General features: G+C 63.9%; 4 protein-coding genes across 4 annotated transcripts; 2 read left to right on the top strand and 2 right to left on the bottom strand.

The window, feature by feature from the left end:
- Nucleotides 1–2,277: 2,277 nt before the first annotated feature.
- On the bottom strand, nt 2,278–70,902 carry COL11A2 (collagen type XI alpha 2 chain). Its single transcript, XM_065415911.1, has 68 exons — nt 70,824–70,902; nt 58,022–58,189; nt 57,293–57,503; nt 56,667–56,829; nt 55,459–55,596; nt 52,648–52,752; nt 51,054–51,392; nt 49,414–49,566; nt 48,727–48,912; nt 46,787–46,846; nt 45,732–45,773; nt 45,554–45,616; nt 45,008–45,082; nt 43,382–43,468; nt 42,300–42,356; nt 41,768–41,821; nt 41,008–41,061; nt 40,859–40,912; nt 40,117–40,170; nt 39,160–39,213; nt 38,879–38,923; nt 35,710–35,763; nt 35,573–35,617; nt 35,143–35,196; nt 34,877–34,921; nt 34,702–34,755; nt 33,639–33,683; nt 33,278–33,331; nt 32,852–32,896; nt 31,568–31,621; nt 31,368–31,475; nt 31,028–31,081; nt 30,885–30,938; nt 30,107–30,151; nt 28,539–28,592; nt 28,079–28,123; nt 27,440–27,493; nt 26,695–26,748; nt 25,575–25,628; nt 25,303–25,410; nt 25,112–25,201; nt 24,976–25,029; nt 24,608–24,715; nt 24,315–24,422; nt 24,185–24,238; nt 24,017–24,070; nt 22,963–23,070; nt 22,203–22,256; nt 22,060–22,113; nt 21,921–21,974; nt 20,004–20,057; nt 19,102–19,209; nt 18,782–18,835; nt 18,549–18,602; nt 18,052–18,105; nt 17,321–17,374; nt 16,865–16,972; nt 15,341–15,394; nt 15,207–15,260; nt 14,596–14,703; nt 13,970–14,023; nt 8,023–8,058; nt 7,863–7,916; nt 7,135–7,405; nt 6,475–6,587; nt 5,754–5,822; nt 4,736–4,969; nt 2,278–2,424 (listed from the first exon to the last, which is right to left on the bottom strand). Exons 1-68 carry the CDS (start codon nt 70,900–70,902, stop codon nt 2,278–2,280), a joined length of 5,739 nt encoding a protein of 1,912 aa, XP_065271983.1.
- Nucleotides 70,903–79,889: 8,987 nt separating this feature from the next.
- On the bottom strand, nt 79,890–87,995 carry RXRB (retinoid X receptor beta). Its single transcript, XM_065415480.1, has 10 exons — nt 87,913–87,995; nt 86,214–86,431; nt 85,585–85,738; nt 84,973–85,152; nt 83,907–84,070; nt 83,509–83,638; nt 82,443–82,575; nt 82,092–82,183; nt 81,057–81,162; nt 79,890–80,037 (listed from the first exon to the last, which is right to left on the bottom strand). Exons 1-10 carry the CDS (start codon nt 87,929–87,931, stop codon nt 79,890–79,892), a joined length of 1,344 nt encoding a protein of 447 aa, XP_065271552.1. The 5' UTR covers nt 87,932–87,995.
- Nucleotides 87,996–90,126: 2,131 nt separating this feature from the next.
- Nucleotides 90,127–94,312, top strand: SLC39A7 (solute carrier family 39 member 7). The gene is made up of 8 exons (XM_065415481.1): nt 90,127–90,236; nt 90,579–90,735; nt 90,839–91,007; nt 91,414–91,497; nt 91,848–91,985; nt 93,072–93,206; nt 93,377–93,573; nt 94,061–94,312. Exons 1-8 carry the CDS (start codon nt 90,127–90,129, stop codon nt 94,310–94,312), a joined length of 1,242 nt encoding a protein of 413 aa, XP_065271553.1.
- A 3,207-nt stretch (nt 94,313–97,519) lies between these two features.
- On the top strand, nt 97,520–100,760 carry HSD17B8 (hydroxysteroid 17-beta dehydrogenase 8). The gene is made up of 8 exons (XM_065415513.1): nt 97,520–97,729; nt 98,078–98,194; nt 98,280–98,375; nt 98,610–98,695; nt 99,067–99,151; nt 99,808–99,850; nt 100,081–100,155; nt 100,574–100,760. The coding sequence occupies exons 1-8, from the start codon at nt 97,520–97,522 to the stop codon at nt 100,588–100,590; spliced, it is 729 nt and encodes a 242-aa protein (XP_065271585.1). The 3' UTR covers nt 100,591–100,760.
- The last annotated feature ends 6,463 nt before the right edge of the window (nt 100,761–107,223 follow it).

Here is a 107,223-nt window from a genome sequence, read left to right as displayed (position 1 = left end):
AGGACACTCCACGGGGCCCCACCCCCGCCCCAACTACGCCCCTTCCCCAAAGTCCCCGCCCCAACTCCGCCCCCTCCCCTGAGCACCCCGCATTCCCCCTCCTCCCTCCCGCCCCCCTGCTGCTGCTGCGCTGGGGAAGTTGCTTCGGCCCCCGCCGCGGTGGAGAGCGGCGGGAGCCGGGAAAATTGGAGCCCGGGGAGGAGGCGGTCACCCCTTACCATGCCTCCCTATTTTCCCGGACATGTCCGGCTTTTTGGAAATTCCTCCCAGACGGGGATTTGAGGACCAAAAAGCCGGACATGTCCGGGAAAATCCGGATGTATCGTAACCCTACCAGAACCGGCCTCAGCGTTCCAGCTCCACACCAGATTCACTGGCACAAAACGGGTGCAAAGCACTTGCCCCCGTGTAACTGGCTGCATGACGCACCGGGTGGCAGTGAATGGGGCTGGGCTTGGGGATAAAATCCAGCTGCCAGCGGCTGGTGCAGGCCACGGGCCGGCCTGGCAGGGGGCCACGGATCCGCACGTGGGTTTGTTCCTGGCCCGTATTTTCATGGGGGGTGAAGGAAAACTGAGCAACGGAAAAAGCCCCGGGGTGGAGCAAAGCGCCCGAGTAGGGCGAGGCCAGGGGGAGGGTTGGGGGGAGCCGAGGGGGCGGGACACCAAAAATAACAACCCCCAAAAGCAGCAAAATTCTAGCTGATATATTACAACACAACTTCCACAATTACTTACAAACATTACACCAGCTGCCGGCTCAGCACCGGGGGCGCCCGCTGCCTGTCAGACCCCGAAAAGCCAAGACAGTCACCCCGTGAAACGTGTCCGGCGGCCCCGAGAAAATGAATTGGTTCCCCACCCCCAGCTGCAGGACTGGCAGCATTGCGCTGGAGCGTGTGGGCTTGTTTGGGATTCAAACTCCGCGGCAGGGCCCAGATCCCTGTGTGTCTCCACGCCTTAAATAATAGAATTAATTTAAAATAAAACAATCAAACCAGCGTCCTTCTCTTCGCTCCTCGGCTTCTTCCACGGGGGGAGGTTGGTGAAGGCTTTTAAAATACACCCAGAGCAACAATCCCTTGCAAACAGCCCGGGGGCGGGGGGGGGGGGATCTGAGCCCTGGGGAGATGTTAACAGGGTTTATTCATTATTTTAACTGATAGGCAGGGAAGGGACAGAGCAGGGGTAGGGCAGGGAAGGGCCATGGAGCCCTGTCCATGTTAATTAACACTAATTAGTACCAGGGGGAAGAGGGGGCACCCCACTGATATTAATTAGTCCAGTGGGGGAGGGGTTGTGGCCTCACAAATCAATACTAATTACCATAGTGGGGGAGGGGAGCGGAGAGCCCCACTGAGATTAACATTTCTTCTTCCTTTGACATTAATTAGTGCCGTGGGGGAAGGGGACTGGAGCCCGTTGATAGGAATGAATGAAGCAGAGGAATCCCAGCCTGGACCGGACCAGTGGGCCCATCTAGCCTGGCCTCCCGCCTGTGGCTGCTCTGGGTGGAAAGGGCAGGAACCCTGCAGGAGGTGACTAAACCAGTAATTAAATGAGCCCTCAGTGAGGAGGAAGTTTCCTCCTGACCCCATCCCTGCAGGCCGGCACCTGCCCTGAAGCATGAGGGTTGTTGTCACTGTGAAAGGTGTCAGCACTGTGGGGAGGGGGAACGGGAGCCCACTGGTGTTAACCCAGGTCCTCAGTCCACAATGCTGCCTGGCACAGGGGAGCCAGCTGTCCTGCTGACGTTAATTAACTCTGGTTTGCTCACAATGTTCATTAGACATTAATGGCTTTGCTCCCCCGTGAGAGGGGAAATTGGGGTACCGGTTCCATCGTTTCGGGTTGGTTCCAGTCTGGGGTTAGAGCTGAGGGGATCTGGGAGATATGGAGGGTGTGCCCTGAGACATTTTGGGAAATATGGCCCACGGGCTGTGAGGGATGTTGCTGGGGCATTCTGGGAGCTCTGGCTGGAGGATTGTGGGGCTCCGAGGGATCCAGTCAGCACGTGGGTGTAATTGTCCTCTCTCTACACGTTAAAATACAGGTGGGCTCTAAGCGGTGACGTCTCTTCGGAGTCTCTCTCCGGTCCCTGGTCCCAGCGGGAGACGGCGCCGGGTGCGTCAGTCTCGGTGGCTGTGGGTGGTCGTGGCGTGTCCGTCTCTCGGGTGGCCGGTAGGTCCCGTAGCTTCGCTGCTCGGGGGATGGTGGGGCCTGGGCCAGGCTGGGACGTTCTCTCAGGGACCAGGGCAGGGCTCATGGGGGTTTGGTCCTAGCCCAGGAAACAGACGGGTCCCACCTCAAACCCAAACTTCTGGTTGGGCTCCCCAAAGTCCATGAAGTGCGCGTCCAGCAGGGGGAGCTGCTCTACGCGGGGCGTGTTCACCTCCAGCACCGTCCTGTCCGGGCCCTTCCGCAGCTGCAGGGGGAGGGATGGGGGGAGGATCAGGCCGCGGGGTCAGCGGCTCCAGGGGCTGTTCCTGCCACAGGCTCCCCAGGGGGGCCTCTCTTGCCGCGGCAACCCGGGCTCTGCCCTCTGTTCCTGCCCTCTGTCCCCGCCAACTGTCTGGTCATCCCGCCTCCCTCCTAGTGTATCTATCCATCCATCCATCATCTCCTCATCCATCCATCCATCCCTCCCTCCCCATCCCGCCTCCCTCCTAGTGTAGCCATCCATCCACCCATCTATCCACCCCTGCCCATCCCACGTCCATCCAGCCTCCCTCCATCCATCCATCCACTCTCCTCAACCCTGCAACTGTCTATTCACCCATCCCCGGGTATCCATCCTGTGACGTTGCACTCTATAGGATTTTATGAAAATATGCTAATCAGTGTGAATATAATGTAACTGGAATATGCTTCATGCAAAAGGTCTCTTGTAAGGTTTCATTACAAAGCTTACAATCTACTGAGTGTGATCATCCTATTTGTATGAATGTATCACTCTTGTATCTGAAACTAGAAATATAAAATATAACTCTGAGAGCCTGTTGTAGTTATGCAAAGTGTGGGCCATTCATGGGGGTTTGGAATGTTGATGGCTCCCATTAACCAGGACCATTGTCTGCAGATGCCTCTGTTTTACCTGTAAGTCTTGTGTGCTGGCAAGTGGGCAATGAAGTCTTACAGCGACATGTGACCATGTCACCTGAACTGGAATCCATCTTTAACCCTGGTGTCTTTCCATTGAGAAGGGGGGGGGGGGACCCAGAGAGGGATAAAGGGTTCCCGCCTTGTGCCAAAGCTATATAAGGGGGTGGAACAGAACAAAGGGGGCTGCATTCATGAGAAATCCCCTAGTTACCACCTGAGCTGGAATAAGGGCTGCACCGGAGGAAAGGATGGTCGCAGACTAGGAAGGCGTCCAGTCTGTGAAAGAAGCTTATTGAAACATCTCTGAGGGTGAGATTTTATCTGTAATCACTTTCTTACTGTATTAGGCTTAGACTTGCGTGTTTTGTTTTATTTTGCTTAGTAATTCACTTTGTTCTGTCTGTTACTACTTGGAACCACTTAAATCCTACTTTTTGTATTTAATAAAATTACTTTTTACTTATTAATTAACCCAGAGTGTGTATTAATACCTGGGGGGAGGGGCAAACAGCCGTGCATATCTCTCTATCAGCGTTATAGAGGGCGAACAATTTACGAGTTTACCCTGTATAAGCTTTATACAGAGTAAAACGGATTTATTTGGGGTTTTGACCCCATTGGGAGTGGTCTGAGTGCTGGAGACCGGAGCACTTCTTAAGCTGTTTTCAGTTCAGCCTGCAGCTTTTGGGGGACGTGGTTCAGACCTGGGTCTGTGTTTGTACCAGGCTGGCGGGTCTGGCTCAAACCAGGCAGGGCACTGAACCCCCGAGCTGCCAGGGGAAAACGGGCTCAGGGGTAGTCAGAGCACATCAGGTGGCAGTTCCCAAGGGGGTTTCTGTGATCCAGCCAGTCACAGTGTTCGAAATCCAATGGGGTTTCCCCGCACAGGTTCGGATCCTGTTCGTGACGCCACTGTGACGGGTTGTGGTCGTTACTGTCCTTTGTTCCGGTTTCTGTCAGGTATCCTGGGGGTGGAGAGGCTATCTCTTGAGCCAGCTGAAGACAAAATGGAGGGGTCTCCCAGGGGTCTCCCAAGGCTTTATATAGTGTCTCCTTGTGGGTCTAAACCCCTCCCTCCCCCTGTGTAGAATCCCCTCGACAAGCTGGAGTTTTGGAGTCACATGGGCAAGTCACATGTCCCTGCATGACTCCGTTCTCTACAGGACGTTCCCAGGAAAGCTCGGATGTGGATTGGCATCTACCAAGGTCCATTGTTTGCCAAGTGCTTCCACTTACTTGAATAACCTCTCACACTATGTTGATCAAATCTGCCTTAGGTGCTTCCTACAGCAAACACTTGAAATAGAAGCACAGAGCCAACACGCATAACTTCCGATATAAAAATGATACATGCATTTGAATAGGATGAAAACAGTCAGTAGAATGTAACCTGTGCAAAGATATGTGACATGGCATATGTAGCATAAAACATATCCCAGTTATGTCATATTTACATTCATAAGCATATTTCTAGAACGCATTATGGGTTGCAATGTCACACATCCCTCCGTCCCAGTGCCTCCGTCCCAGTGTATCTGTCCATCCCCAGACCTCCACATGCTCCCGTCTTGCCCTTCGCCCCCCCCGATCCCAGCCTGTCCCTCCCCCGGCTCCCCTCCCTGGGCCCCGCTCACCGCGCAGCCGTCGGTGAGGGCCGTGATGTAGGGGCTGTTGTCGTAGCTCATGTCCTCCTCGTTGGCGCCCCGGAGGCGGAGGGCACGCTGGTGGCCCCCAGAGGCAGTGCTGCGCCAGGCCACCGAGCGCTGGCAGTGGTAGGTGAAGTTCTGCCGGGCGGCCACACTGAGCAGCCGCAGAAAGGTGAGCTGCACCGTGCCCACCGGGCGCCCGTCCGCGTCCACGTACGAGAACTGGAGGGGGGGCAGGGACACATTAGGGGGAGACGCACGTGGTGGCCACCCCCCCGCACTCCCCACTCGGGGCAAGGCATGGGGAGCCCCTGCCCAGGGGTCACTCAGTGGGGATCAGAGTCTGTGCTCTGTGGTGAGGGGCGCCAGAGGCGGGGAGAGAGATGGACAGAGCTTAGGCCGGGGGATGGACAGCTCCAAGGACAGGATGGACAGAGCCACAGATGGGTTTCTCTGGTGTGGATCTGCCACGCCGCAGACAGAGGGACTCAGGGCTGGACAGACATTAGATAGGCGACTAGCCGGGCAGACAAGACTCCATGCGGATCTAGGGATGGGTAGATTCCAGGACGGGCGGATGGATGGATCAGATAGAGGAGAGTCTGGGGGGGGTGGGGGGGATGAGGATCTAGGACTGGGGAGATACACCCTCGGGGCTGGGCACGGAGGGGGTTTCCAGGGAGGTGAATGACAGAGGAGTTTGAAGGCTGGACAGACGGACATTAGCTGGAGGGGGGGCGGTCAATGGAGACCCCCCCCCTGCAGACCCCAGGTGTCAGCGGGGGGTCAGTGTTGGAGCCGGGGGTACAGGAGGTATCTGCACACACACACACGCTCAGGGGGGCCTGTCCCTGGGGCTCATTCAGAGGGGCCAGGGCCGTGTATGGGGGAAGGGAGCTGTATTATCGGGGTGCAGGATCCCCGGGACCAGGCCGGCTGTTGGGGTGACCCTGGCGGTGTCACTGAGCCCAGGACACCCCCACTGGCCGCCCGGCCCGGCTCTCACCTTGCTGCCTTCCCGGAACTGGCTGAACCAGCGCGGGGGCTTCTCCTCCTGCCACGCAGACATCCGGACCTGTCAGGGGAGACCCAGAGAGACGGGCTCAGGGGGGGCTGCACCTGGGGGTGCCAGACGGGCGCTGAGCCTGGCGGCTCCGGGGCGGGGCTGGGGCTAAATCCTCCCTTCAGCCACCACAGCTGCTCTAGTGCCAAAACCAGACAGCGGCAGCTTGGGGCTGTTAGAACAGGAGAGAACCCAGGAGTCCTGGCCCCCAGCCCCCCCCCTGCTCTAAACCACCAGTCCCCACTCCCCTCTCAGCGCTGGGATAGAACCCAGGAGTCCTGGCCCCCAGCCCCGCCCTGCTCTAACCCAGCAGCCCCCACACCCCTCCCAGAGCCGGGGAGAGAACCCAGGAGTCCTGGCCCCCAGCCCCCCCGCTCTAAACCACCAGTCCCCACTCCCCTCCCAGAGCCGGGGAGAGAACCCAGGAGTCCTGGCCCCCAGCCCCCCCCTGCTCCCCTTCCAGAGCTGGGAGAGAACCCAGGAGTCCTGGCTGCCAGCTCCCCGCCCCCCCCCCCCCAACCCACCAGATCCCACTCCCCTCCCAGAGCCGTCCTGGCTCCCAGCCCCCCCTGCTCTAACCACCAGCCCCCACTCTCCTCCCAGAGCTGGGGAGAGAACCCAGGAGTCCTGGCTCCCAGCCCCCCCTCCCTCCCATCACACTCACCTCCTGCGTCTCTTTGGTGGGGAAGAGGCAGGTCTCCCCGCCAGCCGTGAAGTCGCAGTGCACCTTGAAGGAGTCCCGGGAGCAGCCCTCGTTGGGGTCGATCCAGTACTCGCCTGGGGGGGGGGGGGTGTCAGTGCACAAAGAATCCTCTTCGTTCCCCCCCCCCCCCCGGAGCCACCCCAGCAGCACAGCCCCCTAGCGCCGCCCAGGGACATCCCTGACTGCCCGGGGAGAGCCCCCTGCTGCCCCCGCCCCACCCCCTGAGTACAGCCCCTAGCGCCGCCCTGGGGCCATGGGGAGCCCTGACTGCCCGGGGAGAGCCCCCAGCTGCCCCCCACCCCACTCCCTGGAGCACAGGACCTAGCGCCGCCCTGGGGCCATGGGGAGCCCTGACTGCCCGGGGAGAGCCCCCAGCTGCCCCCCACCCCACTCCCTGCAGCACAGCCCCTAGCGCCGCCCTGGGGCCATGGGGAGCCCTGACTGCCCGGGGAGAGCCCCCGGTGCCCCCGCCCCACCCCCTGCAGCACAGCCCCTAGCGCCGCCCTGGGGCAATGGGGAGCCCTGACTGCCCGGGGAGAGCCCCCGGTGCCCCCGCCCCACCCCCTGCAGCACAGTCCCTAGCGCCGCCCCGTCTCCCATCGAGCCCGGCCCGGCGCTCACCGTCGGGCAGGTCGGGGTGGCAGAGCCGCAGGTCCTGGCAGGTGCGGGCTGGATTGTCCTGGGTGCCCATCGGGTGCTTCATCTGCTCGATCTCCCGCTTGAGGGTGTTGAGGGAGCCGAAGATCTCGTCCATGCCGCCCGCGTGGCCGTGGGCCCCATCCGCCGCCATCCCCTCCCCGTCCTCGCCCACCAGCTGGCTGGCGTCGATCGACCGCTTGCTCTTCTTGGGCAGCTGGATGGGCAGCGGCTGGATCACCTCCCCGGGGGGGCCCTGCACCGGCACAGCACCGTCAGTGGGGCGGGGGCTGGGGGGACGGGGTTGGGGTGGGCAGGACAGGGATGGCAGGGACAGTGTGGGGCAGGGAAGGAAGGGTCAGGGGGAAGAGTGGGGCAGGGGGCAGGGAGGGAAGGAGCAGGGCGAGGCAAAGGGGCAGGGAGGGAAGGGGGCAGGGCGGGGGAGACAGCAGGGTAAGTAACCAAGCCGGGAAGTGAGACGACGCTGTGAGTGAGGGATGGGGGGAGCAGTGGGAGGGGCAGGGGACAGGGAAGGAAGGAGCAGGGAGGGAAGGGGGCAGGGCGGGGCAGACAGCAGGGTAAATAACGGAACCAGGAAGGGGGATGATGCTGTGAGTGAGGGATGGTGGGGACTGGGGGAGCAGCCGGAGCACAGGGACCGGACGGTCCGAGGCAGCAGGGCGAAGGGAAGCTGGGTGGGGGGAATCACTCACCGGGTGTCCGGGGGGGCCGGGGACGCCTCGCTCGCCCTTGGGGCCGGCTTGTCCCTGTCGGGGAGAAAACAGAGACGTCAGCTGCCTGCAGCGCTGACGGGGGGCGGGGGCGGGGAGAGGGAAGTGCACCCCATGCTGGGGCACCAGGGACAGCGCTTACCGTGGCTCCCTTCGCACCCTTGGGACCGGCCGGGCCCTGCAAAGCAACGACAGGACAATCAGAGACATGGGGGGCTGGAAGTGGGGGGCACTGGCAGCCAGGCCGAGGAAGGGGCAGTGTGATGGGATACGCCCTGTAATGCTGTCACGGAGTGTGGGGGGACACCAGGCCCTGCACCCCCGGCTTCCTGCAATTCACCATGACTCTCAGACAGCCAGTAAAGCAGAAGGTTTATTTAGACGACAGGAACCCAGGTCTTGCAGGCACAGACAACAGGATCCCCCCCAATTAGGTGCATCTTGGGGTCCCAGGGCACCACAACCCCCTTGGGGGGTCAGAGCCCCGTCTGCCTCCCAGCCATTCCACCAGCCAGCTCTGAAACTCTCTCCCCAGCCTTTGTTCAGTTTCCCGGGCAAAGGCATCATCTGGCCTCTAACCCCTTCCTGGGTTCTCATGTTACATGCTCAGGTATTCTCCCTCGGCCAGTTTCCCATCCCCCAATGCAGACCATCCTAGCCACATTCCCCTGCCTTCCCAGCCAAACTCCCCTCTCAGCATTCAAAGTCCACATTAAGAACAGTCCCAGTTCATCACAAATGCACCTAGCGAGCTCCCTTTGCACACCAGTGACTGGCTGGTCGTGAGCTCACGGGGCCCCAGGCAGCCATGTCGTACGCACGTCACGGACACGCTGCAGTCACGACTGACAGGTCTGGGGAGGCGACAAGGGCCCGCATCCAGCCAGGTGCCGTCCGAGCAGATGGGCCAGCACCCAGCAAGTGACCGCGCTCTGGCACGGGGCCAAGGCAGGATCAACCAGGTCTGAGGCCAGGGCTACACTGCAGACTGTATTGGTGTAAGAACGTAGCTCGGGGCTGTGAATAATCCCCCCCGAGCAAGGCAGTTACATTGACCTGCCCCCGCCTGGCCAGTGCTGCCGTGGGAGAGCTCCGCCCGCCGACACAGCGCCGGCCCCTCTGGGAGGTGGATTAACTCCGCCAACGAGAGAGCTCCCCAGTGTCGACGTGTCCTGGGCTCAGCACACCAGTCCCCCCCGACTCCACGTTCCCTCACTCCAGGGGTCAGAGCGTTATCTGGGGTCCCCCAGGGAACAGAGCGTTATCTGGGGTCCCCTCGCTCCGGGGGACAGAGCGTTATCTAGGGGTCCCCTCATTGCAGGGGACAGAGCATTATCTAGGGGTCCCCTTGCTCCACGGGTCAGAGCATTATCTAGGGGTCCCCTCACTCCGGGGATCAGAGCATTATCTAGGGGTCCGCTGGGGGACAGAGCGTTATCTAGGGGTCCCCTCGCTCTGGGGGACAGAGCGTTATCTAGGGGTCCCCTCGGGAGCACGCTTGTCCCAGGGGCTGAGCTATCCAAGGAGGGGGCTGTGACGAAGTGGGGGATTTTCTTGTTTGTTTTCTTGTTTTCTGTGGGGTTTCAATGGTTTGCATGCAGAGGGGATGGGACTCGGTGTTACTGGTTTAACGAGGTGACGGGAGAGGGAGTTTGTTGTTACAGAGGACCGGAGAGAGGACTTGGGGACCTAGCCGATGGCCGGGAGGATGGATACCCCAGCGACCGGGATACCCCAGCGACCCGGTGACCCGGAGGCCCAGCTGAGACAGTCGGTTCTGGCCAGTGGGAGGACAATGGGCTGCAGAGTGAGGACCCAGTGACCTAACCAGCCGGTTCCAGCCAGAGGACAGCAGGGGGGAGAGGAGGCCCCGGTTTACGACCCTGTTTACCTGGAGAGAAGACAATGGACAGAGGCGGGGCCTGGGGCCGGGGATCTCAGCTGCCCAGCTGGGAGCAGGGGGGCTCTGGGCTGGAGAGGGGGAGCAGGCAGAGCCCACCGGGATGCAGAGAGACTGGGATGTGCTGGGCTGAGGGAGGCCAGGCCTGAGGCCCTGAGAGTTTCCTGTGCTAGGTTCAACTCTCAATAAATCCTTCTGTTTTATGCTGGCTGAGAGTCACTCCGGTCTAGAGAACAGGGTTGCATCGTCCCCTTCGGGGGTGGAGGCCCCGGGGGTCCAGAGCGAGGGGACTCCCTGAGGGGGCCCACGGCAGAGACAGACGTGCTAAGGCTCCGAGAGGTGCGGCTCCAGGAGGTGGAGGGGCCTGACCCTGAGAGAGAGTGGACTCCCAAGAAGGGCTGTCGCACTGAAAGGGACACCCACCACGGACCGCACGGGGCCAAGAGTGGGCACGATCTGTGAGTCCGTGACAACGTGGTGTCAGAAGTGGGATAGTCGTGGATGCACCCTGTAGACGTGGGCTGCGAGCGCCAGCGCTTTGCAGTGAGTGGCTGCCATCGATAGACCGAGGGAATTGAACGGAACCAGCCTGGAAATAGCCTATGACCAGCTCCGTAAGAGCGACCTGGCACGCTTGGCTTGTAGAGAATGACCCATCTGAGGTGCAGGCTCCAGACACCAGGGGGGCTCCCGGGTTGCCCGGAGAGCTGGCGAGTAGCCGTAAGGGCAGTCTGTGTAGCGACCGGGAGTGGGTCAGTCCTGACTCCCCAGTCAGTAGAGGGAGACCCCAGTCAGGTTCCTCCCTGGAGGAGCTGCGGAGACTGGAGCTGCAGCTGGAAGTAAAGGAGCTGGAGCTGGAGGAGCGGAGGCTGGTGGACCGTGTAGAACAGCGGAAGCACGAGTTGGAGATGGACGAGAGGCGGGCCAAGAGGGCCTGCCGGGGGGTAAGTGGGGAAGGGCCCCGAGATGCCGGTGTTGGGGGAAGTCTAGACACCAAACTGCTGCCCCAGTTCGAGGTGGGGGGGGATATTGATGACTACCTCACAGCCTTTGAGAAGGCCTGTGAACTGAACCAGATTGACCCCGCAGACAGGCTTCGCTGGCTGACCCCCCTGCTGGGTCCCAAAGCCATACAGGCGTTCAGCCAAATGGATGGTGTTGAGACGGGGGACTATGACCTGTTCAAACAGACTTTGCTGCTGAAGTTTGAACTGACCCCCGAGGCGTACAGGAAATTATTCCGGGGTGTGCGCAAGACCCCAGGTGTCTCTTACAAGGAGGTCACCAACCTGCTGGGGGAATATCTCCGCAAGTGGGGGAAGGGCGCAGGGGCCACTACCGCAGAGGATGTGTATAACCTGGGGGGGTTGGAGCAGCTGTATGACATCTGCCCTCCGGACCTTAAGATGTGGCTAGTGGACCAGAAGCCCAAAGATCGGCGCAGTGCAGGGCCACTGGCAGATGAGTTTGTGGACAGCAGATCGGGGGCAGGAGGGAGACCCACATCAGGGACTCAGAAGGGGAGTCACCCCGAGACCTCTCCAAGGTGAGACTTGAGGGACCTGAAATGTAATTACTGTGGCCAAAAGGGGCACAAGGTGGCCCAGTGCCTGAAGATGAAGGAAATGGCGGCCAAGCAGAACCCGTGTCAAATGGGTGGAAGCCCCCGAGAGGGGGCACCACTGGTCTGGGGGGGTGCAGTCGAGAGGGCTGCGCCAGGGGGAAGGGGAGTGCCAATGTTATAGCCGATGTTATACCACGGGGCGGGGGCCCTGAACTTCCCCAGGTCACTGGCTACGTGACCCTGCTCCGTTCAGCCTCGAAGGGGGGAGAGATGTGACGAAGTGGGGGATTTTCTTGTTTGTTTTCTTGTTTTCTGTGGAGTTTCAATGGTTTGCATGCAGAGGGGGTGGGACTCAGTTTCCCTGGGTGTTACTGGTTTAACGAGGTGAGGGGAGAGGGAGTGTGTTTTGCAGAGGACCGGAGAGAGGACGTGGGGACCCAGCCGATGGCCTGAAGGATGGACACCCCAGCGACTGGTGACCTGAGACCCCGACCCGGAGACCCAGCTCAGGAGCTGCAGCCGGTTCTGGCCAGTGGGAGGACAATGGGCTGCAGAGTGAGGAGCCAGTGACCGAACCAGCCGGTTCCAGCCAGAGGGAGAAGCAGGAGAGGAGGCCCCAGGGCAATTGCGATCGCTGGCGGCAATTTGAAGAAAAAAAAAAAAAAGCTGCGATCGGCGGCGGCAGTTCAGCGGCAGGTCCTTCGCTCCTAGTGAGGGACCTGCCGCCCCCGAATAGCCGCGGTGCCGCCCCTCTCCCTTGGCCGCCCCAAGCACCTGCTTGTTAAGCTGGTGCCTGGAGCCGGCCCTGGGAGGCCCCAGTTTACAACCCTGTTTATCTGGAGAGAAGACAATGGACAGAGGAGGGGGCTTGGGGCCAGGGATCTCAGATGCCCAGCTGGGAAGCAGGGGGGCTCTGGGCTGGAGAGGGGGAGCAGGCAGAGCCCACCTGGAGGCAGAGACTGAGATGTGCTGGGCTGAGGGAGGCCAGGCCTGAGGCCCTGAGAGTTTCCTGTGCTGGGTTCAACTCTCAATTAATCCTCCTGGTTTATGCTGGCTGAGAGTCACTCCGGTCTAGAGAACAGGGTGGCATCAACCCCTTCGGGGGTGGAGGCCCCGAGGGTCCAGAGCGAGTGGACTCCCTGAGGGGGGCCACGGCAAGAAACAGGTGTGCTAAGGCTCCGAGAGGTGCGGCTCCAGGAGGTGGAGGGGCCTGACCCCGAGAGAGAGTGGCCCCCCGAGAAGGGCTGTCGCACTGAAAGGGGCACCCCCCACGGACTGCACGGGGCCAAGAGTGGGCACAATCTGTGAGTCCGTGACAGGGGCGAACACCCCACGCTCTCACTCCCCACCCAGCTCTTTCGCCTTTGAGGACACAAGAAACCGGCCGTCGGCCCCCGGGGCCGGCCCCGACCCGGCGCACGACCAGCAGTTAGGGACTGCGCCTGGGACCAAGCCCAGTCCGTTAGGGTTTGTTCTGGGCAGCGTTTTATCTTTATTCTCCCTGTGACCGTCTGACCTCGACGCCTTGTCACCGGGACCCACTGACCACCTGCCGCTCTGTAGTGAACGAACCTTCTATTATTTGTCGACCCTAATCCCGGGCTGCGAGCTGTGTGGGTAACGCCATCTGTGGGGCTACCGGCTGTATGAGATCCCCTATCGGCCTGTCCAGGAGAGGGCTGGCAGTGCAGTACACACGGTCTGGGGGGCAGGATGGAGTGGGGAGCAGGCTGGGGTCACCCCACAGCACTAACCCAGTCTGGTGGGGCCAGCTCTGACCTCGGCGTGGCTGGACACTGCAGAACACACGGTCTGGGGGCAGGGTGCAGTGGGGAGCAGGCTGGGGTCACCCTGCAGCACTAGCCCAGGCTGGTGGGGCCGGCTGGGCGTGGCTGGACAGGGCAGAACACAGGTCTGGGGGGCAGGGGGCAGTGGGGAGCGGGCTGGGGTCACCCCGCAGCACTAGCCCAGGCTGGTGGGGCCGGCTGTGACCTGGGCGTGGCTGGACAGTGCAGAACACAGGTCTGGGGGGCAGGGGGCAGTGGGGAGCGGGCTGGGGTCATCCTGCAGCACTAGCCCAGGCTGGTGGGGGCCGGGCGTGGCTGGACAGGGCAGAACACAGGTCGGGGGGGGGCAGGGTGGAGTGGGGAGCGGGCTAGGGTCACCCCGCAGCACTAACCCAGGCTGGTGGGGCCGGGTGTGACCTGGGCGTGGCTGGACAGTGCAGAACACAGGTCTGGGGGGCAGGGTGGGGTGGGGTGGGGGGCGGGCTGGGGTCACCCCGCAGCACTAACTCAGGCTGGTGGGGGCCGGGCGTGGCCTGCGAATGGCTGGCAGGGGGTGGATGTACCCAGCCCTCGGGGGGAACATGCTGGGGGGGGTTGTGGGGGGGTCCAGGCTGGGAGCTCCAGCAGCAAGGCACCGCAGGGCACCCCAGGATACCGGGCAGGCGGTGACACAGCCCCTGCCCCAGTCTGGACTGCACCCCGTAGTGTCACGGGCATGTTACAGGGGATGCCCAGACACAAGGGTGAGGGGCAGATGACAAAACGGGGCCCATTACAGGTGATGCTCAGACGGGGGGGCCATGGGTTGAGGCACAGGGGAAGGTCAAAGGTCACTTACAGGAAGTCCCGGGGGCCCGGCGGGGCCGATGGGGCCAGTAGCACCAGGGATCCCCTGCAGGAGCGAGAACAGAGCGGAATTAGCGCGAGAACAGGAGCATCCCAATTAACCCCTCGCACCCCAGACCTCACAGGGGCTCCCGCGTTCGCCCCGTCTGCCCTGGGTCCAACACTGCCTCCTCCCTGGGCAGCCCTGCTCACCACACCCACCCTCAGAGTAGTGATTAGAACCCAGGAGTCCTGGCTCCCAGCCCCCCTGCTCTTACCAACCAGCCCCTACTCCACTCCCAGAGCCGGGGATAGAACCCAGGAGTCCTGGCTCCCAGCCCCCCCGACTCTAACCCACCAGCCCCCACTCCCCTCCCAGAGCCGGGGAGAGAACCCAGGAGTCCTGGCTCCCAGCCCCCCCGCTCTCACCCACCAGCCCCCACTCCCCTCCCAGAGCCGGGGATAGAACCCAGGAGTCCCGGCTCCCATCCCCTCTGCTCTTACCCACCAGCCCTCACTCCTCTCCCAGAGCTGGGGATAGACCCCAGGAGTCCTGGCTCCTGGCCCCCCGAGCTCCCACTGCTCCCCACATGGCAGGGGTCTCTGGCAGTGGAGGACTCCCCCTCCCCCGATACTCACAGTCTCTCCTTTCGACCCCAGGGAGCCCTGCGGGCCAGGCAGGCCCCGGTCCCCTTTCTCTCCCTGCTCGCCCGGGGGCCCGATCAGACCGATCAGACCAGGGTGGCCCTGGGAAAGACAGACAGTGATCAGTGCAGGACAGACAGATGGGGGACGGCATCGAGGGCTGGGTGTCGGACAGACAGACAGACGGGCTGCATGCTGGGGGCTGGGCGTGTCGGTAGGGACAGCGTGTGGGAGGGGTCTGTGTGCGGGTCTCTGCCCTGGGCGCTCACACACCCTCGTGCCCCTCATGCGAGCTGTGGGACGTGCGCCCCAGGGATACTTGCAGGCAGTTGTGCTGATGTGTCTGGTTCCCACAGACTTGTGTATCGCTTGTGCCACGGTCGTGATGCACGTGTCGTGGGCGTTCCCGTCTCTCAGTGCATTCACCCGCAGTGTGTAGCACATGTGTGCTGGCATGTTCCCTGGCATGCGTGGCGTGGGCTGGCGCCACGTGGCACACGCTGGTGCACACTGGTGCACGGGGCGTGTATCATTCCCCCCCCCACACGGGTGTATTGTGTGTGTTCACACACAGGCTGTGCGCCCCCCATGTGCCCCCCGCTCACCTTCTCTCCTTTGGGTCCGGAGTCCCCTTTGAGGCCAGGCAGCCCCGGGGGGCCCTGCAGGGAGACACAGGCAGAGCGGTTAGCCGGGGAGGGGAGGGGGGCTCCGTCGCACGGGAGGGCGGAGTCACACTCACCACAGGTCCCGGGGGGCCCGTCTGGCCCGTCGCGCCCGGCTTGCCTTGTTCTCCCTGCGGGGGATGAAGGGGAGAGGTTAGCGCTAAACGCTGCCCCGACCATGCCCTGGGGCTGCCCCCCACAGCCCAGCCCAGAGGCCCCACCCTGCTCTGGGGCTCCCAGCCCAGAGGCAGGGGTCCTGCACCCCACCCCTCTGGGGCTCCCAGCCCGGAGGCAGGGGTCCTGCACCCCACCCTTCTGGGGCTCCCCAGTCGGAGACAGGGGTCCTGCACCCCACCCTTCTGGGGCTCCCCAGTCGGAGACAGGGGTCCTGCACCCCACCCCTCTGGGGCTCCCAGCCCGGAGGCAGGGGTCCTGCACCCCACCCTTCTGGGGCTCCCCAGTCGGAGGCAGGGGTCCTGCACCCCACCCCTCTGGGGCTCCCAGCCCGGAGGCAGGGGTCCTGCACCCCACCCCTCTGGGGCTCCCCAGTCGGAGACAGGGGTCCTGCACCCCACCCTTCTGGGGCTCCCCAGTCGGAGACAGGGGTCCTGCACCCCACCCTTCTGGGGCTCCCCAGTCGGAGGCAGGGGTCCTGCACCCCACCCCTCTGGGGCTCCCAGCCCGGAGGCAGGGGTCCTGCACCCCACCCCTCTGGGGCTCCCCAGTCGGAGGCAGGGGTCCTGCACCCCACCCTTCTGGGGCTCCCCAGTCGGAGGCAGGGGTCCTGCACCCCACCCCTCTGGGGCTCCCAGCCCGGAGGCAGGGGTCCTGCACCCCACCCCTCTGGGGCTCCCAGCCCGGAGGCAGGGGTCCTGCACCCCACCCCTCTGGGGCTCCCCAGTTGGAGGCAGGGGTCCTGCACCCCACCCCTCTGGGGCTCCCCAGTCGGAGGCAGGGGGTCTCATGCGTTGACCGCTCTGGACAGGCCTGCAGGGGGCAGAGCTCCACTCTCCGCCCATTGGCATCGGGGGAGGGCGGTTCTGGATTTACAGCGGGGGCAGCTGAGACCGGACCCAGCCCCCGTGTGTCTGGGGCTCAGGGACCCATCAGCAGGCAGGGAAATTCAAGCATGGACTGCAGAGCTGGGGACAAACCCACCCCCCACCCAGAGCTGGGATAGAACCCAGGAGTCCTGGCTTCCCCCCCCCCCCCCCCCCCGCTCTAACCCACCAGCCGCCACTCCCCTCCCAGAGCTGGGGAGAGAACCCAGGAGTCCTGGCTCCCAGCCCCCCTGCTTTAACCCACTGGACCCCACTCCCCTCCCAGAGCCGGGGAGAGAACCCAGGAGTCCTGGCTCCCAGCCCCCCTGCTTTAACCCACTGGACCCCACTCCCCTCCCAGAGCCGGGGAGAGAACCCAGGAGTCCTGGCTCCCAGCCCCCCCTGCTCTGACCACCAGCCCCCACTCCCCTCCCAGAGCCGGGGAGAGAACCCAGGAGTCCTGGCTCCCAGCCCCCCCACTCTAACCCACCAGCCCTCACTCCCCCGCAGAGCCGGGACAGGACCCAGGCATCCTGCTGGCGTGCACTGGCTGTCACTTACCACTGAGCCAGGGATGCCTCTCAGCCCATCAGGCCCCTGCTTGCCAGCTGGTCCCTGGGGCCCCACGGGGCCGGTCTTGCCCGGAGGTCCCACGGCGCCTGGCTCGCCCTGGGGGACGGAGGGGCAGGGTGAGCTCGGGGATGGGCGACACGATCACAGCTGTGGCGGGGGCTCCTTGGTGTCACCGCGCCCCTTTGGGGTCAGAGACCATCCTGGGGCTCCCCGTCACACCGATCCCAGTGCATCATGGGACAGGAGCCCTTGGCGTGGCCGGGCCGCAGCCTGGCTGGCTGTACTGGGAGCTCCCAGCCTGGGCCCTGGGCCCTGGGACAGACCCAGCTGCGCCTCGTCTCTGGGGAGCTCCGAGCTGGGTTTGACCCCAGGGGATCTGGGACCCAACACCTCCCCAGCAGAGACCCCACCCGGGGGGGGGCCCACAGAGTCTGAGTCACTTACCTTAGTGCCCTTCTCGCCCTGACGCCCCTCGGGACCCGGGGAGCCTGCGGGGCCCTGCAGAGACAGGAGACGGGGGTTGAACAAGGGAATGGGGCAGGGGCCTGTCCCCTCTAGGGGGCGCCGGCTCCCACCCAGCCCCAGGGCAGGGACTGGCTGGCTCAGGGGGGCAGGGAATGGGGCACGGGGCCTGTCCCCTCTAGGGGGCGCTGGCTCCCACCCAGCCCCAGGGCAGGGACTGGCTGGCTCAGGGGGGCAGGGAATGGGGCACGGGGCCTGTCCCCTCTAGAGGGCGCTGGCTCTGACCCGGCCCCAGGGCGGGGACCAGCTGGCTCGGTGTGGGGCAGGAGGGGTCCCTGGAGCTAAGCGGTTTCCCTGTCATTAGCTGCCGCGCTCTGGGCCGGGCGTTTCGCTCGCTGCCGAGGATGGGAAGGAATTTCCTGCCCTCGGTGCCAGCCCCACCCTCCCCGCAATGAGATTCCCAGGGAGCCGGATCTGTGTGTGCGCGTGTCTGCTGCCCCCTGCTGGCAGGTCACTGTGGCTGCAGACGGGGTGGGTGCCTGGGGTGGGGGGGTCTGTGCCGGTCAGAGTCTCCGTCGCACAGTAGCTGGGACAGCAGGCGCGTCCCTCACACCCCCTTCGCAGTGAGACGCCTCTGCCCTGCTCCTGGGGGACGGCAGGAGGAGGGGGGTGACCCGGGCAGGGGAGGGGGCCCAGACACACCCATCACTTACCCTCTTCCCTGGGGGACCTGGGGGGCCGTTCTCTCCTGTCGGGCCTGGCGAGCCCTAGAGAGAGAGAGAGCTGGAGTTAGGAGAACCAATCTAATCCAGAACGTCACGGACAGGGGAACCCAGAGAGGTGGGGAACCTGATCCAGAACATGAGGGAAAGGAGAACCCAGAGATGGGGGTCTGATCCGGAACAGGGGAACCCAGAGTACAGTCAGCGAGGGGGGATCCGGAACATCGGAGGCGGGTTCCAATCCAGAACGTCGGAAGGGCCAATCAGGAAGGTCGGACAGAAAGGAATCCAGAGAGGGACCCGATCTGGAACATGGGGGGCACGCGGAGTCTGATCAGACTGTTGGGGGTCTCGGGGGGGGGGGGCGGATCCCATCTGGAGCACTGGGGACACAGGTGGGGTGTCCAGTCCAAATGTCAGGGGAGATCCATTCCAAACAGTCGGGGGGGACCCCGTCAGGGCCCCACTCGGGAGCCCTGGTCACTCACCAGCTGCCCGGGTTCCCCATCCTCGCCTCGCTCGCCCTTCGCCCCGTCCTGGCCCTGGAGGGGGAAAACAAGCCCTGAGTCAGCAGAGGCCTCGGCAGGGACCCCAAACCCCAGCCGCGGGGCCCCAAACCCTGCTGCATTCCCCCAGATCCCCTCCCCACCCCACCTCCCAGCATCTCCCCTGCCCCCAGACTGCAGGGACCTGGAGGGCAACGCATGGGGCTGATACTTACCCTGGGACCCATTTCACCTGGGGGGCCCGGATCCCCTGGGAAACCAACAGGACCCTGGAAGAGACAGGAATGAATTAGCCTGAGCCACCTCCTCCTACAGCCAGGCACAGAACCCAGGAGTCCCGGCTCCCAACACCCCCTGCCCCACTCTAACCACCAGCCCCCACTCCCCTCCCAGAGCTGGGAGAGAACCCAGGAGTCCTGGCTCCCAACACCCCCTGCCCCACTCTAACCACTAGACCGCACTCCCCTCCTAGAGCTGGGAGAGAACCCAGGAGTCCTGGCTTCCCCTCCCCCGGTCTCTGCGCCGCGTCACTCACAGGGTTTCCCTTGGGCCCATCGTCTCCGGGGGGCCCTTTCCCTCCAGGGGGTCCAGCTGTGCCGGCGGCTCCGGTTTCTCCTTTCTCCCCTCGCTCTCCTCGCGGGCCCTGGGAAGGAGACAGAGCGGTGGGGGGGGTGTCAGTGTGGGGTCTGTGGGCAGGGGGAGGATGGGGGGAGTGGCCTGGCAGGGGGCAGAGCTCTGGGGGTCAGCTGTGGGGGAGGGATCCCAGCCCCAGTGTTCCTTGGGGAGATCCCCCATGTGTGTGGGGGAAGGAGTCTCTTGGGGGGGGGCCTGTCGGGGGGAGAGGTCCTGGCCCCAGTGTCTCTGGGGTGGGGCTCACAGCCTGGGGAGAGGGGAGCACTCCAGACTTGGGGGGGGCCTGTCAGGGGGGAGAGGTCCTGGCCCCACTGTCTCTGAGGTGGGGTTCACAGCCTGGGGAGAGGGGAGCACTCCAGACTTGGGGGGGTCCTGTTGGAAGAAAGGGGCTCCCTGGGGGTCCTCACTGGGTGGGGGAAAGGCCAGGCCCTTGCCTGTGGGGAGCAGTGCTCTGGGGGTCCCTGAGAGGAGACACCCCCCAAGGAGGGGTCCCTGGCTGGAGGCTGACAGCTCTGGGTGGGCCTTAATAAGGAAGAGACAGAGGTGGGGAGCTGGCCACTGATTCCCATAGGGGGCAGGGCCCCAGTAGAGGGGATGAAGGAGGCTCGGGGGGCTCCTTGGTGGGGGACGGAACGGGGCTGTCCCATGGGATAGCAGCTGTGCCGCCAGGTGGGGGCGAGGACTCGGGGGAGCCCCGGGGGGGTAGGAGAGGGACAAACGGGGGAGGGTTTCCCGGGGGGTTAGTGGCCATGCTGCCAGATGGGGTGTGTGAGGGAGCAGGGACAGGGGGGCCCAAAGACTCACCTTGACTCCTGGCTCCCCGGGGATGCCAGGGGCCCCCGACTCGCCAGGCTCACCCTGAAATGAGAGAGACGTCAGCGCTCGCGCTCTGACCGGTCCCCCCTGGATGGTCCCGGAGACACAGCGCGGCAGCACCCGACAGGCCCTGTGCCACTAGACCCCACTCCACTCCCCTCCCCTCCCAGAGCCGGGACAGAACCCAGGAGTCCTGGCCCCGCTCCCCTCCCCGAGCCGGGACAGAACCCAGGAGTCCTGGCCCCGCTCCCCTCCCCGAGCCGGGACAGAACCCAGGAGTCCTGGCCCCGCTCCCCTCCCAGAGCCGGGACAGAACCCAGGAGTCCTAGCCCCACTCCCCTCCCCGAGCCGGGACAGAACCCAGGAGTCCTGGCCCCGCTCCCCTCCCGGAGCCGGGACAGAACCCAGGAGTCCTGGCCCCGCTCCCGAGCTGGGAGGGAAGCCAGGAGTCCTGGCCCCACTCCCCTCCCAGATCCGGGAGAGAACCCAGGAGTCCTGGCCCCGCTCCCCTCCCCGAGCCGGGACAGAACCCAGGAGTCCTGGCCCCGCTCCCCTCCCCGAGCCGGGACAGAACCCAGGAGTCCTGGCCCCGCTCCCCTCCCAGAGCCAGGAAAGAACCCAGGAGTCCTGGCCCCGTTCCCCTCCCCGAGCTGGGAGAGAACCCAGGAGTCCTGGCCCCGCTCCCCTCCCAGAGCTGGGAGAGAACCCAGGAATCCTAGCCCCACTCACCTCCCCGAGCTGGGACAGAACCCAGGATTCCTGGCCCCGCTCCCCTCCCAGAGCCAGGAAAGAACCCAGGAGTCCTGGCCCCGTTCCCCTCCCCGAGCTGGGAGAGAACCCAGGAGTCCTGGCCCCGCTCCCCTCCCAGAGCCAGGAGAGAACCCAGGAGTCCTGGACCCGCTCCCCTCCCAGAGCTGGGACAGAACCCAGGAGTCCTGGCCCCACTCCCCTCCCCGAGCCGGGAGAGAACCCAGGAGTCCTGGCCCCACTCCCCTCCCCGAGCCGGGACAGAACCCAGGAGTCCTGGCCCCGCTCCCCTCCCGGAGCCGGGACAGAACCCAGGAGTCCTGGCCCCGCTCCCGAGCCGGGAGGGAAGCCAGGAGTCCTGGCCCCACTCCCCTCCCAGAGCCGGGAGAGAACCCAGGAGTCCTGGCCCCGCTCCCCTCCCAGAGCCGGGACAGAACCCAGGAGTCCTGCTCCAGCCCCACATTTCCCTGGGCGAGTGGTGGTGGGGCCCTTTGACTCCTGCAGTCTGTGACTCTGAGTGCCCCCATCCGTCCCCTCCCTTCACGGGCCACGGGGAGAACAGGGTCGCCTGCACTGTCCTCTGCACGAGGACAGTGACTCATCCAGTCTCAGGCTGCAGGGCGGCAAGGTCAGGAAGGGATTTGCTCCCTGAGACTCAATCAGCTGGAGATGGGGCACCACACGCGGGGGCGGGGCGGTGCTCTGACAGGCTCCAGAGACACCTCTGTCTGGCTGCTGAGTCTGGCTCAGACGCTGGGGGTCCCCAGATTGGGGCAGGGAAAGAATCTCCCCCAGGACAGACAGGCAGGGCCCTCGGGGGGTTTCCCGTTCCCCCGCAGCGCGGGATGTGGGTCACTGGCTGGGCTCAGCGGATCAGGTCCCTGCCATTGCAGGGGTGTCAGCCCTTGGGACCCCTTGGTCCCTCCTGGGCTCAGCTGTCGTGGCCCCAGGCTCGGTCCCCCGGGCGCTGACACGTGTCGGCCCAGCCAGGTCGCGGGGCTGGGCACAGGGTGACAGGGAGCGATTCTCTGCCCGCTGCTGTCCAGGGGCCAGGCTGGAGTGAATGGGCCTTTCTGGCCTTGAACTCCATGAAACCTACCAGCCCCACTCTGCCCCCCCGGGGCTGGGAGAGAACCCAGACGTCCTGCCTCCACCTACCTTCTCTCCAGGGGGGCCAAGGTTGCCGATGCCTCCAGGGCCGCCTTGGGGTCCCTGCAGGGGGAGAGAGCAGAGCTGGTTACCTCCGGGGACGCCCGGGTCAGGGCTGAGAGGGGTGGGGGGCGGGGGAGGAACTTACGTCGGCTCCGGAGGGTCCGGCTGGGCCACGCGGCCCTGGTGGTCCTGGGGGGCCCTGTGGGGAGAAAGAACAAGGTGAGGGGGGCTCTGGGACATTCCCACCTGGAGGGGGGACTGGGAATGGGGGCAGCCGCTGTCACTTACCATGGGGCCCACGTCACCTGTCTCGCCCTTCTCCCCCGCCGGGCCCGGCAGACCCTAAGGAGAGACAGAGAGCATCAGTGCGGGGCACATCTGGACTGGGGGGAGGGGGCAGATCAAGGGGCACATCTGGATCCAGGGAGATGGGGGAAGCAGGCAGCACATCTGGATTTGGGATGAAGAGGGTCCTAGACCTAGGACACATCTGGATCTGGAGGATGGGCAGAGATGGAGGGACACATCTGGATTCAGGATGGGATGGTGGCTCAGAGGGAGGGACACATCTGGAGCTGGGGGAGGAGCAGAGCAAGGGGCACATCTGGAGCAGGGATGGGGGGAGGGGACCCAGACAGAGGGGCACATCTGGATCCAGATAGGTGGGGAGGAGGGCACACAGGGATAGCTTCCCCCGCCTCCCAGAACAGCTGGCTCGGGGGTGGGACCCAGCAACAACTGGCCAGTGGTCACACTGTCATGCTGCCCAGCAGTTTGGGACAGGAAGTAAAGGGGAATCCTGTCCCCAGCTAGAACTGTACCATGGGGCAGGCCGGATTGGGTGGCTAGGGCTGGGGCCATGGCTAGGAAGGGGGGCTCGGGTCGGGTCCGGGTCCAGGGGGAAGGCGGAGACAGGTGGGACTATAGAGCATGGGGGCAGGGCCAGGGGTGGGGCCAGGTGTAGGGGTGGGGCCAGGGCACCGGAGTGGCTCAATGGGGGGCAGAGGGGGCAACCCTGCAAGGCCAATGACAGGTCCCCCCCACTCACCTGCAGCCCGATGGGGCCAGGCGGCCCGTTGAATCCGCGGGTTCCTTCATCACCCTTCACCCCAAAGTGGCCCTGGGGGCCCCGAGCGCCCGGCTCCCCATCAGCCCCCTCGACACAGACACAAGAGAGAGTCAGAGACGGGCCCCGAGCGGCCCCGGGGAGACGGGACTCGCTGAGCAGGTGGGGGTGGGGGTGAAGGGAGGTCTCGGCGCTGTGGGAGCAGCGGGAATCCCCCCGCACCGCCATTCCCCATTGATGGGACCCCCCGGAATCCCACCCACACTCCAGCAGTGTGATGTGGGGCCTCTTTGCCGTCAGGAACCTCGCCCCATGGCATGAGTGAGGGGCCAGGACACTGCGCTGCCAGGAGTCAGGGACCCTCCGCCCGGCACGGAGCAGACCGGGCTCCATCGCCCTCAGCTACGTCCCCCACCCCGACCACATGGAGCTGATCCGGCTCCATCACCCAGGCCCTGCCCGGAACCGACCCGGCTCCATCACCCAGGCCCTGCCCGGAACCGACCCGGCTCCATCACCCAGGCCCTGCCCGGAACCGACCCGGCTCCATCACCCAGGCCCTGCCCGGAACCGACCCGGCTCTATCGCCCAGGCCCTGCACGGAGCCGACCCGGCTCCATCGCCCAGGCCCTGCACGGAGCCAACCCGGCTCCATCGCCCAGGCCCTGCACGGAGCCGACCCGACTCCATCGCCCAGGCCCTGCCCGGAACCGACCCGGCTCCATCGCCCAGGCCCTGCCCGGAACCGACCCGGCTCCATCACCCAGGCCCTGCCCGGAACCGACCCGGCTCCATCGCCCAGCCCCTGCACGGAGCCGACCCGGCTCCATCGCCCAGGCCCTGCACGGAACCAACCCGGCTCCATCCCTTTGCCCTGCACAGAGCCAACCAGCTCCATCGCCCCCCCCCCCCGCATGGAGCCAACCCAGCTCCGTAGTCCTGCTCTGCCCAGAGCTGGCACCGCCCCATGCTACCAGCCGCAGGGCCCCCCCGCCCTATGCTGCAGGAGGCTGTCTGAGGGGGGCAAGGTACTTACGGCTGCTCCAGGCTGCCCGACTGAGCCCATGGGACCTGGGGGGCCTGGGGGACCCTGGAAGGAAGGAGACGGGAGTCAGGGGTGCTGAGACACAGAGATACCCCAGGCAGGAATTTGGGGGGGATCAGCCCCAGTGTGGGGTCAGGGGAGCCCCCAGCTCAGACTCACGTGTTCTCCCTTGTTGCCTTTGCCACCCTTCTGGCCCGGCTCGCCCACCTCGCCCTGCGGAGAGAGGAGAAAGGGGGTTTAGCCCATCGCCACGTGGGGGGGCAGGACACAGACACAGACGGGGCCTTACCTTGTCGCCGTCCTCACCAGCACCCCCTGGGGGCCCCGCTGGGCCGGGCAGCCCAACGGGACCCTGGACTCCGTCGCGGCCAGCGGGGCCTATGGGACCTTTTTCACCCTAGGGAGAAACAGAGGGGAGTGAGGTGCACAGAACCCAGGAGTCCTGGCTCCCACCCACCCCCCATTCTAACTCACCTGACCCCACTCCCCTCCCAGCACTGGGCACAGAACCCAGGAGTCCTGGCTCCCAGCCCCCCCTGCATCCGACTCAGCCCTGATCCCCCCTTTGTGCCCCCTACTCACAGGAACTCCTTTCTCTCCAGCGGGGCCTGGTGGCCCTTGGGGGCCCGGTCTGCCTGGGGGTCCGATGGGGCCGCCCTGCCCAGGGCCGCCTCTCTCGCCGGGGGAGCCCTGTGGGGAGAGAGAGGAGGAGTCACTTGCTGCCCCCCACAGCGGGGTCCCCCCGACACACATTGCGGGGACCGGGATCAGGTGTGAGGGAGGGGGCGGATCAGGGGGGTCAGAGGTCGGAGGTTAGGGAGGAGAGGGGCTGATGGGGGAGTGAGGGAAGGGAGATCAGAGAACAGTCGGGGAGGTGGGGGCCTAGGGGAATAGTTGGGGGGAAGGAGTTGGGGGAGGGGCTGGCGTGGGGGTCCCCACATCATACTCACTGCAGGTCCTGGGGGTCCGGCCGGCCCCTCGTTCCCTTTCAGCCCCGTGCCGCCCTGCGGGAGAGAAGCACAGGTCAGGGCCTGCTGGCACAGGGGACGGGCTAGGGGCATTGTGTGGTGGGGGGCGGGTACTCACCGGGGTGCCGGGCAGCCCACGCTCACCAGGGAAACCGCGCAGTCCAGCCGGGCCGTCTTTTCCGAGGGCTCCCGGGGGGCCGGGGTCTCCCTGCGCCGGGGGAAGGAGAAGGAGGATTAGGTGGGTCCCCCACCCTGCTCCCTGCAGCACAGCGCCCCCTAGCGCCGCACTGGAGCATCACAGCTCCTTACCTTGGTTCCTTCTTTCCCAGAGGGTCCTGGCAAGCCCTGCTCTCCCGGGGGTCCGGGGGGGCCTGGGTGACCTCTCTCCCCCATCTGACCAGACTCCCCAGAAGCGCCCTAGTGCAGGGGGAGACAAGAAACAGTGTGAGACCTTCAGGGAATGGGCCAGACCCTTCGACCCCTGCCTCTTCCACCACCAGGAGGAGCTGCCGAGTAACTGCACCCTGGAGGCACGGCCGTTCCCAGCCCACCCCGGCACCCCCCACCACCCGGCTTCTTACCTGAGGTCCCACCACCCCCGGGGGGCCGGGGGGGCCCGTCTTGCCTTGGAAACCCTGAAAGACAGAGAGAGATGGGGGCATTAGCACGAGCCACGGCAGATGTCTCTGCCCCCCACCCCCCCGAGTGTAAGTGGAGAGTCACATAGGAGTGTGTGAGGAGCAATGTAGAAAAGTGTGAGGAGTAACCATGGAGTATCCAGAGCGTAACACATGAGTGTGTGAGGCGTAACCATGGTGAATCCAGAGTGTAACACATGAGTGTGTGAGGAGTAACAATAGTGAATCCAGAGTGTAACATGTGAGTGTGTGAGGAGTAACAATGGTGAATCCAGAGTGTAACACGTGAGTATGTGAGGAGTAACAATGGTGAATCCAGAGTGTAACACGTGAGTGTGTGAGGAGTAACCATGGTGAATCCAGAGTGTAACACATGAATTTATGAGCAGTAATGTGGGGGTAACCAGACTAACATTGGAGTATGTGAGGAGTAATGCAGGAGTATCCAGAACGTAATACATCAGTATACAAGGATTAAAATGGGAATACCCTGAGAGTTACATGGGAGTAAGAGAGTAGTAAAGTGGGAGTAACCAAGAGTAACAGCGGAGTGAACAGAGAGCAATGTGCGAGAGAGGAGTAATGCGGGAGTAACCAGACTGCAACGCAGGAGTGAGAGAGGAATAATACAGGAGTATCCAGAGAGTAATATGTGAGCAACCAGAATGCAAAGCGGGAGTGAAAGAGGAGTAACGGGAGTATCCAAAGCGTAACATAGAAGCATGTGAGGTGTAACACAGGAGTATCCAGAGAGTAATGTGGGAGTAATTTGGGGTAACATGGGAGTAATCAGAGAGTAATGCCAGAGTATGTGAGGTGTAATATGAGAGTAACATGAGAGTAATCAGAGAGTAACAGGGGAGTAAGAAAGGAGTAACGGGGAATAATCGGAAAGTAACAAGGTACTATATGAGGAGTAATGAGGGAGTTTCCTGAGGTAGCCTGGAGTTACTCAGGTGTAACCTGGGAGGAACCAGAGTGTAACACGGGAGGAACCCCAGAGTAACACAGGGGTAAGAGAAAAGTATCTGAAGCCCAACAGCGCAGTAACAGAGACACGTACGACTTCTCCTCGCTGACCGGGGTGCCCGGGAAGCCCGTCCTTGCCAGGGGGGCCCTGTGGGGAGGAAAACGGAGAGGTCAGTGGGGCAGGGGGAGATCACAGTGGGAGGGAACTGGGGAGCAGTCAGGAGGACAGGGGAGCCAGCTGGGGGGCCGGGTGGGAATGGCAGTGGGAGAGGGCTGGGATGCAGGCAGGGAGGCTGGGGAGCAGGTGAGAGGGGGCTGGGATGCAGGCAGGGAGGCTGGGGAGTAGGTGAGAGGGGGCTGGGATGCAGGCAGGGAGGCTGGGGAGTAGGTGAGAGGGGGCTGGGATGCAGGCAGGGAGGCTGGGGAGCAGGTGAGAGGGGGCTGGGATGCAGGCAGGGAGGCTGGGGAGTAGGTGAGAGGGGGCTGGGATGCAGGCAGGGAGGCTGGGGAGCAGGTGGAAGAGGGCTGGGATGCAGGCAGGGAGGCTGGGGAGCAGGTGAGAGGGGGCTGGGATGCAGGCAGGGAGGCTGGGGAGCAGGTGGGGGGTAGCTTGGATGTGGGGGGAGGGTGCTGAGGAGCCGGCAGAGGGCTGGGAGCAGGCAGAGGGGAGGGGAGCAGGCGGGTGGGAATGGCAGTGGGATTGGGCTGGGATGCAGGCAGGGAGGCTGGGGAGCAGGTGGGGGGTAGCTTGGATGTGGGGGGAGGGGGCTGAGGAGCCGGCAGGGGGCTGGGGGCAGGCAGAGGGGCAGGGGAGGCAGTAGATAGTGCATGTTACTCACCGGTGGCCCTTTGGGTCCGGGGAAGCCGTTTGGCCCCTGGGGGCCCGGGAGTCCCTGTGGAGAGCAGAGCGGAGATTAGGGGGGGCTGTGGGGGCAGGGAAAACAATGCCCGGCCCCGGGGACACCAGCTGGAGGCCAGCACGGCCAGGGCCAGGCCAATGTTGTACCGGGAGCCCGACTACACAAAGCCAGCCGTGTCGCACTGAAGTGACCCGTCCCTCGCACTAGGGACCTGCTGAGGCTGCTGTGCACCGTGCCAGGCCCAGCAGCCGTGACTGGGGCCGTGCGAGCATCGCACTGCAGTGACCGGTCCCTCGCACCAACAAATCGCTGCAGCTCGCACAGCAGGTCTGGAGCCGGCTCACAGAGAGGCTGAACAGTGCTAGCGACGCTCAGACAGGGCAGGCTGCATGAGGCCTGGTGGTGGTGAGCAGAGGCCTAGTGCGAGTGTTGCACTAATGTGACCCATGCCTGGCACGGCTGTCGCACAGGGCCCTGGAGAGGTGAACGGGCATGGGCACAAGGCGGGGCAGGCTGCACGAGGCCCAGCAGTGGTGTTCCAGGCCCAGCGAAGGGCGGTGCCCGGTGCCCAGGGCTCTGTGCACGCCCAGGTCCCCCCCACGCTGTGCTCACACTCACCCTTTCCCCTGGAGGGCCATGGGGGCCGTCGCCGCCAGAGGTGCCCTGTGGGGGGAGACAAATGTGAGAGGCAACCGGGAGCACATTCCCTTCCAACACACACTGACACGCGTGCACAGATGTGCAAGCACACACACCCATTCTCACACACTCGGATGTACACAGACACACACAGAGAGACAGAGACAGACACACACACAGACACATGGGGATACACACAGGGACACACAGAGAGACGCAGATGGGGCACACACACACACAGAGACATACACACATGGACAGACAGGGACACACAAACACACACACAAAGGAACACATTCAGCCTTGCACGTTTGCACGCCCAGAGCCTGCTCACACACGCTGAACTCTGAGCCCTGCCCAGACCGCACCCTGCAACACACTGACCCCACCCCGACCCGACACTCAGACAGACGGACAGACCCGGAGCCCCAGACCTCACCTTCGCCCCCAGCTTTCCAGTGGCTCCTCGTGGCCCCCGCTGGCCCCTGGGACCCTGGAGGAATGAGACAGAGGCGGGTGAGCGTCTGAGCCCTAGCTCTGCCCCCTCCCGTCCTCCAACCGCCCCTTCCCGGGGGGCAGAACCCCAGCGACCCACACAGTGCCCTGGGGGCGTTCACGAGGATCTCAGGGGTGGAGGCGGCAGACGGTAGGGACCCACCAGCCACATAGGACGGGGATGGGCACATGACCCCCAGCCCCGGTAGGGGAATGCTGGACCCCCCCAACCCCAGATGGGAGGATTAAGGAGGGTAGGTGGAGGGGGATATTTGCCCCCCCACCAGAGAGAGGCCCAGCCCCGAGGCCCTGTGCCAAGGCGGGGTGGAGCCCAGAGGGGACACATCATGTATGAGTCAAGCTGGGGCGTGAGCCCCATGGCAGGGGGCGTGGCTGGCCCCAGGGGTCATGGGCATGACCTCACTGGGGACTGGGTGAGGGGGGTTCCACGGGAGGGGCAGGAGCCGTGATGGGGAGCCTGCACTGGGCCAGGGCCGGCTCCAGGCACCAGCTTAACAAGCAGGTGCTTGGGGCGGCCAAGGGAGAGGGGCGGCACCTGCAGCAATTCGGGGCTGGCAGGTCCCTCACTCCCTCTAGGAGCGAAGGACCTGCCGCCGAATTGCCGCCGCCGATCGCGATCGCAGCTTTTTTTTCTTTCTTTTTTTTTTTTTTTTCCTGGGGCGGCAGAAATGCTGGGGCCGGCCCTGCACTGGGCACAGATGGATGGATGGACAGACAGGAGAACGTGGGTGTGAGAAGGAGGGGATGGAGGTTTTGGATGGAGAAAGCAGAGGGATGGATGGACAGACAGATGAGAAGGGACGGATCGAGGGGGATTGGGACGGAGGACTGGGGCAGGATGGGAGGACGGAGGGATGGATGGATGGACAGACAGATGAGAAGGGACAGATCGAGGGGGATCGGGATGGAGGACTGGGGCAGGATGGGAGGATGGAGGGGTGGATGGATGGAGAAAGCAGAGGGAAGGATGGACAGACAGATGAGACGGGACGGATCGAGGGGGATTGGGACGGAGGACTGGGGCAGTGATGGGAGGACGGAGGGGTGGATGGATGGAGAAAGCAGAGGGAAGGCTGGACAGACAGATGAGAAGGGACGGATCGAGGCGGATCGGGACGGAGGACTGGGGCAGGGATGGGAGGACGGAGGGCTGGATGGAAGGAGAACACAGATGGAAGGCTGGACAGACAGATGAGACGGGACGGATCGAGGCGGATCGGGACGGAGGACTGGGGCAGGGATGGGAGGACGGAGGGCTGGATGGAAGGAGAACACAGAGGGAAGGCTGGACAGACAGATGAGACGGGACGGATCGAGGCGGATGGGGACGGAGGACTGGGGCAGGGATGGGAGGACGGAGGGCTGGATGGAAGGAGAACACAGATGGAAGGCTGGACAGATGTGGAGAGATGGATCGGGGGGAGTGAGGATGGATGGGGGGAGCCCAGAGAGTTGGCTGCACTAACCCCCCCGCCTCTCCCCCACACTCACCGAGGGGCCGCGCTCGCCCCGGGTCCCCGGCTTCCCGGACAGACCCTGCAACAGAGAGAGTCAGTGAGACACAGCCAGGGCATGGGCACCCATGCGAGAACTCCTCTGCCAGCCAGGGCCCGGCAGGGACCCATAATGTACCCACCCACGGGAGACACACAGGGACCCCCCACGTCCCACCCAGCCCACCCAGGGACCCCTCAGCCAGCCAGGGCCCGGCAGGGACCCCTAACACCCACCCCTGGAACCCGCCACCCAGAACCAACCCCCCTCCCAGCCCCCATTAAACTCCCCCCATCCATGGCTCTGCAGGGTCCCCCAACCCCACAGAACCTGCACAGGGATCCCCCAATCCAGGGCTCTACAGAGACCCCACCCCTAGGACACCCCCAAGGACACCCTATTCGCAGCTCTACAGGGACCCCCAACTCCAACCCCTATGGGGACCCCACCCCACCCAGGGCTTTGCAGACACCCCCACCTAGAACCATCCCCCATCCAGCCTGTCCCCAGAAGACCCTCCTCCACCCCCCAACAGCCTCTCACTCTTCACCCAGCCCCACCAGTAAGTCCCAGTTCCAATCCATCCCTGCGGGGGGTGTCAGCCCCCCCCCCAGCAGGACCTGCAGCCCCCTCCCCCAGGTCCCCCCAACAGTTTCCCACGTGGGGATGCCTCCTGCGGAGGGAAACATGGACCCCACTCCACTGGGGGGCAGTGGGGGGAGCTGTGCTGGGGGTGGGGGGAGCCATGCCGGGGGGGTGATGGAGGGTTACTCACCCGAGCACCCTTCTCACCATTGGTGCCAGGGAATCCGGGGAAGCCCTGAGATCCCTGTGGAGAGAGAAGAGATGCGGGTTAAGGGGGGTGATGGGGGGCAGAGGGGGGGCAGAGGGGATAGACCCACCGTCCACAGTGCTCACCTTCGGGCCTTGCCGTCCTGGGTATCCGGGAAGACCTGGTACGCCCAGCTTCCCCTGCGAGAGAGAGAGAGAGAGAGATGAGACTAGGGGGATGGGGCACGGGGCCTTTCCCCTTTAGTGGGCGCCGGCTCTGACCCAGCCCCAGGGTGGGGGGCTGGCTGTTCACGGGGGCAGGGAATGGGGCACGGGGCCTTTCCCCTCTAGTGGGTGCCGGCTCCCATCCGGCCCCAGGGTGGGGGGCTGGCTGTTCAGGGGGGCAGGGAACAGGCACATGGGCAGGGGCCCACGCCCTCATGCTCGGCACTGCCCAGTCCTGCCCCATGCTGCCCCGGCTCCTCACCTTCTCTCCCACCAGTCCGAGGGGACCCGGGTCGCCCGAGGGTCCGGTCCGGCCTTTGGGACCTTCCGGTCCATCCTCTCCTCTGGATCCTGGGACACCCACCTCGCCCTGCGGGGGCAGAGAGAACAGGGGTGGGTGAGACTGGCATCGCCAGGAGCAGGCAGGCAGCGAGGGGCGGGGGGCTCCGGGCACAAACTTACCCTGTCTCCTTTCACCCCGAAGTCGCCCTTGAATCCGGGGAATCCGTCCTCACCCTGCAGAGACAGACAGACAGACAGACCGGTGACAGTCAGACAGCCAGAGAGGAAAGGCCAGAAGGAACCAGCAGCTCAGCCGGTCCGACCTCCTGTATGTCACAGGCCACAAGCCTCCCCCCCGCCCCCGCTCACTAACCCAGCCCCCCGCCCCCCCGCCCCCGCTCACTAACCCAGCCCCCCGACCCCCCGCCCCCGCACACTAACCCGACACCCGCAATGAGACCGAAGTGCCACAGCCCCCAGGAGACTGGGCTGTTACCTGCCACAGGCTGAGATCGGGGGAGCTGAGGGGCACCAGAGCCCGAGGCTCTGCAATGGCAGGGAAAGGGTTAAGTGAGAGACACCCCCCCCCCCAGATAATCCTGGCCAGTGACCCGCCCCCAGGCTGCAGGGGAAGGTGAGAACCCCCAAGTCACTGCCAGTCTGAGGGGGGGCGGAATTCCCCCCGACCCCACCCACAGCGATCAGCTACACCCTGCACATGGGCGCAAGGACCAGCCAGCCACGCCCGTGGGTGAGATAATGCTGGGTGCCCCCACAGAGCCCCCCCCCCCCCCCGCCCAGGTCCCATCTCTAGCCAGGGGCGGCCCTGACGCTGCAGGGGGAGGAGAGTTAAAACAAAAAACTCAGAATACACTGGGAGGGGCGGGAAATCCCTTCCTGACCCCTGGTCAGGGGTCCACAGCTAGGGGGCGCCGTGCACTATTCCCCCAGCCTCGCACTAGGGGGTGCTGTGCACTATTCCCCCAGCCTGGCACTAGGGGGCACTGTGCACCATTCCCCCAGCCTGGCACTAGGGGGCACTGTGCACCATTCCCCCAGCCTGGCACTAGGGGGGCGCTATGCACTATTCCCCCAGCCTGGCACTAAGGGGCATGTGCACCATTTCCCCTGCATGGCACCAAGTGGGGCGCTGTGCGTCATTCCCCCAGCATGGCACTAGGGCATGCAGTGCACTATTCCCCCAGCCGGGCACTAGGGGGCACTGTGCGCTATTCCCCCAGCATGGCACTAGAGTGTGCAGTGCACTATTCCCCCAGCCTGGCACTAGGGGGCTCTGTGTGCCATTCCCCCAACCTGGCACTAGGGGGCGCTGTGCGCCATTCCCCCAGCATGGCACTAGGGCGTGCCATGCACCAGTTCCCCAGCCGGGCACTAGGGGGCGCTGTGCGGTGCTGCCAGCATCATGTCTGACCTGCGGTTGAGGGTCGGGGAAGCAGAACTCACCTTCTCACCCTTGTGACCCTTCAGCCCCCGAATTCCATCCACGCCCTGGGAGAGACAGGGAGAGTTCAACAGGGTAAGCTGCACTGCAGAGACCACCCACAGATCTAGGCAGAGAATCCACAAGCCCCCCCTCCCCTCCCAGCGCCGGGATAGAACCCAGGAGTCCTGGCTCCCAGCTCCCACCGCTCCCTGCTCTAATCCTCGGACCCCACTCCCCTTCCAGAGACGGGATAGAACCCAGGAGTCCTGGATCCCATTGGCTACAATCCTCTTGTCTTGTTTTCCACTCTAGCCAGAATCCTCTTCTCCCCTTGAGGGGCAGGGACCTCCTGGCTTCTGGACCTTCACCCATCCTTACTAAGAATTGTGGGTAATATCCCAGTCCCAAAGAGTCACGCCAAGTCCTGGGACCAATCAGCCGCTTACCTTCACACCACGTGGGCCTGGGTAGCCAATCAGACCTTGGGGACCGGACGGACCCTGCAATAGAGAGAGATTAGACCAATCACAGGGGAGAGTCGCTGGTGTCCCTGCTCCCTACGAGGAGGGGTTAGAATCACGGATGGGAGACATCACCCCACTGACCCGGGGGCTCTGACCCCAGCACGTTGGGGGACAGGGTCTTAGTACCTCACCCCAGCACCTGGGGGGCTGTGACCTGGCCGCCAAGGTCTGAAAGCGCTAGGACTGGGGGGAGGGGGGCTTGACCCCGGTGCCTGAGAGGCGAGGGGATATTGGGGTCTGGGTGGACGACGGGAAGGGGTAGGAGTGGACGTTATCCCCTTACCTGGTTACCTTTGGTTCCCGACGGACCTTCCTTCCCCGGATGCCCCTGAGAGGGAGGGAATGGGAAAGGGAGAAGCCAGAGAGGGATGAACCATTAACACCAGCACCACAGCACTTAACCCCTGGGCGTTGCTCTGTCCCCCTGCCTGGGGAGCCACCCCAACATCCCCCTCCCCCGCTCCTGTGGCAAGGGCAGTGCCCCCTGCCTGTGGGGCAGGAATAGCCCAGCTCTCGGTGGCAGGGCTGCCCTTTGACCTGAACTCCTTTAACCAAGCGTTGGGGACACCTGGCCCGGCTAGGGGTGAATGGTCAGTGGAGCTTGGTTGCGCCAGGGGGTGCAAGCCGGGGTTGGCGTGAGTGGGGGTAGCTGCCTTTGGGGACCAGGCCAGAGCTGAGGCCAGAGGCTCTGGGGCCAATCCCACTCGCTGGCATTTAACGGGGTCAACCAACCAAGCCAGGCTGAAGGGAAACCAACGTCAACAGGAAGTGGTACTAGCTCGCTTCCTGTTAAACATGGCCACCAGGTCCTCGCCCCATGAGCACGGGGTGCAAGTGGGGGGGCCAGCAGGAAGTGGTACTAGCTCACTTCCTGTTAAACACGGCCACCAAGTCCTCACCCCATGAGCAGGGGTGCGAGTGGGGGGCCAACAGGAAGTCATGCTAGCTCACTTCCTGTTAAACATGGCCACCAGTCATTGCCCCATAGCCGGGGGTGGGGCGAACACTGCTCAAGAGCATCCCTGTGATGATGGGGCCCCTACAGGAAATGTGCTAGCTCACTTCCTGTTAAGCATGGCTGCCCCACCCTTGCACCCATGCCAAGGTCAGGCAAGGAGTCAAGAAGAAATGGCAGTGACCCACTTCCTGTTAAACATGGCCGCTGGGCTCTCGCCCCGGGGCAGGAGGGAGCCATGCCGTGCAGGAGGCCAACAGTATGGGCTCACTTCCTGTGAAATATGGCCGTCGTATTGCCACTCCGGGGCTGGGGGAGTCTGGGGGTCAGGGTGCTGGGAGGAGAGGGTGGAAGGAAGGAGAGGAGGAGCTGGGGTGAGCAGGTTACTCACGGGAGGCCCGTCGGACCCCGGCATGCCGGGGAGGCCAGGTTTGCCTCTGGGACCCTGCAGAGAGAGAGAAAAGCAGAGATCAGAGCAGGCAGAGCAGAGACCCCCGTTGTGTGACCCTGGCCCGTGTGGGGGCTGCACAACACTGGGGGGGGCAGGGTAGGTTCGGGGCACTCACCTTCTCTCCGGGGGGCCCCATAGCACCTTGTGGGCCAGGCAATCCCTGAGAGAGAGAGACATGGTCAGATTCAGCCCCCACTCCCCACCCAGAGCCGGGGATAGAACCCAGGAGTCCTGGCTCCCAGCCCCCCTGCTCTAACCACTAGACCCCACTCCCCTCCCAGAGCAGGAACGGAATCCAAGAGTCCTGGCTCCCAGCCTCCCCGCCCCACTGGACCCCGTGTCCCCAGAGCTGGGCTGTTTCAGGGAGAGGGTTTTCCTTACCTGGGTGCCTGGAGTTCCCTGCTGACCTGGGGGGCCTGGCTCGCCTTGCGGCCCCTGTAACAGTCAGACACAACTGGAGTTAGAACCAGACCCACCCGCATGTTATATAGAAGGGAGAGAGGGCACTGCTTCAGGGGACGTTCACAACACTGGGATCACTGGATGGGGGCACTGCTGTAGGGGAAACTCACAGCACCGGAAACCCCATTTAGGGCACTGCTGTAGGAGAAGCTCGCAGCACCAGAGTCCCCGGCTGGGGGGACTGCAGTAGGGGAAGCTCGCAACACCCGAGTCCCCGGCTGGGGGCACTGCTGTAGGGGAAGCTCACAGCACCGGAGTCCCCGGCTGGGGGCCCTTAAGGCATTTCCAACCCAGTCCATAGCAGGACCGGGCAGCGCAGACAGACAGACAGACAGCCATGCCGACTCACCAGGTTCCCTTTGGGCCCAATGGGACCATCTATGCCACGCACGCCCTGCGGAGGAGACAGACAGATGGACAGGTGGAGGTTAGTGTGGTGGGGGTTACGGGGGCAGGGGGAATTGGGATGCCGTGCGTGGCACTTACCAGAGGCCCGGGGATCCCCGGTGGGCCTTTGGGTCCAAGCAAACCTCTGGGTCCCTGCAGGGAGGGGAGAGACCAGAGTTAATGAGGCTGTGGGGACAAAGCTGGGCCTGGGTTCCCCCAACGGGGCTGTGGGGGGAGCCAGCAATTGCCCCTCACACTACCCTCCCCCCCCCGCCCAGCAAACAGCAGCACAGATGTGCGCACGCACACAGACACAGACAGATGTGCACACACACACACACACCTTGCACCAGCCAGCGCTCCCGGCACCACACTGAGCAAGCAATACACAAGCCCTGGAGCTGAGGACCCCATGAGGACGCTGCTCCGTGGTGCAGACCCTGCCCCAATCCGATCCCAGACCCTGGGCCACGTGCTGGGGTGAAACCCCAGAGCATCCTGGGACATGGCACTAAGACCCCTCCGTTTCAGTGCAAGGAGACTCCGCTGGCACCCGTATTAGGAGACGCTGGGCCCTTGTGGAGTCTGCCAGGGGCAGGCACAGGGGGACCCCACAGGCCAGATCCCCAGCTGGTGTCGCTCTGTCCCCAAGGCCTGGCCCCAGACAGCTCATCCGTCCACCCCGTGGGTGTCACGGACTCACAGATCGTGCCCACTCTTGGCCCCGTGCGGTCCGTGGGGGGTGCCCCTTTCAGTGAGACAGCCCTTCTCGGGGGTCCACAGTGGGTAGCACCGGGCTAACCCCCAAACAGCTTCCGGGGGCTCGTCCAAAAGGGAACTGCTCTCGGGGAAGAGTTCCGGGCGATGGGGAATCGGGCACCACGTGGGAACGTTCGCTCCGCTCGGGCTGCCGATAAACCCAGGGTTTCAGAGAGTCCAGACGCTTGCATTTGTCCTGGGTTTTACTACCAAATGCACCAGGAGAAAGGATTTTGGGGGGTTCTCATCCTCCCCCCACCCCCAACTGTAGCTTCTCCAAACAATGTCAAATCTGTAAATGTAACAGAGGGGGGAAGGGACAGGAGAAAAGAGAAAACAAACCCAACCAAACCCCAACACCTGCCCTAACACCAACGCCTACTCCAATCCCAACGCCAACCCTAATACCAACTCCAACGTCCACCCCAATCCTAACAACAACCACAATCCTAATGCCAACTCCGACGCCAACTCTGAACCCCAACGCCAACCCTAACGCCAACGCCTACTCCAATCCCAACTCCAACCCTAATACCAACTCCAACACCCACCCCAACCCTAACTCCAACCACAATCCTAACACCAATGCCAAAGCCTACTCCGTCAACTCCGAACCCCAACGCCTGCCCTAACACCAACTCCTATTCCAATCCCAGCGTCAACCCTAATCCCAACTCCAGCTCCAATCCCAACTCTAACACCAACAACAATCCTACCACCAATCCCAGTGCCAACCCTATCACCAACACTATCCCTAACACCAACTCCAACGTCAACGCCAACTCTAACACCAACTCCAGTCCCAACCATCCCTAATACCAACTGCAATCCCAATGCCAACTCCACCCCACCCCAATGTCAACTCCCACACTAAACCTAACCCCAACCCTAACCCCAACCCTAGCACCAATTCCAAAGCCAATCTCAACCCTAACGCTAATGGCAGCCCCAATCCCAACACCTAGCCCAATCATAGTGCCAGCCCCAATCCCCTGCCTGGGACCCATTTTCCAAACCAATAGGTCAGAGTGTTCCCTGCACTAGTCGGCGCTCCCCTCTCCAGAGCTGGCTGCATTCCCATCCCACGTCTCCCCAGCAGCAGGGCACTAGCACCTCCAGTTTTTGGCCTACCCCTAACGGCATCTTCAGGGACCCAGGCTGGGATTTTCAAATGGAGTCTAGGGCCCCAATCTGGGTCCCTTCCACGCCGTGCCAACCCTTGGCTAAATCCTGCCAATTTCAAATTCGTCCCCTCCACACTGCCAGCTCCTGGGGCACCAAGGAGTCCAGTCCTGGCAATACCAGGGGTGCCGGGGGCACAGAAGAGGGGGCAGTTTGGACACAGCTGGGAGCAGATGGAGGTTTGGGGGTAACCCATTAACTGGCTTGTTTCTGCTGAAGTGAGGGGAGTGAAGCAGTTAACGTTGGGCTTTGATTTTGCCATCAGTAGGTTCAATGGTTAATGGTGATTTTATGGAGAGGGGTTAACACAGGGGTGGGCAAAATATGACCCGCGGGCCACGTCCGACCCATCAGACCTTTTAATCCAGTCTTCAAGCTCCCGTTGGGGAGCGGGGTCGGAGGCTTGCCCCACTCCACGTGTGCCGTGGCTCTGCGTGGCTCCTGGACGCAGCGGCACGGCCCCCCTCCGACTCCTACATGTAGGGGCAGCCAGGGGGTTCCTCATACTGCCCCCGCCCCAAACATCAGCTCTGCAGCTCCCATTGGCCGGGAACCGCAGCCAATGGGAGTTGTGGGAGCAGCACCTGCGGACGGGGCAGCACGCAGAGCCGCATGGCCTGTGCCGCGCCTCCATGTAGGAACTGGAGGGGAGACATGCCGCTGCTTCTGGGAGCTGCTTGAGGTAAGTGCCGCCCGGAGCCTGCATCCCTGAGCCTCCCGCTGCACCCCACCCCTGATCCCCCTCCTGCCCTCCGAACCCCTCGGTCCCAGCCTGGAGCCCCCTCCTGCACCCCAAACCCCTCATCCCCAGCCCCACCCCAGAGTCTGCACCCCCAACCAGAGCCCTCACCCCCTCCTGCACCCCAACCCCCTGCCCCAGCCTGGAGGACCCTCCTACACCCTGAACTCCTCATTTCTGGCTCCACCCCAGAGCCCACACCGCCAGCCGGAGCCCTCACCCCCTCCCACACCTCAAGCCCCAATTTCGTGAGCATTCATGGCCCGCCATACAATTTCCATACCCAGATGTGGCTCTCGGGCCAGAAAGTTTGCCCACCCCTGGGTTAACAACACAGAGCTGAGCGCCAAGGGGTTGAGAATCAAGGCTCAGCTGGGGCAGTTGCCTGCCCTCAGAGCAGTGGTTTCAGGCCCTCTGCAGACTCAGGCAGGGCCAGAAAAGTGAGGATCGTGGGGCCCAATTCCATGGAGTGGAGGGGGAGTAAATCCCAGGGGGGGGGCAGGGTAAATGGGGCCCCGATTATCCCTCTGCACCACCCTGGGGAGCTGCCCCCTCTCACACTGGCAGACTGGCAGGGAGGGGACGTACCGGTTCTCCAGGGAGCCCTCTGGGGCCGACCTCTCCATCGTCTCCCTGGGGGAAGAGAAAAAGGGGGTGAGGCAGAGAACAGGGAGGGGGAGCAAGCTCAGCTCCCCCCAGCCATCCCTGCTCCCCGTTTCCAGCTCCCTCTGCTCCCCCCACCTCCAGCCCCCTCCATCTCCCCATACCCCCTCTCCCTGTTCCCCTCAGCTCTCCCACAGCTCCCTCCCCAGGGAGCCACCCCAGCTCCCCTCAGTCTCCCTCCCACCCCCCAGTGAGCAGTTACTCACCCGCTGCCCGTCCTCACCAGGGGGGCCTGGGATGCCCTGGGATCCCGTCTCACCCTGCGGGGACAAAGCCTTGGATCAGCTGGGTGGGGAGCCATGGGGGCTGTGTACGTGGGATGCGCAGGGCTTTAGGGGTGGCTGTGTGTGATGGGGGCACGGCTGCATGTGCCGTGGGGGTGAGTGTGATTGAGTATGTAATTGCAGGGCGGGGGGTGCATCGCAAATGTGCCAGATGTGTATGTGTTGTGCTGTGAACTGTGTGCAGCTGTGTTGTTGTGTGCATGTGCACAATTGCAGGTGTGCTGTGTGTACTGCGTTTGTGTGACTGCGCGTGTGTGGGGCTGTGTGTGAATGCAGTGGCTTTGTGTGTATTGTTGCGTATCTGAGTGTGTGCACAGATAGTTAGGAGAGCGTTAGCGTGTGCGTGGTTGTGTCTATGTGACTGTGTGATTGCACACACCTGGCTGCACAAGTGGGAGGATGTGTGTGTACTGCGCGGTGCGCTGTGTTGTGGTGACACGGTTGTGGGGATGTGCATGGTGGTGCATGTGTAGTGTTCCGCGTGGCTGTGGCTGTGTGCGTTGCGCAGGGTGCGTAAGACTGTGAGTAGATTCTGAGGCCAGAAGGGCTCGGCTGCCCCAGTGTCGCTCCGGACGTCGGTCTGCCCTGAAACAAGCCCTGGAACTAGACTGTGTATATCTGTGTGCGTAGGTACACTTGTGTGTGCTGATAGGGCGGCGTGTGACTGCAAAGGGGGGGCAGCGGCTCTGGCTGTGTGGTGTACAGTTGTGTGTCTGTGTGTGTATCAATACTCAGAGGGGGGTGCACAATTGTGTAGCGCACACATGGGCTGGCCAGAACTGACCGCAGGGCGGCCCCATCTCTCAGGGAGATCCCAACAGTGCACCAGGACTGTCCCCCCACCTCCACACTGCGAGGCGCCCGGCCAACGCAACTCACCCTGTACCCCTTGTCCCCCGGCAGCCCCGGCAACCCATCAAAGCCTCGGTCACCCTGCGGAGAGAAGCACAGAACAGCTCCCTGAGCCAGCACGCCCCAGCTGGGGGGACGCCCCCGCAGGACCCCCTCCCAGCCAGGGCATCCCATCCCCAGGAGGTGGGCTGCAAATCCACACTGAAAACGAGGGTGGGCCTGTCTCGCGCGGGCCCCCGGGAATCCCTGTTCTGAAGCAGTGATGTTCCCACACAGAACGGGAGGGTCGCTGGTTGAGTTAGTGGGTCTCCAACGTGCTAGAGTGGATCACTGGTGCACGAGGATCACCACGCTGCGTGGGTGGGTTACCAGGACAGTGCGTCACCAGGAGATTCGTGCACGCACTGAGAGGATCACTCACACAGCAAATGACTAGATCGCTAATGGATCGTCATGCTGAATGAGTGAGTTATTAGAAGAGTGGATTACCCTTGGATTCATGCACACTCAGTGGATAACCAGCTCAGGTGATCTAGTGATCTTCAATGCCTTCACCTCATGGACTATTGGTGGATTCGCAGGGGCAGTGACCTAGTGGATTACCAGCAACGCAACCTACTGGATCAACACTGCTACAGTCCAGTGGGTCACCAGAGCAGTGACCTACTGGATCATCCGTGGATCTACAGTGCTGGGACCTAGTGGATCACCAGCCCAAGGAGGCCAGCTCACACCCAGTGCCTTGTCCACAGAAGCCATGACCTGTTACCTTAATGCCATGCTCCCCAGGCATCCCCCGAGCACCATCGGCTCCAGCACGACCCTGCCAGAGAGACACAGAGATGGGGTGAGAGGAGGCTCTCCGGGCACAGAACTGCCCCCACCCTGGGGTATCCCCGTCAGGATCCACACACTTACCCTCCTTCCAGGCTTCCCCGGGGGGCCAGACAGGCCCTGCGGCCCGCGGGGTCCCTACAGAGAGAGAGGGAGGGAAAGGGTGAGCAGAGCTTCCCCCACAAGCAGCATGGGGGGAAGAGAAGAGGGAGAAATGGGGGTGGGAGCTCTCCAGGGTCCGAGGGGCTAATGGGGATTCTGGGGGGTCAGATCAGGGTTAGGGTCCAGGGTGGGACGGGGCTCATGGGGTCAGACGGGGGGGTTTTCCCAGTGTCTGAGGGGTTAATGAGGGGTGGGGTGGCAGAGAGCGGTAGCAAAGGGCAAACAGAGGGGCGGGCGGCAGCGACCCCGGCTCTGGGTCAGGGTTATAAGTCACAGGAGCCTGTGATCCAAACAGCCCAGAAAAAATCCAGTATCGAACCAGGGGTCAGAGGTCACTTGCCAGCGTCAAGGGTTAGACATCACGGTCAGGGGCCACTAATCGTGAGTTAGGGTCACAGAACAGAGGTGGGGGTCACGGGTCATTCACGCTGGTCAGGGGTTTAATGATTGGGAGCGAGGTTCAGAGACCAGGGTCAAGGGCTGGAGAGAGAGGTCAGGGTGAAGGGGTCAGAGGTCAGCGACTGGGGTCAGGTTCCTGAGGTTAGAGTGAAGGGGTCAGAGGTCAGTGACAGGGGTCATGTCCATGGGTTGGAGTAAGAGGTCAGGGCAGGAGCCAGGGGTCAGAGTCGGGGTCGTGCTGGGCTCCAACCCCCCGATCTCCTGCCAAGGCCAAGCCTGTTACCTGGGGTCCGAAGTCTCCGGCTTCCCCCTTCAGCCCGGAGCCCCCTGGCTGCCCCTGGAATGAGACAGCAGAGCAGAGGGGGTTACATGGGGGCAGCACATGGGCTCAGGGCCACAACCCTCCCCACAATCTCCCCAGGGTGCTGGGACCCACAGAACCCGGGGACGTGAAATTCCAGTGACACCAGCCCCCTGCCCTACCCCCTGCCCCACACCCCAGGGTGCTGGGACCCACAGAACCTGGGGACATGACATTCCAGTGACACCAGCCCCCCGCCCCACCCCCTGCCCCACACCCCAGGGCACTGGGACCCACAGAACCTGGGGACGTGACATTCCAGTGACACCAGCCCCACACGCCCAGAGCATGGCAGACACAAGGACATGAAGCCCTAGTGACTCCAGCACTCCGTGTCCCACCCCAGGGACAAGCCGACACGTCCCCCTAAGCCCTGACACCCACTCCCACATCCCCAAAGCACCAGCCATCAAGCGATGCCTCCTCCCAACCCCGGCCCAGAGCAGGTACCTACCAGGGGCCCAGGCCGGCCGGTGTATCCCATGGGTCCTGGGGGGCCACGCAGGGCCATCTGGGGGGGAGAGAGGAGAAGGAGAATTAGACTGCAGCAAGCCAGGATCCCAGCCAAACACAGAACAAAGCAGGGAATAAGGGCTGGGACCAGAACAGGGCTGAACAGGAAACATGGTGATCCAGAAAATTACTGGGGCTTGGGGGGTAAGAACGGGGTCCCAGTTGGGGATCTAAGAGGGGAATAAAACATGAATTTATCAGCATCGATAGACTGGAGGGAAAACAGCGACACTAGGTGTTCTAGAAATGAAGCTACAGACTTACTGGGGTTTTAGGAAAAAGCACATTGTGATGTCAGCAGGGTTCTAGAAGGGGACAAGCATGGTCCTAGAATTAGGGTTCTAGAGGGGTGACAAGTTGGGGCCTCATTGGAGTTCTAGAACAGGGGAAACTGTGATTTGCTCCGCACTCGGGAGGGTTAATAAGGTTTGAGGTTTGAAGGGAAGATAAATCAAATCACAGTCTTAAGGCAATGATCCATGATAGTCTTGGGGTTCTAGAAATGCAGTAAAATGTTTTGTTACACTTGTAAGGGTTCTAGGTGGGCATAGATTGTAACCCCCATGGTTCCAGGAGAGCAGTCGATTGTAATCTCGTCCTGGTTCTAGAAGGGTAGTACACTGAGATGTTGTTGAAGAGCTACTTAACCATAAGGTTATAAATGAACCTAGAAGGATAAGAAACGGGGATCTGCTGAGATTCTAGAAAGGTGACAAACCATTATCCTGCCGTTCTAGAGTGGCAGTAAATTGTGACCTTGGGGAAGCTCTGGAAGGGCACTGACCACTATTTGGTATGGAATCTTAAAGAACAATAAAAGAGTGACCCTTAACATGGTTCTAGAAAGGTAATAAATTGTGATCCCACTGAGGCTCTAGAAAGGTGACAACCCATTGGTATCTGGGTTCTCGATTACCAAATTTATCAGGGCTCCAGGGAAGAAAATAAGGCAGGATCTTTTCCAGGCTCCTTGGACCCCCGAACCAGCCCAACTCTCCCTGCCCTGTCTCCATCTGGACTTACCCGGGCTTGCTGTAAGATGGCCTGCGCTTGTGCCTCTTGTGCTGACACCGCAGGCCCCTTGTCTCCACCGCTGCTCCCAAACCGGAACTGGGGGACGAACGACAAACCTTCAGCTGTGAAAATCACACTGCCGCCATCCCAGAACTCACACCGCCATCCCAGAACTGGGCTCCTGGGAGACATGCCCGGAGCCCTTCCTAGAGCTCCAGATCCCAAGGCCTGCTCTGTCCTTCACACTTCACAATGGGCGGAGGGGGGCAGATCACATTGCCAGAGTTCCCCTGGCCTGTTCTAGACTCCCAGAGATTTACTGCAACCTATCCAATTCCGGGCTGCATTCTTGGTATTCCCCCTTCTCGTCTAGACTCACACATATCCACTGCATGCTCTATGGTTCTAGGTAATACTACTAGAGTGCCCATTTCTGTTCCATACTCACATAAGCTCACTGTATATCCTTGCTAGTTTCAGGTAATGCTATCAGGGTTCACCCTTCTGTTCTAGACTCCCATAGACTCCCTGCATCATCTTTGGTTCTAGATAATGCTATTAGCACTAGCCTTTCGGTTCTCAACTCACTGTACTCTCCAGTTCTAGATCACGCTACGAGAGCTCTCCCTTCTATCCTAAATTCCCATATCCCTATTATATTATCTACATTTCTAGAGAACAGCACCAGAGTCCTCCTGTCCTGTTCTAGATTCCACGCAGGCCCATCCACTGTGCAATCTCCAGTTCTAGATCACAGGTTTTTCTTCTGATCTAGACCTAGACATCTTCTCTGGTTTTAGGTAATATTTGTAGAATCCATCTCATCTGTTACAGATTTATACTCTGACATACCTCTGTTTTAGGAGTTACTCTCTGGGTTCTACATTCAAATAGCCCCACTACATACTAACCAGGACTAGCTAAGAGAGTCAGCCTCCTCTCTCCCATATCTTAGATCCTCACAGATCCACTCTACAATCTTCAGTTCTAGATCACAGTACTAGAGTTCCCCTTTTTGTTTTAGACTCCAGCTGACCCACTGTATCCTCCCCAGTTCTAGGTAACACCATCTCTGTTCTCTCGTCCCTTTTAGATCCCTACAGGTCCATCTCTCCTCTCTGGTTCTAGGCCATACTATCAGAGTTCCTCTTGTTTTACTCTAGACCCTGCAGGCCCACTGTATAGTCTACGGAATTAGGTATCTGAGTTCTTGAGCCCCACAGACCCATTGTATCACCTACTAGTTCTGGATACTGCTAGCTGAATCCCCATGCCTGCCCTAGACTTCCACAGACACATCATATTGTCCCTAGTTCTAGGTAACACAATGAGAGTCTTCCCTGATTTATTCAAGACCCACAAACCCACATTATCCTTTCTGGTTCTAGATCACACAATTAATTCCCCTGGTTTTATTCTAGACCTGAGAGCCCCCACCTTCCATACACTTCCTTGGTCCAGCTCCCACAAGTATTTCTTCTAGTTTTATTCTAGATCCCACAGAGCCACCCCAGTTCTAGGTTACCCTATCAGCACCTTCCCCTGCTGTTCTAGACCCTAATCAGCCTATGTTAGCCCATTCCATTCCAGACTGCAGCAGCCCCATCATTATCCATCAAACACCTCCTTACTCACAGGGAGCATGAGAGACGTGCCAGGAGGTCCAGGCGTCCCATCCGAGCCAGGGAGACCTGAACGGCCAGGAGGACCCTGTTGGAGAGAGAGGCAGAGCGGGAGGTTATTGCATTGGGGGGGGGGTTCCGATCGTCCCCTCAGACAGTGCTGCTGCTGCCCCTGCCCTTCTCAGCACCCACAGCTCCCCCAGCGATGCGCCGATCTTCCCCCCACACAGTGCCAGTCTCATATTCTCCCAGCACCCTGACACACACTGACCCTTGCCAGGATCTCTGGTCTATCCCCAAACACCCCAGGCCATCGGCGCTGCGTATGCACACACGTGCACAATCACACACGCTAACGCATGCACACTCCCAGGCACTCACACGCACAGCGCCTTCCCCAGCCAAGGGGGCACAATGACATCCCACCCCAGCGCACACTCGCGCCTCCCCGTGCAAACACCCACTCACTCCTCCCTTGGAAGGGGGGCCGCGGTCTCCCCCAGAGCTGATGCTGGACCCACAACCCCTGCCATGGGGCCAGGTTCCAGCTCGCACTCACCCTCTCGCCAGGATCTCCTGTGGGTCCCGGGGGGCCCTGTGTGCCCGGCGGCCCCGATATGCCCTGAGGAAACACATGAGAGACACACAGTGAGGTTAATGCACCAGCAGGGGGATCTGCCCCCAGCCCCAGAACTCCCCGGACAGACAGACAGACAGAGACACAGACAGGCTCTTACCGCAGGTCCCTCAGGGCCGGGGGGGCCCTCCACCAGCATTCCCTGCAGAACAAGAGGCAGAGAACAGGGTTACGCCAGCAACAGGCCCAGGTGGGCCGAGGGCACAGCGGGCCGGGGGGGGGGGAATAGAGCCCCCAGCTGAGGAGGCCTTGGGCAGACACGGCCCCGGCCATGAGGTGCCCTAGAGAGACTGGGGACTGCCCAGGTGAGTTTGAAAAGGGGGAGGATCTCCTGGCTCATCCACACCCCTCGCCCACTCCCCCCTTCAGGAGAGAGGGCCATGGACTGTGCACACACGACTGTGCACCCTCCCACGCACACAGACATATACTAACCCAAACATGCAAATACGGTGGCATGCATGCACCAGGGTGTGCAAATACACACACACACACACGCCATGGTGCGTAACAGATGCACACGCATGGGAACTAACACCTACATGCAAACTAGATGTGCACACACAGGCACTCGCAAATACACATTTGCACACGCATACACAATTGTGCACAGGAACAGGTGCAAGCACTGACAGACAGATGTAAATGTGAATCTGCATGCAGGGGCCTGTGCAAACTCATGCACACACTCAGCGGCACATGCAACATATGTGCACACACATGATTTTTCACACTTAAGGTGTGACAATACATATATCCTTGTTCACACAGGTGTGTGCAGACACGCACACATGTCCCATCCTGCCATGCGCACCCTGCCCCCCTGCATCCATACACTCGTCTGTGCCTATCATCACACTACAGATCACTACGTCCATCGCACACACACACCCCGGGGGGGCTCCAGGCCCAGGTGACCTGTGATGGGGCATGCAGGGCGCGCTGATCCCTGACTAGGGCAGGGGCTGAGACAGGACAGGAGGCGCTGGGGGGGCTCTGTCCCATGTACAGCGGGATATCCTGCATTGGGGGGCTGCACGGGGTGGGGCACCCCAGGGCCTGGACTATGCAGAGATGGGCAACGTCCAGGCACGAACAATGGAGGGGCTGGTGGGAGCAATTGGTCTCCCCCAACCCGTCGACGCAGGGACCTACCGGTTCCATGACGGCCGGCTCTCCCTTCTCTCCTTTGTAGCCTCTGACTCCGCGCACAGCCTGGGGGTAACACACATATAACCGCAAAGAGGGGCCCGGTCAATATAACGCACCCGAGGCCCCACTCTGGCACCCTCCCAGCCCTGCAAATCCCAGCTCCCACACCGGGAGGCAGGGCTCGTCCAGCACCACTCAGCTGCACCACCCCGGGCTCTGTTAACGGAGGCTCCCTATCCCCCATGGTCTGAGGAAAAGTGGAGTAAAGTCTGAGTCAAAACTGGTGCAAGGGCTCAGTGAAAATGGAGCAGGGTCCAAGCGAGGTGCAAATAAAAGTGGAGCTCATCTCACTAAATTCGGAGTAAAATAGGAGTAAAAGTTGAGTAAAACTGGAGAAAGCTCTGAAAACGGAGCAGGATCTGTGTAAATGTGGAGTAAAGTCTGAGTAAAAATGGAGTACACATGGAGCAAAAATCTGCATTTAAATGGAGCAGGGTCTGAATAAAAGTGGAGTAAAGGTGAAGAAAATGCAAATCAGGGTCTATGTAAATGTGGAGTAAAGTCTGAGTGAAACTGGAGTAAGGTCTGCATTTCCGTGGAGCAGAGTCTGTGTAAATGTGGAGTAAAGTCTGAGTAAAGCTAGAGTAAACCTGGGGCAGGTTCTGTGTAAGGCCCCAGGATTTTGTCCCAACCCTTCAGTTACCCTCCTGGGACCTAGGCAGACACGGCTGCCGTTTCTCATTGGAGCTCATCCTCACCCCTAACAGCCCCCTTGGAGCCTCTGGGCCTGTTGAGTTAGGATGCTCTGTTAGCTCTGAGCTAATCAATGCATCGCGACCCACAGCGGCTCTGAACGGAAACGGAGGACAGGTTATATCACCAGGTGAAACACACCCCAGGGGAGGGGGTCATGGGGAGGAGACATTTAAAGGCCCACATCTGGAGATGCCCCTGGCCCTAAATCCCCAGCCCCATTGAGATGGCAGCGTGGGGGGAGGGGAATTACCGCACCCCTTTTGGGGGTTATCCCCCCAAATCGGTAATTGACACCAGCGCTGACAATACTCGGGGAGGTGGGTGAATAACAGAGATGGCTGTACATGGGGATGACATCACAGGACGTAAGATGACATCACAGAGTGGGGATGCCCTGGCGGGTTAGGGGCATTGCCAAGGCAGAGGATGTCATGGTTACAACATCCGGTGCAATGCCATCGGGGCATGACAGGCACATCTCTGAACATACGAGGTGGGGGAAAGGGTGCTGATGTCACTCCGAGCAAGAAGTGACCTCACAAGAGAGGAAGCGCATCACAGGAAATGGAATGGCGGAGGGAAAGTGACACAATGGTCAGTGAGGTGCAGGGAAGGACTGCCAAAGACAGGAAGCGACCACCACACTGGACAGGAAGTGAAGGCAGCGAACAGGAAGTGATGCCACACTGGACAGCCATGACCCCTACGATGCCAAGCAGGAAATGACCATGACACAACAGTAAATGCTGACAAGGAGGCAGGGATGCCACAAACAAGGAAGTGACACCACACAGGAAGTGACAACATGGCAAACAGCAATGGCACCATGAAAAGCAGGAAGTGACACATCAACAAAAGGAATTAACACATCAGAAAGCGATATCACGGCAAATAGGAAGTGATGCCAGGACATACCAACAAATGGCCACAAACAGGAAGTGACACCACAACAATAACAACACAGAGCCATGAATGGGAAGTGACATCTCAACAAACAGGAAGTGACACCATGAGACACCAACACAGGACCACAAACAGGAAGTGACACCACAATAGGAAATGCCGCCAACAAAAGACCACAAACAGGAAGTGACACCACAACAAACAGGAAGCGACCGCCGAAAGACCATCCATGAGAGGCCAGCAGGAGGAAGGGCCCGAGGACACATCCCCCGTGCCCCACTTACGCCTCCATTCTGGGGGGTCTCTGCGGAGAGCACGGGCCCCAGCTCTGATGGCTCGGCTCCCTCGGGAAAGTCCTTATAGACATACTCGTACTCCTGCCCCGTCACAGCTGTGTCCTCCCCCGTCACGTACTCCTCCACAAGCACCTCGTCCTCACCCGGAGCGGCAGGGGGCGGGCTGGGAGCCTCCTGCCCCACGGGATGGGGGAGAAGGGGAAAATGAGAAGAAACCCAGCAATGCATTAATGCACAGCACGGCGCCTACTGGGAGACAGGCTCAAGGAGATGTGCCGAAACTGGATCCCCCCGAACTCCTTGACTCCCAGCCCCCTCTCTCCCGGCTCTAACCCATTAGACCCCATTCTCCGCCCAGAGATGGAAATAGAACCCAGGAGTCCTGACCCCCAGTCCCAAATCCTCAGTCCTTTCCCCACAGACCCCTATCTCTGCCCCCTGGAGCCTCTCCCCCAGGATCTCCATCTCTTCCATCGTGGGATCAGCAAAGAGGCAGCTCTCGGGGGACCAGCCCTGAATTGCATGGGGAGGCTTTAAGGCCCCACCCCACTGAGACAGATAGTGGGGCTGTGGGAACTAGGGGGGAGCTAGACCTCGCCCTGGAGCCAGCTCAGCCCCCTGCTCCTTCCCATCCAGCCCCTTAGCCACCCCTCAGTCCAACCCCAGGGCGGTTACCTCAGCCCAGGGCTCCAAGGGGGAGGGGGGAGTCACCTCCAGCCCCATTGTCTCCTCCCAGTAGTCACCATCAGGCTCCTGGTCAGGGGGTAGGGTATAATCCAGGTACTCGCCAGCCCCCCAGGGCTCCTCTGTAGGGGACAGCCCCACATCCTGGGCGGGGGGGGGGGGGGGGTTCAGCGGTCGCCAGGGCCAGGGGGGAACAGGGTTGGAACAGCAGTCAGGGGGGCAGGGGAAGAAAGATGGATGGATGGATATGCAGATGGATGGATGGATGGATATGCATGAGGACAGATGGATAGATGGATGGATAAACATTCATAGGGATGGATAGACAGATGGACAGACAGGCAGATATGCACAGGGATGGGTGGATGCAATGGATGGATGGATGGATATGCATGAGGACAGATGGACGGATGGATGCAATGGATGGATAAACATGCATAGGGATGGATAGACAGATGGACAGACAGGCAGATATGCACAGGGATGGGTGGATGCAATGGATGGATGGATGGATATGCATGAGGACAGATGGACGGATGGATGCAATGGATGGATAAACATGCATAGGGATGGATAGACAGATGGACAGACAGGCAGATATGCACAGGGATGGGTGGATGCAATGGATGGATGGATGGATATGCATGAGGACAGATGGACGGATGGATGCAATGGATGGATAAACATGCACAGGGATGGATAGACAGATGGACAGACAGGCAGATATGCACAGGGATGGGTGGATGCAATGGATGGATGGATGGATATGCATGAGGACAGATGGACGGATGGATGCAATGGATGGATAAACATGCACAGGGATGGATAGACAGACGGACAGACAGGCAGATATGCACAGGGATGGATGGATGCAGTGGACGAACGGAAGTGCATGGAGATGGATGGAGATACATGCATGAGGATGGTTTGACAGATATGCAAAGGGATAGATGGATTAGAGGAGAGAGAGAAAGAGGACAGAAGTATTAGTAGGTTATTCTTGTTCTCCCCCCTGCCCTGAGGAAGGGGCAGGGACAGCGGAACTGGATTCATCCCGGATCGTTTTCCTGGACACATAGAGACAAACCGATCGCTGATGGAATCGCGCCCCCCTGCAGCGCCCCCTGCCAGGGAGCGACTACCCCTTGTCACTCAAGCGGGACTTGGGGTGTCCATTCATGGGAAAGAAGGTGCAAGATAAATAAACACAGAGAGAAAATGTGAGGGAAGTGGGACATGGGGCCTTTCCCGTCTAGGGGGCACTCCCTCCCATCCGGCCCCAGGGCAGGGACTGGCTGGCTCAGGGGGGCAAGGAATGGGACACAGGACCTTTCCCCTCTAGGGGGCGCCGGCTCCAATCTGGCCCCAGGACAGGGACTGGCTGGCTCAGGGGGGCAGGGAATGGGATTTGGGGCCTTCCCCACATTCTCCATCTGCTGGTTTATTTATGTTGCCAAGGCGTTTCCCGAATGGCCCCATCACAGACAGACAAACAGACACGAGCGAGACGCATAGATTGGGGGGGAGGGGATGGGGTGGGGGGGAGCATGCTCCCCCCCATAGATCTCAGATCGTGCTGGCCCCTCAGGGGGGTGCCCAGCACCGATCTGGATGCCTCGCTCTTGCTCTACCTGCTGGTACCCGTTGCCGTGTTTCCTGGGTGCGCCGGCGCCAGCGTAGGCCTTGCCCCCCGTCTGGGCCTTGCCCAGGGCATTTTTCACAGCTGGGTGTTTCCCCCCAGCTGCCATCTTGGCGTTGCCAGGGGATTTGCCGTTGCCAGGGGACTTTGCGTTGCCGGGGGACTTGGCGTTGCCGGGGGATTTGCCGTTGCCAGGGGACTTGGCGTTGCCAGGGGATTTCCCGCCGCCGGGGGCTTTGCCATAGGCTGGGGCTGTGTTCATCAGCTGCTGCCGTTTCTGCTGCTTGGGCGCCGGCTTGGCAGGCGCCTTGCGGCCCGGCCCGGCGGGTTTCTGGTGCCGCGACGGCGAGGAGGAAGAGGATGGAGGTGATGAGGGTGAGAATGAAGATGGCAGCGACACACACACAGACCGGGAGCCGGGCACAGAAAGAAAACACAACACAGACGGCATGAGTTCACGGGGAGCAGGGGTGCAGGGGCTGCTGCGAGGACTCCCTGGTGTACGGAGCACCCCACATCCCTCGGGGTCACCCCAAACCCCCTCTGTCCCTGGGAGCTTGTTACAATCAGAGCACCCCGAATCTCCAGGGGTCACCCCGGACCCTCTCCACCCTGGAGACCTGAATACATACAGAGCACCCCAAATCTCCAGGGGTCACCTCAGACCCCCTCTGCCCCTGGGGACCTGCATACACACAGAGCACCCCAAATATCCAGGGGTAACCCAAGACCCCCTCTGCCCATGGGGATCTACATACATACAGAACACCCCGAATCTCCAGGGGTCACCCCAGACCCCCTCTGCCCATGGGGACCTGCATACATACAGAGCACCCCGAATCTCCAGGGGTCACCCCAGACCCCCCTCTGCCCATGGGGACCTGCATACATACAGAGCACCCCAAATATCCAGGGGTTGCCCCAGACCCCGTCCGCCCTGGGGACCTGGATACATACAGAGCTCCCCAGATCTCCAGGGGTCACCCCAGACCCACTCTGCCCATGGGGACCTGCATACATACAGAGCACCCTGAATCTCCAGGGGTCACTCCAGACCCCCTCTGCCCCGGGGACCTGGATACATACAGAGCACCCTGAATCTCTAGGGGTCACCCCAGACCCCCTCTGCCCATGGGGACCTGCATACATACAGAGCACCCCGAATATCCGTGGGTCACCCCAGACCCCCTCTGCCCCGGGGACCTGGATACTTACAGAGCACCCCAAATCTCCGGGGGTCACCCCAGAGCCCTCATTGTCCTTGGGATCCCCATGTGTATGGATTTCCTCCCCTCTGCCCCCCACCAGGAGACCCCACCAGCAGGTTACAATGTGTGAGGGGCATGGCTTGCCCCCCACTAGTATCCCCATTCCCTGCCCCCCCAACCCGTGCCGCCCGCGCTCCTGCTCAGGGGGTGAAATGAAGCAGTGATGGATGGATGGATGGATGGATGGATGGATGGATGGATGGATGGACCGACGGACGACACTGGCATGAGCGGATGAGACTCAATGACACAACGGGAGCTGGGACAGACAGACAGACGTTGGTGGGGGGGAGCAGAGCCTGCCCCCCCCCCGGTTACCTGCTCCACTTTGCCCCCCGAAGGCGTGGGGAGGGGCGCGTTCCCATCCTCTTTATTCCCGTAAGAGTCGGGGTACTCATAGTACTCCATCTCCTCATCAAAGTACTGGGCGCCGGGGGGGGGGGGGATGGTGGAAGTGGGAAAAGGAGGAGAACAAAACAATCATAACAGAAACCCACAGTGGGGGGAGGGTCAGGGGCTGGACCAGGGTGTGGGGGTCTGCTCCCCCTGCCCCAATTCTTTCCCCCCCCCCGCTCCCCCTCCCTGGGCCTGACTCTCAGCTCCCCCACTCAGGGCAGGGATGCAGTGGTGGAGGGGGGGGGCAGAACTGCCTTTAAACCTCCAGTTCTGGGGTTCACCCCCCACCCCACCACGAGCCAGAGCAGCCCGCCCCGAGAAGGAGCAGGGCATGCTGGGAATACGAGGGCGGATTGTCCCGAGAAGGAGCAGGGCATGCTGGGAATACGAGGGCGGATTGTCCCGAGAAGGAGCAGGGCATGCTGGGATACGAGGGCAGGTTGCCCCGAGAAGGAGCAGGGCATGCTGGGATACAAGGGCGGGTTGCCCTGAGAAGGAGCAGGGCATGCTGGGAATACGAGGGCAGGTTGACCCGAGAAGGAGCAGGGCATGCTGGGATACAAGGGCGGGTTGCCCTGAGAAGGAGCAGGGCATGCTGGGAATACGAGGGCGGGTGGCCCCAAGAAGGAGCAGGGCATGCTGGGATACAAGGGCGGGTTGCCCTGAGAAGGAGCAGGGCATGCTGGGATACAAGGGCGGGTTGCCCTGAGAAGGAGCAGGGCATGCTGGGAATACGAGGGCGGGTGGCCCCAAGAAGGAGCAGGGCATGCTGGGAATACGAGGGCGGGTGGTCCCATATGGGGGAGAGTTATGAGGGGACAGCAGTTATGAGGGGCAGGTGGGAGGTCTGGGGCCCCGAGATGAAGCTGGCAGTGTTTCCCTAGGGGGTAAGTGCGGGGTCCCAGTGGGTGGGTGGGGTCTGAGGGGCAGGTAGGGGGTGGGGGGCTGAGATGAACCTGGCAGTGTCTCCTCGGGGGGGTTCAGGTTTTTTTCCTTTTGCACCTGAAAATGTCAGCGAAGGACCAGCAGCCCCGTATCCCCCCCAGATCAGCCCCACAGGCCCAACCAGCCCCGTAATGCCCCCTAGACAGTCCCATGGGCTCGACCAGTCCCGTATCCCCCCCACATCAGCCCCACAGGCCCAACCAGGCCCGTATCCCCCCCAGATCAGCCCCACAGGCCCAACCAGCCCCATAATGCCCCCCAGACAGTCCCATGGGCTCGACCAGTCCCGTATCCCCCCCACATCAGCCCCACAGGCCCAACCAGCCCCATATCCCCCCCAGATCAGCCCCATGGGTTCGACCAGTCCCGTATCCCCCCTAGATCAGACCCACGGACCCACCCAGCCCTGTATCCCCCCTTGGCTTGCCAACTTTCTACTCGCACAAAACCGAACACCCTTACCCCGCCCCCTGCCCCTTCTCTGAGGCCCCGAACACCGCTCACTCCATCCCCCCTCCCTCTGTCACCCATTCTTCCCACCCTCACTCACTCGCTCATTTTCACCGGGCCGGCTCAGGGGGTTGGGGTGTGAGAGGGGGTGAGGGCTCCGGCTGGGGGTGTGGGTTCTGGGGTGGGGCGAGGGATGAGGCGTTCATGGTGCGGGACAGGGCTCTGGGCTGAAGCAGGGGGTTGGGATGGGAGAGGGGTTGAGGGCTCCGGCTGGGGGTGTGGGTTCTGGGGTGGGGCCAGGTATAAGGGGTTTGGGGTGCAGGAGGGTGCTCCGGGCTGGGACTGAGGGGTTTGGAGGGCGGGAGGGGGATCAGGGCTGGGGCAGGGGGTTGGGGTGCTGGGGAGGGGGTCAGGGGTGGAGGCCCCAGGCGGCGCTTACCTCAAGCAGCTCCCGGAAGCAGCGGCATGTCCCCCCTCCGGCTCCTACGCGGAGGCATGGCCAGGTGGCTCTGCACGCTGCCCCGTCCACAGGCGCAGCCCCCGCAGCTCCCATTGGCCACAGTTCCCGGTCAATGGGACCTGTGGGGCGGTGCTTGGGGCGGGGGCAGCGTGCGGAGCCCCCTGGCCACCCCTACGCATAGGAGCCGGAGGGGGGACATGCCGCAGCTTCCGGGAGCTGTGCGGAGCCAGGGCAGGCAGGGAGCCTGCCTTAGCCCTGCTGCGCCGCTGACCGAACCTTTCACGGATCAGTCGGTGGTGCTGACCGGAGCCGCCAGGGTCCCTTTTCAACCGGGCATTCCAATCGAATCCTGGGCACCTGGCAACCCTAATACCCCCAGATCAGCCCCACGGGCCCGACCAGCCCCGTATCTCCCATGAGATCAGCCCCCCGGCCCGTCCAGCCCCGTAACCGCCCCCAGATCAGACCCGTGGGCTGTCCAGCCCCATATCTCCCATGAGATCAGCCCCACGGGCCCGACCAGCCCCGTATCTCCCATGAGATCAGCCCCCCGGCCCGTCCAGCCCCGTAACCCCCCCCAGATCAGACCCATGGGCTGTCCAGCCCCATATCTCCCATGAGATCAGCCCCCCGGGCCCATCCAGCCGCGTATCCCCCCCGAGATTAGCCCCCCGGCCCGTCCAGCCTCATATCCCCCCCAAGTTCAGACCCACGGGCCCGTCCAGCCCCGTCACCTCCCCCCAGATCAGACCCATGGGCTGTCCAGCCCCGTATCCCCCCCCCCCCCGAGATCAGCCCGCTAGGCCCGTCCAGCCCCGTATCCTCCCTGAGATGAGACCCAAAGGCCTGACCTGCTCGGTCTGCCCCACATCCCTCACCTCGGGCCTGGCAGGTCTCTGCTGCGCCTCCTGTGCCTGGGGCGCATGGGGCTGGGCGTGGCAGTCGGGGCTGTAGTGCTCGCAGTAGTCATAGGCCGCCTGCGGGTTCGGGGCGATGAGCAGCTGCTGGATGTCACCCTGCAGAGAGAGACGGGGTGATGGGGGGACGGGCACTGCTGGGCCTGGAGTCCCCACCCGCCACTAATGGGGAAAGGGGCCAGAGAGGGAGGGATAGGGGTTGGATGGAGGGGTGGGAGGGGATGGGTCATGGATGGGTTGCGGGGGACAGAGGGATGGGGGGCTGCAGGGAGGGGATGAAGGGATGGATCATGGATGGATTGGGGATGGATGGAGGATTGGGTGGATGGACAGGTGTGTTTGGGGATGGATGGGTGGAGGGAGATGGGGATGGAAGGATGGATGGGGGGGATAGAGGGATGGATGGGTGTGTGCAGGGATGGATGGATGGAGGATCGGGTGGATGGACAGGTGTGTGGGGATGGATGGAGGGAGGCAGGTGGGGATGGAGGGATGGATGGGGGGGACACAGTGATGGGTGAGTGGAGGGGTGTGTGCAGGGATGGATTGATGGATGGAGGATTGGGTGGATGGGCAGGTGTGTGGGGATGGATGGAGGGAGGGAGGGAAGGAGGGTGGGGATGAAGGGATGGATTGTGGATGGATTGGGGGATAGATGGATGGAGGATCGGGTGGATGGAGGATCGGGTGGATGGACAAGTGTGTGACGATGGATCGAGGGAGGGAGGTGGGGATGGAGGGATGGATTGGGGGACAGAGTGATGGATGGATGGATGGATGGATGGATGGATGGATGGATGGAGGATTGGGTGGATGGACAGGTGTGCATGGGGATGGAGGGAGGGAGCGAGGGAGGGAGGGTGGGGATGAAGGGATGGATTGGGGGTGGATTGGGGGCATAGATGGATGGAGGGATGGATGGATTGGGGGATAGATGGAGGGGTGTGTACAGGGAGGGAGGGCGGGGATGGAGGGGTGGAAGGAGAGGAGTTACCCTGATACCATCCTGCTTCCCCATTGTGACCCCACCCAGAAATAACCCCCAATTTTCCCCCAAACCACCCCCAGGCACTGCCCCCATTCCTCACACCCAGCCAGTCTTAGGGGAGACATGGGGGTCAGGCGGGGTCCCCGTGGGCAGGGGGACGCAGGATGGGCTGGGCCGGTACCTGGAAGACCTCCTCGTCGAGGATGCGGGTGCCAAAGACAGTGATGCCGCGGGTGTCGATCACCGGGCGGGGGCCCCGGGGCAGCGGCCGCGTCACCTTCTTCTTACAGTCCAGGATCAGCGTCACCGAGTGCTTGTGCACACTCAGCGCCAGCCGGTGCCACCTGGGGACACGGACATGCTGATGGGAGGGGGCAGGACACACAGACACGGGGGGGAGGCAGGGATGGAAAGGGGAGTCCTCAGGGGTTGGAGTAGGGTCGGTGTAGGGGGCAGAGGGTACCCATGTGCTGCAGTGTTGGGGGTCAGGGTCAGGGGTCGGCGGGTACCCACTAGCTGTCAGCGAGGTTGATGCCCCGGAAGAGCGGGTAGCCCTAGGGGGCGGGGTGGGGGGGTTGGAGGTCAGGGGTCAGGGGTCGGCGGGTACCCACTTGCCGTCAGCGAGGTTGATGCCCCGGAAGAGCGGGTAGTCCTCAGGGGCGGGGTGGGGGGGTTGGAGGTCAGGGGTCAGGGGTCGGCGGGTACCCACTTGCCGTCAGCGAGGTTGATGCCCCGGAAGAGCGGGTAGTCCTCGGGGGCGGGGTGGGGGGGTTGGAGGTCAGGGGTCAGGGGTTGGCGGGTACCCACTTGCCGTCAGCGAGGTTGATGCCCCGGAAGAGCGGGTAGTCCTCGGGGGCAGGCCGGCCGCTCTGGTCCTGGTAGAGGAAGACGGGCGAGCGCCCCAGCTCCACGCCCAGCTGCTGGGTGCCGTGCTGGTCGTACATGGAGAGCAGGAACGCCTGGGTCCCGGCCTTGGCTTTCACCAGGGCCATGATGGAGAAATCCTCTGGGAACTTCCCTGGGGAGACAGCAGGGGCTGTGGGACCCCGTGGGGGGGGGAGTTCGGGGGGCAGGACACTGGCGGGTGCAGGGACAGCCAAAGGGGGATGTAGGAATGTTCCACTAGTGACACAGGAGGTGTGGGAACATCCCAAGAGGGCGTGGGAATGTTCCATTAGTGACATGGGGGTCACAGGAATGTTCCATTAGGGACATTGGGGTGTGGGAATATCCCAATGGGGACGTAGGAAAGTGGGGGTGAGCACACAGGAATGTTCCACTAGTGACACAGGAGGTGTGGGAACATCCCAAGGGGGTGTGGGAATGTTCCACCAGGGACACAGGTGGGTGCGGGACCATGCCGTGAGCTGGGGGGCGTGGGACCAGCCACGGAGGCGGGGGGAGCCTGTGGGAACAACGCCCGTGGGCCGTGGGAAGGGCACGGCTGATGGAGGACACAGGGAGGGGGAACACGCCGCAGGACAGGGAGGGGGTGGACTATCCCATGCGGGTGGGGGGGGGCTCATGACCTGGTACCTGAGAAGAGCTGCCTGGTGGGGGCGCTGATCTGTGCCTGCCGTGATATCCTGTAGGCCACGTCCGGCCCCGTCCCTGTCCGCCTGGCGGGGCAGAGCCCCGTCATCTTCCGCACGCCGGCCGGCTGGGCCTGGAACTGCAGCGCTTTCAGCACGTCCACTGGCTCTGCTGCGGGACACGGGGGGGGGGTCAGAGCTCTGCAAACAGCCCCCACCTCCCCGACAGGGGCCCCCTCCCCAGCCACACAGAGCTCCCCAGTTCTGGGATCACATGAACTCACCCCCCCCCACCCTGCAGCTACCAGGGCCCCCCCCTCCAGCCGTGATTCCCATTCCCCGCTGAGCCTCTCCACATTCAGCCCCCCCCCAGCCTATGAATCCCCCTCCCCATGAGAGTCCTTCTGCCCTGGGGGCTGAGCTGGGGGGGTCTGGGACGCGATGGAGGAATGCCCGCAGAGCAGGCAGGCCTGGCTGCATGGAAGTGGGTGTCTGGGCAGCTAAGGGCGGCTGGCCGTGGGTGCAGGAGATGGGGTCCCCCCGCCCAGGTGCACTGGAGGCCGACTATCGGACTCCTGGCTGGGGGCTCAGGGCAGGGGGGCCCTGGCTGGGGAATGGGGGGGACTGGCAGGGCTGGGCAGGGGGTAGGGGTCCCCTCAGGTGTGCTGGCCAGTTCTATCCAAATTCCAATCTCTCCTCCCGGGACGCTCACAGAGACGGGCTTTTTCAGGCCCGATCAACGGGGTCTTTGTTCCCAGCCGGCGGGGGGGGGGAGGGGGGAGGAGGTGTGGAGGGTCCAGGGGAAACACACACACGTAGCACGCGCACACACACACCCCGGCATACAGCCTTTGCTGCCCAAATGCAGCCCCCCCCCCCCAATCCCATCTGACCCGACTCCCCATCGCACTTGCAGAACGCACCCTCTGCCAGCAGCAGGCACCCAGCCTGCTTCACCGTCGCACACGCGCCCCTCGGCACACGCCAGCTTGCACACACATGCACCATTTCACCACGGCCCATTCTCCATTGCACACTCCACAAGCACAGCCGCCTCATCACAAATCGCACACCACCCCGCCACACAACGGCACCCTCTCGCCGTGTCAGTGACAATCACACACCCGACTTCACAGTCGCACCCATCACGAGCTCACAATCACCAGTTGCACATACCCCATAGCACAGCGGCTCACTGGTATCACAATTACACACACACACACTTCACAGTCACACAGAGCCCATTTCACAATTGCACGCAGCTGTGTCACAATCACGTGTGCACCCCATTACACAATTCGCTCCCAGCCTGCCCACCCCGACCCCCTCTCAGCCGAGCCCAATATTCCACTCTGAACAAAAACAAGTCTGCAGAAGCCATCAGCTCCAGCCGGGCCTGGCTCACGGCCCACCCTCCTGCCCACGCCCCAGACCTCAGGCGGGGCCGACCCCTCCTAGCCAGGGGTGAGGGGTGATGGGGGGCAGCAAGGCCAGCCTGCATGGGGGAGTGGGGAGGCAGAGGTGCTCAGACAGACGGGTGACCCTCGCTCCAGACAGGGCGGGTTTGTGAGGGAACAGCCAGAAAAACAGCAGCAAAGGAGCCATCACCACCCCGGGCTCTTGGGGTCAGGACCCTTTGAGGGAATTACCCCCCCCCCCCCACGAGACACTGGCCACAAGGGGGAGCCCAGGCCGGCTCGCTCGGTCAAGGGTGGGCAGTGGGTGAGCCTGCCGGGTGGAGGCACTGCCCCCCCCCCAAGTACAGGGGCTGCCCTGGTTGGGGGGTGATGGAGCAGGGTTGGGGGCAGGGTGCTCAGGGGGTACTGTGCTGTGGCTGACCCCCCCCCCATCCGTCTGTCTGTCTGCGTCTCTCCACACCTGTCCCCCTCTCCCATTTTTCCATCCAGCCCCCGTCTGGGTTTCTCATCAGCCCCACGTTTACGGCCCTGTTGTGAAGGCGGGAGCCCCATTCCCCCCCCCCCCATTGTTCCATTCGGCATCTGGCATCCATTAATATCCCCAGCAGGACAGAGTGAGACGGAGACCAGAGCCCTTGGCGCAGGGCACTGCCACGGGGAAGCTTGCAGCACTGGGAGATCTCCAGCTGGGGGCACTGCTCCAGGGAAGTTTGCCGCGCCAGACTCCCCGGCTGAGGGCACTGTTGTGAGGGAGGCTCACAGCACCGGCGTCCCCGGCTGGGGGCACTGTCGTGGGGAAGCTCAAAGCACCGGCGTCCCCAGCTGGGGGCACTGTTGTGAGGGAGGCTCACAGCACCGGCGTCCCCGGCTGGGGGCACTGTTGTGAGGGAGACTCACAGCACCGGCGTCCCCGGCTGGGGGCACTGTCGTGGGGAAGCTCACAGCACCGGCGTCCCCGGCTGGGGGCACTGTTGTGAGGGAGGCTCACAGCACCGGCGTCTCCGGCTGGGGGCACTGTCGTGGGGAAGCTCACAGCACCGGCATCCCCGGCTGGGGGCACTGTTGTGAGGGAGGCTCACAGCACCGGCGTCCCCGGCTGGGGGCACTGTTGTGAGGGAGACTCACAGCACCGGCGTCCCCGGCTGGGGGCACTGTCGTGGGGAAGCTCACAGCACCGGCGTTCCCGGCTGGGGGCACTGTTGTGAGGGAGGCTCACAGCACCGGCGTCCCCGGCTGGGGGCACTGTCGTGGGGAAGCTCGCAGCACCGGAGAACTGGCAGGGGAGGGGAACGTTAGCCCCTGGCAGAGGGGATCCAAGCCCCCCCACACAAACACACTCAGGGCCCATCTCAGAGCCACTTCCCCACCCGGGGTCTCCCGGCCCCCCGCCGAGCTCGGCGCTGGCCCAGCCCCAGCCGGGAGCGCTGGCAGCCAGGCCGCGCCAGCCGCACAGAGACACCTTTCTTCTGGCTGCCAGGCGGGCGCGAGGAAAAGCCATTAGGGCTGCATAGCACAACTCCCCGGGGAGGGGTGGGGCGGGAATGGGGGAGGGGAGCCCCAGAGCCAGGGCTGGAGCGGGGGGGTCTGATGGAGGAGAGGAAGAGGGGTTGGGGGTCAAGGAGGGGTGAAGGGGGGATATTGGCTGTAGAAAGAGGTGAGGGGAGAAGGGCCAGGACCGGGGGGGGGCAGGAGGGAGAGGGCTCCGGGGTGGGGGTCACAGTGTGAGGTCGGGGTCAGGGGAGGGGGTTGTTCAGGTGGAGGAGGAGCAGGAGGGAGGGGTGGGGGGGTCAAGTGGAGTGGGAGGGGCCAGACAGGAGAGGTCACAGTGGGGGGTCAGGGGAGGGGGGAGCAGAGGGGAGGGGAAATGGGGGCAGGAGAAGGGGGCAGAAGGGAGGGGAAATGTGGGACAGCTGGAGGGGGCAGAGGGCGGGAAGTGGGGGGTCAGGTGGAGTGGAAGGTCAGGTGGAGGGGGAGCAGAGGGGAGGGGAAGTGGGCGACAGGAGGAGGGCAGAGGGCGGGAAGTGGGGGACAGGAGGGGGGCAGAGGGCAGGAAGTGGGGGCAGGGGGAGGGGCAGAGGGTGGTAAGTGGGGGTCAGGTGGAGGGGAAGGGGAGGGGGAGGGGGAGCAGAGGGGAGGGGAAGTGGGGGACAGGAGGAGGGGCAGAGGGCAGGAAGTGGGGGCAGGTGGAGAGGGGCAGAGGGCGGGGGAAGTGGGGGGCATGGGGAGGGGAAGTGGGGGTCAGGTGGTGGGGAAGTGGAGGGGAAGTGGGAGACAGGAGGAGGGGCAGAGTGTGGGAAGTGGGGAGCAGGTGGAGAGGGGCAGAGGGGGGAAAGTGGGGGGCAGGGGGAGGGGACTGGGCAGCAGAGAATGGGCCCTTTATACGAGTCACTTCCTCTGTTTGAACCACGAGTTCCCCAGCATGGGGGGCTGTGTGGGGCTGTGGGGGACTTGGGACCGGACGGGGTCACCTGATCCTGCCGGCGACCGCACAACCCCCAGCGTCCCCCGCCCCCCCAAGCTGCCCTGGCTCCCCCCAGCCGTGCCCCCCCCCCATCGCTCCCCATGGCCCTGCTGCAGGCTTGGCAGGGACGGGACATATTTGCAGCAAGACGCAGGGACCTGCCAATCCAGCGGCACCTGGGAAAGCGATTAACTCCCCGCCCCGCACCTGCTACTCCCAGGCACCAGCCCCACAGCTGCACTGCCCCGGGGGGGCGGGGGGGCAGGGTCCCTGCACAGCCCCATGGGGGGATCTCTGGGGCACGGGGCCCTGAGCATCTGCTGGGGACGCGCGGGAGGCTCTGCCCCAAACCAGCCGGAGCTGAGCTGCCTCGGTCCCCACTCCTGAGAATCCAGCCACGGCGTCTGAGTGTGTCTGTCTGTCCTGATCCCCGGTCACCCCATGTCTGTCCTGTTCCCAGGTCACGCTGTGTCTGTCTGTCTGTCCTGGCCCCAGGTCACACCGTGTCTGTCTGTCTGTCCTGGTTCCAGGTCACGCTGTGTCTGTCTGTCTGTCCTGTTCTCCCGGTCACGCTGTGTCTGTCCGTCTGTCCTGATCCCAGGTCACGTTAGGTCACAGCCAATCCAACTCCACCACTACACGGATCATGCCAGCCGTCCCAGAATGCCTCGGGGCCACAATCCCACGGGCAGCCAGTGGTCCCTTCCCCCACCCCTCAACTCTCGCCCAACATATCCCTGCCCCCCCCATCCCAGGGGGGACCCGGCGCGCCTACCCCACAGCTCCATCCCAGGGGGGACCCGGCACGCCCACCCCACAGCTCCATCCCAGGGGGGATCCAGCACACCCCAGTTCCACACCGGCTGGTCACCAAAACAAGGATCCCGCAGCAACCTATAAATTCCAGCTGACACTGGCTCTTCCCAGGCCCCAGAGAGTGACCATCAGAGCCCCCAGTGCCCCCCCCCACCCCGAGAGCGCCTTGCTGCCAGGGCAGGGACAGACAGAGAGACAGGCTGGTATCTGGGGCAGGAGACCCCATACAGGATACCCAGCTCCACTGCCTGCTAAGACAGACCCTCCCCAGTATCAGCTCCCCCATCCCCCAGCAGCCCCCATGGATAGGAATCCCCCCTCCACCCCTCCTGTATAGGATCCCAACTCTTCCCACAGAGCCCCCCCCCCCCACTAGGACCTGGCTCTGCCCCCCCCCCCCCCGCCGACAGCCCCCGCTCTGCCCCCCTGCTCTGATCCCCATAGCCCGCCCACCCCCGCATATAGGATCCTGTCTCTGATCCCACCCCCCAGGCTCTGTCCAGAAAAGTCAGGGTTTGTGCCCTGGTGTCTGTTTCTCCCCCTACCTACACACCCCACTGCTAGATCTGGCTGCTGTGCCCCCCACCCCAGAGGTGGCTGCATTTCAGGAAGGCTGGCTCCCCAGAGAGCAGGTGACAGGGCTCTGGGATCCTTTTCTGGGGGAGGGGGGGCATGTTCCTATTGCCCAGAGCACAGAGACCCCACACAGAGGGGAGACATACCCCCCAATCGGGGGGAGGGGGAGATTGACTAGACAGACAGGGACCTGGGGACAGATGGGGGGACAGACACTAGGACCTAGGGATGGACAGACAGCAGAGCGGGAACCTGGAGCCAGATGGACAGACAGACAGACAGCGTGACTGGGGGACAGGACAGACACCCACAGCGAGACCTGGGGACAGACAGGACAGATGGACACGCTGGGTCACTAGGCTCTGGGGTGGATGGACAGACAGACAGACACCTGGCGGGGGGCAGACAGAAAGCCGCCCCCACCCCTCCCCCGGCTCAGTGCTGTGTGAAAGGCTCTCAGCCCCCCAGGCCAGGTGAGGCAGGGCAGGAAGGGGGGGGCTGAAGGGCCCCTTTCTCTGCCGCCCACGGCCCCAGGGGTCAGGGCAGGGGCTGGCAAACCACAGGAGCGCATGGCCCCCACCACAGGGTGCTGGCTGGGACCCCAGACATCAATGCACTGAGACGGCCATTCATACTGCTCTGCCGGCCCCCGCCCCGGGGGGGCATCACACCACTGGCCACCCGCTGCCTGCCAGCCCCCTCGGCACCCCACCACGCGACTCACCCCACCCACCAGGACTCCTGGGTTCTCTCCCTGGCTCTCGGAGGGGAGTAGGGTCCAGTGAGTTATAGCAGGGGGAGCTGGGAGCCAGGACTCCTGGGTTCTGTCCCTGGCTCTCGGAGGGGAGTAGGGTCCAGTGGGTTATAGCAGGGGGAGCTGGGAGCCAGGACTCCTGGGTTCTATTCTTTAAGGGGGAACTCCTTTCCCTTTGTTGTGCCTCAGTTTCCCTGTCTGCGATAAAGCCCCATTGTAAAGAGCTCTGAGAACCACAGATGTACCATGCCCCCCTCCCCACGGAGACCAGCTATTTACCCCACTCCCACCGAAGTTCAAACCATGTACCCTTAACTCTGCCCCCACCTGCTTATCCCCCAGACCCTCACCAGCAGGCTTGTGTGGGAGGGGCTGTTGCTTCCACACTCAGATGCGGAGAAGAGGGGCAGCTCAGAGAGGGTCCCCGATCCTTGATAGCTTCCCCATCTCCTGGCTTGACCCCCAAAGTCCAGGTGGGGCGCTCTGTGACCCAGGAGTTGGGCTGCACTGGGATAAGGGAGAGACGACACTGGGACTGCTACATACAGTGCAATGCAGCCAGCTCTAGGCAGGAGCATGGAAAGCTGAGTATAACAGTGCAAAGTGCGTGAGGGATTTTAACCACGGACGAAGAGGGGGGAACATGGTACCCTGGGGTTATTAATATCCCCACAGAGCTGGGTTTGGGGATCTGATAGACTCCACTCCCCAACCCCAGAGGCACCGATAGAACCCAGGTGTCCTGGCTCCCAACCCCCACAGCCCCAATCTGTGTGGCCCTGACCTCCCGCTGCCCCTGCCCCACCCAGCTGTGGTTTCTGCCCCACTGCTCCCCACCCAGCTCCTCCAGCCAGTACACCCCAGCTGGGCTCCTGCGGAGGGTGCAGGGGGGACCCTGCCTGGCACTGGGGGGCACCCAACCCCCACAAGACTCAGGGCAGGGTGGGGGGATTGTCTTAGAGAACTAAAGAAATGGGCAGAGAAGCTGCGATCCCCTGGGGCTGGGGGCTGCAAAGGACCAGATGCCATGGGGATGGGCACAGGGATAGATAGATAGACAGATAGATAGATGCTGAGTGAAGTATGGAGATGGATGGTTGGTGATGCTAGAAGAAGGGAATGGGGCTAGATGGATGGATGACACCCTAGCAGCAAGGAAGGGATGGAAGCACAGCTGGGATCTGGGGATGGAGGGATGGAGGGAGGGATGGAAGCGAGGGATACTTGGAGGGATGGAAGCACAGCTGGGATCTGGGGATGGGGGGATGGAGGGAGGGATGGAAGCCAGGGATACATGGAGGGATGGAAGTACAGATGGGATCTGGGGATGGATGGAGGGAGGGATGGAAGCGAGGGATACATAGATGGATGGAAGCACAGCTGGGATCTGGGGTTGGAGGGAGGGATGGAAGCGAGGGATACATGGAGGGATGGAAGCACAGCTGGGATCCGGGGATGGAGGGAGGGAGGGAGGGAGGGATGGAAGCGAGGGATACATGGAGGGATGGAAGCACAGCTGGGATCTGGGGATGGGGGGATGGAGGGAGGGATGGAAACCAGGGATACATGGAGGGATGGAAGCACAGATGGGATCTGGGGATGGATGGAGGGAGGGATGGAAGTGAGGGATACATGGATGGATGGAAGCACAGCTGGGATCTGGGGTTGGAGGGAGGGAGGGATGGAAGCGAGGGATACATGGAGGGATGGAAGCACAGCTGGGATCCGGGGACGGAGGGAGGGAGGGAGGGATGGAAGCGAGGGATACATGGAGGGATGGAAGCACAGCTGGGATCCGGGGATGGAGGGATGGATGGAAGTGAGGGATACATGGAGGGATGGAAGCACAGCTGGGATCTGGGGATGGAGGGAGGGAGGGATGGAAGCGAGGGATACATGGAGGGATGGAAGCACAGCTGGGATCTGGGGATGGAGGGATGGAAGCGAGGGATACATGGAGGGATGGAAGCACAGCTGGGATCCGGGGATGGAGGGATGGAAGCGAGGGATACATTGAGGGATGGAAGCACAGATGGGATCGGGGGATGAAGGGATGGATGGATGGAAGCGAGGGATACATGGAGGGATGGAAGCACAGATGGTATCTGGGGATGGAGGGATGGAGGGAGGGATGGAAGCGAGGGATACATGGATGGAGAGAAGCACAGCTGGGTTCTGGGGATGGAGGGATGGATGGATGGAAGTGAGGGATACATGGAGGGATGGAAGCACAGCTGGTATCTGGGGATGGAGGAATGGATGGAAGTGAGAGATACATGGAGGGATGGAAGCACAGCTGGGATCTGGGGATGGAGGGAGGGAGGGATGGAAGCGAGGGATACATGGAGGGATGGAAGCACAGCTGGGATCTGGGGATGGAGGGATGGAAGCGAGGGATACATGGAGGGATGGAAGCACAGCTGGGATCCGGGGATGGAGGGATGGAAGCGAGGGATACATTGAGGGATGGAAGCACAGATGGGATCGGGGGATGAAGGGATGGATGGATGGAAGCGAGGGATACATGGAGGGATGGAAGCACAGATGGTATCTGGGGATGGATGGAGGGAGGGATGGAAGCGAGGGATACATGGAGGGATGGAAGCACAGCTGGGATCTGGGGATGGAGGGAGGGAGGGAGGGATACATGGATGGAGGGAAGCACAGCTGGGATCTGGGGATGGAGGGAGGGATGGAGGGAAGCGAGGGATACATGGATGGAGGGAAGCACAGCTGGGATCTGGGGATGGAGGGAAGTGAGGGATACATGGAGGGATGGAAGCACAGCTGGGATCTGGGGATGGATGGAGGGAGGGATGGAGGGAAGCGAGGGATACATGGATGGATGGAAGCACAGCTGGGATCTGGGGATGGAGGGAGGGAGGGAGGGAAGCGAGGGATACATGGAGGGATGGAAGCAGAGATAGGATCTGGGGATGGATGGAGGGAGGGGCAGGTGGAGCGATGAATGGAGGGATACCCTGGGATCTGGAGATCAGGGCTGGATTCACATTCCCATGAGCTGCAGGTCTCTGGTTGCTCTGTGGGGTTAAATAACTGGGGGGCCCAGTGCGTGAGAGAGGATGGGCTGGAGACATGGGGAGGGCTGTGGCTGCGGGTTGGGATGGGGCAGCAGGGAGAGACGAGGGGGATGATCCTGCATCTGGGTCCAGCTCCAACCTGTGGGACTATCCCAGCCAGACCCCCAGCACCCCCCTCTCGGTCTGTCCCGGACAGACCCCCAGCACCCCCCCCGGATCTGCCCCAGACAGACCCGCAGCACCACCCTGGATCTGCCCCAGCCAGATCCCCACCCTGGAGCTGCCCCAGCTGGGTGGGGAGCAGCAGGTCTGGAGGCCTGACTCTGCACCGTCTATTTTGGGCTGGTCCAGGCAGCTTTCCGCCCGGAAACCCAAACAGTAATTAGAGTGAGTGCCCAGAGTGGGGGGGGGGTGGCCCGAAGGAAAGGGGGGGGGGATTCAGAAAAGGAATGAACACAAGAAGAGCATACAGGGAATGAAAGAAGAAACAAAAAGGAGGAGAGGAAGGGCCCAGACACTGGGGGTCCGGGGGGGGGAGGAGAGGAAGGGCCCAGACACTGGGGGTCGGGGGGGGAGGAGAGGAAGGGCCCAGACACTGGGGGTCCGGGGGGGGAGGAGGAGCGGAAGGGCTCAGACACTGGGGGTCGCGGGGGGGAGGAGGAGAGGAGAGGAAGGGCTCAGACACTGGGGGTCGGGAGGGGAAGGAGGAGAGGATGGGCCCAGACACTGGGGGTCGCAGGGGGGATCGGGACTTGCTACCTCCCTTCCAGGCTGCTGCCCCCTCTCCGCACCCTGCTGGCTTTGGGTCCCCCCATGCTGCCACCCTGGGCCCCACGCAGCCCCCCGCCCTTCTCTTCCCCCACCCTGCTGCCCCCTCCTCCCCCCACCCTCAGATGCCCCAACACCCCCCTGCTGCCATTCTCCCCCCCCCCCAGGATCCCCCCCTTTGTTGGGCAGGAGAGACGGGGGTGGGGGAACCACAGAAGGAAAAAATGTTTCCGAGAGGGAAAGTTCAGGCCGGGGGGGGGGGGCTCCTTACAGACCCCCCAACCAGGGCTGAGGGGGTGATATCCCTCCCGACAGCACCCCCCATATCTGCCCCTCCCCCCAGCCATTCCCAGTGCACCCTCACTATGTCTGTGCCCCCCCAGCCAGTTACTACTCCCCCGTCTTTCCCAAGGGACCCCCCCTCCCTGCCCCCCTGGGTTAGGTGCGGGTGATGGGGGGAGGGAGATTAAAATGTTACACAGTGGGTGTGTGAAGGAACACAACTACACAATGGGCACAGAGAGACACCACTACACACTCACACCAACAACCCCACACACACACCCCAGGGGGAGACACAACTAGACAACTGTCTATGCACACAACCTGGGGGGAAACACAGATACACAACTATATGCACTCACACACACAACATACACACACACCCCTTGTGGCAGGAAACACAAGTACACAACTGTATGCAACACACGGAGCTATACACCTGCACACACACACACCCTACTGGGAGACACAACTGTACAACCCCCCGCCACACACACACAACACAGGGCCAGAGTGGTGCGGACCAGGCACATGCACCCCCCGAGTCCACCCCTCCCATCCTGGAGTCAAACCTGTGAAGGGAGAAGGGGGGTGCAGGAGACACGGAATGAAGAATATGGGAACAAGGGGGGACAATGGGGGAGCAGGGGGGCACAGGGGACTGAGCAGGGGAGTGGGGGCGCAGTGGGGGAATGGAGGGGTGGGGTGCAGTGGGGGGCGCAGTGGGGGAATGGAGGGATGGGGGTGCAGTGGGGGGCACAGTGGGGCCCTGCACTCACTTCCCCAGGGTTATAAATCCCCCCACACACACACACAGGAGAGGCGGCTCTGGCTCAGTGCAGGCCGGGCCGGGCAGGGGGTCGGGGGAAGCCGCAGCCCAAAGATAAATAAACCCCCGCGCCCAGCCCAGCGCACACTCCCGCCCTGTTCCCAGCACAAAGAGCCTGTGTGTGTGCAGGGCCCGGGGGGCGCAGGCTGACACGGGCAATGGGGGGCCCTGGGGGGCACAGGCTGACACAGACAATGGGGGGCTCTGGGGGGGCGCAGACCACACTGGCAATGGGGGGCCCTGGGGGGCACAGGCCGACACGGGCAATGGGGGCTCTGGGGGGCACAGGCCACATGGGCAATGGGGGCTCTGGGGGGCGCAGACCACAGGGGCAATGGGGGGCCCTGGGGGGCTCAGGCCGACACGGGCCATGGGGGGCTCTGGGGGGTGCAGACCACATGGGCAATGGGGGGTCCTGGGGGGCGCAGGCCACACGGGCAATGGGGCTCTGGGGGGCACAGGCCACACGGGCAATGGGAAACCCTTGGGGCACAGGACACATGGGCAATGGGGGCTCTGGGGGGCGCAGGACACACGGGCAATGGAGGGTCTGGGGGTGCAGGCCACATGGGCAATGGAGGATCTGGGGGGCACAGGCCACATGGGCAATGGGGGGCCCTGGGGGATGCAGGCCACACGGGCAATGGGGGGCCCTGGGGGCGGAGGACACGCGGGCAATGGGGCAAACCCGGACAGGTCAAGGGGGCGGATCCCCCATTTTCAGTCCAAGCCAGTCCGGGTGGGGGGAGGCTGGATAAACAGGGTTGGATTTATCGCACCCGAGAACCCCCCTGTGCCCCCAAGCCAGCAATTCCCCCTCCCAGAGCCCCCCAATACCTGAGACATCCCCACTCTGCCTCTGATGCCAGAGAAACCCCCACAGCCCCCCGCTGCCAAAGATCCATCCCCAAGCCTGGGGGAGGCTCCCCCATAAGAAGTTGGGGGGGCTAAAGTTGGGGGTGGAATAAAAAGGAAGGACTGCACCCCCTGAATTCCTGACCTCTCCCTGCCCCCCACTCCATGACCCCTTCATCCAGTTCTCCTTGCCCTAAAATCCCAGCTGTCCCTAAACCCCCAAATTCTGGCCCCCGTTTTCAGATCCCCTGAATTTCTGACCCTCCTGCACCCTTAACCCCCTGCCCCCCAGTGGCTGTCCCCTTGTCCCCCCATGGCCCCAGTGCCTGTCCCTAGGATCTGTCAGTGCCTGCGATGCCCAGGGGAGAAGGTGCTGTCTCTGCCACATCACCCCAGCTGGCACCCCCAGGCCTCCCCGGCCACCTGCTGGCGGCTCCGCAAAGCACAATGGGGGGGGCTGGGTGACAGGCAGGGACACCCCCTCCCTGGGGCTCACCTGTCACAGCTGGGACCTGCCTTCCCCAGTCTCCCACCCATCCCCGCTCCGGACACCAGGCACCCACCCACCCCCTGGCCTGCCCCGAGTCTCCACTCGGGCACCCAGACCCCGGACCCGGCACCCGCCTGCCCCCCACACCGAACCCGGGCTCCAGGGGACCGTGCCAGAGCCGCAGCACCTCTGCCTCCCTCCTTGTCCCCCGGCGCTGATACCCCCCATGCCAGCCCTGGACTGGGCACTGACCTCCTACCGCAGCCCCTGATCCCCCCATCCAGGGCACGGACACCCCCCGCCACTGCGTCCCAGAGACAGACAGACACACACACAGCTCCCGGTCCCAAACACAGAGACCCCTGTGCCCTCCGTGCGTCCCCGACACAGACACCCCCCAGCACCCCGCTGCGCCCCGACAGCCCCCCGAGCACCCCGCTGCGCCCCGACACAACCCCCCGGACCCCCCTGCGCCCCGACACAGACCCTCCCCCGCCCCTCTCCCCCCCCCCGTACCTGCCCGGGCGCACAGAGCGGGCAGCAGCAGGAGCAGGGGCAGCAGCCCGGGGGCCCGGGGGCGCCTGGCGCGGGCCATGGCCGAGGGGGGCTCTCCGGAGCCCGGCAGGCGCGGAGGGGGCAGCCCGGGGTCGGGGGCGCAGGGCGAAGGGGTCCCGGCTGCTCGGTAGCTCCGGCTGCCCCGTGTCCAGCCCCGGCTCTGTCTGCGAGCACCCGGCTCCCCAGCACCGTCCCAGCCCGGCCGGCTCCCCCCCGGCCCGGCCCCCCTCCAGCCCTGCCCGGCCCCCCCGGCCCGCCCCACTGCCCGGCCCCCGTCCAGCCCTGCCCGCCCCGGGCCCCCCCACTGACCACTCCAGCCCTGCCCGGCCCTCGTCCGGCCCGCCCCACTGCCCGGCCCCCGTCCAGCCCTGCCCGCCCCGGGCCCCCCCACTGACCCCTCCAGCCCTGTCCGGCCCCCGTCCAGCCCTGCCCGCCCGTCCCCCCCCCCCCCGACCCCCCCAGCCCGGCCCGGTCCCCCTCCATCCCTGCCCGTCCCCCGTCCAGCCCTGCCCATCCCGCCCCGGCCCCCCCACTGCCCTCCCAGCCCTGCCCCCCCAGCACGCCCCCCCCCCACTGCCTCCTCCCGCCCGGCCCGGCCCCCCTCCAGCCCTGCCCCCCCCCACTGCCCCGTACTCCCTCCAGCCCTGGCCCCCCACTGCCCCCTCCAGCCCTGGCCACCCCTACCCCTCTCATCCTTCCCTTCCCTCCCCTCCCCTCCCCACCACACCCCAGTCTTGCCCTGCTCGCCCCAGCCCTGCCCTCCTCTCCCCCCTCCTCGGCCGGGAGACCCGCCCCTTCCTACGCCCCTGCCCACTCCTCCCACCCGGAGATCTCAGCCCCCCACTCACACCTGCAGCCCCCCCCAGCTCCGCTCCACCCCCCTGCCTCGCTCCTTACCCAGCTGGGAGACCACTCCCCTCTACCCCCCCCACACACACACACACTCCCACCCCTCCCTGGGAGACCCAGTTTCCTGCACACTCTGCCCCTAACCGCCCCTCCCCCCACCTGACCCACAGCCTGATCTCTCCCCCCACTCAAAAATCCCCTCCCCCCAGAGATGCCCTTCCTCCTTTCACCCCTCCCAAGCCCTCCCCCACGACACTTTCCAGGTGAGACCCACCCCAGTGCCACCTCCCTCTCCTGGCTCAGAGCCCCCCATCTCCTAGCAACCCCCCCACTAACCCAGGAACCCCCCCATCTCCTAGCAGTCCCCGCCCCCGCTCATGCAGGGAACCCCCCAGGCCCTGGGGGGTGCTGTAGGAAATGGGGCTCCCCCTGCTGGGTGTACTTGGAGGGAGGGGGAGCTAATTACTTACACACACACACACACACACACACACACACACACACACACACACACACAGTGCCCTGGACTGCACCCATCCCTGCCCCCTAGCAGGGACACAGCCCCTGGGCTGCAAAATCCAGACTGGCTCAGGGGGGCGGGGAATGGGGCAGGGGCTTGTCCCCTCCAGGGGGTGCCGGCTCCCATCCGGCCCCAGGGCAGGGACTGGCCAGTTTGGGGGTGGGAGCCAGGAGGCCTCCATCTCCCCGGCACAGCCCATCGGTCAGGGTTGGGTGCTGCCTCCTGGCAGGGCAGAGGGGCCAGCGAGCCGAACCCCTGATCCCCCCCAGAGCCGATCAGCCGGGCCAGCCCCTGCGCCTTCCCCTCCCTCCCCGTCAGCAGCTTCCCTGAAATAGCACCCGGGGGTCCCTGCCCAGGGCCCCTGCCGCACGGGGTGTGTGTGGGATGTGTGGATGTGTGTGGGGGGTGCGTGGATGTGGGGGTCCCTGCCCAGGGCCCCTGCAGCACGGAGTGTGTGTGGGATGTGTGGATGTGTGGAGGGGGTGCGTGGATGTGGGGGTGCCTGCCCAGGGCCCCTGCAGCACGGGGTGTGGGTGTGTGGATGTGTGGAGGGTGTGCGTGGATGTGGGGGTCCCTGCCCAGGGCCCCTGCAGCACGGAGTGTGTGTGGGATGTGTGGATGTGTGGAGGGGGTGCGTGGATGTGGGGGTCCCTGCCCAGGGCCCCTGCAGCACGGAGTGTGTGTGGGATGTGTGGATGTGTGGAGGGGGTGCGTGGATGTGGGGGTCCCTGCCCAGGGCCCCTGCCGCACGGGGTGTGGGTGTGTGGATGTGTGGAGGGGGTGCGTGGATGTGGGGGTCCCTGCCCAGGGCCCCTGCAGCACGGAGTGTGTGTGGGATGTGTGGATGTGTGGAGGGGGTGCGTGGATGTGGGGGGCCCTGCCCAGGGCCCCTGCAGCACGGGGTGTGTGGGGTGTGTGGGTGTGTGGATGTGTGGAGGGGGTGCGTGGATGTGGGGGGCCCTGCCCAGGGCCCCTGCAGCACGGGGTGTGTGTGGGATGTGTGGATGTGTGTGGGGGGTGCGTGGATGTGGGGGTCCCTGCCCAGGGCCCCGCCGCACGGGGTGTGGGTGTGTGGATGTGTGGAGGGGGTGCGTGGATGTGGGGGGCCCTGCCCAGGGCCCCTGCAGCACGGCGGGGGTCACGCACAAGCACAGATAATTGTGCATGAGTGACCCTGTGCGTGCAGGTGCCCACAAATCCATGTGCTGCACTGGGAGCTGTGCTGGTGAGCCCGTGTGTGCGGCTAGAGGTGTGAGTGTCTGCTCACAGCCTGGATGACAGCGTGTGTGTGTGCACATGCGTGTGTTAGCATGCCCGAGGGTGTATGTCAGTGTGCACACGTGTGTCAGTGTGCATGTGGGCGCTGGCAGCAATGGAGGGGTGGGGAAGGACACGCTTCTGGACGAGGCCCTGGCCTGGCTGGTTTGATCCCTGGCTCCGCCGGGCCCCACAGCACGTCACTGGGGCTCTCTGGGCCTCAGCCCCCACCCCGTCCCTCCGGGGCCCCACACTTGGTCTGTGCAAGGGGGTGGGGGGGGTGAAGGCACAATATGTGGGTGGGAGGCACGAGGGTCCCATCCCCTCCCCCCTCAGCAGGACCACCGGCTCCCCTGGAAATGGCCTAGTGATCACGGCGGCCGTGTGCACTAGTGAGTGTGTAATCATGCACGAGTGTGCATGTTGCAGGCACGTGTATGTGTGAGGCTGGGCACGCGCATGTGACTGTGGGTGTGCACGCATACGCCTGCCACCTGGAACACCCTCTTCATCACTGCCCAGGGCCTGTCCTGGCCCAGCCCCAGTCACCATCCAGCACCCGCTCAATGCCATCGCTCACTCAGTACCGTCGTACACCAGCCCTCCACCCCCCCTGCTGGCTCCAAGTTGCCCCCACGCGGGAGGGGTAGATCCCCACAGACAGCCACAGAACTACCCCCCCCCGCCCGAACCCGCCTCCCCACTCACCCATACTGGGACACCAGCCCCGGCCGCAGGGACAGACACCACGATCGCCCAGTTCTGCTCATGCCCTCGGCATCTCCTGACACCGGCCGGACGCTGGCCCCGGGGGCTGACCCAGCCCGGCCGCTCTCAGGCTGCCGGTGCACCAGGCTCAGCCTGTCCCGCTGCCCCAGCAACACGGCATCGGGGCCTAGTGCCCCCCGTCTGTCTCTGTCTCCGGGGGGCCCTTGGCCTGGCCTTACGCTGTAACCACTGGGGCTGGGGCTTTGCTCTGGGTTTGTGCCGCGCCTGGCGCAACAGAGCTGGAGTCCCCGCGCTACCATAATACAGCTAGCAAATACCAACAGCCAGCGGGGCACCCAGCACTGGGGGGAGAACAGCCTGCCCTGCGGCTCCCCGCCCGCACACCGGAGACACCCCAGCTCCCTGGAAATCCATCGGTGCTGCCCCCTGTGGGAGACTAGAGCCCCTGGGACAAGCCCCTGCTGCCGCTAGCTCGCCCAGCTCCTGGGCCCCAGCCCGGTGCTCCCGCCATGCCCTGCATGTGGGGGAAGGAGACACGGGGGGAAGACCCATGGGAGGAAGGCACGGGGGGGAGGGGGGCGACAGGAAAGCCGCCGTGCCCAGGAGACTCCAGCCCAGCCCAGCCCGAGGTATATTTGGATCCAGAGCTCCGTCCCCAAGCTGTAATCAAGGCTCTGTAATTAGCCAGCACTTCCCCTAGGAACCAGGGGCCCGGCCTTGAGGGTGGGAGGCTGGAACAGATGGAGACTGAGCCTGAAAATAGAAGGGGAAGGCTGGGATGAGGGGACCCCGGGGGGAGGGGCAGGCGGAGGTTGGGGGAGGGGAAGATTGGGGGAAGGCTGGGATGAGGGGACCCTGGGGGGAGGGGCAGGCTGAGGGGGAGGTTGGGGGAGGGGAAGGCTGGGGGAAGGCTGGGATGAGGGGACCCCGGGGGGAGGGGCAGGCGGAGGTTGGGGGAGGGGAAGGTTGGGGGAAGGCTGGGATGAGGGGACCCCGGGGGGAGGGGCAGGCTGAGGTTGGGGAAGGTTGGGGGAGGGCTGGGATGGGGGGACCCGGGGGGAGGGGCAGGCTGAGGTTGGGGAAGGTTGGGGGAGGGCTGGGATGAGGGGACCCCAGGGGGAGGGGCAGGCTGAGGTTGGGGGAGGGGAAGGGGGAGGTTGGGGGGATGGAAGGGGGGAGCAAGCTGGCTGGGAGGAGGAGACAGGAGGGAAAGGACAGGGGCCGGCAGGGGAGGGGGCCGGTTGGGAGGGGCAGGGGCAGGTGGGGGGCCAGTGGGGGAGGCAGGGGGAGCCCTGTCTGAGGCCCAGGGCCAGGTCTCTGACTCAGGGCAGCCCCACCCCAGCGCCCGCAATGACAGGCTCCCCGGTAATTGCAGCCTGGCTCGGCCTGCCCCAGGGAGGCTCCCAGAGCCACCCACATCCGCCCAGAGCTGCCCATACCCTCGGCCGGGGGGCGGGGGTCATGGCCCAGCGGGGACAACGCTAGCTTGGGGGTAGGTGCACGGGGAGCAGGCACGCGGGGAGGTGGGAGACAGAACCCCGGGGTCAGGGGGATCCCACGGGGGAAGGCTGGACCCTGGTGTCCCGGGTCCCACCGGCTGGGCGCAGGGGGTGGTTGGTTCCTGAGCTGCCAAGGGTCAAAGCCCCGCTGGCCTCTGCCGGGGGCTGTTTGAGGCGCTTGCCCCCTGGGATGGGGGGAGGGGGGTTGTGGTTCGTGGCTGGGCCCCGGCCCAGCAGCCAGACAGCCGGGCCGTTCATGCCCTGCACAGAGCTGCCTCTGTCCGCCCTGCGGATAAACACGGCACCGAGACGCTGCCCAGGTTCAAAGGGGCCCCCGCCCGGCCAGCTCCCAGCCACGGGGCGGGGCTCTGCGCTGGGACGGGGTGGGTGCCATGGTAGCCTGGCTGGGAACAGGCCCCCCACTGTCCGTGAGGCAGGGAACATCCTGCAGGGGGCGGGGCCTGCGTGGGAATCACACGGCCACCCCGTGTGCACTTGTGTGCGTTGCACTAGTGTGTGCGAGGGAGTCGTGTGTGTCTGGCGAGGCGCGTGTGCTTGGCATATGTCAGTGCATGTGCTGTGTGTGTGTGTGTGCGTGTGCGCGCGCGTGTGTGTGTGTGTGTGCATGCCCACAGGTGGACGGATTCATGCTGGCCACTGAGTTTCAGAGGCCGGCTCGTCTGTGCACAAGTGTGCGCTTTGCACCAACGCCTGTTTCTCCGAGGGCACGTTGGGTTGTGCACGTCTGCACCTGCTTCCAGGGCTCCCGCCAGGGTGGAGTGGGTCTGCAGCGCTGGATCTCCCATAACTGGGGGCCAGATGGGGTCCCTGAACGGGGGGCAGCTACCTCTGCTGGAGCCCTGTCTTGGGTCCCCCCCTGCCCCGCTCCAGCCCCCCAGGGGGACAAACACCAGTAACCCACAGACACCCCCCATCTAACACTCACCCACACAGACGCTCCCCCCCCACCGGCTATTTTGGGAGATGGGAGTTTGCTCTGGGCTGGGACCAGAAATAGACACTGTGGCTGGAGGGGAGGCACCATTCCCTGCACGCCCCCACTCCCACCCCCACCCCCGCCTGCCTTGATCCAGCCCCAGGCCCGGGGACTGGCTGGCTGGGGGACCGGGGGGGGGGGGAAGGGACATGGGGCCTTTCCCCTCTAGGGGGCACCTGGGACCCAGTGTCACCCACTCCTGTAGGAGTCCCTTACCCCCAGTACCACAGACCCTCCCCCAGCACAAGGGATCAACCCCACCTAATATCCCAGCCCCCCCACACACGGGGGGGCGAGAGTTTAGAGCCCCCAATCCTGCCTCCTCCCTCCAACAGCTAACAAGGCTGGGAGGGGGGGAGGTGGGGGGGCCCGATCCTGCCCCCAGCGGTTCTCTGGGCTGGGGAGGAACAGACCGAGGGGCCCGATCCTGCCCCGGCTGCTCTCAGGGCTGGGGGGGGGAACAGACCGAGGGGCCCGATCCTGCCCCCAGCTGCTCTCTGGGCTGGGGAGGAACAGACCGAGGGGCCCGATCCTGCCCCCAGCCAGCCCACTGGCGCGAGGTCTGCGCGGGGTCCCCGGCCCGGCAGGTGAGCTCCGCTCCGGGCACAGGGCAGCTCTGAGCGGGGCCCAGGCCGGCTGAACAAAGCCCCCCTTGTCCGCCCCCCCACACCCGGCTCAGACAAGCCCCATTGATGAGACACAGCGGGGTCACCTCGGGCCATGGGAAGGGGTGTTTCCTGGCGGGGGGAGGGACCCCACGGGGACCGGCTGGCTGCGACTCGGCTCTCGCTGCAGCGGGATCCCCCCCCCTCATGTAAGGGCAGGGGATAGCTGGGGGGGAGGCTGTGTGCACAAGGGGGGGGCACGGGGGGTGGAAAGGACTTGGCTGTGCGGGGGGGTCACATGTCCCTACAGCAGAGGGGAGGTGTCAGGGGACCCAGCTGTGCAGGGATGGGGGGTGAGGTGTCCCTGCAGCAAGGGGGGGGGGGGGGGAAGCTGTGCCGGGATGGGGGGGAGGAGGTGTCCCTGCAGCGGGGGGAAGGGGGAGCTGTGCAGGGATGGGGGGAGTCAGGTGTCCCTGCAGCAAGGGGGGGGAGCTGTGCCGGGATGGGGGGTGAGGTGTCCCTGCAGCAGGGGGGGCATGGGGGGTGCTGATCTCTTGTGGATAGAGATGGAGGCCACGGCTCGGGGGGGGTCCCTGCGGTCCAGGCAGACTGGAGAAGCAAGCGCGGATGGGGGGGCAGGAGACTAAATAGAACCATCCCTGCCCCCGACATCCCTCCTGGATTGTCACCCTGGAGAAGAATCAACACCCCCCCCCCCCCCCGACAGTGTGAATCACCCCACAACTGTTCCCCCCATCCCAGCCGGGGGTCACAGCTCAGCCCCAGGCAGTGGGACCATCGCACCCCACCCTGATGAGCCGGGGAGTCACTCAGGCACCCCCCCATAGGCCCCCTGGATCCCAGTTTGAACCATCCTTCCTCTCCCCCGCCTCCCAACCCGGGTCCAGTTGTGGACCATGCCCCCTCCCCCCCTCCTGGTCTCTTCCAGCCCCCCACCTCAGTCAAAGTTTGGACTATCTCCCCCCCTGCCCCCAGGGTCCCAGTGCCCCCACCAGGTCCCTGTCCCCCCATGTCAGAGAAACATCCCTTCCCAGGGTCCCCGAGGAACACCCCCTGCCCCCCACGGTCCCAGTCTGCACGGGACACCCCCGGGGCCCCGGCATGTCACCACCAGGGGGAGGCGCTGTCTGTGGTTGAGAAGCAGCAGCTTTAATCACTGTAACTCCAAAGCAAGGGGGGGGGGGCGGGTTAATAATAATAAAAGCGAAAATAACGGGGGGAGGGGCGTGCGGGGGGGAAGGGCCGAGCGCAACGGGGGACGCTGCTAAGGCAGGGCCCCCGCCCGACACACCCCTACCCCCACAGCAACTCAAACAAGCTGTCCAAGCAGGGGTGCCCCCCAGACCCTGCAAACGGGGGGGGGGGGGGGGGAGTGACATTCCTGCCACCCCCGATTCACCAGGGGTCTGAGCTCTGGCTCACAGCCACACACCCCCCCCCCCCCCCCGAGGCTGTAGGACCTACAATAACCCCCGACCCACACCCCCGTGGGAGAGCTCACGGTCAGTGTGGATGGGGGAGGCTGAAGTCTGGACTCCGGAAAGGGGGGGGGGGGGTGTCTGGTACCTGCTGCATAGTTTGAGGTGGGGGAGGGGCGCAGGGTGTCGATTCAAAGTGCTAACCGGGTGCCTGAGAAATGGGAGTTGGGGGGGCGAGCAGGGCATAAACCCCCAAGCCCCCCACCAGGGACTGCCCCTCCCCCAGCAGAATGGCAGGGAGGCTTGGGGGTGGGGGGGGGGGAGTTGAGAACTAATGACAGACATGAGCTGGCCCCCACCCAAGTGACCCCCCCCCCCCAAACAGGGCAGGTAACAGCCCCCATGGGCCCAGGGGGGGGGGCAATCAGCGCTGACACAGACCCCTCCCCCCCCACCAACAGCACAGGAGTCACTCCACGCACACCCATTCCTCACAGGAGCACTCGAGGGGGATTTCGCCAGAAGACCCCCCCCCCAGACAGGGGAAGGGGACCATGCCAGGAACCCCTGAAGGGGGTGAGGCCAGAAGGTCCCCCCACAAGGTGAGGGTCTGGGCCAGGCTTCCCACGCCATGGGGGGTCCCACTGCCCTGCAGAGAGAAGGGGGAGATGGGGGATTATTTTACAGTGGGGAGTTTGGGGGGGCTCCTCTCACCCCCCTACCTGAAATCTCTAGCTTTGCTCCCCCCGGCACACCGATACTGGGGTGCCACAGCACTGAGGGAGCCTCGGAGGTCAGCCCGGGCCACCCCACTACGGACGAGGGACCTGGGGTACCTCCAGGGGGTGCCAGCAACTGGGGGAACGAGGTACACCCCATGGCCCACCCCGGGGAGCGGTCTGGGGCCACCCCAGCTCTAGGCAGGCACACAGAGTACACCCTAGGGGGCTCCCAAACCAGGGATGGGGTAAGGGGGAACGCCCAGGGGGCCCCCCAACACGACAACTGACAACGCTACCCCCAGGGCCTTCTCCTAGCAGCCCCCCAAAAAGAGTCCGCAGCCCCCCAGTCCAGCGGTGGGCGCCGGGGAGCCGCCGCAGGCTGCGCCGCTCTCGTGTGGCCGGCTGGGGGCTCAGGACAGCTGGTGGGGGGCCTCCAGCATCTCCATGAGGAAGGTGTCGATGGGGGTGTCCCCGATGAGCTTGAAGAAGAAGAGATGCTCCAAGCACTTCAGACCGATGGAGCGCAGGGCCGGCAGGCGCAGCAGCAGCTTGGCGAACCTGGAGGGCAGGCAGGGGGTTAGATGGGGGGTGGGGAGACCCCTCAGCCACTGCCCCAGAACCCCCCGCGCTCCCCGTACACATGGCACCTGGCACCCCCCAACATCCCCCACCACTGCCCCAGAACCCCCAGCACTCCCCATACACATGGCACCCTGCACCCCCCAACATCCCCCCCACTGCCCCAGAACTCCCCCCACTCTCCCTGTACACACAGCACCCTACACCCCCCCCACCACTGCCCCATAACCCCCCGCGCTCCCTGTACACCTGTGGGATCCCACCGCCCCATTCTAACTGCCACTAACCCCCCCGCCCCCCCCCCCCCCGCACACAAGCACACCCCATGCCAGACAAGCTATGGGTCAGGCACAGTGAGCTGGCACCACCTTGTGGCCACCTGCAGCATCTACCGCTCCAGGAGCAGAGCTGGCCTCACTGACAGCAGCAGCCCCTGTCCTGGGTGAGCGGCGGCTCCCGGGGCAGACACCCGGGCAGTGGGGCAGTGGCCCCTGCCCCCAACACCATCCCAGGCCTCTCCTCCCTCCTGCCCCACCCCCATACCTGCCCCACTGCCCGGCGTACCCCCCGCTGCCCCACCCCCGTACCTGCCCCACTGCCTGGGGTACCCCCCCCACTGCCCGGCATACCCCCACCACCACCACTGCCCGGCATACCCCCCGCTACCCCCCCCATACCTGCCCCACTGCCCGGCGTACCCCCCCATACCTGCCCCACTGCCTGGCGTACCCCCCCCCCACTGCCCTCCCTCGTACCTGCCCCACTGCCTGGGATACCCCCCCCCACCACTGCCCGGGATACCCCCCGCTACCCCACCCCCATACCTGCCCCACTGCCCGGCATACCCCCCGCTACCCCCCCCATACCTGCCCCACTGCCCGGCGTACCCCCCCCCACTGCCCTCCCTCGTACCTGCCCCACTGCCCGGCATACCCCCCGCTACCCCACCCCCGTACCTGCCCCACTGCCTGGGTCCCCCCCACTGCCTCCCCTCGTACCTGCCCTGCTGTTCGGGGTACTTCTGCTTGCAGTAGGACTCCAGAGACGCGTAGACCTTCTCCCGCAGCAGCTCCACCTCCCCAGGGTTCGACAGCCCCTTGGCATCTGTGGGGAGTCAGCGCACACACAGCCCACCAGGGGTCAGCGCCAGCACAGCCCCCCCGGGTCAGCGCCCACACAGCCGCCCCGGGGTCAGCACAGCCCTGCCTGGGGTCAGCGCGCGCACACAGGCCCCCTGGGGTCAGCGTGCACATAGCCCTGCCTGGGGTCAGCGCACACACAGCCCTGCCTGTCCCCTCCCCCAGGGCTCCACACCCCCCAGGGCAGGGGGGGCTGCAAGGTCAGCAGGGTCAACAGAACCCAAGGTGAATACGGTGGTGGACAGCTGGTGGGGCGGGGGGGGCACAGGGTTCCTTACCAGGATTGTAGAGGTTGATGGGGGGGAGGAGTCCATGGGGATGGGGGGGTTCTGGGGAGCTCCTTACCCAGGTTGAAGAGGATGACGAGGGGCAGGCAGCGCCGGGGGGTTGGGGGAGGTCTCAGGGGGGTCCCTTACCTGGGCTGAAGAGGATGACGAGGGGCAGGCAGCACTGGGGGTTGGGGGAGGTCTCAGGGGAGTCCCTTACCCGGGTTGAAGAGGATGACGGGGGGCAGGCAGCTCCGGGGGGTTGGGGGAGGTCTCAGGGGGGTCCCTTACCCGGGTTGAAGAGGATGATGGCCCGGAGGCAGCCCCGGGGGGTTGGGGGAGGTCCCAGGGGGGTCCCTTACCTGGGTTGAAGAGGATGAGGGGGGGGGCAGGCAGCACCCGGGGGGTTGGGGGGTTCTGGGGGGGGTCCCTTACCCGGGTTGAAGAGGATGACGGGGAGGGGCAGGCAGCGCCGGGGGGTTGGGGGGGTCCCTTACCCGGGTTGAAGAGGATGACGGGGGGGGCAGGCAGCACCCAGGGGGTTGGGGGGTCCTGGTGGGGTCCCTTACCCGGGTTGAAGAGGATGACGGGGGGGGGGGGTTGGGGGGGTTCTAGGGGGGTCCCTTACCCGGGTTGAAGAGGATAATGGCCCGGAGGCAGCCGAGCTCCGTCTTGTCCATCCGCATGTCCCGCATCTTGGACACCAGCTCAGTCAGCACCCTGGAGGGGGAGGGGCTCACATCAGTGGGCCCTGGGGCAGGGACACAGCCCCACTGAGCACTCAGCACGGGCTCCCCTGACCCCTCCTGACCCTCCACGCCATGCCCTGGAGACCCCGTCCCCACCCGTCAGCAATGGCCCCCTCGGACCCTCCCGTCACTGTGCCCCATGGGAACCACAGCCTCCTTGCCAGCCCTGTGCCCCCCGGTAAGCGCAGCCCCCTTACCAGCGCTCTGCCCCCTGGGCCCCTGCCCCCCACCTGTCGAAGATGGCCCCCACGCCGGCGCTGTGGGCGCTGTTGCGATGCACGTGCAGCCCCGTGGCCAGCAGGATCCCGTCCTTCACCGAGATGGAGCGGTGCGAGAAGGACGCGATGAGCAGCTCATTCCAGCCTGGGGGGCAGGGAGAGTGGCTGAGAGCTGGGCCAGGGACCCCAGATCCCCTGCACGCCCCTGGAACCTCTGCACGCCCCCAAAACCTCTGTCCTCCCCACAGCTTGTGCCCAGAGCCCCCCATCCCCTGCCTTCCCCACAGCTTGTACCCAGGACTGCCCCCTTTGTGAGGGACAAGAGGAATCCATCCCGCCCGCCACGTTACTTAAGGGCCCCACAGCAACAGGACCCGTCCCCAGGAGCCACAGACCAGAGGGGACAGTTTGGGGTCCCCTCTTTCTCTAGAGTCCAGCCTAAAACCGTGTGCACCAAAGCCCCCTTGTCTCACTCCACCACCCTCTGCCTGAGGGCAGCCCCAGGGAGGCACCTGCCCGCCTCCCCCCGCTCCCCCAGCACGACCTCCCGTCCCCACCCGTCACTCACCCGCCTGCAGCAGGACATCCCGTCCCCACCCGCCCACCTCCCCCAGCACGTCATTTCCCACCCACCTTCCGTCACTCACCTGCCCGCAGCAGGACGTCCCAGCCCTGCACCCCGCGTCACTCCCCCGCCCCGCCCCTGCACCCCGCGTCACTCCCCCGCCCGCAGGGGGACGTCCCGTTCCGCCCCTGCACCCCGCGTCACTCCCCCGCCCGCAGCGGGACGCCCCGTTCCACCCCTGCACCCCGTGTCATTCACCCGCCCGCAGCGGGACGTCCCGTCCCGCCCCGCCCCTGCACCCCGCGTCATTCACCTGCCCGCAGCGGGACGTCCCGTCCCGTTCCGCCCCTGCATCCCGCGTCACTCCCCCGCCCGCAGCGGGACGTCCCGTTCCGCCCCTGCACCCCGCGTCACTCCCCCGCCCGCAGCGGGACGTCCCGTTCCGCCCCTGCACCCCGCGTCACTCACCCGCCCGCAGCGGGACGTCCCGCCCCTGCACCCCACGTCACTCACCTGCCCGCAGCAGGATGACCTGGTCGTCCAGAGGCAGCTCCGAGAAGTGGGGGATGCGCTTGGCCCACTCCACCAGCGTGAAGAGCTGCTTGTCAGCCGCCTGGCAGATGTTGGTCACCGGGTCGTTTGGCTGGGGGGGGGGGGGGGCGGGGGGGGGGGGTCAGAGACGGGGGGGGTCAGACGCAGCCTCCTCCCCCCCCACCGCAGCCTCCGCTATCCCTCCTCCCTGCCCTCCCCCCCAGAACCCAGCCCCAGCCCAAGGACCCCCCCCTTCCCTAGAGCCCCCCCAGACCTGAAACCCCATCCCTCTGGAGCCCCCTGCCCTCCCTGGACATGCCCCTTGCCAGGGCCTGGCTCTGCCTTCCACCTCCCAGCCCTGCCCGCCCCCCCCCGCTCACCGAGCTGCCCCCGGTGCCAGAGCCGTCGACGCTTTGGTCCGATTTCTGCTCTACGGCCAGCTCTGCCTCCAGGATCTTCTCCACCGGCATCTCCTCATTCGCGCCGCCTGCAAAATCCCCGTCGCCGTCCTTCTCCTTCCCCCGCTGCCGCTCCTCCTGCACCGCTGGGGGGGGGGACACGGGTCAGACACAGCACAGACCCCCCCCCCCGACAACGCCCTCCCCACTCCCGCTCCTCCTGCACCGCTGGGGGGGACACGGGTCAGACACAGCACAACCCCCCCCCCCCCCCCGACAACGCCCTCCCCACTCCCGCTCCTCCTGCACCGCTGGGGGGGACAGGGACAGGTAAGACACGGCACAGACCCCCCCCGACAACGCCCTCCCCACTCCCGCTCCTCCTGCACCGCTGGGGGGGACACGGGTCAGACACAGCACAGACCCCCCCGGACAACGCCCTCCCCACTCCCGCTCCTCCTGCACCGCTGGGGGGGACACGGGTCAGACACAGCACAGACCCCCCCCCCCGACAACGCCCTCCCCACTCCCGCTCCTCCTGCACCGCTGGGGGGGACACGGGTCAGACACAGCACAGACACCCCCCCCCCCCCCGACAACGCCCTCCCCACTCCCGCTCCTCCTGCACCTCTGGGGGGGACGACAGGGTCAGACACAGCATAGAAACACCCCCCCCCCTCGCCAACGCCCTCCCCACCCCCGCTGCTGCTCCTCCCACACCTCCCAGAGGGGGACCTTCCCCTCAGACATTTCTGGTAGCAGCAGTACCAGTACCAGTACCGGCCCCGCCCCCTCTCTTGATGGCCCCGCCCCATTCCGCAGGCCCCACCCCCAGGTGGGCAATACCTTCCCTCTTCATGCCCGTGGCCAGGCATTTCTGGTACCATAGAATCACAGAATATCAGGGTTGGACTAGATGACCTCGTAAGGTCCCTTCTAACCCTGATATTCTATGATTCTATGGTAGGGGCAGTACCAGTACTGGCCCCACCCCCTCTCTCTATGGTTCCGCCCCATTCCACAGGCCCCGCCCCCAGGTGGGCAGTACCTTCCCTCTTCATGCCCGTGGCCAGGCATTTCTGGTAGCGGCAGTACTGGCAGCGGTTACGCTGGCGCTTGTCCACGATGCAGTCCTTGTTATCCCGGCACGTGTAGGTCAGGTCCTTGCGGATCGTGCGCTTGAAGAAACCCTTGCAGCCCTCGCAGCTGTACACCCCGTAGTGCTTCCCTAGGGGGAGGGGGAGAGTCAGGGAGAACCCAGGAGTCCCAGCTCCCAGCCCTCCACAACCGGCTCCCCTCCCACAGCCAGGGACAGAACCCAGGAGTCCCGGCTCCCAGCCCTCCGCAACCGGCTCCCCTCCCACAGCCAGGGATAGAACCCAGGAGTCCCGGCTCCCAGCCCTCCGCAACCGGCTCCCCTCCCACAGCCAGGGACAGAACCCAGGAGTCCCGGCTCCCAGCCCTCCGCAACCAGCTCCCCTCCCACAGCCAGGGATAGAACCCAGAAGTCCCGGCTCCCAGCCCTCCACAACCAGCTCTCATCCCACAGCCAGGGACAGAACCCAGGAGTCCGGACTCCCAGCCCCCCCGCTCTAGCCCACTAGACCCCACTCCCCTTTCACAGCTGAGGATAGAACCCAGGCGCCCTGGCCCCCGGTACCTGATGATCTGTCCCCACAGATGGCACAGAGGCGCTTCCCCGGCATCATGCCACCGTGGGGGTGGCACGGGAGACCCCGCACGCCCAGGGGGGGTTTGACGTCTTCTGAGCTGCTGACGGAGTGCATGCCCGACAGGTTCACAGTGGAGTTAATCTGGGGGCAGAGAGATGGGAGCTGACCTGGCTACCCTGCAGTTCTCCAGGGGAAGGGGGGGAAGGGAGCATGCCCCACTCCCCAATCCCTCCCCTCATGGGTGTCAGCTCCCCAGAGGAGCATGTCCCGGTTACCGCTAGGATTCAGCCTTTCCCTCCCCTTACCCCTGTGGCCCCCAGCCCAGCCCCACACGCGCCCCTATCCCCACCATGTCTGTGACCCCTCAGCGCTCCCAACTGGGGCGCCGTCCCTCTTTTATCCACTTCCCAGCTCACTGGCTGCCCGTCCCCTCACGCTGGATCCTGGCTCCCCTGCCTCCAAAGAGATCATCCCCCTAACTCCCAACCCTCGGCTCCATGGCGCTGCACCCCCTTGGGGAAGCCCCCAGCCCCCAGCCCCCCTCACCATCTCTCAGCTCCCCACCCTCCACCAGATCTCCTCTGCCCCCCGGGGGAGGAGCCACCCTCCCCCTTACCTGGGGGCTGCTTACGGGGCCATAGCCGCTGGAGGGCGTGGCTGGGAGCCCAGGGGAGCCCAGGGACGAGCTGATGACAGGGAAGGGGGAGCCCAAACTGCTGACGGGCGAGTTGATGGAGGAGGTCATGGCCGAGCTGATCATGGAGGGGTGAAGTGGGGCCGAGAGCTCCGGTGGGGGTGATGAGCTCAGAGACGAACTGTCGGGGCTCCTGCAGTCTGGGGGGGAAGAGAAGGGGATTAGCTCATCAGCACAGCGGCCCCCAGTGCCTAGCAGGGGAGATGGGGCGGAGACGGGACACAACCAGTACACACACATCCTGGCAATGTGGCACCCCGAGCACCTGGTTGGGGAGATGTGCCCCCCCTCCAGGGAGACGGGGGACAGCTGAGACAACACCCCTGATGCAGCATGGCACCCCCTGGTGCCCGGCTGGGGAGACAGGGCACAGCCAGGACACCCCCCTCCCCCCCCCAGCAGTGTGGCACCCCGAGCACCTAGCTGGGGAGATGTGCCCCCCTCCAGGGAGATGGGGGACAGCTGGGATGACACTTCCCCCGCAGCATGGCGCCCAGTTGGGGAGCCAGGGCACCGAGGGCAGGGCCCCCAGTAACATGACGCCCCCTGGGGTGACGAGGCACAGCCGGGACCCTCCCCCCACAGTGCGTTGACCCCTGGGGAGATGGGACACCAAGGGCAGGGCCTCCAGCAGCATGGCACCTCACCCTGGGGTTACTGCAGGTCAGTGTGTGCCCAGATGCCTGCACTTCCCCCCCCACCCCCGCTATTGCACAAGAGCCCAGTGAGCACATGATCACCCCGTCAACACCCCGTCCACAACAGGCACCTTGGGGGAGGGAGGGGGATCAGGAGTGGGCCCCGGAAATGGGCCCTCTCCCAGTGAGGGCACCCCCTTGCCCCAATCCCCCAGCACTGGGAATGGCCCCCACACACTCATAACCCCCTTATTTCCCCTTCCACCTGCAATTCCTGTGCAGCTCTCAGCTTGCCAGCATGGGGGGTATGTGCTCTGGGGGGACAGGTCTCCCCAGAATCCCACAGAGAGGGACAGCACCACCCCCCGCCCGGCCAGGGATCTCTGGGACACGGGAGCCCCGCGGTGGAGGGGAGGCCCCTGAGAAGGGTTTGCCTAGGCCCCACCCCACCCCCTACTTTGCAACCTCCCAACCCCACTGTTTTTCATGCTGGGCCCCCCCAAAAGCTGCCTGACCTCACTGGCTGCTCGCATGGAGCCTCCTCTCCGCCCCGAGCACCCCCACACACACCCTCCCCTCCGCCCCCCGCCCCCCCCACACCCTCCCCTCCAACCCCCGCCACCCAGCACCCCACACACCCTCCCCTCCGCCCCCCTAGGACCCTGCACCCCTCCGCCCCCGAGCACCCCCCCACACCCGGCACCCCCCCACCCTCCCCTCCAACCCCCGCCACCCAGCACCCGCCCCACCCTCCCCTCCCCCCCAGGACCCAGCACCCCTCCGCCCCGAGTACACACCCCCTCCCCTCCGCCCCCGAGCACCAGTTCCCCCACCCCCGGGGGCTCCCACCCTCCGGCTCTCGACGGGGCCGGGCCCCCCGTTACGCCACGCCCCGGCCTGCACCCCCGGGTGCCCCCAGCCCCGCCCCCCGCGCGGGGAGGGTGCGGGCGGGGCCCCGCGGGGTGTCTCGCCCCCCCGCTCACCGCGGCCGCGGTCTCCCATCCCGGGGGTCCCCGCTCCGTGCCGGGGGGATCCGGGCCTCAGACCCCCCCGGGCTCCGGCCTGATCCAGGCTCCGCCACCGCCTCCTGCGGGAGCCGAGCGGACCCACAGTGCACCGCGGCCGGGCCCAGCCGACCCAGCATGCCCCGCGCGTGGGCCTCCCCGGCCCAGCATGCACCGCGGCCGGCCCCAGTATACCCCGCGCGGGGAGGGGGGATTCCGGCCCATAATGCACCGCGCGGGGAGGGCGGGATTCCGGCCCATAATGCACCGCGCGAGGGCTCGTTCAGCCCATAATGCACCGTGGCGGAGCCTCTAAACCAGCCCACAATGCACCACTGACCATCCACGAGAAGCCGCCCCTTCCGCCTTCCCGGCATGCAATGCTGTGAATCATAGAGACGGGATTTGTTCCAAACAGTCACTGTGACGGCGGTATCTCGTGGACCCGCCTTTCCTCCACCGCACTTACACTAGAGACGGGAGGACATTCTAAACTGTCCCCTTTGGTTGCTACCAGACCGGCGGGGAGGTGAAAGCGCTCCTCCCTAAACAAAGATGGCGGCCGCTAGTCAGTCTTCACGCCGCCCCGCACAAAGATGGCGCCCCCATGGTAACTGTCCGGTTAAGTCTTGCCGCAGTCACCATCTTTGTGAGGGGCACACGGACGGCCTACTGCGGCCTCCATCTTTAAGAGGGGCGATATTAAGGTCTATGGTGGCCGCCATCTTTGTGAGGGGCACTGCCTGCTCGCGGGGGGAGGGGTGGACGGGTCTGGGGATTGTTCGCGCGAGATTTTGGAATGGGAGGAGCCTGGCTGCCACGTCGGGTCTGAGCCGGAGCTAACGGATCCCAGTGACGGTGAGACCCCCGGGGCATAGAGAGCGGGGAGGGGGCTAGAGGGGCCGCACGGCGCCCCGGGGCATAGAGCTGGGAAAGGGGGGCTAGAGGGGCCGCGTGGATCTGGGGTCAGGGAGCTGGGAGGACGAGGGGCCCCGTGGCCATAGAGAGGAAGGTGTTGGGGGCTAGAGCGCCCCTTGGGTCGGGGGCTCGAGGGGCTCGGGGGTCACAGAGACAAGCCCAGGCTGGGGGGGCTGCGGGCCCTGGACACGGCGTTGGGGGGGGGGGTAGAAGGGCCTGGTGGGCTGGCATGGCAGGTAGATGGGGGCCACTTGGAGGTATAATGGCCATAGAGATGCTAGGCAAGGGGGGCCAGAAGGGCCGCACAAACCCTAGAGACTATGGGAAGCCCCGGCCTATAAATACGTGGGGGACAGAAGGAGCCACTGTATGATCCTAGCCCTGGGCAAACAGCGTAGGCGGGGCCGTGTAGGACCATGGTGCTGGGAAGGAGGGCACTGCAGGGTCATAGAGATGGCAAAGAGCGCGTAGAGGGGACAGGGAAGGGAGTCTAGAGCGGCAGTTCTCAACCAGGGGTTCATGTACCCATGGGGGTACGCGGGGGTCTTCCAGGGGTACATCAGCTCAGCTCGATACATGCCTAGTTTTACAACAGGCTGCATGAAAAGCACCAGCCAAGTCAGTGCAGACTAAAATGTCACACGGCTGATGAGAGAGCCAGCCATGGTTCAGTAACCGTGGGCTGTGACGCCTGTAGTGTTATGTCTGGTTTTGTAAGCAGGTAGTTTTTAAGTGAGGTGAAACTTGGGGTACGCAAGACAAATCAGCCCCCTGAACGGGGTGCTGTCGTCTGGAAAGGCTGAGGGCCGCGGGTATAGAGCGTGTACTACGTGAGTCATAGTGATTGGGAGAAGGATCTTGCAGGGGTTCTTCGAGAGCGGCGTTTCTCACTCTTTCTGATACCAGGGTTGCTGCCTTCCAACCTGTGTCAGGGAGATCTCTGAGACGGCACCGGTCCCCAGACCGGTCGTTGAGAAACGCTGTTCTAGACCCTCCTCTTGTGATCACCATGACCCAGCAGTGCCGCTCTAGACACTCCTCTCCATCACTATGGCCCCGCAGTGCTAGATCTGTTTTGGTTAGTTATGGTCGTGAAGTGCAGGCTCTAGACTCTGCTGTGCCGCTATGATTTTACACTGGCCTCTCTAGAATTTCTTCCACTTTTCTGTGGCCTCTCTACCTCTGCTGGAGGGAACGGGGACTAGAGCGAGGGGATATGTGAGCGTGACAGGAAAGGTCGTGCTCACACTCCCGCTTTCCAGCCGTGACAGCAGGATGGTGCTGCCTGGACGGACGCAGGGCAGAGCGGGACTCTATGGCCCAGTCGCCGCCATGATGGTCTGTGCAGCACTGATACAGATTACTTCTTCGCACGAAGATCTGCACCACGGGCATTCGCACGAGGATCTGCACCATGGGCACAGCCACGCTGGGCACAGCCACGAGGATCTGCACCATGGGCATTCGCATGAGGATCTGCACCATGGGCACAGCCACGCTGGGCACAGCCACGAGGATCTGCACCATGAGCATTTGCACGAGAATCTGCACCATGGGCACAGCCACGAGGATCTGTACCATGGGCATTCGCACAAGGATCTGCACCATGGGCACAGCCATGCTGAGGATCTGCACCACGGGCACAGCCACGCTGGGCACAGCCCCGAGGATCTGCACCATGGGCATAGCCATGCTCACCACAGCCACTCGCACGGGGACTTCCACGGCCATGGGCATTCGCATGAGGACTTCCACGGCCCCAGCGAGGCTGACTTTAGCCACCAGCCCAAGGAAGTCCGTGTTCCGCACTCGGCTGAGGGGTCCCCAAGCCACCAGCAGTTGCCTGGGAAGGAGAGGCAGGACTTGGTCAAGCTATGGACACACGTGAGTTCCCGTGTCGAACATGGAGGTGCTGCCTTGCACGTGCTTGCACTGGCGTAACCCCCTGACAGTCTCTCTCCTCCCCCCCTCCCCGCAACCTCTGCAGGCCATCGGAGCCACCTTGCTGATCAGCGCCGCCCCCTACTTCATCCTCTTCCTCATCCCCGTGGAGTCCAACACTTCCCAGCACCAGGCCCTGCTCCGGCTGCTGCTCAGCTTTGCCTCGGGGGGGCTCCTGGGGGACGCCTTCCTGCACCTCATCCCCCACGCGCTGGGTGAGCAGCACACAGATGGACTGGGACACGGGGCCTCTCCCCTCTCAGGGTCCCAGCTCCAGTCCGGCCTGGGGCAGGGGGACTGGCTGGCTTGGGGGCGGGTAATGGGACACGGGGCCTCTCCCCTCTCAGGGTCCCAGCTCCAATCCGGCCTGGGGCAGGGGGACTGGCTGGCTCGGGGGAGGGAAATGGGATACGGGGCCTCTCCCCTCTCAGGGTCCCAGCTCCAATCCGGCCTGGGGCAGGGGGACTGGCTGGCTCGGGAGCGGGGAATGGAATACGGGGCGTTCCTCTTTGGGAGGTGCCTGGGGTGCGGCCGATCTGGCTCAGGGGGCAGGGAATGGGCCCTGGGGCCTCTTCCTTCCTGGGGGTCTGGACACTCATCTCTGCCCCTTTCCCTCCCCAGTGCCCCATTCCCACCACGCAGAGGGCGGCCATGCCCATTCTCACTCCCCCACGGGGTCGGCTGGCCACGGTCACTCCCACCAAGGTGAGGCCGGGGGAAGTGGGGGCAGTGGGTGGGGGAGGGAAGGCCGGACAGACCAGGGAAAGGGGGCTGTGGTTGGAGGTTTGTGTTGGGCAGTGTGAAGGGGGGCCCAGAAGGGCTAGGGTTTCTACGGAGAGCTGGAGTGGCTCGTGTCTGTGGCTGGGACAGGGGATGGAGGTAATGACTATAGAGGAAGTGTAGTGGGGGGCAGGTTCAGGGTTGGCACTCTTTCCCCCCACCCTGGCAAGTGATGGCGGTGGGGCTCTGGTCCTGGGAGGGGGCTGTACCGTGGTGGGAGAAGGGGGGCTGGCAGTCTCTTTCCCAGCCTGCCCCACATCGTCTCTGTCCCCCAGGGCAGGATCACCAGCGGATGATGGCTGTGGGGCTCTGGGTCCTGGCTGGCATCGTAGCCTTCCTGGTGGTGGAAAAGTTTGTGAGACATGTGAAAGGGGGACATGACCACGGGCACAGCCACGGTGGACACAGCCATGGTACGTACCACACAGGACACACACACACACCCCATGGTTCCCCCAGCCACGGGCACAGCTGGACCCACACACACGCATGTCCCACCCACCCCCCATGGATCTCCCAGCCTTGGGCATAGCCATGGTACGTACCGTCCAGGACCTCTCCCCCCCTCACATCCCCCCAGATCCCCTCCCCACATCCCAAACCACACACACCCCAGATCCCCTGCCCATGGGCAGAGCTACGGTGGCACAGCCATGGTACGTACCAGCTGGAACACCCTCCCCCATCTCCAGCACCCCCGGCTTGTGCCCGTTGTTAGAATCCCGGGTCCGGTTCTGGAGCCCCCAACTGGGGAGGAGGGATAGCTCAGTGGTTTGAGCATTGGCCTGCTAAACCAAGGGTTGTGAGTTCAGTCCTTGAGGGGGCCACTTAGGGATCTGGGGCAAAATCAGTACCTGGTCCTGCTAGTGAAAGCAGGGGGCTCGACTCGACCTTCCGGGGTCCCTTCCAGTTCTATGAGATAGGTATATTAACTCCAGCGGGCTGGGGATACATTGGGGAGGGGTCAGAGAAGAGCCATGGGAACAGTGGAGGGCTGGAAAACCTGGAGTCCAGGAGCGCCGTCTGTTTCGCTGAACCAGGAAAAGGGGTGACGCGATCCCTGTCTCCATCCTGCCGGGCTCCCAGGTCTAGGCCAGGAAGGTCTAACGCCATCCACCGGCTGGGGAATGAACCAGTGGAACCATTTCCCAGGGTCCTGGCAGATTCTCCACCCCGGCCGTATTTAACTCACGGTTGGCTGGTTCTCTCCTAGATCGGCTCTGGGGATTATCATGGGGCAGGTCTCTGGCCTATGCTGTACAGGGGGTCAGACCAGTCCCTTCTGGCCTCAGAATCCAAGGATTGGAGTGGGCTTGGGAAGGGGGGGGGGGTCCATATAAGGGCCCTGACGGTCTGCAGGTGACTCTAGGGATCAGTGGGAGGGGTGCTGGTGGGTCCTGGACCCACAGGAGTCCCCCTCCTGTCCCTGGGCGGGCTCCTGGGAGAGGGACTTGAGCAGTCAGCCCTGACCCCCCACCTACCCCCTGGTCCACCCACAGCTCCCAAGGCGAAGAGCAGCTCTGGCGAGGAGGACAATGGGCCCCAGGAGAGGAAGGCCGGCAAGGTGCGTGCCCCTGACAAGGCAGCCCCCAAGAAGAGGGGCCAGGAGTCAGAGGAGCAGACTCAGGAGTCCAGTAAGTCATCGGGGGTGGGGGGGTGCTGGAGGGAGGGAGCTGGGTCTGTGGGGGGCACCATGGCACAGAGAGCATCTGGGGAAGGATAAGGGGGGTGGGTGCGGGGGAGAGGGTTTGAGGGGGCTGTGATCAGGTTGGGGGGGTTTCAACTCTTGTCGCCCTCCCCCCAGCAATGAAGGTCTCTGGGTACCTGAACCTGGCGGCCGACCTGACGCACAACTTCACGGACGGGCTTGCGATCGGGGCTTCGTTCCTGGCGGGGGCCGGGGTGGGGGCTGTCACCACCCTCACCGTGCTGCTGCACGAGGTGCCCCACGAAGTGGGCGACTTCGCCATTCTCGTCCAGTCGGGCTGCAGCAAGCGCAAGGTACAGCCCCCACCCTGGGATCCCTGCTGCCCCCGCCCCCTTGCTAGCCCCACCCCAGACCCCCCGCTGCTGCCTGCCCCCGCCCTGGGACCCCTACTGCCCCCACCCCCTTGCTAACCCCGCCCCAGACCCCCACTGCTGCCTGCCCCCGCCCTGGGACCCCTGCTGCCCCCGCCCCCTTGCTAACTCCGCCCCGGACCCCCGCTGCTGCCTGTCCCCGCCCCGGACCCCCGCTGCTGCCTTCCCCCCCCCCGCCCTGGGATCCCTGCTGCCCCCGCCTCCTTGCTAACCCCGCCCCAGACCCCCCCCGCTGCTGCCTGCCCCTATATTCCCCTACTCACCCCTGCCCCGGAACTCCTGCTAAGGCCTGCCCCCGCCCCCCTGTATTCGCCTGCTGACCCTGCCCCAAACCCCCACTTGCCCCCCAGTCCCACCAAACCCCATAACCCTCCATTGACACCCTCCGGTCCCTCTCTCTCCCCCGCAGGCGATGAAGCTGCAGCTGCTGACGGCGCTGGGCGCCCTGGCGGGCACGGCTTGCTCACTGCTGGCCGAGGGCATCGGGGAGGCAGCCACGGCCTGGATCCTGCCCTTCACGGCGGGCGGGTTCATCTACGTGGGCACCGTGTCAGTGATCCCAGAGCTGCTGCGGGACGCAGCGCCCCTGCAGTCCCTGCTGGAGGTGTTGGGGCTGGTCTGCGGCGTCGCCATGATGGTGCTCATCGCGCACTACGAGTAGCAGGCCCCAGCGGGGGGCGCCTGGGGGGCAGTGGCACGAGGACCCAGGCGTCCGGGATGGGACTCCATGTGGACTCCAGGGGCGGGGGGTGTGGTGGACCCTGGCATCCGGGACACGGGGGGGAGGGGAGCGGGGGCCAGCTCTGCGTGGACCCAGGTGTCCAGGATGGGGGGTGCTATGTGGGCTGTGGGGGCGGAAGCCACATGAATCCTGGTGACCAGGGTGGAGGACGTGGCCCACTCCATCCCAGATGCCTGGGTCCATCCAGAGCTTCCCCCCGGGGCGGGGGTGCTGTGTGAGCCCTGGGGGGCAGGGAGGATGCAGTGTGTGCCGTGGGGAGGGGGTGGCACGGACACTGATGTCCAGGTGCCAACACTCACTCTGGGATTGGGTGGTGGCGTGGACCCTGGTAGTGGGGCTGGCGCAGTGCAGGCTCCGGGGCTGGGTGAGACCTCGGGGCAGGCACCATACAGACTGCAGGGGTGTGAGGTGCCCTGTAGACGCAGACACCTCTGCTGGGGGGAGGGGGGCAGCCGCACAGCCCCAGCAGCCAGGGACAGAGGATGGCCCAGACACCGGCGTGGGCAGAATTTCATTGGCCCCGGCCTCCGGGGGCATCATCTGACTTCCAGCTGAACAGGGGGGTGCAAACGTGGGGCGGGGGAGATAATGTGCTGCTGCTTGATTTGTTTTCTGGGAGGGTCCAAAACCAAGTCCCTCCCCACCTCTCCGGCCCTGTGTGTCCCATAAGGGCGGGATGGGGGGCACCAGGGCCGCCCCTTCCTTTGGAAGGGGGAGCTTATGGAAGTGAATCCTCCGGGCCACATCATGGGTTGGTTTGGAGAAGATGGGGAGAAAAGCCCCTGCCCTCTGGACCACGGGGGGGGGGGGGGGGGTGTGACATGGGGGGTTACCCAGAATCCTTTGCTTCTTGGACCAGGTTTTATTGGGGCAGATTACCCAGAATTCTCCCCCACAATGCACCCTGTGTGACCCCAAAGCAGCTATCCAGGCTAGTTCCATATGGGGTGGCTGCCCTGACCCCCCCCCCACCACACTGGGGACCAGAGGGGCGCGGAGCAGGGCTAATCAAGACACTGCTAGGCGACAGTACCCCGACAGGTTATTTTGGAGGGGACGGGGTGATTCTGGGGTGCAGGGGCTTTGGTGATGGAGGGGACAAGCAGACCCAGTCATCTGGGGCTGCTGGGGGAAGGGGGGGGGATTGGCATGCGGACCCAGGCGTCCGGACCTGGGGGAATTAGCATGAACTGCAGGATCAAGGGGTGCCATGCGGACCCAGGCACCCGGGGCTGAAAGGTGAATCACAAGCACCCAGCTCGATGGTGTCCCTATTGAATGGTATGTCCTGGGGGAGGGGCTGTTAATTGGGGGTGACTTTGGAGCCTGGTGGTTGTGGGGTCAATTACTCCCATGGGGGGGCAGGAAAGGTTTTATAAGGGGGGGTATATTTTTGATTTTTATTTTGCTTTTGTATGGGTGGGCTGGGGATTGGGGGCCAGGAGGGGATGGGGTGGGGCCATGCAGGACTACTTTGTGGATGATTGTAGCAAAAATTGTGTCATTAATTAACGAATTAAACAATGATCTGAGGTGCTGTTGGTGCGAAGTCTGTATGTACTGGTGGGGGGCGGCGGTACCCCATGGACAGCGGGGGCACGGAGTGACCCCCTCACTGCCTGCTTCATCAGGGTCTGGTCCTGGCTCCCAGCCCCCGAGCAGGGAGAGAACCCAGGAGTCCTGGCTCCCAATCCTCCCCCACCCCTGCCGGGGAGAGAACCCAGGAGTCCTGGCTCCCAATCCTCCCCCCACCCCCGCCGGGGAGAGAACCCAGGAGTCCTGGCTCCCAATCCTCCCCCACCCCCGCCGGGGAGAGAACCCAGGAGTCCTGGCTCCCAATCCTCCCCCCACCGGGGAGAGAACCCAGGAGTCCTGGCTCCCATGCGCTGCTCCCCCCCCCCCCCCCAGAGAACCCAGGAGTCCTAGCTCCCAATCCTCCCCCCACCCCCGCCGGGGAGAGAACCCAGGAGTCCTGGCTCCCATGCGCCGCCCCCCCCCCCCGAGAACCCAGGAGTCCTGCAACCCCGCCTCCCCTCTCGCCCCCCGATTCTGGGCCGGGAGGACTCTGACCATAGAGTTCCCGACTAGCGCTGCCGTCCCTGGGGCCCGCAGCCGCTCTATGGTCCCCGCGCCGCCGCCCCCCTCCCCCCCCAACTGTCATGGCGGCCCCGCTGCGGCTCCGCTCCACGCTGGCCCTGGTGACAGGTGCCCCCAGCAGGGGGCGCGCGGGGGCGGGGCCTGACCCCCCCCCATGGGGAGCCAGACCCCCCCATCCAGGATTTGAGGGGCTGGGGCAGGTTCCTGGGGGGCTGTGCAGGGGGGCCCCCGAGGCGGGGGGGCCCAGGGGGCATTGGGGGGATTTTGAGGAGTCCCTGAGGCTGGGGGGAGGTTCATGGGGGGGCTCTGTGGGGGGGGTGTTTCTGGGTCCCCCCCACCCCCCTCTCTGACCCTGGTCCCCCCATGGCAGGCGGGGGCAGCGGGATAGGTACAGGTATCTGCCGGGGGGGGTTCTGGGGGTCCCTAGAGGGGTTCTGGGTCCCCCCCCCCTCTCTGACCCTGGTCCCCCCATGGCAGGCGGGGGCAGCGGGATTGGTACAGGTATCTGCCGGGGGGGGTTCTGGGGGTCCCTAGAGGGGTTCTGGGTCCCCCCCCACCCCCCTCTCTGACCCTGGTCCCCCCATGGCAGGCGGGGGCAGCGGGATTGGTGCAGGTATCTGCCGGGGGGGGTTCTGGGGGTCCCTAGAGGGGTTCTGGGTCCCCCCCCACCCCCCTCTCTGACCCTGGTCCCCCCATGGCAGGCGGGGGCAGCGGAATAGGTACAGGTATCTGCCGGGGGGGGTTCTGGGGGTCCCTAGAGGGGTTCTGGGTCCCCCCCCACCCCCCTCTCTGACCCTGGTCCCCCCATGGCAGGCGGGGGCAGCGGGATTGGTGCAGGTATCTGCCGGGGGGGGTTCTGGGGGTCCCTAGAGGGGTTCTGGGTCCCCCCCACCCCCCTCTCTGACCCTGGTCCCCCCATGGCAGGCGGGGGCAGCGGGATTGGTGCAGGTATCTGCCGGGGGGGGTTCTGGGGGTCCCTAGAGGGGTTCTGGGTCCCCCCCCACCCCCCTCTCTGACCCTGGTCCCCCCATGGCAGGCGGGGGCAGCGGCATTGGCCGCGCTGTCTGTGCCCGGCTGGCCGAGGAGGGGGCGCTGGTGGCCGTGGCCGACCAGAATGAAGCGGGGGCTGCGGAGACAGTGCGGGGGCTGCCACGGGGGGAGCCCGGCCAGGAGCACGAGGCGTTCGGGGTGGACGTCAGCTCAGCCCAGAGCGTGGGGGAGCTCATGGCTCGGATCCAGGTAACGGGGCTGGAGAGAACCCAGGAGTCCGGGCTCCCCCCACTGTAACCAATGGATTCCTCTCCCCTCCAGAGAACCCAGGAGTCCTGGCTCCCGCCCCACCACTCTAACCACTAGGCCCCACTGCCCTCCCTGAGAACCCAGGTGTCCTGACACCCCTCCTGGCCTCCAGGAGAACCCAGGCCCCCTGATCCCGCCCCCCACCCCACTCTAAGCACAAGCCCCCACTGGTGTCCGGGAGAACCCAGGCCCGCTGACCCCTTTCCCCGCCCCCCCCCCCCCACTCTAAGCACAAGCCCCCACTGGCCTCAGGAGAACCCAGGCCTCCTGACCCCCTGCTGTCCCCAGGCCCGGTTCTGCGCCTCGCCCCGGGTCTGCGTGAGCTGCGCCGGGATCACCATGGACGAGTTCCTGCTCAAGCAGACGGAGGCAGCATTCGACAAGGTGCTCCAAGTCAACCTCAAGGTACAGGGGTCTCCAGATGGGGGCAGGGCAGGGCCCCCCCAGCTGGGACCCCCCCCCCCGGCTAACTTGGTCCCCCTCTCCCCAGGGAACCTTCCTGGTCACCCAGGCTGTGGCGCATGGGCTGGTGGAGAGCGGAGCCCCAGGGGGGTCCATCATCAACATGGGCAGCATCGTGGGCAAGGTGAGAGCTGCGAGCTTCCTCGGAGCAGTGTCCTGGGGGGATAGTGGGGGCTGTGAGCTTCCTCAGGGCAGTGTCCTGGCAGGATAATAGGAGCTGTGAACTTCCCTAGAGCAGTGCTATGGGGGGATAATAGGGGCTGTGAGCTTCCCTGGAGTAGTGCCCTGGGGGGGGGAATGTGGGCTGTGAGCTTCCCTGGAGCAGTGCCCTGTACTCACATGTCCCTCTCCCTGACAGGTGGGGAACCTGGGACAGGTGAGCTACGCAGCATCCAAGGCTGGCGTGGAGGGGCTGACCAAGACCGCTGCCAAAGAGCTGGCCAGGTGGGGCTGGGGGGGGACTGCAGGGTGGCAAGGGGGCAGGCTGAAGGGAGGACGGCGGGGCAGGCTGAGGGGGAGGACTGCAGGGCAAGGGGGCAGGCTGCGGGGTGGGCTGGGAAGGCTGTGGGTACAGGCTGGGCGGTGCAGCTGGGGGGCAGGCCGAGGAGGCCTGGGAAAAGTAGGGCAAATCATGGGCAGGGGGGTAGGGGGATGATGTGGGGGGCTATTCTGGGAAGATGGGGGGCTGGAGCTTAGGCTGGGGTGGAGGTTTGGGAGGCATAGTTGGGGGCAGCTGGCTGTTGGGGGGAAGCAGGTCAGGGGGAGCTGTGGTGACCAGGCAGGGGGGCTGCCCTCTCCCCCATGGTCCCCCCCAGGTTCGGGATCCGCTGTAACGTGGTGCTTCCCGGGTTCATCGCCACCCCCATGACGGACAAGGTGCCTCCCAAAGTGCTGCAGAAGGTAACACCGGAGGGCCTGGGCCCCATAACTCCCCCGCCCCCTCCCTTCAGAGAACCTGCCCTGTATTACCCTGAGCCCCACAACCCCCTCTGTCTCGTATCTGCCTCCCCCTGAGCCTCACAACCCCTCTCTGCCCCATATCTCCCCACCCCACAGCCCCCCTGCCCCATGTTCCCCTCAGCCCCATAGTGCCCCTCTACCCCGTTATCCACGTGCCCAGCCCACGTTTCCCTCTGAAGAACCTGCCCCATATTCCCCCATCACCCTGGTCCCCTCAGCCCCCTCTGTCCCATACCTCCCCCAGTGCCCTCCTCCCCACGGAGCCCGACAATCCCTCACACCCCGTATTCCTGCCCAGTACCCCCCATTGCTCCACAACCTAGGGGATGGGGGCGATTGGGGCTGTGAGCTTCCACACAGCAGTGCCCTGGACAGAGCTATGAGCTTCCTCGGAGTGGTGCATGGGGCGGGGGAGGGGGGGCACTATCTCCCCTGAGGCACCCAGCCCATAACCCCTTATTACCCCCTCCCCCCTGCAACTCCTCTCCTTCCCCTGCAGATCCGTGCCCTGCCCCCCGGTTCCCCCCTTTCCCCTGGGGTGCAGGGGGGCTCCATGCTCACCAGCCATCTCTGACCCCTCCTCTCCCACTGCTCAGTTTGCAGGGATGGTGCCGTTGGGACGACTCGGGGACCCCAAAGGTGAGACCCCCGACTCAGGGTGCCCTGTGCAGTGGGGCTGGATCTGCTGGGCGTGGGGAGGAGGGGTGTGGGGCACAGTTCTGGGGGGTGCATGTATAGATTGAGGTATGGGGGGGTCGGGGCTGTGCACACTGATTTGGGGTGTTGCACAGAAGACTCCCCACTAGGGAAGGGGCCATGGCCCCCACACGTGTGGCTGTTACTGACCCACCCACCCCTTCTGCCCCCAGAGGTCGCTGACGTCTGCGTCTTCCTGGCCTCAGAAGAGAGTCGCTACATAACAGGGGCCAGTGTGGAGGTGACAGGTATGGGGCGGGGGTCAGGAGCCAGGACTCCTGGGTCCTATCCCAGCTCTGGGAGGGGAGTGGGACTAGTGGGTTAGAGCGGGGGTGGGGTGGGAGCCAGCACTCCTGGGTTCTCTCCCCGGCTCGGGGAGGGGAGTGGGGGCTGCTGGGTTAGAGCAGGGGGGGCTGGGAGCCAGGACTCCTGGGTTCTATCCCAGCTCTGGGAGGGGAGTGGGGTCTAGTGAGGTAGAGACCAGCCAGGACGGACGGGAGGATGGGGTGAGAGACAGAGATGAGGGGAGGGGCAGGGATACGGGGTGCTTGGGAGTAGGGGCAGGGGTGGGGGAAAGCGGGAGGAACAGAGAGACGAGGGAGCGGGGGGAGACAGTTGGGGTCTCCCTCCTCCATCAGGGGCTCCCTCATTCTCTCTCTGTTGCAGGGGGTCTCTTTCTCTGATGGATCTGCCCCCAGCCTCTGGACACACGCCCACCGCTGGGAGAAGCAGCGATTGCCAAGTGCCTCCATGAGCTGCCCCCCGGGAAGCCCCCAGGCCTGCAGGATCTGGGGAGCGGAGCTGAGTTGGAGGGGTCCGGGGCGGCATATTAAAATAAAACACTGATTGTATCAGGCTGATTCCGTCTCCCATTGATTTCTTCCCTGATGCTCCCGGACTCCTGGGTTCTATCCCCGGTTCTGGGAAAGGAGGGGGATCTAGTGGGTTAGAGCAGGCAGGGGGCTCTGGGAGCCCGGACTCCTGGGTTCTATCCCTGGCTCTGGGAAAGGAGGGGGATCTAGTGGGTTAGAGCAGGCAGGGGCGGGGGTCAGGAGCCGGGACTCCTGGGTCCTATCCCAGCTCTGGGAGGGGAGTGGGGACTAGTGGGTTAGAGCCGGGGGGGGGGCTGGGAGCTAATACTCCTGGGTTCTATCCCAGCTCTGGGAGGGGAGTGGGGATCTAGTGGGTTAGAGCAGGCAGGGGGCTCTGGGAGCCCGGACTCCTGGGTTCACCTCCGGGCTCTATGCACTCCGTTCCTCTCGTTGTGCCTCAGTTTCTCCTCTGTAACCCAGCGACAAATCCCTGGAGGAGGCTGTGTGTGGGGCTGCATTAATGAGTGTTTGCAGCCGCGGGGGGTGGGGGGAGCCTGGGACTGGGGAAAAGGGGAGGGACTGGGACAGGTGGGGGGCAGGGATTTGGGGCCTGGGGGTATAAGAACTGGGGGGAGGGTAGGAGTGGGGATATTGGGGAGGGGGCTGTGGGATTAGAGTACTATGGGGAGGTGGAGGCAGGGAGTGGGGGGCTGTGGGGAGGGGAAGAGGTTTGGGGAAAATGGATTGGGGGCTGTGGAGAGGAGGGGCAGGGAGTGGGGGGGCTGTGGGAAGGGGAGGAGAGGGTGGGGGGAAGAGGGGATTAAGGGCCTGTAGGGAGGAGGGGCAGGGGGATTGGGGGCCTGACTGTGGGGAGGGGAGGGGTGTGGGGAGGAGGGGCAGGGGAAGTGGGGGGCTGTGGGGAGGGGAGGGGGCTGTGGGGAGGAGGAGCAGGGGGATTAGGGGGCTGGATGGGGGGAGGGGGCTCTGTCCATCCCACACGCTTCCCTCCTGTTTGAAGCCGCCGCCCCCTTGTCCCGGCGGGGCGGGCGGTGGGGGGGTCGCTGGGGGGAGATGCCTCCCATTCACAGCCCCATCTCTCAGGGCAACGGCCGGGGGCGGGGGAGCCGCGCACAAAGGGGGCAGAGAGGAGGGAGGGACCCTCGTGTGTCAGAGCCAGGGTGGGGGGGGCCCTTTGGGGGTCTGAGCCCTTCTCCCTTTTCCCCCTGTCTGAGCCCTAATCTGGGGGGCTGAGCCCCTCGCCCTGCCCCCAAGTAAGCTGGGGGGGTTGAGTCCCCCTCCCTTCCCCCCAAGAGCTGGGAGCTGGTGGTCTGGGCCCCTCTGGGGTGGTCTGAGCCCCCTCCCCACCGCCCTGGGTGGCTGCCGGGCCGGGGGGCGGCGGGGGACACACACCGCGCCCCATAGGGGAGGGGGCGGACCCATCCCCATTCAGGCAGCTTCCCCCGAGCCTATTCAGCGGCCGGAGGGTCCCCCGCCCCCTCCCCCTCCCGCCTATTGTGGCCCAGCTGCCCGGCCCCTCGGGGGGGTTGTGGGGGGGGGGTCCGGCCGGAGCCTGCCCCAGCTCACACACCCGGGACGGAGCCGGCGCACAGAGCCCAGGACGGGGTTCGGGGAGGGGTGGGGGGATCCGTGCGCCCCCCATGGGGAATGGGGGGTAGGGAGATGGGGGGCAGCACCCCCTCTTAGCTGCTGTGGGGAGGGGGCGGAGGGAGGAAACCAGACACCCCATCTCATGGGGGGGGGGCTCGGCCGGAGCCCCCAGGGGCGAGGGAACCGGTGGGCAGGGGCTGGGGGGTTCAGAGGGGGCAGGAATAGTGGGATGGGTGCTGGGGGGGATTTGGGTGGAAGTCTGGGGCTATGTGTGGAGGGGACTGGATTTGGGGCTGGGAGCGGGAATGGGGCTGCAGGGGGTTGTGGGGGGATTTGGGGGGGTTTCCCCAGCGTGGGTGGGGGGTAGGAATGGGGCTGGGAGCGGGCCGGTTGTGTGGGGGCTGGGACACAGGATGGGGGAGATGGGGGTGGTCAGGGTGGGGTGTAGGGATGGGGGAGCAGGGTGGGGGTAGTGAGCAGGGAAGTGGGGGAAGGAATAGGGGGCTGGATTGGGAGGGATTGGGGGGCAGGAAGGGGAGCAGGAATTAACCCCTTTTCTCCCTCCCCATGAGGGGGAATTTAGGAAGGCAACAGGTGGAGTGTCCCCCCCCCCCCAGCACATACTGACCCCAATGGGGGGAACTGGTGTCAAACCTCCTCCCCCCCCCCCCCACAGCTGGCCTGGGACGGATGGACAGCCGGACAGCCAGGGACTTTGCAAACCCTTCCTCTTTGTGTCTGATGGGGGAACACCCCCAGCTCCTGAGGGGCGGGAGTCGGGGGGCTGGGGGAGGTCTGTCCAGCTGTCTCTCCCCACCTGTTTCTAGGCGGGAGTTGCTGCGGGGAAGGGGGCTGGAGAAGCTTGTGTTAGCTTGTGGGCTTGTTAGCTCCTGTATGTTCTGGGTTGTGTCAGCCGGGGGTGGGGGGTGTCCTGCATGTTAACATGTGTCTCACGCATGTGGCAGTCCGGGGCTGGCTGGGTTAATGTGTGGGAGGATGCGTCGCCATATGTGTTTAGCAGACAGGCTGTTGGGCGTCCCACGTGTGTTAGTGTGTCTCTGCGTGTGTACATGTGTATGGGGTAGTGTGAGAGCTGGTGGGGGTCCCCGTGTGTATGGGTGTGCGCTAGCTTGTGCATTAGCATGTAGGATTTCGTGTGTCCTCTGTGTTATTGGGAGGGCTGCAAGGTGTCCCATGTGTCTCATGTGTACATGCCTGTGTTATTGTGTAGGAGTCAGGTCTCTGGCACGCTGAGAGCTTTGCGGTGTCTGTGGCCATGCGTGTTGCGTGAGGGTTGTGACGTGCACTGCACGCTAGTGTGTAGGATTTACAGTGTCTGTGTTAGCGTGTTGCTTGAGGGTATCCTGTGTGTTACCATGTCTTGAGGGGTGTTAGTGTGTGTCAGGCATGTGGGATGGAGGGGTTCTGCATGTTAGCATGTGTGCTGTAAGGTGTCCTGGGTGCTAGCATGTGACATGCATTATCCAGGGGAATCTCCATGGGACCTCTCAGCACTCGGTGTGGGGAGAACTGACCCTCTAGGACCACCCTGTCCTGGGACCATCCCGAGGGACTATTCCGGGCTGGGCTGTCTCAGACCCACTCCCCCAGTCCATGTCCCATGTCTAGGTTCCAGGGATCGGGGTCCACAGGGTGAGTTCCCTGCTTTCGTTAATTGCCTGATTGTGTGTGTGTGTGTTAGGAGGTAAAGGGTGAGCTCCTGAGGTCACACACATGTGAATTCCTGGGATTATCCATGTGTGCTCACAAGATATCTGGGTTCATATGTGGGACCCAGGTCACAGTGGTCATTGAGTTCAGGCAGGCATGTGTCAGCCGTGTGTGTGTGTGTGTGTGTGCACGCATCTCCACATTTACTTCCATGTGTGTAGAGGATCATGTATGTGGGATCACATGTACTGACATAACAGCTCACATTTGGGTGAAGCCACGTGTAGATCACATGTGAAGCAGATGCCATGTTTAATGGTGAGCTCGTGTGTTTGCAAGAACATATGAATTGATGTTTATTTCTGATCAGACAATGTTGGATCACATTTATCTGTGAGTTCATGCATGTCTGCATTCAAGTTCTTGTGAAGTCACATTGACACTTGTGCAATTCCATGTGTACGCATGTCACACCCTGTGCTGCTTGTGAGTGCGGGTGTGTCAGAGGTCATGGGAGCTCAGTGTGTGCCTGACGATTTATGTGAGTTTGTGTGTGTTAATTAGCCTTGCTCATAAGTCTGTGAGCTCAGCTGTGGTCAGTTTATATCACATGCATATGTGAACTCATGTGAATGAGCGCACGTGTTTGAAGAGCTCCTACATGTAAGAGCATGTTTGAGTTCATGTGTGTTTGTGGTTATGTATGCACATGCAGGTGGGTGGTGAGCTCACATGTGTTTACATCATGGTTCACGGTTTTTTTTACTACATGTCTGTGCCACACAAGGTCACTTTTTTTTTTGGTTCATGGATGGCATGAGGGCATATATGTGAGTTAACAAAGGTTTGCATCAGAGTTCATACATGTGTGAGTTCATGTTACCCATGATTCCATGTGTGTTTGGACCAGATCCCAGGTGTCAGTTCCTATGTTTGAGTTTACACGTATGACAGCTCACATGTATAGCTGTGAGTTAACATCTGTTTGCATAACAGCTCATGACTACCATGTTCAAATGGACACATGTTCATGCCAGGGATCACACATGTGTGAGTGTGCAGGTTTATGTGCATTTGTAGCCAATCATGTATATGAGGTCACATGACCAGATTCACATGTGTTGGTTGCCCTGTTTGCACGTGTAGATTCATATGTTTAGACAACTCTATTGACAACAGAGTTCACTTTTGTAGCAGACTCATTTATTGTGGGTTCATGTATGTTTGCATCAGGCACTGTGTGTGTGTTCACATATATGCTTGTGTATGGTGTGTGATGCGTGTGTGTGATCATGTGTGATAACGTGTATGATTGTATAGTGTGTCTGAATTCACGTGTTTGCATCACAGCTCACCCATGTGCAAGCCTATGGGTTTCCAGTTCAGTTCAGATGTGTAATGTGACACGTGTGAGCTGGACATGTTTGCATAATGGCTTATACATGTGATATCGTGCCTGTGAGCTCACTCTGATCTGAACCCCAGTCCACAGCTGTTCCAGCCCAAATGCTTATCAGCATGTTGCCGTCCTGTGTTGGTCTCGCTGCTCATGGGAGGTGACGTGTGTGAATCGTCCCCCTCACGCTGTCATTCACACCCCTCCCTGCACCGTGGCTGCCCCCACATATCCCCCAGCCCCCAACTCTGCCCACGGCCTGCACTGAACGCTGGCTCCTGATTGTCCAAACGCAATTCTTGTGTCTGCGCCCAAGAATTGAGTGTGGACGTCGTGAGCCGGGGTTTCCTATCGACGCCTGGCGGAGATGGGGGGGGGATGACCCCCACAGCACCCCACACAGCCTGGGGGAATGGGGCCTGTCCCCTCTAGGGGGTGCCGGCTCCCATCCGGCCCCAGGGCGGGGACTGGCTGGCTCCGGGGGGCGGAGAATGGGACATGGGGGCCTGTCCCCTCTAGGGGGCACCAGCTCCCATCTGGCCCCAGGGCGGGGACTGGCTGGCTCAGGGGGGCGGGGAATGGGACGTGGGACCTGTCCCCTCTAGGGGGCGCTGGCTCCCACCCGGCCCCAGGGCAGGGACTGGCTGGCTCAGGGGAGGGGGGTGGGCGGGTGACTGTCCCCTTCCAACCTCCCTCATCCATCAACCCCAAACTTGTCAGCCCCTATGACCTCTGCCCTTTGATCCCCCCATCTCACTATCTCTATGGAGACCAGTGGCCAACCTTGGCAGGTGGCAATCCATAACCTGGGGATTATCCCGCCCCACCTTCACCATGTGAAAACTGATTGGCCAACGGGTGGGGGTGCAAATATAGGTGCAAATGATTGGTCGACAGATGGCAGGGAATATAGACAGCGCCCTCTGATTGGCTGCTAGGGAAGGTCACAAACCCGATTGGCTGAATGTACTTGCCAGCTCCCTCCCCCTGCCCATTCTGGTTGGACAAGAGGTGGGGAGATATGGATTTGTCATGAGCTGATTGGCCAACGGTGTGAAGGCGACACTCTCTGATTGGCTGACAGGTGGGGGGCATGCAGGTGGCTCAGGGTTTAGGGTACAGTGCCCCCCGAAGTGTTAAGGGGCCATTTCCAGGGGGGCCTGACAGCAGAGCCCGGGGCAGAGAGAGGCGAGGGGAGACCCTGGTTGGGGTGATGGGGCAGTGAGGAGAGGGGGGTGGGGCTCTGCCTGTGTCTGGTGTGAGCCCCTCCCAACTCCAACCCTAGAGCTAACTCCCCCACCCCCACTCCCGCCCCATAATCCTCTGGGCCCTTTCACTGGGCACAATGGGCGGGGGGGGCGAGGGGAGGGGGGCAGCCTGTGTGGTCCCAGCCCCATACAAAGGCCCGGCAGAGACACCCGGAGCAGCTACCGCTCCCCGCCCACCCCCCTTCTTAGCCTTACCCCACCCCCACCCCCTTTCCTAGCCAGCCCCTCCCCCCAAGGGGGCGAATGGGGGGGTCAGGTCAGGAGGCTGGGGGAGAGAGAGAGAGAGAGAAATGGGGCAGGAAGGGGGCACTGGCAGGCAGCCCACCCGCCCTCTTTCACCCCATCTGCACCCCCAACCCCCCCAGTCTCCTTCAATTCCAACCCGGCCCCCTGCTAGCTCAGCCCTGGGCTCCCCCCGCCCCCCAGCGCTGCCAGTGCCCCTCACTCCCGACCTGCAGCCCCCCCAGCTCCCAAGTTCTGGGGTCACCCTGATGGAGGTGTTGGGGGGGGGTAATGGCAGGTAAATCAGACGTGGGGGGGGGGGGTCCCGCAGCTACGGGG

Source organism: Emys orbicularis, chromosome 13, assembly GCF_028017835.1.
Source record: "Emys orbicularis isolate rEmyOrb1 chromosome 13, rEmyOrb1.hap1, whole genome shotgun sequence".
Taxonomy (NCBI): Eukaryota; Metazoa; Chordata; order Testudines; family Emydidae; genus Emys; species Emys orbicularis.
Note: the sequence above shows the minus strand (reverse complement) of the source record. Positions and strands in the feature narration are given on the sequence as shown.

Bases quoted from the DNA above. Each gene is read 5' to 3' on its own strand.
- COL11A2 (XM_065415911.1), bottom strand. From the start codon at position 70,902: ATGGCCCGCGCCAGGCGCCCCCGGGCCCCCGGGCTGCTGCCCCTGCTC. The intron at 57,504-58,021 runs GTACCAGGTCAT...CTGTCTCCCCAG, and splicing joins CACCAGGCAGCTCTTCTCAG to GGAAGTTCCCAGAGGATTTC. The intron at 51,393-52,647 runs GTAACCGGGGGG...TCGCGGCACCAG, and splicing joins CGGGGGGCAAAGTGGAGCAG to AAACCCGCCGGGCCGGGCCG.
- RXRB (XM_065415480.1), bottom strand. The intron at 85,739-86,213 runs GTAAGGGGGAGG...CTCTGCCCCCAG, and splicing joins GCCCCGTAAGCAGCCCCCAG to ATTAACTCCACTGTGAACCT. The intron at 81,163-82,091 runs GTAAGGGACCCC...GACTCCCCACAG, and splicing joins CATTATCCTCTTCAACCCGG to ATGCCAAGGGGCTGTCGAAC.
- SLC39A7 (XM_065415481.1), top strand. From the start codon at position 90,127: ATGGTGCTGCCTGGACGGACGCAGGGCAGAGCGGGACTCTATGGCCCA. The intron at 90,736-90,838 runs GTGAGTTCCCGT...CAACCTCTGCAG, and splicing joins TGGTCAAGCTATGGACACAC to GCCATCGGAGCCACCTTGCT. The intron at 91,008-91,413 runs GTGAGCAGCACA...TTCCCTCCCCAG, and splicing joins CCTCATCCCCCACGCGCTGG to TGCCCCATTCCCACCACGCA.
- HSD17B8 (XM_065415513.1), top strand. From the start codon at position 97,520: ATGGCAGGCGGGGGCAGCGGCATTGGCCGCGCTGTCTGTGCCCGGCTG. The intron at 97,730-98,077 runs GTAACGGGGCTG...TGCTGTCCCCAG, and splicing joins AGCTCATGGCTCGGATCCAG to GCCCGGTTCTGCGCCTCGCC. The intron at 98,376-98,609 runs GTGAGAGCTGCG...TCTCCCTGACAG, and splicing joins TGGGCAGCATCGTGGGCAAG to GTGGGGAACCTGGGACAGGT.